The sequence below is a fragment of the Chiloscyllium punctatum genome, chromosome 27 (genome assembly GCF_047496795.1).
Source record: "Chiloscyllium punctatum isolate Juve2018m chromosome 27, sChiPun1.3, whole genome shotgun sequence".
NCBI classification, from domain to species: Eukaryota; Metazoa; Chordata; class Chondrichthyes; order Orectolobiformes; family Hemiscylliidae; genus Chiloscyllium; species Chiloscyllium punctatum.
In genome coordinates this window covers 31,165,951-31,310,129 of record NC_092765.1, presented here as the reverse complement: position 1 = coordinate 31,310,129, position 144,179 = coordinate 31,165,951, and the positions used below count along the sequence as shown (strand labels likewise).

Genomic DNA, 144,179 nt, shown 5'->3' with positions numbered 1-144,179 from the left:
TGTCTGCGGTCAAGATTAACCTGCTCCTTGGCAATGACCTGGCTGGATAAAAGGCAATAGCATCCCCAATGGTCTTTGAGAAGTCCAGTGAGATCAGGAAGACCAAAGAGCATCAGGAAAAAGATTCCTGATGAAGGGCTTATGCCCGAACCGTCAATCCCCCGCTGCTCAGATGCTGCCTGACCTGCTGTGCTTTTCCAGTGCCGCACTCTCGACAGTGATCCAGCAGGTAGTGGTGCCACCAAGATACCGTCGGGAAATGTAGCTCGCAAAGTTCTGGTGACAGGGCCTGTCTGTTTTTACAAAATACAAGCTTGCATCAGCCAGTATTTTCACTGGGGACAGCTCCTCCAAAATGTAGTATGGTTTTACAGAAACTGTCAGTTAGTGGGAAAACCCCGAACTGCAGTAGGACCTACACCTGTGCCAGCTTTTGGGAAATCACTCACGCAGTGCAACCCCTGCCCAAAACAAAAAGGGGCTACCAATGTATTCTTACAATCATGATGTGGCTACCCATTCCCTAGAGCTGACCCACTGAGAACCATGTCAACAATGACAAGAGTGCGGAAATGGACCCTATTCTACATCCAGTATAGTCAGCTCATTGGGATTCAGTTGGATCAGGACTCCGATTTCATGTACAAAGTATTCCAGGAATTTATGGGTAACCTGAATGTGACCCACGTTTTCAGCATATCACCCAGTGACAGAGGGCACGAGAACAGGGCCACAAGATCCTGAAAACAATAGTCAGGTACATACTGCCACGAGTACTCCCATGACTGGGATAAGGGACTGCATCTTTTTTGCTCACCACCAGGAGCACACCTTTTGAATTAGTTTACAGGCACCATGTGAGGACAGGGGAGGCCTTGAGTACAGAATGAAGAGGTCTCCATGTTAGATTATTAAGCAGAGCTCTGGCACCAACTCTCATAAGCCCACGAAGTGGCCGAAGAACACTTGAAAATTCCCCAAACTGTGATGAAACAAAAAATAGATAGAGCGTGAATCTTTCAGCCAGGAGACAATGTTAGTTCTCCTACCAACACCAGATGAACCCTTAAAGGTCTTTTTCAGTCCTCTGTAAGATGCAAAGAAATTTGGGGAAGTGGATTATTTGATTGATACCCCAGATTGGGGAAGAAAAACTAAGATTGTATTAAAATTTGGGGAAGTGGATTATTTGATTGATACCCCAGATTGGGGAAGAAAAACTAAGATTGTATTAATTCACCCTGATACAGCAATAGCGCAGATGAGTCGGGGACATGCAGGTAATATTCTGTCCTGTTGCCACCAAACTAGAGGACAAGGGTAGCAGTGGGGATGAAATGGAGAGGTATATGTGTGGCACCCACATTCAATCCCTAACTACTAGCTAACCAGTACAGGATTCTTTGACCCTTTATTCACTCACCTAGGTACAGAACAGTCTTAACAAGGGCATATGCAGAGACAAGCCAAGGCTGCACTACCCTGCTCTACATGATGTGGATGGGGCTGAAGCTTTTTCCCATAAGGTAACATCCCTATCAACTAGTCCCAAAAAAACTAACCAAGGTCGCCAGAAAATGCAGGAGCATCAAACTAAAGAGACTAGCAGCAGTAGCTGGAACTCCCCAATTGTGCTCATGCCCAAGCCTGATCCTCTTTGAGCTGTATTCTTCAACCATACCATATTAAGACTTACGTTTAATACTGTATCTCATTTGAACAATGAATCCTTCAGTAATGGACCACATGCTCATTACTTCCATTAAGTGTCTGCTCAGAGACATCGCGATGCTCAATCAATGGGTTTAATTGGAGGTAGAAGCGTGACAAAGCTTGGAAATGGCACATGATGGTTTTGGATTTGCAAGTGCTGAGATGAAGGAAATTTATCAAAAGTTGTATTATCAATAGCAATGACAGAAAGTTGAACTTTTGTGTCATCACAATAGGTATGAAAGTTTGCCTCATGCCTATGAATACTGTCATCTTTTCTTTCTCTACATATTGCTACATAAAGAACAAGATTAAAGGTTGGCGCAAAACCCAAATGTGGATTTATGAGCTGCAGAATGAAAATCTACTCCAGGAAATAATTAAGGAGAGAGAGAAAGACAATAGCGGGAGTCAGGGATTGGTGGAGCTGCATTGTGACAACATGTTCATTGAGCTGAGATAGAGTACACTTTGGAGTTAAGGCTGCATTGGAGAGATGGTTATTTGTGTGTTGCTGGAAATTATGAAAGGAGCTGGATGTAAAATAACAAGCAATTGATGATGTCAGGTAGATGTTGGCAAACAGGGATAACTGTGAGGTAACCTATTGGTATCTATTTAAGGACATAGAGTTGGACCAAAAGTCCAGTGGAGCTGAAGGGATGACAAGGTTGGGTGGGGACAACTAAGGGTGAGCAAACAATCTCAACTTTGCTTCCTAGAATGCAGGGAATTTCTCACTAGCAGCTCCTTAATCCTTAATTAAGCATCAGCTTTATTATTTCAGCAAAGTGAAAGTCCATCAATATATTTTGGGCAAGATGACGGTGTTATGGTTATGTCACTGGATAAGTAATCCAAAGAGCCTGGCTAATGCTCTAAGGACATGAATTCTATTCCCACATAGAGGCTGATGGAGTTTAAAATGAATGAATGAAACTGGAATATAAAACCAGTCTCAGTTATGGTGACTATGAAATCATCATTGATTGTCATAAAAATCCATCTGGTTCCCTGATATCCTTTTAGGAGCAGATTTAATGAAAACGGCCATCCCAACCACATCCCTACTCTTAACTGCCTCTTGAGTGGACCTCAAAACCCTCAACCCATCGATAATTATGGATGGGCACCAAGTCTTGGCTTTTTCAGTAACACCATGCCGCATCAAAGAATAAAGGGAACAAGTGTGCTTTTTGTACTTAGTCTTCCATAAATTGAGAATATGGGTTAGTTAGTGAAGGAGAGGGACATCCTTCCTGCTGCCATGACTAAGGAGAAAGATCAATAATATCCAAGCCCCGTCTATTATGTCTCTCACCAAAAACATACTCATCACTTATCAGTCTTGGGATGTTTACCTGTTATATAAGTGAATGCTAGTTTCTTTCAATGCCAGCAGCATGTATAGTAGCACATTTCCTTCCTATGTAATGAATTGAACAGTACTATGCACAGAGAAAGGATTTTTTTATCATGGAGAATTTGCCAACAATCAAAAATGTTAAAAGGCGCTGTCAGTTTATACCAACACAAAAACAGTACTGTAAGAATCCATTTGTCAAGTCATACAGTATATTGAAAATTATTTGAATTGCTGTAGAATGTGTGTGCGTACATAAAAGGATAGAATTAGAAAATCTATCCCATATAATCCCAAGAGTTTAATTATACAGTTCTATATGAGTAAAATTATTCTTTGACCAGCACTGTCATTGAGATGTTACATCAGTGTAATAAATCAGATAATAAACCAATGGCAGTGAGTCACAAAAAGTGTGACTTAATTAAGCACTTAATCAAGCTAAAATATTTCTGTAGAAAGCCCATTTTAAAAGTCAAGTGAGTTAATTTTCTGGATTTTACAAAGCTGTTTATCAAGCTATATTTCAGAATTATGAAGTTGGAGAAAAATTATTGGTTAAACAATTTTCTTCTATTTTGTTTTAAATTGACTGAATTCTGATGTGATCTATTAGTCTGTGGGGACTTGTGCTTGGATTCACGGATAGTTTACACAAGCTTGACAATCTAGCACAAATGTGTTACTCCATTTTTTAATGAATATTATTTTTTTTCTGATTTTCCCTATTTATTCCCACATAAACAGCTTGCCACTTCATTTGGCTAGAAGGGGGATGGGGGACGGGAATGAATGCTTGTTCACACAGTTCTCACTGATTGGGTGGAAATAGTTCTGCTTCCAGTACTACGAAAACGGGAAGCACAGGATCTGTATCAAAACAACTAAGTCTGCTAGCACAAAAGTAACTGGAACAATAATCAATTTTATTTAGCTATATGTACTGCAAAATACTAATGTACTTGCGTAGAGATGTGCAAACAATGGACATCTATGTAATTGGCACTGTGGATTTTGTTTACTGAAAGCTAAAACAATTGAAACTAAAATACACTGCAAATTTTCACCTCATTAATGGCATTAACATCAGCCACAGCATCAATTTACATGTGATCAAGGTGACAACATTGCAACAGAATTCTTTGAGGCACTTTGCCATAGCTGTTCCGGAAATGGTGCCAGAGCATAAACAGTCTCGTGCGCCAATTCCTTCCCTCTAAATATGTAGAGGATAAATTTACAGACCATTGTTAAAAAAACATTACTTTCAAGAAGCTAATATTCCAATTAATTAAAACTTTAATTTTGTAGCTTGACTGCGCATCATTTTTGTTCGAAAATGTTTCTCATATCCTACTTAGAGCGAAAAAAAGTAATTATAGTCACCCAGCGAGATCAGGGTGCTGACCTCCTGGAGTGCTGTGTGTGACACATAGTAAAACGATCACGTATCTATTTCTGTGGCAGCTTATAACATCAAATCGCCAAGGATCAGGGGAAAATACATTGCGATCTGGTAAGTGGCAGAAGTTAATAATTAGTGACAATGATTGACAGGTATGCTCCATCTGCTGCACTGCAGCCGGAGAGCACACATTCAGCAACTGTCTCCAGGCAAAATTAATTCCTCTGGGAAAGAGAAAGACGGTGATTGACAGCTACCTTAGAGATAGATCGAGCCACAATGTCGTTGCCAGTAATGACTTTTGTGTGTAAACATCTGAGCGTGAGAATGGGTGTGCAGATTAGAAGGTTAGTTACCAATTAATATTTTTACAAAAAACAGTTCATTTCCAAATATTTTTATTTGCTATTCTGTACTTTAAAAAAAACCACTTGATTTTAAAAACAATTTTAAATGTGAAGCCTTTCCACTTCATTTTGAGATAGAATACTTAGGAATATGTATATCTTTGCCCATTCTAGTGTAAGATGTGGATGCCAAATAACATGTAGATCAACAAAAATAGCCTTACGTTTTGCCACAGAAATACCTTCTGCTATACAATCATCTTAAGTTCAGAATCCAATCTATGATGAAGTGGACCAATTTTACTTAGTTAAGCAAAACTAAATGTTGGGTCAATTTGCAGAAAAATTTCCAATGTTTCTTTTCATAAAATAATCAGTATACACAACAAAACATTTTGCAGTTGTTTTAGTCTGTTCTGCACATATCATTATATTCAGGGCATCATTGTCAGTCTAAGGCTTCCTAGTGCTACTGAACTTCAACAAAATTGAAATAATTTGGAATCATGGGAAAACTCCCAACAGTTGGAGTCATATCTAACATAAAGGAAGATGGTTGCAATTGTTGGATGGTCAATCATCTCAACTCCAGGACAAAGCTGAAGGTGCTTCTTCAGAAAATGTCCTATGTCCAACCATCTTCACTTGTTTCATCCATGACCTTCTCTCCAACATAAGATCAGAAGAGGTAGAGATGACTGCTGATGATTATCCAGTGTTTAGCACTAACCACAACTCTTCAGATAATGAAGCACTACCAATGACGTATAATTCAGGAGTGTGGTGGAATATTCTCCACTTTCCTGAGATAGATAGCAATCCAACAATGCTATCTAGGACAAAAGAATCCATCTCATTAGCGCCCTATCCACCAGTTTAAACATTTACTCCCTCCACCACCAACAGCAGTGCACACCATCTACAAGATGCACAACGGCAACTTGGCAGACTTCTACCACAGAACCTCCCAAAGCTATGACCTCTATCTCCTGAAAGAACAAGGGCAGCAGGAACATGAGGATATTACCACCTGTATATGTTCCTCCAAGACATACAATAACCTGACTTGGAAATATATTGTTATCCCTTAAACATCACTGGGTCTCCTTCATTACAACCCTTGTGTATGCTCACCCACAATGAGTCAAGAAGGCAGCTCATCACCACCATCTCAAGGGCAAATAGGGAAGTGGAATTAAATGCCAGAGTTGTCAGATTCCAACATCCCTGAGAAAATAAGGAAAAAGTACCAATAATAGATTTTGTCAGAAATGATAGATCACATCGGGAATAAGCTAAGCATTTGATTTTGATGTTTGAGATTGAAATCCAAGTCTAAGAAGGGCTTATGCCCGAAACGTCGATTTTCCTGCTCCTCGGATGCTGTCTGGCCTGCTGTGTTTTTCCAGCATCACATTTTTCAACTCTGGTCTCCAGCATCTGCAGTTCTCACTTTCTCCATGTGCTTACCTGTAAATTTCAAAATGTTTTACTGTGTGTCTCTTTCAAAATCTATTTGTGTAAAATCTGAAGGACCTGACACAAATCCAACATCAAAACTATAATTTCTGTCTTCATTGATGCTGCTACAGTAGCATTGTTGAGACTGAGCAGTCACCAGCATTTCATTTCGTTAGCGATTCATGAGGATGGGAACTTGATCACAGAGTCGGGAGTACAGGCTGCATGCAGGTAATGAAACAAAAAATACCAAAGAATTGCGGATGATGGAAATGAGAAGCAAGATCAGAACTGAAGAGTTATTGGACCTCAGACATTAACTCTACTTTCTCTCCACAGATGTTGAATTCTTCCAGCAGTTTCTGATTTTATGCAGAAAGATAATTGCCTTCTTCATGTGAAACTGGAGAGGTGTTCCACAATCGGTCAAGGTGGGGCTGTTTTGGATGGAGCCACTGCCAATTCAGACTACAGCAGACCTTTTCCTGGAAGGATTCAATTTAGAATGGAACAGCTAACCTCTCACTTCCCAAACCTCACTATTAGCTCCTGAATAACTTTGCATACAAATCATACAATTTGGACATAGTGAGGGAGGAGGTCCTGTTTGGAGATAGTGAGGACTGCAAATGCTGGAAAGTCAGATTCGGTAAAATGTGGAGCTGGAAAAAGCACAGCAGGTCAAGCAGCGTCAGAGGAGCAAGAGAGTCGATGTTTTGGACAGTTTTGATGAAAGGTAAAATCTCCTGCTCTTCTGATGCTGATAACCTGCTGTGCTTTTTTCCAGCTCCACACTGTATCGAGAAAGTCCTGTTTCCTTTCTTCATGTGGTTGACCCCTTTCACCCTAAGGTTATTGAAAAAGATAGAACTATCAAGGTGAGAATGACCACCAATTCTTTCTTTTCAATTACAATATTATTGTATGGTTCAGGTGTACTCAGAATAGGAAGGCATAAATGGGACACAGATCCAATTGGTTAGGAAGGCAGCCATAGAAGGTCTTTTTGAAGCCTTAGCTCCAATAGCCCACCTCTCATTAACCAGCTGGGTAAATGACATGGGCAACAACTGTGTGTCATAAATGATTTAAAAGGAGAATCAATGGCTGGACCAGGTTGACAACCAGAGGTTCCTTATCCAGATAAATTACCACATGGCAAGTAGCCCTGTCAAACTCTGTATCCTTCAGAAAGGTTCCATGCAACCACCGAATCTATTTGATTTCAACACAGTGTGAAATGATTTGTGAACATTCTATAAGCCAATTTCTCCAGGTTCGTATTTAATTTTTTAAATGTACGTTTGTGGGATTTGGGCCTCGCTGGCTGGCCAGCATTGATAGCCCGTCCATATTTGCCCTTGAGAAGATGGTGGTGTATATATCATTATGGGAATTTCAAGGAGTTTGGAGAGGTTTCAAACATTCTCAGGACCCTATATTTCAGGAGTTCTCAATTGATCTCTGCAGGCATGCCCTTTCCTAATGCAGAAGCAACCAATGCCTGTTTGCACCCTATCCCCAAAATCTTCTATAGTACCTCTTTCTCATGTACACATCCTGCTTTGCATTAAACGTGTTTATGCAACTCACCTCAGCTGCTCCATTTGCATTCAAATTCATTATCAACCGAAAGGAAGCATATGGTTGGGAGTGCTTTATTCAGATTTTCCCAGTTCAGTACATTCTGTCCTTCAATTCCTAACTAGCTGTGTCAGTTTCAAAATTAAATTAGATTACTTACAGTGCGGAAACAGGCCCTTCAGCCCAACAAGTCCACACCGACCTGCCAAAGCGCACCCATCCAGACCCATTCTCCTACATTTACCCCTGCACCTAACACTACGGGCAACTTAGCCTGGCCAATTCACCTAACCTGCAAATATTTGGACTGTGGGAGGAAACCGGAGCACCCGGAGGAAACCCACGCAGACCCGGTGGGAGAATGTGCAAACTGCACACAGTCAGTCACCTGCGGCAGGAATTGAACCCGGGTCTCTGGTGCTGTGAAGCAGCAGTGCTAACCACTGTGCCACCGTGCCGCCCACCACACTGCAATACCAAGCTGATATATGGAGAGGACAGAGCAAGCCCTTAAGCCATCTCCCTGCTCCAAAGATCCATTTAATACAAACACTCCCACGTTTGGGAGATATCAGCGATTAAACTGATAAGAACAGAAACTACAAATATTCCGAGCCAAAAGGCCAAGAAGCGATAATTTGTATGCAACAAAATATATATCCAAAATGAAAACAAAATTGCAATGTTCTCACAAATTGTGCCATGTGATACTAATGTGAGAGGTTCAGTTTTAAATGAATAGATTATCCCCACCACTAAAATAGGCTGGAAGCAAATTTGGAGAAATGCAATTGTATGGGCGTTCCCATCAGCCTCATCATCTAAGCTGGAGAACAGATCTTACGGCCAGGTCCTTCCCATTGATGAAGTGAAATAATGAACCTTTCTATCAGGGAGCATTTTGGAAGTGAAGCATTTACAAAGACTAATGGTTAACATCCTAATGCTCTGTTCATTCACCAAGGCTTTTAATTTTTTAACTGGTAAGAGCTAGCAAAAGGACTGAAGTACCAACCAGGAGAATTGTTAAACCGACTAGTGTGAAGGAGCTGATGCTAAATTTTGATTTATTTCTGCATTAAATATTGTACTACTGAAAGTGACAATTCAGTTATATTACAGTCAGGTTTAATAACCCCTTAAAACTGATCTTCTCACATGATCACCAGAACTGTGTTTATGCAAACAAAATGTGAGAGGTAAAGAACAAAAATTAAGTTAACATAAATCAACATTCTTTTTATAACTTTTACTTTGAACAAGTCACAGAAGGTGGCTTCCTCAATTGTGCATACTGTCAGAGTGTGCAACAGAGTCTGATATACCTGCAGTGGATTATAATAAGATATTCCAAACTTTTCCTTTGTTCACAAATCTTCAGCTAACCCCATTGGGACTCCTTGTCTACACTGGGTAAACTGTTGCTTGATGATATGTTGTTTACACCTGTGCTTTTTCATACAGGCTAGTAGTAATTTTGCTGAGGAAATCATTCTTTCTGAAAATATGTAACTGTTATGGACCAGACCGAACTCCCTCAAAATATAAGTCTATAAGTTAGCTCGCTGAGGTTAAGAATTAAGAAGATAGTCCAGACCCTAACTACTTCTTATTTTAAGGGTGAGGTATAAGGCATTGTGTTCCAGATGCAATTTGATTGGCCAAACTAAGCAAAACACACTTTATTTTTACACCACAATTAAAATACAGACAAAATAAAAAAAAGAAAAGTATTAGCTTAACTGTAACTCTATCAAAATGCTTAACAAATAATAATTTACTCCTAAATAAATGTTCCAGTATAGTAACAATCCCATAACACACCCCAGGCAAATTCAATAAAATAGATTGTCTCACATGCAATTCTAGCAGTAGGAAGAGAAGCCCAGCTTTTAGCTGTAAGAGAGAGAGGAAAAAACATTTTCACATCCAACTTCAAGATTCCAGCAGCAACTGCTTCTGAAAGCTAAAACTAGAATCTGATTCTGTGGAAGCTTGACCCCACCCATCCAGGCTGCTCCTACTGTTCCAACTTTGAAAAATCCCAAACCCTCACCAGCTGTTTACTTTATTAGCCTTGAGCAGGCTGTTCACTACCTCTATCCCACCCTTTCTTCATAAAAAAAGGACATAATACACCTCTTAAAGCCATAGTATCATCACATAACACGCATTAAAGTCTCGACAATCCTAAAAATCAGCATGACAGCAACCTTTTATTAATCAAATGTAGCGTTTAGCTGCACAACCTTAGAAGATTTTGACTATTAGAAGAATCCATTTATAGTTTCAGATTACCTAAGCTCATTAATACTAGCAACAAATGCAACTTTGATAGACAAATGGAATTCTTTTATAAATAGATGTAAGAACATATTTGCAGTGATAAGATTTTGATAACATTATTTCCCTTCTTTAATAGTTCTTGGCTGAATGAAATCCAGGTACTTTATTCATTCATTAGAAACAGATAGTCTAGCTTTCTGATGCTTTTCATTGACTCTTCTCTGTCCTATCAGGGGTGAGGAGAGCAGGACAATTTACAGTGCAGAATTCTCTGAGTGCATTTATATTCTCCAGCCTGTTGGGTTGATGTTTTATCCCAATGGGGAGACCCAAACAATACACAACTCTTTTTCTCCTGCACAGTAGCATTCCATTGAGGATCATTAAGGAAAGTTTCCAAGTCCATGGTAGCTTGTGGATACTAGGTGCATTAATGTGCTCAGTGAAGTGGGTAAGGGTGATCAGTAATAAGTAGGCATGGAACTATGAGACCTCACAGGTTGTAGGTAGAGGGGTATTGCCCTTTTTGACAGACCAAAGAAATGAGTAGAGGGGTTTAGGGTTGCATCGATATGATGTTTTAATTAGCCATAGAGAATGGTTCGAGGCATTTGGTGGTCAGATGATATGGATGGAGCATGGGGGCCAATGGAAGTAAGGGATAAAGGCTGAAGATGTGTTTCATATTTTGTTCTTTTATTTCAATTTTTGGACACACTGCTGGAGTCCCAAGGCAGGACACTGGCCAGACTCCTAAGAAACCCACAGCTTCCTCGGCTGTTTCTGGGATGCAAGCCTGAAGCCCCAGGGCTTGCATCTGCATCTGCAAGCAGCTGCTTTTAAAGTCAAGAGTGTAGTACTGGAAAAGCACAGCCTGTCAGGCAGCATCTTGATGGGCAGGAATTCCTCTTCATCAGGAATGCTCATCGAGCTTATGCTCGAAACGTCGATTCTCCTGCTTCTCAGATACTGCCTGTGCTTTTCCAGCACCACACTCTCGACTCTGATTTCCAGCATCTGCAGTCCTCACTTTCTCCGAGCTGCTTTTAAAGATCCGATTCGCAAGAGCCGAGGAATTCTCCGGCGTCTTCGAACCCAACCCAGGAACAAAAATCGAGGCCTATCTTCAAGAAAGAGGAAGTGGCCCCTTCAACTAAGGATTTCAATAGCTAAAGAAAGGGTTTGAAATTCATCTAAAAATCATAGAAAACACTTCACAGACGTTCTCTGGAGCATTGTGCTTAGTTCCAGGTGTGGCATTATTGGAAAGATACAAACACATTGGAGAGAGTGCGGAAGTGATTTCCAAGTACGTTCCAGGGATGAGGAATTTTAGCCATGAGGATAGATTGAAGATGTTGGGATTGTTCTCTTTGGAGAGAAGACAGCTAAAAAGAGAACTGATAGGAGTTTTTAAAATCATGAGCAGGCTGAATTGAGTAGAAATGGAGAAACTGATTCTGCTCATAAAAGTTACAAGAACATGTGGGTGTAGATTTAAAGTGATTTGCAGAAGGAGCAAATGTCATGAGAATAAAATTTTCAACACAGTGGGTGGTTAGATATGGGATGTACTGACTGGAAGTTTGATGAAGGCAAATTCAATTGAGACATTCAAGAGGGCATTAAATAATTATTTGAATAGAAATAATATATAAGGCTATAAGGGAAAAGCAGGAGAACTGACACTAGGCAATGATGCTCATTTGAAGAGCCATTACAGACACCAGTTACCCATACCCCCACTTCGGCCCTCACCCCCTCTGTTCCCTTCTCCAATAGCAGTGGGGTTCCCCTTGGCCTTACCTTCCATCCTACCAGCATCCACATACAAAACATCCAAACTATTTCCACCACCTACAGAAAAATGCCACCACCAGACACATATTCCCCTCCCCCCCTTGCCTGCCTTCTTCAGGGACCATTCCCTCTGGGACACCCTGGTCCACTCTTCCTTCACTCCCAACAAGCCCCCCCCTCCCCTCCCTGCCCTCAACGCACCTATCCCTGCCATCGCCGAAGGTGTAATATTTGCCCAGTTACCTGCTCCCTCCTCAGTATTCAAGGGCGCAAACATACCTTCCAGGTAAAGCAGCACTTTACCTGCACTTCTCACAAACTTGTCTACTGCATTCACTGCTCACTGCTCTACATTGGAGAATCGAAATGTAGACTGGGTGACCGCTTTGCAGAATACCTACATTGTGCTTGCAAAAATGTCCTTGAGCTTTCAGTAGCCTGCCACTTCAACACACCACCTTGTTCCCTGTCGCAGGCTTGCTGCAATGCTCCAGGGAAGCTCAGTGCAAACTGAAGAACAATACCGCATTTTCCACTTGGGGACCTTGCAGCCTTCAGGAAACAATATGGAGTTCAATAACTTTAGGGCTTGAACTCTCCCATGTCCCAGCCTCCATCCCCACACACCAAGGCCTTGTGATTACATAATCTGCTATACACACCACCCATTGTCAGGTCTCCATTAACAGCTGTTCACCCTCGTAGCCAGATCATTGTCCACTCGTTTGTCTGTGCTACTGTTCTTCACTCTCTTTGGGCTCTACCTCCACCAATCGTTTACTCCTCACTCCCTCCCCATCTTCTGCATAAAAAAAACATTTTCCTGGCTACCATCAGTTCTGAGGAAAGGATCACCTGACCCGAAACATTAACTCTAATTTCTCTTCACAGATGCTGCCAGACCTGCTGAGCTTTTGCAGCAATTTCTGTTTTTATTCCAGCTTACTTGTTTTATTCATGGCTACAAACTACTCCTTGCATACTCGCTCCTATTAAAACAGCAGTGTTTGTTTATTTTTCTCTCACTTTCTCTCAAAACAATAAGAAGTTTAGTGTCTTATGTAACACCGCCCTTAAATAAAATGAAGTGCTATTTTTAGATTTGTTTCATTACAAAATATTGCTAGATATGAACTTCAAAATGCTGAACAGTGAATAATAATCCCAGAATCTATGTTTCTAATGTAGAGTACTTCTTCAGATATTGATTTAATAGAAAGTACCCCACTGGCTTTTGTAATTCGGACTCAACATCTTGCAACAAGACTGTGTCTACCCTCAAGTCACTAACATAAATGGGTGTTTAAAAACCTTTCATAGTGTTGCGTATGGCGAACACTTTTTTTAATTAGAATTATCTTAAGCTTCTCAAAGACTACTTGGCACTCTGCTTACCATGCCACGTTTGCCTGTTTTTGAATCAAATGTGGTCACAAATTTCCAACAGAACCCACACATTCCCAAAAATCACATGGTTCCTCAAATAATTTTAGGAACAGGGCATTTTGGAGCCTTTCCTTTCACTGTTTTTAGCAATACCTGCTTTTGCAGATGTGGGAGTTTAAAGAGAGTTTAAGCATTACTGCAGATTGTATCTGCCATAAATGCTGTTGGATGCGAATCTTATCAGATTGAGTGGTTGGAGAAACAGATAGAAGTGATGAGGAATTTGCAACAGCAACAGTATGTGATGGATGGCAGTTATAGGAAGGGGGGAAAGTCTCAGATACAGTCACATAGATGGATTAACTCCAGGAAGGGTAAGAGAGGTTGGCACCTAGGGCAGGAGTCTTTGTGGATATACCCATTTCAAACAGGTACGCTGTTTTGGAAAATGTAGGAGGTGATGGATTCTCAGGGGAACGTAGCACAACAGCCAAGTTTCTGGTATTGAGACTGGCTCTAATGCAACGAGGGGTACAATGGCTTCCAAGAGATCAACTGTATTAGGGGATTCTGTAGTCCGAGGTACAGACAGACGTTTCTGTGGTCAGCAGAGAAAAAGCAGAATGGTGTGTTGTTTCCCTGGTGCCATGATCAAGGATGTCTCAGAGAGGGTGCAGAATGTTCTCACGGGGGAGAGGGGCCAGCAGGAGGTCATTGTCCATATTGGAACCAATGATATAGGGAGGGAAAAGGTTGAGATTCTGAAGGGAGATTACAGAGAGATAGGCAGAAATTTAAAAAGGAGGTCCTCAAGGGTAGTAATATCTGGATTACTCCCAGTGCTACGAGCTAGTGAGGGCAGGAATGGGAGGATAGAGCAGATGAATGCATGGCTGAGGAGCTGGTATATGGGAGAAGGATTCACATTTTTGGATCATTGGAATCTCTTTTGGGGTAGAAGTAATTGGGGTAGTACAAGAAGGACAGATTGCACCTGAATTGTAAGGGGACTAATATACTGGCAGGGAAATTTGCTAGAACGGCTTGGGAGGATTTAAACTAGTAAGGTGGGGGGGTGGGACCCAGGGAGATAGTGAGGAAAGAGATCGATCTGAGACTGGTACAGTTGAGAACAGAAGTGAATCAAACAGTCAGGGCAGGCAGGGACAAGGTAGGACGAATAAATTAACCTGCATTTATTTCAATACAAGGGGCCTAACAGGGAAGGCAGATGAACTCAGGGCATGGTTAGGAACATGGGACTGGGATATCATAGCAATTACGGAAACATGGCTCAGGGATGGGCAGGACTGGCAGCTTAATGTTCCAGGAGACAAATGCTACAGGAAGGAGAGAAAGGGAGGCAAGAGAGGAGGGGGAGTGGCATTTTTGATAAGGGATAGCATTACAGCTGTGCGGAGGGAGGATATTCCCAGAAATACATCCAGGGAAGTTATTTGATTGGAACTGAGAAATAAGAAAGGGATGATAACCTTATTGGGATTGTATTATAGACCCCCTAATAGTCAGGGAAATTGAGAAACAAATTTGTAAGGAGATTTGTAAGAATAATAGGGTAGTTATGGTAAGGGATTTTAACTTTCCAAACATCGACTGGGACTGCCATAGTGTTAAAGGTTTAGGTGGAGAGGAATTTCTTAAGTGTGTACAAGACAACTTTCTGATTCAGTATGTGGATGTACCTACTAGAGAAGGTGCAAAACTGGACCTACTCTTGGGAAATAAGGCAGGGCAGGTGACTGAGGTGTCAGTGGGGGAGCACTTTGGGGCCAGTGACCATAATTCTATTCGCTTTAAAATTGTGATGGAAAAGGATAGACCAGATCTAAAAGTTGAAGTTCTAAATTGGAGAAAGGACAATTTTGACGGTATTAGGCAAGAACTTTCAAAAGCTGATTGGAGGCAGATGTTCGCAGGTAAAGGGACGGCTGGAAAATGGGAAGCCTTCAGAAATGAGATAACAAGAATCCAGAGAAAGTATATTCCTGTCAGGGTGAAAGGGAAGGCTGGTAGGTATAGGGAATGCTGGATGACCAAAGAAATTGAGGGTTTGGTTAAGAAAAAGAAGGAAGCATATGTCAGGTGGCAGGATAGATCGAGTGAATCCTTAGAAGAGTATAAAGGAAGTAGGAGTATACTTAAGAGGGAAATCAGGAGGGCAAAAAGGGGACATGAGATTGCATTGGCAAATAGAATTAAGGAGAATCCAAAGGGTTTTTACAATTTTAAGGACAAAAGGGGAACTAGGGAGAGAATAAGGCCCCTCAAAGATCAGCAAGGCGGCCTTTGTGTGGAGCCACAGAAAATGGGGGAGATACTAAATTAATATTTTTCATTAGTATTTAACGTGGAAAAGCTTATGGAAGATATAGACTGTAGGGAAATAGATGGTGACATCTTGCAAAATGTCCAGATTATAGAGGAGGAAGTGCTGGATGTCTTGAAACAGTTAAAAGTGGATAAATCCCCAGCACCTGATCAGGTGTACCCAAGAACTCTGTGGGAAGCTAGAGAAGTGATTACTGGGCCTCTCGCTGAGATATTTGTATTATCAATAGTCACAGGTGAGGTGCCGGAAGACTGGAGGTTGGCAAACGTGGTGTCACTGTTTAAGAAGGGCAGTAAAGACAAGCCAGGGAACTATAGACCGGTGAGCCTGACCTTGGTGGTGGGCAAGTTGTTGGAGGGAATCCTGAAGGACAGGATGTACATGTATTTGGAAAGGCAAGGACTGATTCAGGATAGTCAACATGGCTTTTTGCATGGGAAATCATGTCTCACAAACTTGATTAAGTTTTTTGAAGAAGTAACAAAGAAGATTGACGAGGGCAGAGCAGTAGATGTGATCTATATGGACTTCAGTAAGGCATTCAACAAGGTTTCCCATGGGAGACTGATTAGCAAGGTTAGATCTCATGGAATACTGGGAGAACTAGCCATTTGGATACAGGACTGGCTCAAAGGTAGAAGACAGAGGGTGGTGGTGGAAGGTTGTTTTTCAGACTGGAGGCGTGTGACCAGTGGAGTGCCACAAGGATCGGTGCTGGGTCCACTACTTTTCATCATTTATATAAATAATTTGGATGTGAGCATAAGAGATACAGTTGGTAAGTTTGCAGATGACACCAAAATTGGAGGTGTAGTGGACAGCGAACTACAGATTACAACAGGATCTGGACCAATGGGCCAGTGGGCTGAGAAGTGGCAGACTGAGTTTAATTCAGATAAATGCGAGGTGCTGCATTTTGAGAAAGCAAATCTTAGCAGGACTTATACACTGAATGGTAAGGTCCTAGGGAGTGTTGCTGAACAAAGAGACCTTGGAGTGCAGGTTCATAGCTCCTTGAAGGTGGAGTCACAGGTAGATAGGATAGTGAAGAAGGCGTTTGGTATGCTTTCCTTTATTAGAGTATTGAGTACAGGAGTTGGGAGGTCATGTTGTGGCTGTACAGGACATTGGTTAGGCCACTGTTGGAATATTGCGTACAATTCTGGTCTCCTTCCTATCGGAAAGAAGTTGTGAAACTTGAAAGGGTTCAGAAAAGATTTACAAGGATGTTGCCAGGGTTGGAGGATTTGAGCTATAGGGAGAGGCTGAACAGGCTGGGGCTGTTTTCCCTGGAGCATCGGAGGCTGAGGGGTGACCTTATAGAGGTTTACAAAATTATGAGGGGCATGGATAGGATAAATAGACAAAGTCTTTTCCCTGGGATCGGGGAGTCCAGAACTAGAGGGCATAGGTTTAGGGTGAGAGGGAAAAGATATAAAAGAGACCTAAGGGGCAACGTTTTCACCCAGAGGGTGGTACGTGTATGAATTGAGCTGCCAGAGGAAGTAGTGGAGGCTGGTACAATTGCAACATTTAAGAGGCATTTGGATGGGTATATGAATAGGAAGGGTTTGGAGGGATATGGGTTGGGTGCTGGCAGGTGGGACTAGTTTGGGTTGGGATATCTGGTCGGCGTGGACAGGTTGGACTGAAGGGTCTGTTTCCATGCTATACATCTCTATGACTCTATGACTCTAAATGTCCTGGGTAACCTATTCTCGCTTCAGCGAATGTACTTTCGCAAAGATTCTTTCCCAAGCCTACACTACACTACACTAAAACAGATCCCCTAGTTGCTCAACATGGTCTTCCTAGGTATTACTAAATATTTCCACATCATTTCAACAAAATTGTAGTTGGTGTAGATGATGGTGGCTCAGTGGTTAGCACTGCTGCCTCACAGTGCTAGGGACCCGGGTTCAATTCCCATCTTAGGCAACCGTCTGTGTGGAGTTTGCACATTCTCTCTGTGTCTGCATGGGATTCCTCCGGCTGCTTCGGTTTCCTCCCACACTCCAAAGATGTGCAGGTTAGGTGAAGTGGCCATGCTAAATTGCCCATAGTGTTAGGTGCATTAGTCAGGGTTAAATGTAGGCGAATGGGTCTGGGTGGGTTGCTCTTTGGAGGGTGGGTGTGGACTTGTTGGGCAGAAGGACCTGTTTCCACACTGTAGGGAATCTAATCTAAACCAACTACGAAGTTTGACACTTTAGCTATGGCTTTACTCATAATTCTTTGGAATGTAGCTAGGATCATTTTAAACCCAAATGCCATCACAACATCAAAACTATCCATTTGGTGTAACAAAAGCTGATGTTTCTTTTGCTTCTGATGCTAGTGCTATTTGCCAATATCCTTCAATAGATCAGTCACAGAAAGAAAAAAAAAGTACTGCCAAATGTCCTGATACAATTTTCTAACCAAAGAATTCACTACTGCATTTACCTTTTCAGAATTTATGCAGAATCTAATTGACCTATCTGTTTAGGAGCTAATATTATCTGTGAACTCCAACTGCTTTGGCAAGTTTTAAGCAGGTACTTTCCAGCATATATTGAATTTCCATCTCTGAGCTTATTGTTCATAGTGTAACTAAGGAGAATGTTGCTCCAAAAGCACTGATTCTCCCACAACCACATCACGCCTAGCTAGCATAATAAATTCAGCTGTATCTCTACAGATTTTCTTAAAGTTCCCAAGTAATCTTAGCAGACATTCCCATTGCCTTTCTAAACATGACAAAATGTTATCTAATAGTCCAGTACATCAGTACTGGCCAATCGCATTGTAAACTATATAACTCTCCCTTTACTTCACTCTTACAATCCCTGTCAAGTGCTCTTACACCTGACACTGGGTCTTTTTTTAAAATCTTATTCTCTGCACTGAACATTGCGTCAACAACTTCGGAGTTGGGAAGTTGAGATTGTAGAGAACATTGGTAAGGCCTCTTCATAAGGGGCATAAATAAAGTGAATAGCAAGGGTCTTTTCCCTAGGGTGGGAGAGTTCAAAACTAGAGGGGTTATATTTGAGTTGAGTGGAGGAAGTTTTAAAAAGGACTGAGAAGTGACCTTTTAACATAGAGAGTGGTTAATGTGTGGAATGAACAGTCAGGGGAAGTGGTGGATGCAGTACAGTTGCAACACTTAAAAGACATTTGGATAAGTACATGAATAGGAAAGATTTAGAGGGATATGGAACAAACGCAGGCAAGTGGGACTAGTTTAGTTTGGAAATATGGTTGGCATGGACTAGTTGGATTGAAAGGTTTGTTTCCATGCTGTATGACTGTGTGTGACATAACCGATTCTTCTTCCTATGCTCAGGAGAATCTATCAGATAAGTGGGAAACCATGTCTCACGGACTTGATTGAGTTGTTTGAAGAAGTAACAAAGAGGACTGATGAGGGCAGAGCGGCAGATGTGATCTATAGGGACTTCAGTAAGGCATTCGACAAGATTCCTTATGGTTAACAAGGTTAAATCTCATGGAATACAGGGAGAACTAGCCATTTGGAAACAGAACTGGCTTGAAGGTAGAAGACAGAGGGTGGTGATGTAGGGTTGCTTTTCAGATTGGAGGCCTGTGACCAGTAGTGTGCCACAAGTATCAGTGCTGAGTCCACTGCTTTTCATCATTTATATAAATGATTTGGATGTGAACATAGGAGGCATAGTCAGTAAGTTTATAGATGACACCAAAATCGCAGGTGTAGTGGATAACAAAGAAGGTTACCTCAGACGACAATGGGATCTTGATTAGATGGGCCAATGGGCTGAAGAGTGGTCGATGGAGTTTAATTCAGATAAATATGAGGTCCTCCATCTTGGAAAGACAAATCAGAGCCCGACTTATACACTTAATGATAAGGTCCCAGGAAATGCAGGTTCATAGTTCCTTGAAAGTGGAGTTGTAGGTAGATAGGATAGTGAAGGAGGCATTTTGTATGCTTTCCTTTATTGATCACTGCAATGGGTATAGGGGTTGGCAGGTCATGTTATGGCTGTAGAGCTCATTGATTAGGCCACTTTTGGAATATTGTGTGCAATTCTGGTCTCCTTATTAGAAAGATGTTGTGAAACTTGAAAGGGGTTCAGAAAAGATTTACAAGGATATTGCAGGGTAGGAGGGTTTGAGCTATAGGGAGAGGCTGTTTTCTCTGGAGCATTGAAGGCTGAAGGTGACCTTATAGAGGTTTATAAGATCATGAGGGGCATGGATAGTGTCAATAGACAAGCTCTTTTCCTTAGGTTTTGGTTGGGGGTGGTGGTGGTGGTGGTGGGCTCCAGAACTAAAGGGCATAGGTTTAGGATGAGAGAGGAAAGATATAAAGGGGCAACACCTAAGGGGCAACTTTTTCATGCAGAGTGTGGTATGTGTATGGAATGAGCTGCCAGAGGAAGTGATAGAGGCTGGTACAATTACAGCATTTAAAAGACATCTGGATGGGTATATGAAGAGGAAGGGTTTGGAGGGATATGGGCCAAGTGCTGGCAGATGGGACTGGATTAGGTGAGGATGTATGGTTTGCATGGATGAAATGTACCAAAGGGGCTTTTTCTGTGCTGTACATCTCTATGACTCACTTCAGTAACCCTCTGACCCTCCTTGCAGGACAACAGAGTCTTACTTTTAGAGGCTCACTGTGCAAAGGTAATTACATCAAAATTTGTCTTCTGCTAGAAATGTCTTAGTTGTAGCATGTTTGACTTTCATTGCTGCTTGTGAAATTTTTAAATACTTTTGTGCTATTTTATATGTTCCTGTCACTTTCTCAAACAACACGGATGCATAATCCAACAATGAGGATTCATCTTTTCCCCTTTAAATCTCCTCAATCAATTTTCATGGGCCTCTTATCACATGGCCATAGACGGGTTCAAACCCAGTAGATTCAGTTGGAGAACCACTGATAGAAAATATTAAGAATTTTTTTTGTTCCAATCCTGAGAGTATTCATGACAATAAATTATTGCTTTAAGAGTGAAATGTAATCTCTCCAAACTCCATCTGTTTGCTGATGATAGTTGGTAAATTTGAAATATTTCATACCCAGATCACTGATTACATCCTTAAAAATGTTAAATTGTAATGAGTTGCTAACATGCAATAAACTGTATTTTTGATAACTACAAGTGACTCTCCTGGTTCAATCAGGAAATGGTTTTCCTCTACACTGCTTAACCAAGAAGACGGTGTAATTTCAGCTGTTTGAAGGGGATACAGGCAGCAACCTTCCTCATGAGCCGAGTGAGCTGGCATACCCCTGGAGCAGGGCAAAAGTGAGGACTGCAGATGCTGGAGATCGGAATCAAGATTAGAGTGGTGCTGGAAAAACACAGCAAGTCAGGCAGCATCCAAGGAGGAGGAAATTGAACAGTTCGGGCAGGAGCCCTTCATCAGGTGAAGACTCTAATCTTGATTCATACCTCTGGAATAGTAAGCCCTGAAATAGTCAACCGCTCGGAGCTGCCTGGTACAAAAATAGTTTTGAAAATTACACTTCTTAATGTATAAAGACTCAAATGAGAAGGCTTAGAAAGTCCATGTGCACAGATGTATCAGTAGCTGAACACAGAGAGCTATGAGTCGAGAGTGTCAGCAGGTCAGGCAGCATCCAAGGAGCAGGAAAATCAACGTTTTGGGCAAAAGCCCTCCATCAGGAACAGAGAACAGAGAGCTATGGCCTTGTGCACAAGAGCATAAGTGTTCTTCAAGGGACAGATGCATCTCAAAGGAGAACAAATGAGGATACTTGGCTTACTGAGTCCACTTTCAGAGCACTTTGGATTTACAATTCAGTTTGGCATAAATCCTTACATGCTGTCCTGTTATTTAAATTCATTCTTTCTTTAGCCACACATAAAATACTCTTCATTTCCTCTTCCAAAACTCCATGACAAAATAATTTTAAAATCATTGTCTACCACATTTGCAGAGAGAAACTGTATCAGATCATTTGGTTCTGCAGTTAAAAATTTATTCACAAAGGCAACTTTTTAAACCTGCAATGCTGTTTCCTGATTACGTTGGAACACTATGTTCAAAGAAAGAATTGTTTTACATTTCAAAAGATAAGTGCTGGTTATTTATTAGTGGTCTCGGTACTTGGACTATTTGAATCTTCAAAATAAGTGTGTGCTTTTTCTTTCATTCATCTTCAAAAACAAATCAATTTCTAATGCTGATTATAATCAAACATTTGGAGAACTGCAGTGAATTAAACAATTCATAGTGCTCTTAGCATGAAATAAAATCTTTCGTTTGATTTTGATGCAAAAATGCTCCTATGGTCCTCAAAAGGTTAGGGGATTTGCCAAATTTAAAAGTAAGATTATCTGAATGCAGCACACTCCAGTTAATGGACATCCTGTTTATTCAAATATTTATTTAGGTGAATAGTTTTCCATATTATAATTCATTTCCGTTACATATTGTTGCATATGCTTCATAGAAAAGACTGGATGAAGGGAACATTTTGCTTATACATGAAATTCTCACCATCTGGCAATGACTCAATCTACATAATCTCAAAACAATTCTTTTCTTCTCCTGCCAGGTCTTCCTGTAAACGAAGTTGTCCCGATCTCTGCTACCAGTTCTTTCATTCAAATCCCTCCATGGCTTCATTCCTTGCTATCTCAAATTTCCTGGAACCTCATAACCCTCTCAAACATGTGTGCTCCTCTAATCCTAGCCTCTTAAGCATCTCAGATTTTAACCACTTCAACTTTGTAGCATTGTCTTCAGTTGGCTAAGCTCTATGCCCTGGAATACCCTCAAAACAGGTCTCTGCCTCTATATGCCACCAACCCCTTTAGGACACTTTTAAAAACCTCTCTCTTTGACCACATTTTTGATCATGAGACCTCACAGCTCCTTATCCAGCCCAGTGTCACTTTTGATAATGTTTTTATAATGTGCCTATGAAGAGCTTTGGAAAGTCTATTTATTTTACAGGTGATACAAAAATTCAAATTGCCATTTGAAGGACCAGGATTTTTCAGTGACTTGGCCATTCCTCTGTAGGTTCCACTTTCCTTCAGGAGGCAGTTCACTCGATATCTCAACTTTCTGGCAACGTATCCAGCTCCAAGCCTATTTCCCACTTTCCAGGTGGGAGAGTTACAACAAGAGTGTGTGCCAAAAGATCAATGTAATTTTGTAGCCATTATGGTCTCTACCTGGAAAGTGGTCATTCAATTTACAAAGCACAAAGAACAACAATACAGCACAGGAACAGACCCTTCGGCTCGCCAAGCCTGCACCAAACACATTTCTTGATGCTGTCTGTTATCACACAAAACCAGCAAACTGATGCAGTGCAAAACATCATGGTCTGTGGAAGTTGCAGGTTGGTATTTAGGATGTCAGCAATGATGTTTTAGAAATTCAGAAAGCTCCATACCAGCCTGAAGAAGGCAATTGCCTTTTGACAATTTGAGATATCTCCACAAGATCTTCCAGAAGATACAGCTTTTAGGATAAGGACAATTCACCTCAGATACAATATGACCTTGCCTCAAATCCTTCATTTAACTTAACCCAGTAAAAGATGGCTACTCAAAAAGTAGTTTGACAAGAATCACCACTAAATATAACTATCACTGAGCACCAGATATGCCAGTCTTTGATATTCTGTTTAATCCATGCTATGACTTCACTCAGATACAGACTTCTTGTCGACTTATAATATGCTCTTCCCATCACTATTGTGCGCATTACTACAACACATTCCCAACAAGAAATCACAGGAATGGGTGACTAATTTGAATATGAATGCTCCTCTGTATTAAAATGTAGTTTTCACCTAATTTTTCAATGGACTTTACATGCAAATAAATATACACATGACCTACAATAAAAAGGAGTCAAATGAAAGCTACATCTGCTGGTTGTCCATTCACCTGACAGTGTTATGACACGGGTTGAGCTCTCCTGCTTAATTTAAAACCAGCAACACAGAAAAGATTTATCCAGTGCAGTAATCTGTAAAAATTCAAGAGGCCAAGAACTATATAAAGTAAAATTAACAACTTTATTTCTTAAAGTATAACAGAGAATAATTAACTAACCACTATTTACAATTCCTTCCTCTAATCTATCTTTTACCTTCCCTTCTATAATACCAGTCCAATAAAACTCCCAATTAAGATTTACAAAACAAAACTTCTTATCTCAAAACCACAGCAGCTGTAGGTTCTTGTCTTCAGATCTTCCTGTGTTTCCTTTCTCCTTGTTAGGAATTTCTGAGTTACAGGTTACTGATCTAAAAGACACTTCTAAGAGAGCTATTTTGCAGGCAGTCTGTTTACATTCTAGGTCATGGTAGTTCTCCTCTCAACTGTTCAATTTCCCCGGTCTTATACTCCAGCGCATCGGATTGTGTCATTGGCTTTTCAAGATTGTCAATATACTCAATTCAGTCTTGGAGTTTGATAAGTTTCAGGTATAATTTAAACTGATTGGCCAAATTTGAATTTGTCTTTGCCTCCAAGCAACGAACTAATCGAATTGTTTGACCCAGTGTTACATTGTTACCTTTTTAAGTACACTTGGTGCTGTGTCCGGTAGTTCTGCTGCTTTTAACTCTCTTAAAGGTATATCCACATCTTCATAACAATGGGTCCCACTCCAGCAACATCACTGATGCCAATTGAACAAGTTAATCCAAACTGTAACAGAGTGTGAGTGAAGTTCAAGGTTGGTGTCGTGATTGTAACAAGGTCAGCCAGGTGGACATCATTGAATAGGAGTTCTGTTATTGGCGCGGTTAATCTGGTCCAATCAGGAAGCCCTGGCTGACAGATAAGAACCGGGGTTCTGTTCACTCTGACAGAGCTGGATCAGTGTCAAGGACTCTCCATGTGTAAATAATGGATGACTTGGTGATGGGATACCAGCCTCAGTGAATTATTTCAGTTAGGTTCAAGTGCAAGGAAAGCAGTTAATTGGTGTGAAACATTATCGTGGGAGTCAAGAGGCAGCAAGATATACAAGGGTACAGCTCAGAACGGGAGAGTCCTCGACACTGATCCAGCTCTGTCAGATTGGAGCCAATGCTCGCGGCCGACACTGCTTAGCTTGGGATTCAGAAAGGCAGTGAGACCTGCAAGAGAGCAGGTCGGAGTGGGCGGCTGTAAATCAGAGCCAAGGCTTGAGGTGTACACCACTTACATTGAGAGTCAGTGGGACTTGCACCTGGTGCTGAGTTTGAAACTGAATGAGAAAACAAGGAGTAATATTACAGGAAAACTACGTTCTTTGGTTGATAACAAATATGCTGTTTGGATCGTCTACAAATTGCTGTGAATTAGAAAAGCTTATACTTGGATTTAACTGAAAAAATAGGCCCAATGTAATAAGATAATAAAAATAACTAAGGGAAGTAAAGTTAAGACTTGAAATAAGGTTTCTAGAGACTTAAGGCAATAACTTTGTATGGCGAGGGAGTGTTGGAAGTGAAATAGTCTTTTTTAGATTAGATTACCTACAGTGTGGAAACAGGCTCTTCAGCCCAACAAGACCACACCGACCCTCCGAAGAGCAACCCACCCAGACCTATTTCCCTACATTTACCCCTTCACCTAACACTACGGGCAATTTAGCACGGCCAATTCACCTAACCTGCACATCTTTGGACAGTGGGAGGAAACCGGAACACCCGGAGGAAACCCACGCAGACACGGGGAGAATGTCCGAGGCGGGAATTGAACTCGGGTCTCTGGCACTGTGAAGCAGCAGCGCTAACCACTGTGCAACCATGCCGCTTCCTAAGTCTCTCGCATTTTTATTAGCAGTTTTTAAAGGAATAACAAGTTTAATCTAAAAAGAGGTCAAGGCAGCAAAGCTTGCATATGTGAAATGTTCCTTCTGTCCTATGTGGGAAATCATGAACATGTTATGGACCAGGCCAAACCCATTTAAAATATTTTAAAAAGGTAACCTAGACCCTAACTTTTTCTTTTTTAAAGGCAGATGTGAAGTGGATATTCCAGATGTGATGCAGCTGGTCAAACCACTCAGCTTTAATCAAAAATTGAAAGCAAACATTTTATTTAAAGAGTATAATTGAAACAAGAAAACAGATCTTAACTATTAGAAAACATAACCAACCCAGTACAGCAACTTAAGGAACTGTTCCAACTGTAACATCCCATAAATACACCACTTGGCAAAAAGGTATGGTTCAAACATGGATCCTTACAGGAACTTCCAAAGAGATTTCGGAGAGAAAAGTCAGTCTGGAATCATCTGCTGAAGCTTGGAACCTTTCTTGGACTTCAGCAACTTTTGACTGCTACAGCTAAACCAAACTAGAAAAAAAACTGATCTGAGAGAACAGGCCACTCACCTGCCATTGTTAAACTAGCCTCTTCCTAGACCTCTCGTCACCTATGCCTTTACGACCTCTCAAAAACAAACCCAAGGACAAAATAGCCTTGTTAAAGTGACAGCATCATCACAGACATATCCAGTGTCCCTGTTAACCCCTTGCACAGGAAATGTCCAGTTGTAGTTACAGTCTAGCCACATTACAGAGCTGGAGTGGCAGAAGCATCATTGTGGGAATCTGCAATGCTGAGATTATGGTCAGTGAAGCAGTCACACTGCAGGTAAAGAACAAACAGGCAGAAAAAGAGAATGGGTGACCACCAAACAGATTAGAAGTCAGGATGTGCAGGCCGTCCCTGTGGCCAACCCCTCTCCAACAGACCATTTTGGATATTGTTGGGCGGGATGAGTTCTCAGAGAATAGCAGCAGAAGCCAAGTGTACCAAGGATGGCCTTTGTGGTGAAGAGGGAGGGAAGAAGAATAGCTGGGTAGAGTAAGAGGAGAATTCAATAATAAGAACATCAGACAAACCTTTCTGTGGCTGCAAAAGAGACTCTGGATGGTGTGTTACCTCTCTGGTGGCATGGTCAAGGATGTCTCAGAAATGCTGATGGGGAAAGTTGAACAGCCAAGTGGTCATGCTACATATCAATAACAATGACCTAAATACAAAAAGGGATGATGTCCTACAAGCAGAATCAAGGCATAAAATAAAATATAAGTCCTCAATGATAACCATCCCAGGATTATTTCCAGGGCTACACACTGGCAAGATTAGATATAACAGGATGCATCATATGATCACATGGCTGGAGAAATGGCAGAGGGGATTCAGACTGCTTGGACATTTGGACTGAGCAAGATGGGGCCAATACAAGTAGAACGGGTTGCATCCCATAATGATGTGGAACAAAATGTCTTTCAAGGGTTGATTGCCTGCGCTATCATAGAGGGTTTAAACAAGAATGGCAGGGGAATGGGAACCTGAGCAGGAAGATGGAGGAGGGGAAAACAAGGATAGAAACTGAAAGGTAAAGATACTTCCCATTTCATATAACTGACTGAAGCACATCCCAATCTTTGCACCCATTATTTGATGCACGCTAACACTTAGGTATTATTGCATTTTGCCTTAACAACCCTAAATTCTCACTCCTTCTACATTTTGACAAACTCAAGAGGGTGCACATCAACAATCTGCAACATACAGGCAAACCAGGCAGCAGAACCTCCAACCCCCAAACCACTTAACTTTCATTAGCTTCCCAGGCAGGATTGTGGTGTTAATATATCCATCCAAGCTCATGCTGTACTGAAACATAGCATCATCAAATCAAAATGACAGCTTAGATACATCCATCCCAAAGAACATATAGAGTGGGCTGGTAAATACTGCGCTGGTTGCAATAAAGTAATATACACAGAACTGACTATGTCTCATCAACCTCAGAAATGAGATAACGAGAGTCCAGAGAAAGTATATTCCTGCCAGGGTGAAAGGGAAGGCTGGTAGGTATAGGGAATGCTGGATGACTAAATAAATTGAGGGCTTGGTTAAGAAAAAGAAGGAAGCATATGTCAGGTATAGACAGGATAAATCAACTGAATCCTTAAAAGAGTACAAAGGCAGTAGGAGTGTACTTAAGAGAGAAATCAGGAGGGAAAAAAAGAGGACATGAGATAGCTTTGGAAAATAGGATTAAGGAGAATCCAAAGGGTTTTTATAAATACATTAAGGACAAAAGGGTAACTAGGGAGAGAATAAGGCCTCTCAAAGATCAGCAAGGGGGCCTTTGTGTGGAGCCGCAGGAGATGGGGCAGATACTAAAAGAATATTTTGCATCTGTAGTTACTGTGGAAAATGACATGGAAAGTATAGAATGTAGGGAAATAGATAGTGACATCTTGAAAAACGTCCATTTTACAGAGGAGGAAATGCTGGATGTCTTGAAATGCATAAAAGTGGATATATCCCCAGGGCCTAATCAACTGTACCCTAGAACTCTGTGGGAAGCTAGGGAAGTGATTGTTGGGCCTCTTACTGAGATATTTGTATCATCGATAGTCACAGGTGAGGTGCCGGTAGACTGGAGGTTGGTTAACGTAGTGCCACTGTTTAAAAAAGGTGGCAAGGACAAGCCAGGGAACTATAGACCAGTGAGCCTGACCTCGGTGGTGGGCAAGTTGTTGGGAGGGAATCCTGAGGGACAGGATGTACATGTATTTGGAAAGGCAAGGACTGATTAGGGATAGTCAACATGGCTTTGTGCGTGGGAAATCATGTCTCACAAACTTTATTGAGTTTTTTTGAAGAAGTAAAAAAGAGGATTGATGAGGTCAGAGCGATAGATGTGATCTATATGAACTTCAGTAAGGTGTTCGACAAGGTTCCCCACGGGAGACTGGTGAGCAAGGTTAGATTTCATGGAATACGGGAGAACTAGCCATTTGGATACAGAACTGGCTCAAAAGATAGAAGACAGAGGGTGGTGGTGGAGGGTTGTTTTTCAGACTGGAGGCCTGTGACCAGTGGAGTGCCGCAAGGATCAGTGCTGCAGGACTTATACACATAATGGTAAGGTCCTGGGGAGTGTTGCTGAACAAAGAGACCTTGGAGTACAGGTTCATAGTTACTTGAAAGTGGAGTCATAGGTAGATAGGATATTGAAGAAGGTGTATAGTACGCTTTCCTTTATTGGTCAGTGTATTGAATATAGGAGTTGGGAGGTCATGTTGCGGCTGTACAGGATATTGATTAGGCCACTTTTTGTGATTAATTCTGGTCTCCATCCTATAGGAAGGATGTTGTGAAACTCGAAAGGGTTCAGAAAAGAATTAAAAGGATGTTACCAAGTTTGGAGGATTTGAGCTACAGGGAGACACTGAGTAGACTGGGGCTGCATTCCATGGAGTGTCAGAGGCTGAGGGGTGACCTTATAGAGGGTTATAAAATCATGAGGGTTGTGTGTGTATGGAATGAGCTGCCAGAGGCAGTGGTGGAAGCTGATGAAATTACAACATTTAAATGACATATGTATGGGTATCTGAATAGGAAGGGTTTAGAGGGATTCGGCATTTGCCAAATGCTGGCAAATGGGACAAGATTAGGTTAGGATATTCAGTTGGCATGGACGAATTGGACCAAAGGGTCTGTTTCCATTCTGTCCATCTCTATGACTTTATGTGCATATTGTTTTCTACTGTAGTACCTTCTCCCACTGGAAAATAAGTTTTCTTAGCTAAAGTCTAGAGCTTTACTCTGGTGCTAGTGCCTAGGAGGAGTCTGGGAAGTGGCTGGCTGCTACATTAATAATACCTTCCCCTGGAAGTGAAGTAGCCTTTGGCCACTGAGTTCTGAGAGAAAGCTACAGTAATTATGCAACTTTGTGATCCACGCAGGCCTGCACCTCTTCTGGCACCTGCACTCATTTTAAAAGTGGAAATACAGATGAGGATGGGATATTTTTCATTGTGCTGAGTAAGAGCAAAAACATCTGTGCCCTCTGCAGCCCTGCCTTTGCTATTTTACACTGGCTTAACATGGCCATTGATCAACATCACAGTCATTCTGTCAGTATCTTGAGGTGAAAGAAAGTTGTCCCTGTGGAATCTCTATTCACTGATCCTATTGAAGTTATAGAGTCATAGAGATGTATAGCACGGAAATGGACGCTTCGGTCCAACCCGTCCATGCTGACCAGATATACCAGCCCAATCTAGTTCCACCTGCGAGCACCCCGGCCCATATCCCTCCAAACCCTTCCTATTCATATACCCATCCAGGTGCCTTTTAAATGTTGCAACTGTACTAGCCTCCTCTGGCAGCTCATTCCATACACGTACCACCCTCTGAGTGAAAACATTGCCCCTCAGGTCTCTTTTATATCTTTCCCCTCTCACCCTAAACCTATGCCCTCTAGTTCTGGACTCTCCCACCCCAGGGAAAAGACTTTGTCTATGTATCCTATCCATGCCCCTCATGATTTTATAAACCTCTACAAGGTAACCCCTCAGTCTCCAATGCTAGGGAAAACAGCCCTAGCCTATTCAACCTCTCCCTATCGCTCAAATCCCCCAACCCTGGCAACATCCTTGTAAATCTTTTCTGAACCCTTCTAAGTTTCACAACATCTTTCCGATAGGAAGGAGACCAGAATTGTATGCAATATTCCAACAGTGGCCTAACCAATGACCTGTACAACCACAACATGACCTCCCAACTCCTGTACTCAATACTCTGACCAATAAAGGAAAGCATACCAAACACCTTCTTCACCATCCTATCTACCTGGGACTCCACTTTCAAAGAGCTATGAATCTACATTCCAAGGTCTCTTTGTAAAGCAATACTGCCAAGGACCTTACCATTAAGTGTATAAGTCCTGCCCTGATTCGCCTTTCCAAAATGCAGCACCTCACATTTATTTAAATTAAACTCCATCTACCACTCCTTAGCCCATTGGCCCATCTGATCAAGATCCCGTTGCATGCAGAGATAAGCTTTTTCACTGTCCACTACACCTCCGATATTGGTGTAATCTGCAAACTGACTAATTATGTCTCCTATTTTCACATCAAAATCATTTATAAAGATGACAAAAAGCAGTGGACCCAGCACCAATTCTTGTGGCACACCACTGGTCACAGGCCTCCTGTCTGCAAAGCAACCATCCACCGCCACCCTCTGTCTTCTACTTTTGAGCCAGTTCTGTATTCGAAAAGCTAGTTCTTCCTCTATTCCATGTGATCTAACCTTGCTAATCAGTCTATCATGAGGAACCTCATTGAACACCTTACTGAAGTCCACATAGATCACATCCGCCACTCTGACCTCATCAATCTCTTCGTTACTTCTTCAATAAACTCCATCAAGTTAGTGAGACATGATTTCCCATGCACTAAACCATATTGACTATCCATAACCAATCCTTGCCTTTCCAAATACATGTACATTCTGTCCCTCAGGATTCCCTCCAACAACTTGCCCACCACTGACGTCAGGGTCACCAGTCTATAGTTCCCTGGCTTTTTCTTACCACCTTTCTCAAGCAGAGCTCCACGTTAGCCATCCTCCAGTCTTCTGGCAGCTCACCTATGACTATCGATGATACAAATATCTCAGCAAGGGGTCCAGCAATCACTTCCCTAGCTTCCCACAGAGTTCTAGGGGACAGCTGATCAGGTCCTGGAGATTTATCCACCTTTATCCGTTTTAAGACATCCAGCACCACCTCCTCTGTAAAATGTACATTTTTCAAAATGTCACCATCTACCTCCCACATTATATATCTTCCATGTCCTTCGCCACAGTAAATACTGATGCAAAATACTCTCCCCACGCGTAGGCTGCTTAGCTGATCTTTGAGGTATCCTGTTCTCTCCCTGGTTAACCTTTTGTCCTTAACGTATTTGTAAAATCTCTTTGTATTCTCCTTAACCCTATTTGCCAAAACTATCTCATGTCCCCTTTTTTGCCCTCCTGATTTCCCTCTTACGGATACTCCTAATGCCTTTATACTGAGGATTCACTCGATTTCTGTCTATACCGACTTCTATATCTTAACCAAACCCTCAATTTCTCTAGTCATCCAGCATTCTCTATACCTACCAGCTTTGCTGTTCCACCCTAACAGGAACATATTGTCGCTGGATTCTCATTATCTAATTTTTGGCGAATTGCCATTTTCCAGCCTACGAATATCTGCCCCCAATCAACTTTTGAAAGTTTGGCCTAATACTGTCCAAAATTGGCCTTTCTCCAATTTAGAACTTCAACTTTTAGATCTGGTCTATCCTCTTCCATCACTATTTTAAATCTAATGGAATTATGGTTGCTGGCTTCAAAGTGCTCCCTCACTGACATCTCAGTCACCTGTCCTGCCTTATTTCCCAAGAGTAGGTCACGTTTTGCACCTTCTCTCGTAGGTACATCCACATAATGAATCAGAAAATTTTCCTGTACTCAATTAAATCATCTAAATCCTTAACACTATGGCAGTCCCAGTCTATATTTGGAAAGTTAAAATCCCCTACCATAACCACCCTATTATTCTTACAAATAACTGAGAACTCCTTACAAATTTGTTTCTCAATTTCCCACTGACTATTTAGGGGTCTATAGTACTATCCAAATAAGGTGATCATCCCTTTCTTGGTCCTCAGTTCCACCAAAACACTTGTCTGGCCATATTCCCAGGAACATCCTCCCTAAGTGCAGCCATAATGTTATCTGTTACCAAAATCGCCATTCCCCCTCCTCTTTTGCCCCCTTTCTATCCGTACTGTAGCATTTGTATCCTGGAACATTAAGCTGCCAATCCTGCCCATCCCTGAGCCATGTTTCTGTAATTGTTATGATATCCCAGTAACATGTTCCCAACCATGCCCTGGGTTCATCTGCCTTCCCTGTTAGGCCTCTTGCATTAAAATAAATGCAGTTTAATTTGTCATTCCTACCTTGTTCTCTGCTTTGTCCCTGCCTGCCCTGATTGTTTGACACGCTTCTTTTATCAACTGTACCAGTCTCAGATTGATCTCTTTCCTCACTATCTCCCTGGATTCTACCCACCACATTGCTACCCACTCCAGTGCTGCTTACTAGTTTAAATCTTCCCGAACAGCTCTAGCAAATCTCCCTGCCTGTATATTAGTCCCCTTCCAATTCAAGAGCAATCCTTATACAGGTCACTTCCATCCCAGAAGAGAGTCCAATGATCAAAAAATGTGAATCCTTCTCCCCTGCACCAGCTCCTCTGCCACACAGTTATCTGCTCTGCCCTACTATTCCTACCCTCACTAGCTCATAGCACCAGGAGCAATTCAGATATTACTACCCTACAGGACCTTTTTAAATTCCTGCCTAACTTTCTATATTTTACCTTCAGAATCTCATCCTTCTTCCTTCCTATGTTGTTAGTTCCAATGTGTACAATGACCTCCTGCTGGTCCCACTCCCCTTTGAAAATATTCTGCACTCTCAAGAAATCCGTGCCAGAGAGGCACCACATCAGTCAGATATGATTAGATTAGATTACTTACAGTGTGGAAACAGACCCTTCGGCCCAACAAGTCCACACTGACCCTCCAAAGACCAATCCACCCAGACCCATTCCCCTACATTTACACCTTCACCTAACACTACGGGCAACTTAACATGGCTAATTCATCTAACCTGCACATCTTTGGACTGTGGGAGGAAACCAGAGCACCCGGAGAAAACCCACACAGACACGGGGAGAATGTGCAAACTCCACACAGACAGTTGCCCGAGGCGGGAATTGAACCCGGGTCCCTGGCGCTATGAGGCAGCAGTGTTAACCACTGAGCCACCGTGCTGCTGTCAGCTGCAGAAAGGCCTGTCTGTGCCTCTGACTAGACAGTCCCTATAATAATCGATCGCTTGGAACCTGATATATCTCTCATTATATTTGGGCCAGTCTTGCTACCAGAAACTTGGCTGTTGGTGCCACATTCCCGAGTCCATCACCTCCTACATTTTCCAAAACTGCATACTTGTTTGAGATGGGGAGAGCCACAGGTGACTCCTGCACTACCTGCCTCCCTCTCCTACCTTTCCTGGAGTTAACCCATCTCTCTGACTGTATCTGCGGCTTTTCTCCCCTCCAATAACTGCCATTCATTACATCCCCTAGTTCCTGTAAATTCCTCATTGCCTCTAACTGCTGCTCCAACCAATCCATGCAATCTAATAGGATTCACAACCATTACTGCAGACATAATCATCAGTAACACGAATATTCTCCCTCATCTCCCAATCCGACAGGAAGAGCACCTCAATCTATTCAAGGCCATCTTTACATCTTAACAATCTATTGACTCAGAAAATAACACAGTCTTACTGGTTAAAAATTACTGCTCCTGGCTAATTTAGTACCTATGTTTTATAAATTTTAAATTTTAATCAAGAGACAGATCTCAATAAAACATATAACCAAAAAGAACCCACTCCACTCACTATTAAAAAAAGACAGCAAGGTTACATTTAAAAACCATGCACTTATCTACTCCTTTGCTGTGAGCTCTCCCACGCACCTTCCTCAAAGGTCAGCTATGAATTTCGCTGTTTGTTAAAATTTTCTTAGATGCACTCCAATGCCCAGAAATACTTGAACTCAAACAGCAAAGGCAGTAGCTGTGCAGATTCACTGCTATGTCAGACAGCAATATAGCTTTCTTTCTCTCACTGACCATGTGGTCTCTGCCTTTACCTCTCTTCCTCCTTTTTAAAGTGCCACTGTTTTGATCTTTTTGCCCCCGAAGCTCCAAAACAATGCAGCAGCTTGTAAAACACGAATTACAATTCCTGGAATTTGAGAAAATCAGTTCCAACACCTAAGTATCTCAAAGAAAACAAAAAGGAGCAGTTCTTACAGCCACATTTTTCCCCATTCTCCATCTTGAATTACCCAGAATTGTGTGCAACCGATAAGAATACGGTCGTAGCAGAGCCTCATTCAGGTACACTGTGCTCTTACCAATGGTGCAGAACAGGGGGCATGAGTGACATTTGTCATCAGCACTCATCAGGACAAACGTTAGGAAAAGCAAACATGCATGTGACATTGAGGTAGTGTTGACGAGACATTAATACAGTGGACACATGCAACTTCAAAATAAGAGATTCTTCTGTATGAGAGTTTTCTTTCGCAGCCATCAAACAACTGCAACTTTCTGCATCTGTAGCTTATCTTGCTATTGGGTCTAACTGTACCTGGGTACCTTCTTTATTTACAGCTTCCATGAATCCTGTATGCAGGGTACTGTCAAGCAGTATGCATCGAACAAGTACAATCCTTGTCAGAGTGCTGGGTCCACTGCTTTTTGTCATTTATATAAATGATTTGAATGTGAACATTGGAGGTATGGTTAGTAATTTTGCAGATGACACCAAACTCGGAGGTGTAGTGGACAGTGAAGAAGGTACCATGGTATCTTGGTCAGTTGGGCCAATGGGCCGAGGAGTGGCAGATGGAGTTTAATTTAGATAAATGCGAGGTGCTGCATTTTGGAAAGGCAAATCAGAGCAGGACTTGTACACTTAATGGTAAGGGCCTACAGAGTGTTGCTGAACAAAGAGACCTTGGAGTGCAGGTTCATAGCTCCTTCAAAGTGGAGTTGCAGGTAGATAGGATAGTGAAGGAGGCATTTGGTATGCTTTCCTTTATTGGTCAGAGCATTGGGTATCGGAGCTGGGAGGTCATCTTGCAGCTGTACAGAATATAAGGCCACTTTTGTAATATTATGTGCAGTTCTGGTCTCCATCCTATTGGAAGGATGTTGTGAAACTTGAAAGGGTTCAGAAAAGATTTATAAGGATGTTGCCAGAGCTGGAGGGTTCAGCTATAGGAAGCGGCTGAACAGGCTGGGGCTGTTTTCCCTAGAACGTCGGAGTCTGAGGGGTGACCTCATAGAGGTTTGTAAAATCATGAAGAGCATGGATAGGGTGAAGAAAAAAGGTCTTTTCCCTGGGAGTGGGGAGTCCAGCACTAGAGGGCATTGGTTTAAGATGAGAGGGAAAAGATTTAAAAGGAACCTAAGGGGCAACCTTTTCACATATAGGTGGTGCGTGAGCTGCCCGAGAAAGTGACGGAGTTTGGTACAATTACAACATTTAAGAGGCACCTGAATGGATATCTGAATAGGAAGGGTTTAGAGGCATATGGGCCAAGTGCTGGCAAATGGGACTAGATTAGGTTAGGATATCGAGGTGGCATGGACGAGTTGGACCGAAGGGTCTGTTTCTATGCTGTACATCTCTGACCCTACGACTCACGCCAAACATTCTCTGATCAATCCACTATCAAAGAATGGCCTGAACATAAAATTGTGTTCGATGATCATTCTGGCAAAGGCATGTTTCTACAAAACATGCAGTTGGAATATTGCATTGGTGGCCTGGGACACAGCTGTAGAAGACAGCCTTGGAAGATAACTCTAGCCTTGTTTTGGGGGTCAAAATCTGTTGAAACTGTCTTAAAATGAAGGAATCATGACAGCTGCCAGGAAAGTTAGCAAGTATTTACATACGTCAGTGCTGATAGTTGCATACAACAGAATATTAAGAACACAATCCTGTGATTCATTTACGTAGTGACATTGTGTGAAGAAGCATATATCTTTGTACGAGTGCAACCTGTGATGTTGGTATCTTGTATTCTATCACTCTAAAATTGTTTAGTCTTTTAGTGTTCCCATCAGGAGTCCATGGGGAATGCACTACAATTGCTCAAAATAAAGTATCTTCAACTTGCTTCACACCTCTACGAACGGCTGATTGGCTGCTGTTTATGAATCTCTATTGACAGCTTGAAACAATGTTGACACACAAGACTCCAGGGCTACTGTGACTTCTACAACCACTAACTATACCATGCTTTTGTGAAGCTGGGAAATGACAGTCTCTGATCAGTGATGACAAACATGCCTCTCAGTCAGAAGACTATGGGTTCAAACCTCACTCCGATTTTGTTAATGCTGTATTAAAAACAGTTCTCTGTTTGGTCAAGTATTCACTATTGGGAGAGGGCTTCTGTGGTACAGTAGCAATGTTCCTACTTCTAGACGAGAAGATTAGATTAGATTAGATTAGATTAGATTACTGACAAGTCCACACCCCCCCGCCGAAGCGCAACCCACCCATACCCCTACATCTACCCCTGGGGTTCAAGTCCCACCTGCTCCAGAGGTGTGTCACAACATGCCCTGACAGATAGTTTAAATCAATCTGTACTATTGAGAGGAATCTGAGATTACAATGGTCAACTACTTGTACGGACAGTCATTTCATTTTAATCTACCGCTGTTGTATCATTGCTTCAAATGAGCCAAACTTTTAGCTGTTCACCTATTTCACTCGTAGTTTATTTGGTCCCATTATTGTTTACTAATGGTACCACTCTAAGAGCCACCTCCTTCCTCAACTGTTACTGCAGTTACCATTGATTCGCTGGCGAGAAGTCCAGCTCATCCATGTCCTCACTGGCTGAACTGGACTTCCCATTCCCTTATTCAACCCTATCCATGAACTCAGCATTATTTTGTCATGCCTTTAGGAGCTCCAGTCTCCCAAACACTTTCCTCTGACCCAGAGTTCATACACATCCCTTCTCCACAGCCACATGTTTGGCAGCCATGTTTTCAGCTGGCTGGACCTCATGGTCTTGATTGTTCTCACCAAACCCCAACTGCCCATCCACTTCCCTCTTGGCCTCTTCAATTAATAAACTATGTATTTGTTGATAAATAATTAAAAACGGCACTTCATCTGCATTGAACATTTAATTACTTAAATGAAATTGAAAACTATCGTACTACAAGTTAAAAGTTTGAGGAAGCTATCTTCCATCATTCGGGACAGCTGTGTTCACAGGGAATGTGTAGACTGAGGATGTTAACAGACTACATTCTCAAGGGGTAACAAATACTGTCTGACCAGTGTTATAATGCTGTATAACTCATTATCCACATCTTTGTAAAATTGTCTTTACAGTTCTCCAACTCATACTCATCAAAATAGATGTGATATTTAGATCATTTTTCATTAAAGTTCAAGCAGTGCCCACTCCCTTAAAGTTTGAAACCTATTTGATTTAATGCTGCTTTTGGAGTAAGCTATTTTACACCTTCAATGCCCCCTGTAAGAGATTCTCAGTTGACAATCCACTTACCTTCTCCAATCTTGAGTCTGTTCCCTTTTGTCCTAAAACTTCTGTTAATATTGGATTTTTCTGCTGAATCTAATTCCTCCACATCTTTAAAATCTTGAATAGTTCTATAAAATCATTTCCCAGTTTCTTCCGACATAAGAATCTGCTTAACCTGAAGATGGTAATTATCATCTTACTGTAGTTAACTTTCTCTGTGCTCCTGAGAGACAAGGATGTGGATGTGGATGTAGGTTTGCTCGCTGAGCTGGAAGGTTTATTTTCAGACGTTTTGTCACCAGACTAGACAACATTTTCAATGAGCCTCCAAATGAAGCACTGGTGGTCTAGCCCACTTTATATTTATATGTTTGAGCTTCCAAGGGTTGGTGATGTCATTTCCTGTGGTGACATCATTTTCTATTCAACCAAAGAGAGGTTTCTGTTTGGTACCATGTCTACACATACACATAATGCTCACATTTTGCAGTCAGCAGTGAAAGGACCTACGCTAAGGTATTCAGCCTTGTTGGATGGCTGCAATAAGATTTGAAGCACAGGCTGCAGCTGATGAGAAGAACAGTGAGGCCCTGCTACAAAACATGTTCTCAGTGAAATCATGGCCACTGTTGTTGTCATGAGCTGAAATCATGTTGGCAGCAGAAAGGCAGATTGAATGTTTTATCATGATCTTTTAAAAATAAGTTTTTAAACATGTTTTCAAACTTCTACAAGCTTGTAAGACATTGAAAACTTAATGGACATTTGAAAACTTTTAGAAACATTATAAGTTGTAAAATAAATAGACAAGTTTAGGGTGGCATAGTGGCTCAGTGGTTAGCACTGCTACCTCATAGTACCAGGGACCCAGATTTGATTCCAGCCTCAGGCAACTAGAATGTGTGGAGTTTGCACATTCTCCTTGTGTTTGCGTGGGCTTGCTCTAGTTTCCTCCACACAATCCAAAGATGTGCAGTTCAGGTGAATTGGCCGTGGTAAATTACCCTTAATGTTAGGTGCATTAGTCAGAGAGAAATGGGTCTGGGTGGGTGACTCTTCAGAGGGTCAGTGTGGACTTGTTGGGCCAAAGGGCCTGTTTCCATACTGTGGGGAATCTAAAGTGCAATGGACAGTCAAGCTAAGTAAATAAGTTTTTTATTAAATTAAGTTTTGTGCCTACTGATAAAAAGATGACAGCATAAAAGACAGATGAGAGGAGCAGGATCTAAGGAATTTCATAACCAGGGAGAAGTACTGGCTCAATGGTAATGATAAATGTTGGGCATCCAGAGAAGTTAGCATCTTGGTGTGAGAGGAGATCTTAGAGGCTGTGACTGCTAACAGCATCATTCTGTGGATCAATGTCACATGGAACAGAACGATTGCTAGGAAAGTCAGTCCTTGGTATTTCTTTATATAAATCTGAAGTGAAAATTTAAATTAGTTATAAAATGAGGATCTTGTTTTTGGGTGGATGGAATCATTCCAGGTTAAATGGCATCAAGTGACTACAAAATTCAATTGCCTTGGGGGATAAGGTTCCCCAGCTGTTCATAAAGATCTTTTATCCACACTCCTGAGTAGAAGCATGTCATCTCTAAACCACTCAAGTCTTAGCCAAACCAACAAGCAGCACAAAGTAACATTTATTTTGCATGTGCATTTAAGAGAAAGATAATGCTCAAGGGTATTCATTAAGCTGGAATGGTGTGACTTTTTGGAAGATCTTAATGAGCATGACGAGAGGGGCTGACAGTGTTGTTTATTGAGAGCTATGTTTATAAAATACTGTTTGTGTTTTAAGCTTGTCATTATATTTACACATCAGCCTATTATCATTCAAAAGTATTATGATAGGTTATGAAGTAGAAAAATCACAAGCGTAAATTGTTTTAGAAGTCTTGTTCCAAGCACCTGAAGTATGCATTGTTTAGCAATAACTACCTCAAAAGTCTTGCCATGCATCTTTGCCCATAAGACTTGTTTCACTTGTAACTGACCCAGGCAGCACAGGGGCTCAGTGGTTAATACTGCTGCCTCACACCACCAGGAACCTATGCTGGATTCCAATCTCAGGCAACTTTGTGGAGTTTGCTTGTTTGCCCGGTGCTGTGTAGGTTTCCACCAGGTGCTCTGGTTTCTCCCCACAGTCCAAAGATTGTGCAGGTTTGGTGGATTGGCCATATTAAATTTTCCATAGTGTCCAGGGATGTGCAGGTTGGGTGGATTGGACATGCTGAATGCAGGGATAGGGTGGGATGGATTTAGGTGGGATGCTGTTCGAAGTCATGGTACAGACACAGTAGGCCAAATGGCCTCTTTCCATTCTGTACGGGTTCTATGATTCAATCCATTTGCATTGCTCCTTGCGAGAAAGGAATGTTGTCAATGTCCAAATACATGTTCAGCCAATGTGGATGTAGCAGCCAAGATGTCCTCAGGTGCTTCAGTAGGTATGGCCACAGCAACATCCCCATTAGCATCCTCCATTTCTTTTACTTCTATCACAATTTTTCCTGCAGGACTAAATTACGATTCTTTGTTCTTATGTTCCTGATCAGCCGATAGGAAAGACCATAAGACGTAGGAGTGGAAGTAAGGCCATTCGGCCCATCGAGTCCACTCTGCCATTCAATCATGGCTGATGGGCATTTCAGCTCCACTTACCCGCATTCTCCCCGTAGCCCTTAATTCCTCGAGACAACAAGAATCTATCAATCTCTGCCTTGAAGACATTTAGCGTCCCGGCCTCCACTGCACTCTGCGGCAATGAATTCCACAGGCCCACCACTCTCTGGCTAAAGAAATGTCTCCGCATTTCTGTTCTGAATTTACCCCCTCTAATTCTAAGGCTGTGTCCACAGGTCCTAGTCTCCTCACCTAACGGAAACAATTTCCTAGCGTCCACCCTTTCTGAGCCATGTATTATCTTGTACGTCTCTATTAAGTCTCCCCTTAATCTTCTAAACTCCAATGAATACAATCCCAGGATCCTCAGCCGTTCCTCATGTTAGACCAACCATTCCAGGGATCATCCGTGTGAATCACCACTGGACACGTTCCAGAGCCAGTATGTCCTTCCTGAGGTGTGGGGACCAAAACTGGACACAGTACTCCAAATGGGGCCTAACCAGAGCTTTATAAAGTCATAGAAAGGTACCTGACACTCTGCTGACCCATGTACCGGGTTGTTATATAATAAACAATGAAAACCGGTGCACAGAGGAAAGGTATGTTTGCCCCTCTTGGGCTTAATCATTAAAAGGTGTTAACCAAATCAGCCAGAACTTTCCCCGTGGGTTTCGAAACCCCGTTATCAGATCAAAACATGGCCTTAAAGCCCACGAGGTTCTGCCACAATCCGATAATACCCAATGTCAGTAAAGTGATAGAGGGGAGCCCACCGTCCAAACAGGGATGCTGGGTGTGCTCTCAAAGCCTGAGGACCAAACAGAGAACTTTCAGCTTGAAAGGAGCAGCTGCCTGAGAATACAGGAAGGTTTGAGAGAATGACCAATCAGTTCAAAATGCAGGTGACCTCTCTCTCCAATCTTTAAAAGATAAGTATTAAGAACTTCGTCACTGTTGGGAAAGGGGAGATACTGTCTATAAGATGGTCAATCTATCTGCTGAAGCATGCTGGCGGCCAAGACCTCTAGACTTCCATTAAGCATTGCCTAGCCTCAGGTTAGGTGGTGCTCACCGGGAGTGGGCAGCTGGCCCCACCACATAACCCCTTCCCAATCCCACCTTTGTAAAACTGGGGTGGTGGAGCCAGGCAACTAGCTTGCCAGCAGATGGCACTATTTTCAGCTGCCATTTGCCTCCGACAGCTAAAGAACAATTGTAGAATCCCATAGTGAAGATATCTTACAATGGCAGGCACAGGTAAGCAGGATTTTGAAACATCTGAATTTTTTTCAAAGTCACTTTAATCTTGTTAGAGAGTCTTTTGTTGAAACATCAAGCAAATCAGACAAACGTTGATTAGACATCATATACATTTAAAAATCAGTTAAAAGTCACTTCGATCTTGTTAGAGACTTTTCTATTGAAACATCAAAGTAGTCAGATAAATGTTGTTAAAACGTTAAATACATTTAACAGTCACTTCAATCTTGTAAAAGTTTTTATTACATTGAAACATCAAAACAAGTCAGATAAATATTGATGAAAAGGGTCATGTACATTTCAAGATCTTTATAAAAGTCACTTCAATCTTGCTAAAATAAGTCAGAAAACCAATTTAGGCAGTCTGATAAGGCAGGCTGAAAAGTTACATAAACAAAAAATTCAACATGTAAAATGTCAATAGAAGCTTTTACCTTAAAGTCCCCTTCTCCTGCAGCCAGTACCTTATTGGAAGCATGGAGGTGAGCTGAGAATACAATAGATTTACTCTCCCAAGCTGTCTCTGTCACCGATAACAAATCTAAACAAACCAATGGAAGAATCAGTAATAATTGTGGACAATTAGCTCAAATTCACAAATCACAAATCCCCATTTACAAAGCTGGACTGTTCTATGAGAAGCAGCAGTGGAAACTGAACCACTGTTCTCTAGTTTTAGAAGGATAAGTAGTGATATAATTGAAATGTACAAAATCCTTAAAAGACTCGAGAGAATACGTGCAGAAAGGATATTTCCCCAGTTTGTTGTGGTGGGTGTCTCTCTAAAACCACTGGACGAAACCTGAGAATAAGTCATTTAGAAAGAACGTAAGGAATTTATTCAGTTGGTGGGAATAGTTAGCCTCTGGAATTCTCTACCCAAGCATGTACACAACAGAAATTGATAGATTTCCAAACACCAATGTTAAGGACATGGAACTAGCATGGAAAAATAGCACTGAGGTAGATGATCAGCCATGAACTAGAACAGCAGAACAGTCTCAAGAGGTTGAATGGTTTACTCCTCCTTCTATGTTCCTAAACAGGGGAGCAGGAACATTTCAACCTCAGCATGAAGGTGCACGTATGTGCATTTCAAACGTTACAGTGTAAATGTCCTCAAAGCTGGCAGATGCCTCAGAGCTCACTACACTTGGTGCTGCAAACTCCAGACCCAATATGTGCCTTCATCTGAATGTCCGAACCTCTATGTAAATTTCAGAAGAGTCAGTGCTAATCTTTGGTGATGACCTAACAGTTGCTAAGTATTGCCGTATCTCCCAATTCTACAAATGAGTGGGTACAACAAATGTCTCATTAAATCAAGTGTAATAATATAAAGGAGTCAAAAGTATAATCAAATAAATGAATATCCTAACAGAATAACTAATATATACACTATTTGCCTAAATATTGATTAGTAATATAGCAACATGCAGTATGCATCATTCCAAGAGAAGTGATGCTGAATACATATAGAAAAGCTTCTTAGGCATGCAATAGGACACCAGCATTCCATTATTAGAATAAAATAACAATATGCCATTTTATAAGCAGCTGTGAAAAGGATTAATGTACGATTCTTTACAAGAAATTAGTGACCTAATGAAGTGGCTAAGAATACTGTCATGATTTTTTTTATTGGATCTAAATTATGTAGTACAGGAGTTAAGTGCCTAACACATAATGACATAATGAATAATGACTGGAGCTGGGCTGCTAATTTGTCCCAACTCAAGTCAAGGCAGAGGGTTACTTGCCAGAAAATGTTGTATTTTCATATAATTTAGAGGCTTTGGGGATGAGAAGAAACCCTTGATACTAAACCTTGGGCTGCATCAACTAAAGGTCTTGGACCAGGTAAATTTGCGTATACTGATGTCAACAGAGAGGCTTTCACTTTATCTGCACAAATTCCACAATTCAGTAAACCAGTGCCAATACCTACTCTGAGTGTTTGTGACTCTATATATTGCTATGTTACCTTATTATGTAAGTATACAACATCAAAACACTCACAAAAAGAATAAATATCATCAAGTACTAGTTCACAGCCTCAGCTGGTACAGTGTGACCTATACTGAACACTTTTTTAAAAAGGGGATGTGAACATTTCAGTGAAGAAATGATTTACAAGAGTTCCTTCATAAATGAGGGGTTTCAGCAGATTACATTAATTGATTATTTGCCTTAGCAATGACATGACAGACACGAGGGGTCTGTCAAATCACGAGGGGTCTAGATGTAATTTATAGAAATGGTTCCCATTGCAAAAACCTGAGAACACAGAATTAAAGGGTTTAGGAAACGAACCAAAAGGCAAGATGGGGAAAAGCTTGATTTTAAAGACAATAAATGGTTACAGTCAGAAATATGGTGTCTGTAAGGTTTGAGGAGGTGGATCAAGGTTTGAGGAGGTGGTTTACAAAAGGTAAAAATTGAAAGAAGGGCTGGGGAATTGCTAAAATCGCTCCTGCAGCGAGCCACCACTGGCTTAATGGGCCAAGTGGACTCCTCTCGTGTTGAAATCATTCTGTAATCTTATTCTACTTATTTCATCCTTCAAATGCACAGAATTCAAACACAAATTATTTGTAAAGTTGTACAAATTTATATATCTATCTCAGATGCTCAAGAGCTCAACATTTTCAACACAATCTTGGGGTTCAGGTGATGGGCTTCACCCACTCGGAATCCAGGTTTCCTCTCACATATTCAGTCCCCAAGGCAGAGCTGAGAATATGAAGTTATTGTTCACTGCAACCTCCAGGGGGAAGCAGAGGGCAATGCATCAAACATCCATTTTGCACCTCACTTGATCTCCTTAGTCAACAGAAAAGAGAATTAAGCTGGTGTTAAACAAGCACCCAATTTCTACCACCATTTTGCAGTTCCGCGAGTACATTTAAGCTATACTCCAGAACTGTCACTTCCATGCAGTACTTAGTAAATGCTACATTGTCAGAGGAGCGTTTATTTAGTAACATTAAACTGAGATTCCATCTGCTTGTTTATTCTCATTATTTGTGGGAGAAGTGTATTTTCTCCAGTTCCCTTAAAAAATATTTAATACACATATTGCTTGTGGGACCTCACTGTACACAAAATTAAGTGCTACTTTTACCTCAATAACAATACAATATAAAAACTTAATCCATGGGTATAGACACAGGTACATGCTTAGCAATGCTATACAAATACATTTTTTCTTTTCCCCTGCAACTTTTTAATCAAAGCTTTAATTCTTAGATTTATGTCAGTGTTAGGAGAGTGAACTTAATATTGTTGCTTGCATTTTTACCAGTTCCAATCCTTAATTACACACATGAGCTTCTTCTGATTGTCAAGCTTAAATGTACTGCTTTAAGTATCTCACACAAAGAAAACAGATGAAGGGGTGACCAGTCTGGTTCCTATGATTCTCTTTCAAATATGATTATTATTTTGGAAAATGAGCACTCAAGAGCTATAGTCACTATATGGCTGTTGCTCCTAACAAAACATTGATGCTATTTTATCATGGGTAAAAGCTGCTATGTTAAATTATATTAGAATGTATTTAAGTCAGCCACTGCAAACAATGCAGCAAGATAATATCTACAACTTGGACTGACACAACAGTTAAATTGGAGATCATACAATGTAAACTATATCCCCCCTATCTAGTCTGTAAATGTTTGCTCTGTTGACCTGTGTTTGGTATTTTATCCATGAAATATCAGTAACCTGGAAAAGGAGCATGTTTAAGAAGCTTAATCATTTTATCCAGACTATGTATTCATTCAGTCTTTTCTGTTTTTAAAATAGTTTCTGTATTCACGCGTGGGACATGGAACATGGGTATTGCTAGCCAGGCCAGTATTTATTGCCAGACCCTTAGTTTTCCTCAAGATGGTGGTGGTGGTGGTGGTGGTGGTGGTGATCTGCCTTCCTGAGCTGCTGCAGTCCTGGCTAGACTGGATAATTTAGTGAGGTATGGTGCACTACTTTGCTGGTCTAATTCTGATTCAGAGGTTCTTCAGAAAACTAGATTGTTAATATATTTGGTTTCAGTTGTACAGCCATTAAAGCTTTATTCTCAAGTTGTTAAATGATTGTTTCCACCTCCTTCAAATCAACCAGTTGGCATTCTTGCCTTACTTCAAAGTTCTGAGGTTTTATCTAAACTATAAAGCATTAGATTTAATAGACTGATATTGAACAAAGTTGTGGGAATTCCAAATTCCAATATCATAAAACCTAATACATAACATTTGCCTCCCTCCATTTCCTTCTTCTCTTCTTTGCGTCTTCATCTTCTGAAGGGAGTGACCTTTTGCTGGCCAGTTTCATAGGCACCAATCATCCTTTCGAATTCAGTCATGTCCATTCTCCATGTTTGATCCTAAACAGTGGCCAAACAAATTGGTCAGTCAGAGAGTTACCAGAGTGAACCTAGATCCTGTTCTCACTTCAGACTTTTCTTTTGTAATATATTCATCCACTGATAGGGTTAGTTGTTTCTGGCAAGGACAGTAATTATGATCAACCTCTGATTTCCCTTAAAAGGTGTTGTTGAACCACAATGTTGAACCTCTGCAGCCCATGTAGGGCAAGTCCAACCATAGGTAGAAATCTCCAGAAATTTGGCCCAGCAATGAAAGAACAGTGATATAGAAACATCAAGGTGGTACAGGGGTTGAACAGAACTCAGGTAGATTTCTATTACTTTACATTCTTTTGGTGATACAAGGCCACAGGTTTGGAGGGTGCTGTTAAAGAAGCCTTGGTGATTTAGACATTGCAACTTATGGTTTTGACACATTGCAGCCATGCAGTAGTAGAAGGAATGTATATTTATAGTGGTGGTTGGGCTATGTGCTGGATGGTGTTATGCATTAAGATTACGCAGATCAGATGAGAATATGTCAGCACACTTGTCGCTTATAGATGGTGGAAAAGCATTGTGGTGTCAGGTGAGTCATACACCATAGAATATCCTGTCTCTGGATTTGCTTTTGTCGCCACAATATTTTGTGGGAATGGCTGAGTTAATATTCTAGATCCCTGGATATTCAGGAACCCCTGGGACTGAATTACAATCCAAAGATGCTGAAAGCTACTCGTGAGATCAGCAAACCCAGAGAGACCAATTAGGACCTTCCTACAGCTTAGCTGCTCATCATCTTAAGCAGATCCAAAAAGAGAATGAACAGAGCAATGGAGGTTGCAATAGCTAGGACACCAGCACTGCATGCAAATGATGTGTAGTGCTAATGGTGGCAGCAGCGGCTGGGGGTGGAGAAATACTGGAGGGTGAAAGATCCTCCTTTTGCCTTTCTTGGCACCTCTATCATGACAATTTCTTTACATTTCACTCACCATTTGTGAAGTTTTTAATTTCTGTAATGCTTTTGCCCATCATTTGTCTGAGACCTGTTTATGACATTCAATAATTTCACACACACTTGCTCTCTCAGCTTACATTTATTCCTTCCACCCTCACCTCTCCTCTCTGGTTCCATAAATGCAAACACAAAACACACTGGTTGTCTGTTGTCTCTAATCCCTAATGATTATCCATTTATATGGTTATAGCTTTTAAACATTTTCCTAAACGAGCTTTTTTTAAGTGTTAATTCATTGAAACTATCTATATGCCCTGAAACTGCAGTCCATGACAAAATCAAAGTGTCATTTCTCGCCTTGGCTTTTCATATGCCACATGCTCAAGACGACACTTTTACATGGTCAGGAAACGCTGCCATCAGGCATTTGAATACAGAAAGATAACTGTTTATCAAATTTATCCTTACATTATGGTGCTGATGGGTAGATAATTAAATTAACTCTTCCCTTTAAGAATTGCTTTGTAACATATTTTATGCCACCTCAGACTGCCCACATCATATCAAAACAATTAAAACAAATTAGTAAATCAATTGAATGCAGCTTTTACAAACCTAAGGTGTGCCCAGTCAAAGTGGTTTCCTCCAGACCAGCTGCAGGAGAGCTGCTTGAACATCAGTTACGGGTTCTGCCTTCTAATGTCATGTCACTAGTTTAATGAGACCTCAGGGACTCCCTAATACTTTTTGGCATAAATAGTTTTATTTTAATCTTCATGAAGTACTGCGATAATAAGCTGAATAGTATGTAGATACATGTCAGAAGGTTAGATTTCACTGGAAAATGAAGTGGGTATAAATTATGGAAAAATGTTTTGTTAATCAATATATTTCATCTTTTCTTCAAAAATGCATATAATTCAAAAGGAACACAATTTTGCATTCCAGTTATAAAAATACATCAGACTCAATCAAATCTCTTCAACAAGGAATTGTGATGTGACATTTCAAGAGCTGAAATTTTATAGAATTTCAATTTTATTTCAAATGTTAATATTTTAATGTAACACTAATCACTACTGCCTCATATTTATTAATATTGCAAGTCAAAATATTTTACTCCATAAAATTAAACTTAAACCTACACAATTATTTCAGATTATTTAATTTTACAACTCTGTACCAAGTCACAGTAATATTTATCAGAAAGCTACTGAATTGAACTTTTGTAGGAGCAGAGGAATAGCAGCAGAGGTTAAACTAAACAATTGAATTTTTCAATACCTACCCTTTCCATCGGTGAATCGTGCCGATCTGAGCAAGATTGCCACCTGCTGACCCATTCTATTAAATACAATAGAGCTGCATTACTTTAAGAAATTCGACTTAATCCAGGTTTGAACTCCACTGGCCACTAAGACAAGATCATTGTTCAGTAATTCCACTATTCAATGCCTAGCGCTGATTTCTTTATGTCGTTGCTTACACCCTATAATTCGTTTCATGTTAGTCATCCCAGGATCCAATACTTATCAATGAAATGCATTTTAAAATTAAACCAGACCAAAAAAAAAATTCAGATGATGGAGTATTTTTATGTATATGTGTACTCACCTGTAGCAAAAAGAGAGAATGTAGCATTCAGAAAGGCTGCGTATGAATAGACATTTTCTGCTTAGTTGCAAGTCAAGAAAATGTTTCCTCATCTAGGCAGAAATGGAGTGACCAACCTTTACGTGATGCTATGAAATAATCAAGGATACCAAACTCACTTGTTCGCTGGCTGAAGTTTCGCTAATGTAACACATGTGGTTTCTCAGTCTGCAAGGTATTTGGCGATGGATCTCGGAAGGTAATAGATGAAAAAAAAGAACAAAAGTTGACTGTCAATTTAAGACAAAATTGATACAACCCCAGAACGTTATTGTTGATATATTTAAAAAGTTACATTCAAAGTGCAGCCGCACTTGTCACTGCTCACAGTACCTTTCTAGTAAACATTTTATTGCAAAACGTAGGCATAAAGTTTGCAGCAGGAATTGATTTAGAAGTTACTATTTAACAAGGGCATTTCCCCAACTCTGCACGAAATTTCAGCAGACTTGGTCCTTTCTTTGGCATTTTGGAGCCTGCAGTAGGCGAGTAAGTCTGTTTTCTTTTCAAAATAAAACTCATTGCAATTCCAACCAATTACAAGATAAGTTTAGAAATTCTAAGCTGGGGCGGGGGGAGAATTCTAACTCAACAAAAATTTGTTGGAAGCATACTTTGGAGAGAGAAGAACCTACGTACAAGGCAATAGCATGGCACACGCTGGGAGAGGTAAAATGCTGGTCCAATTCGCGGAGAGCAGCTCTCACACCCTTCACTCAAACCAATACCTTATTGAATATTTTTCTTGCTTTCAACTTCTGCAGAAACCGTTTGCGCTGAAATTCATACTGATATCAGGAAGCGTCTTTGAAAGACGGAGAGTAAGGATCTTCTGTTCTCTGGATCACTATACAATACTATAACCCATGCATTGCAAGTCCTGTATTGCAAATGAGCTAAGTTGACGATCTGTTTCAATCTCAAACAAGGATGGGCTTTTCCTTCCCTGAAGGGCTGACAAGCTCATAGGAGTAAAAATGCAGTCAGTTTTTTAAAAATGCAATGACTGGGATTTCCTTGACAGGAAAACTTTTACTTTTAGAAGTTTTTAAGCAAACTGGATTGGGAATAGGAGGAAAACTCTTTGCTTGGTACATCAACCTCATGCCTAAATACGGATAAAATGGGGTTTAGTACATAGTTCCTAGCGAGGACAGGTACATGCATTAAGTTTTGAAAAGACCGAAACTGCATTGGAGATCATTTCATCAGAGGCAGAGAATAACCGAGTCAAGCAATAACAATAAGTATGCACAAAAACGTTAAGAGTATCGAGCAGGGACAATTGGCAAAGTTTTCGGGCCTCCTGTTATGAAAGAAGGAAAAGATATACCAAAAGTATAGAACTCAAAATGAGAAGACAGATGAAGCAGGAACTATTTCCGCTAGTTTCCGCCATAGTGAGGTGTTTTGACGGAGTAAATAGGGAAAGCCAATTTCTTCTGGTTGATGTATCAGTGACAAGTGGTCTAAAGTAGGTCACTGGCAATTAGAAAGATTGAGACGTTTCTTTATTCGGTGCTATGGAAGCATTCAATGCTTTGCCATAGCTGATTGAGTCAGACACCATTTCATCTTTTATTGGAAAACTGGACAAATATTTAAAGCCGAAGACAGCCTATGGCTCAGGGTAGGGAAGGAGGACTAACATTCAGATTACAATTGGCATAGACATGAAGAAAAGTGCAATTTTAGGTCCAAAGTCTTTTCTAATCCTTTAATTGAAATAGTAGGGATGTAAGTTTGGTAAGTAAGGATTGATAGATTTGACTAAAGAGAGGTTTTTTTTTGGCAATCTGACTTTACCTTAATTATTTGAAGCTTGTTTTTAGAAATGCAGCCATTTACTAATCACCAAAGGAAGGCTCTCAAAATCATGGATTAGTGGTGCTGGAAGAACACAGCAGTTCAGGCAGCATCCAAGGAGCAGCGAAATCTTTATTCCTGTTGAAGGGCTTTTGCCCGAAACGTCGATTTCGCTGCTCCTTGGATGCTGCCTGAACTGCTGTGATCTTCCAGCACCACGAATCCAGAATCTGGTTTCCAGCATCTGCAGTCATTGTTTTTAGCTCTCAAAATCATGGGAGCACGTTCTTAAAACGTTCACTAAATGAAATTGAAGTGAGTGAAATTGGGGAGTGAAAGATTATTAAAACACAGCATATTATAAACTATTCTTAGTTCAGTACCCAGATAAATTTGGAGTGAACAGATTTCGATATAGGCTGACTTTATTCAGAAAGCCAACAACTGATTTCGGATCCTATGCCATCAGTATTTATTTTAATAAGTGTGTTTAAGCAGGTATATCGAGGGAAAGGGCTGCTCCATAGGCTAGTTAATATTTTAGTAAAATTTTGCACCAAGTAACATTTACCTTTTAAACGCTAATTTCGCTGTAACGATGGCAGGCCGAAGAAATATTGAGAAAGTCCTCTCTACCAACAATACTTTGAAGTCAAAAACAGCCGAGTGCTGAACACAAAAAGGTTTGGCTTCCTGAATTTCTGATCACTTATTTAAAAAACTCCCGAGAAGTTGGCCCCAGCAGATAGAAGATAAGCCTTCTTGGTACACGTCAGTCATATCATTGAAACATTGAGAACAGACTCTGAAAAACAAACAATCTTCCAATATCACTGTCAGGGTTTGAAACGTTCAATACGCCTTTTGGTACGTGTATACCCTGCCCTCTAGTGGTGTCTTAAAATCGAAGCACTTCGCAGAGAATGATAAAATTCTTCTAGTGCATTAACTTAAACAATTTTCTTTGTATGTTACAACAAGACAACAATTTCTTTTAAATGTTGTTTTGACGAATTTATTTGGTGAACGGAAAACGTATTCAAAGTTGTAGGAATCAAACGCCCCAGATTGGAAGACAGATGAGGTAGAGAGCAATGGTAAATCCAGTATCCTTAGAAGAATTTAAATAAAGCAGGTTTATGAACAGTTATATGCAAGCTTCCAGATACATTACTCAACTTTACGTGTTCCATTATAATTTTATTAAGCTTTAACCATGAGGGCCTTACAGCACACATCCAAAGAAGAAATCTTCCCAACATATACCAAGGGCAGGTAAACAGCAGAACAAGGATTCTTGGTCAGTAATGTAACAAGGAAACTAAGATCCTCTATGATACAGCTCCAGCCAACTTGAATATACCAGCTGGTGCCAACACACATTCAGTCTCTCCTCCAATTGAGGTATATACAGGACCTCCCTCTCCTTTCTCTGCAGTATTCCCAACACAAATCTGACTCACCTTCAGGCAAAGAATTCAAATAAAATGTGCTTAAAACAGTTGGCTTTTTATTCATTCAGGAAAAATCTAGCAGAGTATTTTCAGAACTTCAGCTTTGAGTGTAGGAAGAGGTGAACAATTATTGTCTGCTGTAGGAATCTCCTGAGAAGGTTTAATCCACCATACATCAAAACAGAGACACCACTCATAAGTATGAGAGAGACTGGGATTCAAACAAGCGACAGTGTTGGGTGAGAGGGCACGACAGGACAGCAATGGGAAATTGAGAATGAACATGGGATGGAGGAGAACTACAGAACATGTGATTGTTTAATTATTACACCAAGCATTTCCTGAAGAACTTGAAGAGTCAATAAATGTAGAGACTTTGATTGTGGGTAAAAAGTGAATAAATCAATAATGCTGTTATTGTAAGTTAAGAACAAAAGGAACAGGTGGAAGACTCAAAGAAAATGGGAACCCTGAAGTTGCCATCGTGTCCAAGAGTACTGTTAACGTATAAAGTGGAAAAATCCCTCAGTCCTCTTTTGCAAGCTCACCCAAACATCAGCCCTCAGGCCTCTTAAAATGCCTGAAACACTGACATGTTGCACTACAGGAACAGGACCTGCTATAGGATGGATGTTGTGAAATTTGAAAGGATTGCAGAAAAGATTTATGTTGCCAGTGTTGGCAGGTTTGAGCTACAGGGAGAAGCTGAATAGACTGGGGCTACTTTCCCTGTGGCGGAGGCAGGTGGTGACCTAATACATGTTTACAAAATCGTGAGGGGCATAGATAGGTTAAGTAGACAAGGTCTTTCGGTGGGGGAGATAGAAAACTAGAGGGCATAGTTATAGTGTCAGAGGGGATAATTTTAAAAGGGGCAACTTTTTCAGGCAGAGGATGGTGCATGTATGGAATGAGCTGCTAGAAGTGCTGGTTGATACAATTACAATATTTAAAAAGCGTCTGGATGGTATATGAACAGGACAAGGTTGCGGGGGATATGGGCCAGTGCTGGCAAATAGGACTAGACTTATCTAAGATAACTGATCAGCATGAACGAGTTGGACTGAAGGGTCTGTTTCCATTCTGTATATCTCTGACTGACAGAATTTAGGAGATCAAATCTGAACCTGTCCTAGAGGGCAAAAAAACAAGCTGGAATACCACCATGGATAGCTTCTATCCTTTGGTGCTGAGAGAGGTATTCTCACTAGTTCTTCAGTTGTTGCAATGGCCCTTCTCAAAGGGCTGCTGAACTAGAAAAATAATCAGAATTTGTATGCAGCAAGATTCATAACATACTTTGCATCAGTCTCCTGAAACAGGCACAGGTCCATTATATACCTAAAACCTTGGAGGACCACAACACAGATTAAATGCATGACAATGTACCAAAATATGGTACATGTTCCAAGATTGGGGAAATATTAATTTCCAGCCAAACATGCCCAAATAATATTTGCTATCGTTAAGTCCCAGGATGTTAAATCAGGCCTATTTCAAGACTCCTCCACTGAAGCACTACTTCAGGCAGTGGAAGTGTCAAGAGACAAAATGGCTATTATTTTCACTTTGCTTTCATCATTTGTTACACTGCTGTAATTTGGCATAGTTACCAGATTTCAAAAATGTCTTGACTACAAATTCAAATTACACAGCATCTGTTAGAAGAAACACAGCCAGAGTATCCTACCTACTGTCTTGAAAAACTGGTGGCCTAAAATTTGGAACAACTCCATGCCCCTTTGGGTCCAGTATTTCAGACTTCGAAAGAAGGCTTTCAAATTGCACGTACTAATGTTGGACAGGGTCAAAGAAAATACAAAATGGAAGAACAATTCCAAAACATCTTTGGCTTTGGGGTTGTGAAAATGTACATTAAGTTATATCCAACCTGCAAACCCAAATCAAGAGAACAGTCTGCAGAATTACATGTAACTAAAATAATCTAATTATAAACAATAAAGCAGCACCCTCAGCATAAGATAGTTGCAAATGAGACATTCCACTTTGACCTTCAGCTGATGAACACAGAACAATGCTACTCTCATGAAAGACTTAGAATTACAGTTTTAGCATTTCAATTCATCAATACCTATACTGAAGTCTGTTATTCTCAAACATTTTAGACAGAAACAGACTGCCTTGGTTGGGGGTGGGCAGAAAATTATGGAAAAAAGGGAAGAAAACATTGCAACACTGGAGATGAAAAATTATCGGTTTATTCCAGCACACATTCTGACATCAGAACGTGCATATTTTTTTGTAGATAATACAAGGATTCAGTAGGCTGTGTATTTATACTCTCATCACACAATAATTAATCTGGGGGGGGGGGGGGGGAAGAAAAGAAAGAGAGGAGAAGGAGTGTTAACAGCCATTACAGCACCTTTGCAATAACAAGCCACTTGAAGGGATTTAAAGAAAAGGGCATTTCAAAAGGAGCTGACAGTAGCCAAGCAGGATCCAATTTCAATGTATAAACAGTTCTTAAAAATTCTTCCCACCTCCAGGATCACACATTGTCCGCCATTGTATAACAAGAAAGGCAAGTAATTTATTGACAAACCACAAAGCCTCTGCAAACAGTAGTCAATAACTGGACATCAGGAGTGCCCCTTAAGGTTAGCCACACCCTGCAATATTCCCCCCTCTGCAGGAAAATATATCATGAATCACATCTAAACAAACAATATGTTACAAGGCAAACCTCAAAGTTAAAGATCAAAGATTCAAGACACAGGGTTAGTGAGATGTATAGGACCGTAGCCACGTTGAAGCCTGTTTGTTAACTGCTAGCTTCTGGTCATAATAACATGGAAATTGCCCCCCACTTGCTTTAGAACTGTCATGTTATCAAAAATGAAATGCTTGTTGAATGCACAAGCAATCTCTCATCTTCAAGTTTGAATAGTAAAAGCTTATGATCTACAGCCTTTAAGAAAAGCAAATTAAGGACTATTTTGCAAATCAACCTGCTATGGTCCTTTGTGCTTCAAGTATTTATAAGTAGAATATGTAAAACGTAATCTGCCAGATAAATTGATTGAACTTGGGTGATTCTGCTCCAGTGCAAGATTCAGACATACATCTCCAAAGTTCTGGAAATCAAAAACACACAGGCCTAACATTTACAAAGTTTGTATATCATTCACTGATTAGTGCTGACTTTTCATTGACTGCTAGGAAATGTGATTAAATTATTAGGGCATGCTGATAAGCAAAGCTATTTTTAAACAAATCTTATTCATTTAAAATGACCAAATAGCTCTTAAGAGTCGGAATTCCATGAAAAGGACAAAACATCTGAAGCCAGAGACAGATTTATTGATAACCCAAGCTTAAAACAGATCTGTGAAAGAAATAAGCTATAAATATGAAAGTTATTAGATCAGGAATATGGAAGGTGGGGGAAGAGATGTTTAAGTGAATACTGAAGCAAATGAACAATATATACTCAATCACCTGCAAAGTGTGCTAGTATGAATTCTAATCACACTGAATGCATACAAATAAAATATATAGTGGCAATTTTATGATGTATGATAGGGGGAATGTGAAACAGTACATATAGTGGTAACATTGGGGAGTTCTTGTCTATTAGGATATGCAATATTTTTGTATAAGGCTTTGCCATAGAGAATAATCAATTAAACATATACTGGTTTACCACTACCCAATGTAATATCTCTCTCTCCTGTTTACTTGATTGGGCAGTTGACCATTTTCTCAGTTGCCTTTTATTAAAGCTAAACTCTTTCCACTTCGTCTCATTAATCGACGATGGCAGCTAAGTGGTTATTCGTGGTCATTATTGATAGCATTTTGAATGGAATATTATTCAGCAGAGATCAATGGCTTTGCATTCAATTCACTTCATTGTTGGCATGTATTTGTATGTTCTGCAGTATTAGTAAACAGAACAAATCAAATAAGCTAATGACAATAGTTTCCTGCAGGAATTCAGAACATCTGCAATGCACCTGTAGGATGCTGAAAATTACCACATCAAACCATACAGCTAGTTCAGGGCCTCCATTTCCCTTCAGTCCATCCTCTATTTTAATGAAATTCAAGATTTATTATTTCAATTGCACATTTTATGGCATTAAACTTTTGCAGTGAAGGAATATTTCAAGTGTTCTAGGTCAACTGAACTTGAAAGGGGGACAAAACTGTAATCTGCAATATACTGTAGGAATGACATCAGTACTGACTAGTGCAGAGATTCTGGACCATTCTAAGCAGCAGGTTATGCCACGTGAACTGTCAGGGCAAAGTTATTTATGCAGGCAGTATCCCCTCTTGAAGTCCTGCAAAAATCCCTCAAAACTATAATTGGTCTTTACACAAAGATCAGGTGACTGTACTTATTTTACTATTGGCAGTAGCAGCATATACTACTACAATTATCTCAACTTTCACCTTAGGTCCACAAACCAAAAGTAAAAAAAAAAATTGTGGTGTTGGGCAGAAAGCAGGGGTGGATGATGCACAGATGACACTTGTAAGAACATAACAATTGTAGAAGTACTCAGGTCATGAAAGTGATGTTATCTTAATCCATTTGTACAACAGTACAAATCAGATCAAAAGGCTGGACCAACAAAATATTATTCTGGCATGATTGTGGGTTTGGTACTTTGCAAAGCCACCACTGTACTGACACAGCTAGACCTCCCAGTGTACAGATACAGCTTACAGAATCGCTTAGCGTTAATCCACAAAAGTTCAGGACACAATGTTCTTCTCATCAAGAGAAAGGACACCGCTCTAATCTTTAATGCAAGTCCTGTTGTGCTCTGCTTGCGTTTTGTTGTGTCTGCTGTGGCATCAGCAGACCTGGATCAAGAGAAGTTGGCACAGTCATTCCTATGGCTGGGCTACACAGCAGCTCTGGGTGTGCCATTACGAGTCACTGTCTTCATGTTCTGCATGTTCACTTGGTGGCTGCTTGGTCTGTGAGCACTCACTCCAACCTCAAATACCTCATGGATGGCTTTCCGAAAACAATGGAAATTGTAGTCTATCAACCCTGTAACAAATCATTAATAAGAAATACAACTTTAGTTTTCACTTTTCATCATAACCACTCTGGAGAGGTAGACAGCTTTTGCCATAGGCAGTATAAATTTAAGAGTATTTAAATGGCTATTGGATAAAGATATGGATGAAAATGGAATATTGCAGGATAAATAGGTTTCAGATTGTTGCACTGACCTGTGGAACCATTGAAGGCCGAAGAGCCTGTGCAGAGCTGTATTGTTCTATGTTCTAAGTGATTCAGACTAAGTGTACTTTAACTTAAGTTGAGCTCCAAGTTATAAATTCAGATCATGTTCAAAATAATGGAACCACTAAAACAGTTAAATGATAATCAGGAGAACCCTTGCAATATCCTTGCTAATGAAAATGTTTGACATACTTCAATTCCTGGAAAGTGTACAGTTGAGTTGGATAGTACTTGTATGTTGGAATGAGGATGAAGCACGAGACTGACACTAGTTAATAGAAGTGGATAAGGCATAATGGGTCAAATGGTCTCCTTCTGCACCCTAATAATTCAGTGATTGTGGGTTAAGATGGCATGTATGGTTCAATCCAAGCCAAGAAATCCTCAAATCCAAAATATAGAAGACAGCTGACACTTTCATGCATTTCTACAAAAAACCCCAGCAATTGTTCTTCCAAACCGTTCTTATGGTATGGTCATGTTTACTTTTCTGGCATGGGCAAGGGATAGATTAGTCCTCAGTGCCATTTCCTAAGCAACATAACAGAACAGTTTTATTGGTTTGGTGTAAATTTCACTTTTCTTTCAAGTAAAAGTGAAAATTAATGGATTGAGAAAGGCAAATAAAAAAATCTGAAGGTAAGCTTTACCAATGCATTGCCAAAAATTCTGGAACAAATTTGAAATTGTTCTACTAGCAACACTTCAGAAGAAGTGGACCACAAATTCAGACCAGTGCAAACTCAATAGATTGAGGCATGGAGAAAGACCATAAAAATGAATGCGATTGCTACAAACCTTGTAGGGAAAAAAATTAGCATATTTATTCATCAACAATTGCACCCTAGTTTACATTACCTTTTCTCTCAAAGCTTTCCTCTCTTAGGATGCATACAAGAGCAAGAAACCTAGTCACTTCCTTCAGGTACAGGACTGTTGTGTTGTTGAGTTTGATAATTGCCATAGACTCTTTATCATAAGCACTTCCAGTGCCATCTTCTTTAAGTCTGCAGAGAATTTATTATATGTATTACTTCATAGATCAAAGCTTCCTGCTTCTCCAGGATGTAATTTAATATGATAGAAAATGAATTCAAGTTAAGTCATTAACATATTGCTGCAGTATATAAATTTCAAACAGATTATGCAGAGTTTGCTAGAAAAACTCCAGAATAGGAAACCATTCCATCTATGTTCTTGGGAAAATTTTAGACACTACAATATGAATTAGAAAAGTGCCATCATGTTCACCATACCATTGTCTGTAAAAAAAAAAAGTGTTCATAAATGCTTTGCCAGCATTTGAATTTAAACTTAGAAACTGGTACCAGAAGAAAGATGACAAGAGGATGAATTAGGAGGCAGGATCGAAGGTGACAGTTTAAACAGACAAAACACTTTTCAATAAATAACTGATAAATATTTAGTTGAGGCCTGATCAGTGTCCCTAACTTTCAGCATTCCAGGAAGAATCTGAAGGCCACAGCGGGCTAAGATTTATTCAAATGATAAGGGATACAAGACTCCAGTTAAATAGAGAGACTCAAAAGAAAACTAAAATCTTTCTCTTCAGAACTGAGACAGTTAAGCTGAAGTGTTTGAAATCTAAGAGCCTTGATGCAGTAAATAAGGAGAAACTGTTCCCGGTGACACACAAGTCAGTAATCAGAGGAAAAAAAACTTCAAATGATTGGGAAAGGAAACAGAAGCAACGTGAGGAAACGATTTTACTCAACAAAATGTGATCTAGAATCAGCTGTCTGAAAGATGGTCAAATGAACTCAACACATTTCAAAAGGTGTCTGAATAAGTATTTGAAGAAAATATTCATAAGCCATGGGAAAACTTCCGAGGAATTAATTATTTTACAATTAACTATTGAACTAATTAATTTAGTAGCATTTCAGACAGCTAGCACAGACCGAATATACATGATTCCAGCAAATTGAGCTTTACAGATGAGATGATCCATACCATTCCACCTCAATGGGAACTTATAACCTGCTTGAGTAACAAGTCTTACATTTCAAGTGGGAACAATGGAAAACAATCACAATGCCAAGTCTGAAACATAGCTTGAAACAGTTATTACCAGAGGCAGCACAGCAGGATCCTTTAAGTACTAAGTCATAACTCAACTGAAACCATAATGTGCAGTTTTGAAAAGGTTTCTTGCCCTCCTGCAGAAAGGTCAATAATGAAAGGATACAAATTGGAGGCAAGTGGCAAAACAGCCAGAGGTGGGATAAGCAGAATTTTGTTTTTAAACATTTTAGTGTGCCATTGTGCAGATTTAGTAACAGCTTTCAAAAGGGAATTGGATAAATACTAAAGGGAAAAAAAAATGTTAGGCTATGAAAAAGAGGACAAGGGAATAGGATTAATTAGATAGGTTTCTTTTCAAACTGCTGACACAAGCATTACGGCTGAATCCTGCTGTTCTGTACCCTGCTGTGATTGGGATTATAGGAAAATACTTCTCCACAACAGGGATTTTGGAGAAGACCAATTTACTTACGCTCCAGCAGAGTAGATGAAAATGAAGCAGATATTTCTTGTGACTTGAAACCAGACAGAATAATGAAAATCATAATACAAGGTTCAAAAGTGTACTAAAAATTGTAAATATTTATTAATGCTTCCAGTTACTTACCCATAAATGCAGGAGACATCAATCACCACATCTATCATATCACAACACAGCTCATATGACTGCATGTCTACAGGCGAACTGTCCGTAGCAATATAAATTTTACTGACTACATCAAAAAGAAAGGCCTTCTCAATCCCAGAATTCTGCAGAAAACAAAAACATTTAGTTTCCCATGTTTTAATTTTTTAAAAACAACCACTGCTCTAAGTAATTTTCACCACCTCAAAACCAATTCTTGTCAAGATTCATTTTGCACTGTTACAGTAAACAGTACAATGATAGCATACCAGCAACTGCTGGTTACAACGCAGACAGAGACAATCAGGCTACATCTTCTGATTTGGTTGTTAAATTTCACTTTAGTCATTTCTTGGATAAAATACGATCTATTCCTCGGAACTCCAAGTCATTTAATTGAAATTACTTATATCAATGCCTGCAGTACTAAATTCTCATGTGTTATTGGTGGTGCATAATTCAAATGGTTGGAAAATGACTTAAGGTGCACATATAACAATCAGAAGACTAATTGAAGCATATTGTGAACAGCAGCTAGTAATAGAAGAAAAACAGAACAAACGATAATCGAAGAAAAAGTAGCCCAGAGGTGGTTCAACAGGTTGATCCTGCGTAAGGGAAGTTGGAGAGGCTGAGCCTCTTTCATTAAGAATGAAAACTGACGCGGCTGAAACAGAAAAGATTCTTACGGAAACTTAATAGGTAGATCATGAGAAGCTATTTTTCCTTGAGGTAATTGCAGAGTAAGGGGTTCCCCTATTTAAGGCAGATATTAAGGATTTCCTCTCAGAAGGCAGTGAATCACTAGAATGCTTTATTACACAGCACTGGGGAGACGGGGCCATTAAATATAGTTTAATAATCAGATTTTTAAATCAGTAAGGGAATCAAGGGTTATGGGGTAAAAATACAGGCAAGTGGATTTGAGGATTATCATATCAGCCACAAGCTTATCGAATGGCAGAGCTTACTTGATTGGCTGAATAGCCTACTTCTGTCCTTATGCTGTGATCTTAAAAAGTCAATGTTAAATTTAGAAAGTGTGTAGATTTGTAAAAAGTGTGAAAAAATTCAAAGTTCAGATCTCCAAGAAATCTTCAATTGAAAACTTTACTGATGTAATTTGTTGTGGAGAGGATCAAAGAGCAAAACATTGATAAGGGGGTTAAAAATGATGAACACCTAAGTGATTAATTGTAGTCACAAAAATTTAAAGATTATCCATTGTGATTTGCACTTTCCATTCAGTGTGTATATTTCCAACACAAATACAGTATAGTGTTACAATCCATCTGAGATATTACACCAGCTCATTTTCTGCCCATGCAAATTTTTAAGATTCAACTAATTAATTTCACTTCAATGGGAAACTAAGGCAAATTATCTGAAGATAATCTGTAAAAAAAAACAGCAGTAACACCAATAAGGAAGCTGCACAAATAGTCTGACATCTGCATTCCCTGCTTTCTTTCCAAATTTGTGATGAGTAGGAATCCCAAAGAGCAAACATTTTTAATACTGAAAATGTCCCAAGGAACTTTAGAGGTGTAATTGAAAGTAAATAACCGTGCAAAAAAGAGGAGCTATTGCACATATATGAAATAGTTTGGCTCCACCTAGCAGTGAAATTGGCTACAAACACAGCTTTTCCCAATAACCTTTGAAAGATGGATGAAAGGTTTCACTAATTCCTAGGTAAACTGTCATTGGGTCTCCCAATAACATGCCAAAACATGCATCCCAGGCAATTCAAAGATTGTGCCTCAACACTGAAGGCCTCAAATCCCACAAGTTATATAATGAGCAAGAAATTTAAACAAAAACATCTAAATAATTTAAATAATTCAATTGTCTACTCGTAGCCTAATTTACTTTTCAAAAAAGGAATCAAGTTGCAGAACCTCACTCCTACTGTATTTCCTGAACAAAATGCAGTGGATTCCAATATGATTTTTGTGACTTCACTCCCAAGTTGTACTGCACACTTTGCATTGTTTGTGAAAGTTTAGCATTCCACAATGCAAACATATGGCATAATTATCAAATAGTAGATTAACTTCAGTGTAAAAACAGAAATAAGACGATCAGAAGTCTGAGCTGATATTTCCAGTCAAAATGTATTTTTTTAGTTTAAAATAAATTTTTCTTTATCTACTCTGGATTGAAATGCTTTTAATCTAGGTACTCACCGATATAAAGATGTTAAGTAGATTTTCCAGTGTTGGCAGCTGTGGGATAAGCTTCTGTACAACTTTACTAAATGCTTCAAATATCGAATGATCATAGATACTGGTCAAGTAAAAGCTGGCAAAAAAGGCAGACAATATAATCAGTAATATTGAACAGAATTCTTCTAAATCAAGATTATTCAACCAGCCCACAAGCATATTAATAAAAGTAAATCGAAAGAAACTGAAGAGATTTCAGACAAATTAAGCTGTAGTTTTAACTTAACATGCTTTAACTAATATTGTGCTTTTTAAAACATTCTACATACTTGGAGAGAAATTCTAGAAATTGAGATTGCACAATTACTACTTCATTAAGCTCTTTGGTGACCTGCACACGATCACCTTTTTCCAAAGCCAGAAGAACCAAATTTGGGGTTAGATTGCAGTGCCTACACAATGGTGGGATCACTGCTGGTCATTCTCACTAGCACAGGTCTTAATCATCTCCTGTTGTCGAGAGAGGATGGATTAATATAGAGCAGAGAGTTTGCACATTATAAAATTTCTCCACAAATTCTTCTTCTGGCTATCCTGAAAAAGTCCTTTTTGATAAACCTCAGAAGCTTTGCAACTCTCAACCAGAATGCTCATTAACTGAAACGAAGTTTCCAGCCTTATGGTCCACCAAGACTGTAAAGTAACAAAGTCAATATGCTGTGCATGCAATATATTCAAAGTTCATCATTGACAAGTTTCTACACTGAACTCCTCAAACAATGAGCTGTGAATCTCCAAGAAGAGGTTGTGAAAGAGACATGTACTGTCCAACACAAGGGCTTTAAAAAGAATAAGACAGACCAGTTACCCTAATCATATGACCTTGAATTAATGTTAAATTTCAAGCAGCAAATCTGCATGCATAGTTTTATTCAGAGACAAACAAATGAAAATCTTTTAATGCCTCAATATAGTGCTAGAAGGAAGCAGAACTGTTAAAGGCACAACTGGTCTGCAGGAACAGCACATGTACACCCTTTAGCATTGTCACTTTGCCAGTTTACAGTCATGCAAATTGATTAGTTTGAAGAAAGGTAATAAAGAAATTAGGAAGGTCAACAGAACTGCAAGAAATGTTTAATGTTTCTGTAGTTCAAGGCTATATATAGTGTTACAAAAGTATTACTTTAATACGGCTTCAAAATCTTAATGAACATTTATTTAATTATCACACATTAAATGCATTTGAAACTAGCTGTTCTAGCAAAATGGGCTTTTCCCTGGATATACTGACAGCGTAAAACATTTCAATAGGAAGCATAGAAAGATCTACCCAAGGATCTCGGCTGAAATCATCCTAAAGGAGTCAAGGTTATTTAGGAAAAGCTATACCTATCTAATCTTGATAAAACTAAACCGTGTGTAAAATTACATCGGATCAAAACAGGGCATTTGGCACAACCAGTCCATACTGGTGTTTATATTTATTTAAATCACTTCACATCTGCTGCCATCTAGTAGTGTTTGCAGGGATGAGAGAGTCCAAATGAAAATAGAGACTAGAGTTTGTTAATTAAACCATAATTGACCATAAAGTACAGGAGAAACAAGCCATTCAGACCATTAGGTCTCTTCCACCATTTGATAATGGTTGACATATTTCTCAATCCCATTCTCCTGCTTTTCCCCACGTAACTGGGTCACATCACAACTGGTTATACACAGGAATAACTATTGTTTTGTACTGCACCAGCCAAAATAAAAATCATGCCCGGTCTCTTCCTAACCAATCTTTAACCTAGTCTTTAACACCATATCTAAACTTTATCAGGATAACCTGTATTCCTTATACGTATTGAGCCTTCCTTGAAATGAATCAATATCATACACTTTAAATATTCCACATTCCTAGCATTTTTCAGATTCCTCTGAATTCTCTATTCAATCTCTTGGCAACTAGTTTACATCATTGGCCTTTAGTTTCTACCATCCCTTCAAGTAGAAGTATTTTCAATACCTAAATTTATGCAAGGTTTACTTGAGTAAATGCCTCAGAATTGCTTGATGCTCAAAAATAGAGAAAGCTTTATGAAACAGAGCAAATTTTGCCTTATAAACAACCAGTTCATTCCTCTTGATAGGAGCAAAAATTGCCACGAATGTTACAAATTGGAAAAAAACTGGTGACAAATTCAGTATTTTCAAAATTTGGAAATAGGTCTTCAAATCAGCCACAATTTTAAACCTTCTTGCACAGTACTTTTGTTAAGGACCTACTTGCTGATAGAGAGAACAGCTAGTAGGATAGCAAGAGCAATGGTTCACTTGGACCTTTCAACAACCAACAGTATTAGCAAACGAAATTTAAGGATGAGTGAGGGAGAGGAATAACTATTCCAAAGAGTAAATTAGAGTTAAATCTAGTAGTAAGGTGGGAAACGATTGGATCAAAAGACAATTTACCACCTGTCGGAATGAGACCCCAATTTCTGGGTCAGAGATTGTTTGTTAATGCATTAAATAATTGCTTTATTAAAGTGATATTTACAAGAATAATTTACCATCTTGATTCACTGCAAATTTTAAACATCTACAGCAAAGCATGGATGAGATTCAATTCATGTGAGGAGAATTGAACAACATTTCTGGAGAACTGCAGCCAATTTTTTGAATTTTTGGATAATTTGCATATTAGCAGGAGGGCAAATCATTTATTTTTCATCAAGATCACAAAATGAATTCAGATATAGGGCAGTAAAATGATGGAAGCAGAGATTCTAAATTACCAAGACTGCGAAATAACTGCAATGATTTACTTTCATATCAATGGTTAATTACAAATACATTTCTGAGATATTTTTCATACCAACAAGCTTGACAGCAATGCATCAGGTATTCTGTCATTTACATTACTTACCTCAGGTGGAGTTTCTCTAAACCAGCATCAGCAAGATCATCATTGGCTCGCTGGTGAATGTCTCTTTGGGTTTCTATCTTGTGATCATCGGATAAACCATCTACTTTGTGAATGAATACTTCAAAATTGATTTCAGGATTGACTTTGTATGCTCTGGATACTGTCAAGTGAAGTCTTGCTAGAGCTTCCATATAATCATCCTGTCAAGGACACAACATTCATCAAGACAGCGTGGTAATGGCAACAGCTCTTCCAAAGAAACTACAGAGTCATGAACACAGCCCAGTCCATCACCCAACCACAGCCTTCCATCCATTAACTTTATTTATATTGTTTGCTGATTTGGGAAAGCAATCAAAGACCCCGCCCACCCTGGCTATAATCTCTTCCATCCTGTGGAAGTAAAAAAAAATGTATACATGTCCAAACAGTTTCAAGAACAGCATTCCCCCCCCCCCCCCCCACCCCATTATCAGACCTTTGACTCTTAAAATGTGAGCGTTGACCCTGTGCACCTTTTCAGTGGCTGTAACATTGTATCCTGCACTGTTACCCTGATGCACTTGTATAGTATATTCTACTTAGAAAGCACGCAAGACAACACTTCACAGTACCTCAGTACACATGACAATTAAATCAAATCAAACCTGAATTTAGAAAGAAAAAACACATGACATCATCAGCATGAAAAAACAAAAACCATACGTTTGCTTTCCTAAAACAGCAATCACTGTAGCCTTAACTATTTTGTTCACCATTCAGACCATGTTAACTGTTTTAGCATAACAAAAGAAATCAATTCTGACAACAACAGTAATTCAGATTTATAGTTGCAGTAGGAAACAGCTGTATAGGTCATATCATAGTTCAAAATTATTTTCAAGGTAACAACTACTGTCTCTGCTCTCTACTTGTCCCACCCCACTAGTTGAAAAATGAATCTTTCAACCCACATTAAAGTTTTATTCTCCAGTTTGGTTAAGAATACATGTGCTGGCAAAGAATCAAACATTTGCCAGTCATGTCTACACGTATCAGCGACATCTATTTTTAGTATATAATCCACAAACAAGAAAGAAAACAAGCTTACTGATTATACTTTTGGAAATATAATTCAAAGTAGAAATTCATACAGAGGGAGAGGTATTTTAACCAGGAATTACTATAAACTGCAAAAATGTAAATGCTCCAGAGTGGAGGGTAAAGGCAAAAATCAAGAGGCCTACCTCCAAAGAGATCAGTGATGGAATGATGTCACGAATCACAGTGTGATGTGTGCAGGGAAATAAGCTGATTGTGTAGAACTGGTTTTTAAAGTAAAAGTAGAGGTTTCAGCTTGTGTTTAGGTTGCGAATGTTTTCTCAGAAAATAACTAAGCATTAGATTGATAGTTTTTAAAAGTTTATAAAAATGATATTATATTAAAGTTTAAGGGCAGGGAATCCAGAGTCATTAGATCATAAATTTAATTAAATAATGATGGCAGGGTAAGGATGTGTTGCTGGTACAACACAGAAGCTGCTGGACAATGTGATCTAGAGTAAACACATGTAATCAGTGTTTGCAGCTATAGGAACTTCCGATCAGAGTTGAGGAGATAGGATCAAAGGTGCAGACATTGTCACACTTTGCTCCAGAGAACAGTCACATCTCTCATTACGCAACTCAAAACTGATCTATGATCAGGGGCAAGATGATCTGACCACAGGTGACCCAGTTCTGAGGATCCCAAATTTAAAACTGAGGAGCCTTGACCTTTTTGGGGGGGGGGGCACGAGAGAGGAGAGTGTTACTGGTTGAAAGGGACAGAATAGGAATATGGCAGTGGTAGGGGACAGTATGTTCTCGCAGCCATGACAGGGGGTCCCACTGGCTGTGTTGTCTGCCCATTACCACAATTGCAGACATTTCTTCAGGGCTGGAGAAGAATTGGTCACTTGTTACCAATAATATTAGTAGGAGGTTCTGCTGAAAGATTTTGAACAGTTGGGTGCTAAATTAAAAAGCAGAGCCTCCAAAGTAATCATCTCTGGATTACACCTAAGCTACAAGCAAACTGGCTTAGAGTTAACAAACTCAGTTAAACCATGGCTCAAAGATTTTTGTGGATTGGAATGGAGTGGAGTACATGGGACACTGGCATCAGTACTGGAATAGAAGGGAGCTGTTTGGGTGCGATAAGATTCCCCTGAACCCTCCTGCTGAATCAAATAATTAGGACTATAACAAAAGGCTTTCAACTAAATGGGGGAGGGGGGTGAGGGTGGAAGGGAGACAGAGCAAGAGAAGCGAAACAAGAGATGTGTTAATTATGTATCACCAGATCCAACCTTAAGTTTATGAAATGTCAGAGTGAAGGATCAGAAAACAGTAAATATAGCATGGTAGAATTCAGCAGTCCGACTTTACCCTGGCTTAAGCTTAGCAAAGGAACGAGGGCAAGCAGGCTGGAGTAAACAGAGAAAGGAATCTAGCAGCAACAACAGTTGAGGAATTATAGCAGGCATTCAAGAATATAGTTCATGGTTCACAGCAAAGATATATCCTGGTGAGGAAGAAGGATTGTAGTCAGGGTATAAGCCAAGGATTGCTAACCAGGTTGTCAGGAAATTAGGAGAAAGGTGAGGACTGCAGATGCTGGAGATCAGAGCTGAAACTGTCAGGAAATTATCAAATTTAAAAGAAAAAAAAACAAATGTGACAACGATTAGGGGTTAGCCAGAAGATTGGGAAAATCTTAAAAACCAACAAAAGATGACAAAACCAAAGAGGAAGAAACACTCTGACAGGAAACTTGTAGAAGTATCAAAACAGACAGTAAGAGCTTCTTTAAATACAGAGGAAGTGGTAGAGAAAAGTACAATTACAACATTTAAAAAAAACATTTGGGCAGGTACGCAGGTAGAAAAGGGTTAGAGAGATATGGACCAAGCACAAGTGAATGGGACGATTTCAGCTTAGGAAACCTGGTCAGAAGGGTGGTTTCCATGCTGCATTATTCTATTAAAAGAAAAACCACCAAAGTGAATATAAGCCCCTTAAAGAACAAGGCTAGGAAAATAATAACTGCCAACCAGGAAATGGCAGAAGAGTTGAATAAATGTACTGCATCAGTCTTTACAGTAACAGACCACTAATCCCATTCTAAAATAAGTGAGTAATCAACAAACCAACAGACAAAAGGAGGGGAAATAAATGTAATAACTAGAGAAAAAAAATGCTAGGGAAACCAATGGGACTAAAGATTGATAGGTCCCCTGGACCGGAAGGCATGCATCCTAGGATATTGAAGGAAGTAGCTACAGTGATGTTGAATGAAGTGATAGGAATCCTCAGCGGATTCTGAAAATGTCTCGGGGATTGGAAAACTACCAATATAACATCTTAACTTAAAAAAGGCAAGAAAGCAAAAAGACAACAGGTAATTGTAGGCCAGTTAGCTTAACATCGGTTATTGGAAAATGGTCTATTAAGGTCACCGCAGAGTACTTAGTACATAAATACACAAACAAGCACAGTCAACATGGCTCCATGAAGGGGAAAAATGATGCCTGACAAATTTACTAGAATTCTTTGAGATCTTAAACAAGATAAAAGAGGAAGCAGTGAATGTAATATACAGTAAACTTGTATTATCTAGCACCTGTGGGAGCAGTAGTTTGCCGGTTGATTAAATACTCTGGATAATCAAGACATCCACATAGTCAATGTAAAAATACACACTAAGTAATAGAGAAACATAATGCAGGAGGTATACACACCACATGTTTTATTTACAGCATAAATCACAAAAAAAAGTGCTATGCAATTTTGCCTCAAATAAAACTTAGCAGCAGTAAGCCTTCTCACTTGCACCCTCAACTGATTACTTGGACATCACAGTAGATCGTGCTATTTAAGAAGAAGTTGACTCAAAATTAAATCAACTGTTGATATTTCATGTGGTCATTCAAATGAACATATTTACATTGAAGTAAATACATTTTAAAAACTCTAATAACTGGACAGAATAACAGAGTAAACTTATATTTGAGGTATATGATTTTTGTCGGTTTATTGAGAATGCCAGTTAAAACAAAGTTTTAGATTTTCACAAGGCATTTGATATGGTACCACATATTAGACTACTTAAGCCAAGAGCCCATGGTGTTGGAGGCAGTACTTTAGCAATTATCAGAGGAACCGCGATTATCCAAAGGACAATGTGGGGGGAGGGGGAAAAAAAAAAGTGTATTTCTTTTGGTTAATCAAATTAAGGATAACCAAATGCTGGATAACAGTTTAGCCAAACAAACAAACAAACATCAGGACTTTGCGATCTTGCCAAATAATCCAATACTCGGATAATTGAATGCTAGATAATCGAGGTCCCTCTACATAGAAAATTGGGCGACTAAAGTTAGGATAAAGGAGGACATTTTCAGGATGGCAACCCGTATCTGGTCGTGTGCCACAGGGATCAGTGCTGGGACTACAGTTGTTCAGAATTCAAGTCTTTGAATCAGCACGGTGGCACAGTGATTAGCACTGCTGCCTCAGCACCAGGGTCCCAGGTTCAATTCCAGCCCTGGGCAACTGTGTGGAGTTTGCACATTCTCCCTGTGTCTGCATGGGTTTTCTCCGGGTGCTCCAGTTTTCTCCCAGAGTCCAAAGATGTGCAGGTCAGGTGAATTGGCCACACTAAATTGCCCATAGTGTTAGGTGCATTAGTCAGAGGGAAATGGGACTGGGTGGGCTACTCTTCGGAGGGTTGATGTGGACTCATTGGGCTGAAGTGAGTGTTTCCATACTGTAGGGAATCTAATCTAAATCATTGATATAGTGTTGGAATCCCCCTCCCCCACTGATTTTTTTTCTTCATTTGTTACTTTATTAATTTCCATTTGGAGTTGTGAACTGGAAACAGAGCTGGAAATGACTTGTGGATTTTGAGACAGCCTGCATTAACAAGAACAGACCAAATGAGATTTGTTTGATCGTGGGGCTAGGCTTGGAAGCTAATTGCAGGCTGATTGTTGATTAAAAAGATTCTAACAAACAGACGCTGCGAAGAGCATTATGTTCTTTGAATCAAGGGATATTGGGAAAAGACAGGAAAGTGAAGCTGAAGATCACCAAGTTAGTCGTGATTTTACTGAACGGCAAAACAGACTAGCCTTGAACATCCTACTACTTCTGCTACATCTGATGGTCGTAACAGCATTCCTTTATACTTGTCCTCTTACCTGCTTGGCCCTGAAGATGGTTCAAGTTTCATTTCCACATTTAGAAAAGCACTCCTCTAAAATCACTAATTTTGTAGCACTTGGCTATTCATCTATAGGAAATAGAAAGGCGAATTCTCTCCCACCTGATATCTACTTTTAAGTAGCTTTCACGTTTCTTTAATAAAACTGCTCTTTAAAAGGTTGTAAAGGGTGAATATAACCATACTTTGTTGTTATTTAGTGCCCATCAAGTTGTATACACATGAATTCTTGAACAACCCTGACATGTAGGGATATGGGAGGTTAAAACTTAAACTTGCTTGTTTATTAAGCAATGCTTCATTGTGCTGCCCTTACCCTTTTAACACCAGTGGGCAGAGAAACCAAAATATTCAAGGCTAAATCAGATAAAAGAACATACCAATCTCATTTGGCATCACCCTGCAGTACCTTTGCAAATGCTGGTGGATCAAGATTGAACTTGGTGAGACGTGTGGTCCAGGGGTAAAACACCTCCCAGACAGGCCTTTGACATTTTCTCAACGGCTACATTTTAATTTGAGGCTATGTTTTGGTTTTCAGGGGATCCTTTACATCCTCATTAGTCATTTATTAGGTGACATACCTTGAGCAGAATTGATAGGTAATAATTAGGGATGTTGAATTCTATGCACCTTTAAACATAAGGTCACAGCACAAAGAAAACATTTTAAATACCAAAGTGTTTGAAGTTCCACAAAACTGCATAAATTTAAATCTTCAAAATAACTGACACTGCTACACTTAAAATAAAAAAAGCTATTTTCCAAACACAGAACAATGCAGCACAAAACAGGCCCTTTGGCCCTCAATGTTGTGTCGATCTGTGAGCTAATCTAAGCCCACCACCCCGACATGATCCCATCAGCCATATGCTTATCCAAGGACTGTTTAAATGCCCCTAATGTGACTGAGTTAACTGCATTGGCAGGCAGGGCATTCCACACCCTTACCACGGTGTGAAGATCCTGCCTCTGACAGGTCTTAAATTTATCACCTCTCAATTTGCAGCTACATGCCAGCCTCATACAAGCTGACATCATCCTAGGAAAAAGACTGGCTGTCCATCTTATCTAATCCTCTGAACATCTTGTATGTCTCTATTAATTCCAGTTAGCCTCCTTCTTTTCACTAAAAACAGACCCAAGTCCCTCAGCCTCCCCTCTAAGACCTTCCTACCAGAGCAGGCAACATCTGGGTAAATCTCCTCCACCTTTTCCAATGCTTCTACATCCTTCCTGTAATGGGGCGACCAGAACAGTACACAATACTCCAAGTGAGGCTGCACTAGCGTTTTATATAGTTGCAGCATGACATCATGGCTCCAGAACTCAATCCCTCTACCAATAAAACCCAACACACGGTATGCCTTCTTAACAGCACTCATCAGCCAGGGTGGCAACTTTCAGGGATCTATGTACATGTGCAGCATTTACCTCTGTACATCCACACTACTTCGAATCTTTTAACTGACCCAGTATTCTGCCTTCCTGCTATTCTTCCCAAAGTGAACCATCTCACATTTATCTGCCGTGAACTCGAATTGCCACCTCAGTCCAATTCTCCAGTTTATCCAAGCCCTCCAGCAACTGCAGCATTCTCCCAAACTGTCCATCACTCAACAGACTTTAGTGTCATCTGCAAACTTACTGACCCATCCACCTATGCCTGCAGGTCAGGCAGCATCCAAGGAGCAGGGAAAAAAAAAATAAAATTGATGTTTCAGGCACACGTGCGCAAAATTTGTGCCCACACCTCTCCCCTCTTTCCCCCCACCTCTGTTCAAGGCCCCAAAGGAGCCTTCCACATCCAAAAGTTTCACCTGCACTTCCACAGGTCATTTACTGTATCCATTGCTCCTGATGCAGTCTCCTCTACATTAGAGACACACAACGCCTACTCAAAGTGCTTAGAGAACATCTCTGGGACACCTGCACCAACCAACCCCAGCACCCAGTGGCTAAACACTTCAACTCCCCCTCCCACTCCACCGAGGACATGCAGGTCCTAGGCCTCCTCCATCGCCACTCCCTCATTACCTGATGCCTGGAAGAAGAATGCCTCATCTTCTGCTTCAAGATCCTCCAACCAGTTTCATTTCCCCATCTAACCCAGTTCCAACCTTCCAGCTCAGCACCATCCTCATGACCTGTCCCATCTGTCCATCTTCCCTCCCACCTATCTGCACCACCCACCCCCAGACTCATCTTACCCCCACCTCCATCCACCTATAGCACTCTCAGCTACCTTTTGTCCAGCTCCAACCCCCCTCCCATTTAGCTCTCCATCCCAGAGACTTCTAGCCTCATTCCTGATGAAGGGTTTCTGCCCAAAATGTCAATTTTTCTGCACCTCTGATGCTGCCTGACCTGCCATGCTTTTCACGCATCACACCTTGGCACTCTTCCTGCCCTAGTCATCCTTTTAGTCCTCACATACTTATAAGAAAGCTTTAGGGTTCTCCTTTATTCTACCTGCTAAAGACTGCACATGTCCCCACCTTGCCCTTAACTCTTTAAATCCTTCCCTCTCCATTGCCTCATTAGAACCATCTCGTCTCAACATCACATCAGCCTCCCTCTTCTACTTGACAAAAGCTACAATTTCTTTAGTAAACTATGGTCCCCTGCCCTATCACTTCCTCCCTGCCTGACAGGGACATAACCTATAAATCAAGGACACACAATATCTGTTCCTTAAACTAGCTCCACATTTAGATTGTCCCCACACCCTGCATTTTGCTACCCCATTCTATGCCTCCCAAGTCTTGCCTAATCACATTATAATTGCCCTTTCCCCATCTATAACTCTTGCCCTGTGGCACATACCTAATCCATCACCTATCACTAAATCAAACACCTGGCCTGGTTCATTACCAAGTACCAGATCCAGTGTGGCCTCCCCTATTGTCAGCCCTTCAACATACTGTGTCAGGAAACCCTCCTGCATAATTGGGCAAAAACTGATCCACCCAACATACAGTTATAGCATTTCCAGTCAATGTTGGGGAGGTTAAAGTCCCCCATAATGGCCACCCTGTTCCTTTCACTCCTACCTGGAATCGTTTTGCTAATCCTCTCCTCCAAATCGCTGGAACTTTGTGGAAGCCTATTAAAAAAACTCCCAGTGTGGCCTCTCCCCTCGTTTCTAAGCTCAGCCCATAGCATCTCCGTACACAAGCTCTTGTTAAAAGTTCTTTCAGCCACTATTATACTGTCCTTGACTAACAAAACCACACCTCTCCCTCTTTTTTTTTAAAACCACCTTCCCTGATCTTCAATGAAAGATCTAAACCCTGGAACCTGCAACATCCATTCCTGACCCTGATCTACACAAATCTCCAAAATGGACACAACATCTCCTGTACCTATCCATGCTGCAAGCTCACTTACCTTATTGTTGATAGTCCTGGCATTAAAGTAGACACTTCAAACCAGTTTGCTGTCTGCCAGCACACTCGTGACTGAAATCCTGTCCACGTCCTCCCTACTCATCCTCCTGTGCACTGGAACTACACCACAGGTTCCCATCCCCTGCTGAGCTAGTTTAAATCCACTGGAAGAATACGAGCAAATTTCCCACCCAGGATATCAATCAAGTGATGATCGTCCTGTTTGTAGAGGTGCCACCTGCCCTGAATGAGCCCTAATTATCCATATACCTGAATCCCTCCCTCCTGCACAATCCCTGCAGCCTTGTATTCAGCTGATCTCTCTCCTGGTTCCTCACCTATCATGAGGCACAAACCAGAGATGGCAGTTTGTTCTAGCTCTCAGCTTCCACCCTAGTTCCCTGAAATCCTGCCTTACATCCCTATCCCTCTTTCTACTTAGGTGGACCACAACTTGGGGCTGGATACCCTCTCCCTTCAGGACCCCATAGGGGCAATCTGAGACATCACAGACCCTAGCACCTAGGAGGCAACACACCAGCCACGAGTCTTTCGTTTCCATTGTGGGCAATGGAGGTCAAAACTAACAATTCCATCACATTTGCAAAAAAAAAATTAATTTCTTAAAAGGTTTTAAGCAGTTCAAACCCTTTTTATTGCATTTCATTTAAACTTAACTGACAGTGTTCATGACAAAAGCATCCACTACATCTCTTCTCATATAGTAGCTCAAGTTTATAGCCTTAAACTTGTGACTTGACACTGATTTACAAGAATAACTTTAAATGATTTTAGGTTTCCTGGCCTCCAATGACCCAAGTATTCCCGCATTACTGGTTTGAAATTGTGGTCTCCTTTGCAGCTTCACACCACCTCCCCCACCACCCAAAAAATTACCTACGTTGTCCCAGTCTTTGTAACCACTCATTACACAATCCCTTGCAGCCAACCATCAAACACCCTCTTCTTGAAGCCAACACATTACCAACCACACATTCTCCTTGCAATCACCTATTTTCTCAGAGGAGCTTGTTACAAGGAACCTTAAAAACCCACATTTTTTTTAAAAAAAAGAATCTCACCAGATTTAAATGCCTGCTTTTTTTGAAGCTGTAAAAAAAAAAGCAGGATTTTAAAGGCCGCATTTTTCAAAACAGTTGGGGGGAAAAAAAGTAAATACAGCAGGCAGTCCTTTCGTCTTGTGATGCAAGGAGTGTATAATGTTACAGTAAACATGCATAGACATTGGAAAATAAGAAACAAAGCAAGAATTGGCACATCTACAGAAAATTTCTCCCAGAATGGACAATGAATTAAGATGTAACTCACTACAGCACCATGTTTTCTAGCTTACCAAGAATGTCAATAACAGACTAACCAGGTTCCTTTAGCAAAGCCCTCAACAGGTGAGGGTTTTCAAGCCGTACACAACAGCAAATTTTTTCATAGATGTTGGTTTTTTTTTAAAAACACATTTCATACAGTGCGCTAACCATTTACGATCACTGGATCTTCTTGCAATAGACTTCTATAGAGGTCAGCCTTTCTCACAAAAAAACCCAAAGAGCTAGCTATTCCTTGAAGCCTGCTAAACCGTGGGTGGCACAGTGGTTAGCGCTGCTGCCTCACAGCGCCAGAGATCTGGGTTCAATTCCCACCTCAGGCAACTGACTGTGTGGAGTTTGCACATTCTCCCAGTGTCTGCGTGGGTTTCCTCCGGGTGCTCCGGTTTCCTCCCACAGTGCAAAAATGTGCAGGTTAGGTGAATTGGCCATGTAGTGTTAGGTGAAAGGGTAAATGTAGGGGAATGGGTGTGGGTGGGTGCGCTTTGGCGGGTCGGTGTGGACTTGTTGGGCCGAAGGGCCTGTTTCCACGCTGTAAATAATCTAATCTAATCTTATGACAGGAAATACAGAACTATTAATCCATTCCACTTCAAGCAGATATTTACACATCTGAAACTGTCACAGGCCACTCATTTGGCTAATAGTTTTGCATATAACGAGACTTAGGAACAGGCACTTTCAAGATGATGCCCATCCAATAAAATGTATTTTTTGTGCTGTCATGAAAGTTGATACATTAACTAGTCCTGTTAGTGACAAGTTTACAAAGCCAGTTCAAGCCATCACCACTGCATGATACACCAAGCAGAATCAACCACCAGCTAAAAGCATCTGACAGTCCTTCATTCAAGATACATGATAACGGCCAGTTTCAAAATCAATTGTGTAATAACATCTTACTGCCCCTAATATGTTGAGTCAATCATGGTGTGGTATTCACACTTCTTTTTGATTATGTCATTAAATTCACACAATTTTCCTGCTCCTCAGATGCTGCCTGACCTGCTGTGCTTTTCCAGCACTACTTTAATCTTGACTGTAATCTCCAGCACCTGCAGTACCCATTTGCACCAAATTCACACACCTAATCATGGGAAGCAAAGAATTCAGTTATGAAATATGGCTGGTAAATACTGAATGCCACAAAGTACCATTGTCAACATGAGACTGGGCAGATTTGACAAGTGTTTAGTCATGTCGGAGCTTCAATTGTTTAAAACAGTGAAGCGGTTTATGGCCAAATTATTGCATTTCTCTTCAGAAGCTGCCATTCAAAAGGTGAATGCACTCATTACTCTCCAATCAGGATGGGTGAAACATTGCCAGTTATTTCAAGACTTTCAGATGCTGTGGATACTCTGGAGCATTTTTACTTAACCATTACAAAGACGCTACATCACATTGAACGAAGGAACCAAAGATCAAGTTCAGATGGGTGCAGCAACACTCTATGGCGCTGTTGAAAAGAATGTAAAGATTGATGTAACATTAGTTGATAGCATGCAAGCTTATAAATATTCTCTCAAATGAATTTACAGGACTCCTGCAAACATGTAGCCAACCAGGATCTTCAGTTATGTCACTTTCTTTTTGGATGACCAATGAAAGACCATGAAAAGCAGATGCAAGCTTTAATTGAGAAAGTGGCTAGTGGTGTAATGAAACAACTGGCTATTCAATAAATAGAAGCTTTGTTCTTAACAGTCCCTTGTGGTGGAGGGTGACTTGTTTCCACACTCAAATGAGCTTTCATGTGACCAAACAGTCCAAAACACAACCTGAAGTATCTCAAATGGAGCAGAGAGCAATTCGACAAATGGGGACAGGGACAAGGTGGGGGCAGATACTTGTTTGATGAGAGAAATCAATTTGACCTCAGAAGTGAGAATCCAGTTGTACAGATCCTTCCCAGATGCGTTCCCTACACTTTTAGGGGTCTTGGGTCAGGACTTCAGGTGTGGATGAGGAAGTTGTATTTTTAAAAGGAAGTTGCGAGTCTGTCTTTGGAGGGCTTCATTTGTCACTTCAGGGTGTCTAATCAGGCATGTAAATTACTTGGCCCATCATGCTAAATATTGATGCAGGGAAATGCTGGTCTGACCAAGAACAGAGATGTTGGAACACCTATTCTATTAATTCTTTTGCAGGATCTTGGAGGTAGTACTGGTGGAGCCTCTTGGGTTGAGGTGTTTGAACACAGTCTACAATACTAAACCATATAGGAGAGTAGGAATTACTACTGCTCTGTAGACCAGGAGTTTGGTTCTGGGTTTGAGGTTCTGGTTTGCTGAAACTTAAAGAAACTGAAGGCTATGCTGGCACAAAGGAGATGTTGAACATCAATGTCTGCTGTTTTTTAATTAATTCATTGGATGTCCCATTATTTGCTGGGCCAGCTGTTGCTCTTTAAAGGTGGTAGTAACCTGTCTTCATGAACTGCTGCAGTCTATTTTTTGAAGCACATCCACATTGCTGTCTGGGAATGAGTTCCAGGATTTGACACTTAATGAACAGTGGTGTATTTCCAATGAGTGGCGAGTGGCTTGGAGAGCAATATTCCCATGCACCTGCTGCTTAGTAGTAACAGTTGTCAACATGCAAGGTGCTGTCTGTGGAGTCTTTTGTGAATTTCTGCAGCGCATCTCGTAGATGGTACGCAGAGTTACTACTGAGCACCAATGGTGGACGGAATGAATGTCTATTCATGTGGTGCTAATCAACCTGGCTTTTAACTGGATGGTGTCAACCTTCTTGAATGTTGTCAGAGGCTGCAGTTAGCCAGGCAAATATTCAAGTAAGTCATCATACTCCTGACTTGTGCCTTGTCGATGATAGACGGGCTTTGAGGTGTAAGGTGGGGAGTTACATGTTGGAGGATTCAAACATCTGACTTGCTTTATAGCCACAATGTTTACAGTTAGGCCAGTTTGACATCTGGTCAATGGTAGCCCCAGAATGTTGACAGTGCGGTATTTAGCAATGGTAATGCATTGAATGTGACAGGGTGGTTAAATTCTCTTGGAGTTTTTTTATGTACCATTTGTGTAATGTGACTGTTACTTGCCACTCATCAGTACAACCTAGAAGTTATGCAGGTTTTGTTGTATTTGGATAGGAACTGCTTCAATATCTTCCTCACAAACGGTGAGGGACATTGAGCAACCAAACATCCCCAACGAAGGGTGCTAGGCACCTCAATACTAGATGAAGGGCTTTTGCCCGAAACGTCGATTTTACTGCTCCTCGGATGCTGCCTGAACCGCTGTGCTCTTCCAGCACCACTAATCCAGAACCTTAATACTAGACTCAGTCAAATGTGGCCTTGATGTCAAGGGAAGTCACACACATCTTATCCAGGAATTCATGTCTTTTGTTCACAATTGAACAGAGGCTACAATGAGGCCATGAGCTGAATGGCCCATGCAGAACCCAAATGGAATGTCAGTGGCTATTTATTGCCAAGTTTCATGACACTATTGGTGACACCTATCACTTCAGAAGGTACCATGAAGGCTGTGGCCTCTGGCTACAAGTGTTACCTGCCATTTCTTGATGCAATGTGGAGTTCAATTTGAGTGAAGACTGTCACCTGTGATGCTATGGACATCTGAAGGTGCACCATTCATTCAGCACTTCTGGGTGAAGATTATTGCAAATGTTTCAAGCTGGTCATTTATGCTGGATTTATTAAGGATGGAATAATTAAACAACCCACTCCTAGAGGGGGCTCCTTAATTGTCCACCACCCTTCAAAACTGGATCTGACAGAACTGCCTACCTTAGATCAGATTTGTTTGCAGTGTATCCCATTTAGCACAATGATAGTGCCGCATAAAATGAAGAAATATCTTCACTCTGAAGAAGGGACTGTCTCCATAAGAACTGCATTGTAGTCACTCCTACGGATATGGTCATGGACAGATGCAACTGTGGCAGGTAGCTTTCTGAGTGTGTGGTCAAGTATAGTGTCAGAGATGTACAGCATGGAAACAGACCCTTCAGTCCAACCCGTCCATGCCAACCAGATATTCCAACCCAATCTAGTCCCACCTGCCAGCACCCTGCCATATCGCTCCAAACCCTTCTTATTCACATATGAGGCATTTGGATGGGTATATGTTGCAATTGTACCAGCCTCCACCACATTCCCTGGCAGCTCATTCCATACATGTACCACCCTCTGCATGAAAAAGTTGCCCCTTAGGTCCTTTTTATATCTTTCCCCTCTCACCCTAAACCTATGCCCTCTAGTTCTGGACTCCCCGACCCAAGGGAAAAGATTTTGCCTATTTACCCTATCCATGCCCTTCATGATTTTGTAAACCTCTATAAGGTCACCCCTCAGCCTCCAACGCTCCAGGGAAAACAGCCCCAGCCTGTTCAGCCTCTCCCTGTAGCTCAAATCCTCCAACCCTGGCAACATCCTTGTAAATCTTTTCTGAACCCTTTCAAGTTTCACAACATCTTTCCTATAGGAAAGAGACCAGAATTGCATGCAATATTCCAACAGTGGCCTTACCAATGTCCTGTACAGCCGCAACTTGACCTCAATACTTTGACCAATAAAGGAAAGCATACCAAACTCCTCCTTCACTATCCTATCTACCTGCCACTCCACTTTCAAGGAGCTATGAACCTGCACTCCAAGGTGTCTTTGTTCAGCAACACTCCCTAGGACCTTTCCATTCAGTGTATAAGTCCTGCTAAGATTTGCTTTCCCAAAATGCAGCACCTCGCATTTAGCGGAATTAAACTCCATCTGCCACTTTTCAGCCCATTGACCCATCTGGTCCAGATTCTGTTGCAATCTAAGGCAACCCTCTTCACTGTACACTACACCTCCAATTTTAGTGTCATCTGCAAACTTACTAACTTACCTCTTATGTTTTAACCTTCATATCGATTCCTATTGGTGGTGGTACCTCGTAAACAGATTTCCACGCCAGATCTGATGCCATAAGTCCAGAGGCAAAGCTGAGGACTTCCAGGAAAATTCCCTCCCAACTGTATAAAACCGTGCCACAACCTCTACTTGGTCTATCGGGCTGGTAGGACAACATACAGGTGATGCTGCTGTCTGGGACATTATGGCTATGTTAGCCTGTTGCTTGGCATGTCTGTGCAGCACCTTTCCCAGTTTTGGCATGAGCTCTGTTGGTACAGAGGGCTTTGCAGAGTCAACAGAATTGGGTTTTCCTGTGTCTAGATTGATTGCAGGTGGTTTCATTCCTTGGAGACTTTTTAAGCAGTCAATACAAGTGCATGGCATGCTTAGCAATCTCAGCAGTCAGTTAAGAGTCAACCACATTGCTACAGATTTGGAATCCCATGTAGACCAGAACAGGTAAGGATAGCAGTTCTCACTTCCCTAAAATATTAGCGAATCACTTTTTAAAAAAAAACAAATGGTTTCATAATCACTAAGGTTTAACTCCAAACTTTTATTGAATTGCTAGAGGAATACTTGATTACAATATATTGCAGAGGTATAGAAAAGTATGTTTTATTGTAAATATAAACTCTTGTACACAAGATACAGGAGAATTGGGCCATTTAGCCCATCAAGTCTGCCCTGCCATTCAATCAAGGCTGATGGTTCTCAATCCCATTTTCCTCCCTTTTCCCTGTAACCTTTGAACCCATACTAAATCAAGAATTTATCTCTGTATTAAGCACAGTCAGTCATTTGGCATCCACAGCCTTCTGGGGCAATGAGTTTCAGATTCACTATCCTTTGGCTAAAGAAATTCATCTCTGTTCCAAAGGTTCACCCCTTCACTCTGAGGCTGTGCCCTCAGGTTCTAGTCTCTCCTCGAAATATCTTCCTCATTTCCATTCTATCCAGGCCTGTCAGTATTGTGTAAGTTTCACTGAGAATCCCCCCTCATCCTTCTGAACTCCATTCAGTATAGATCCAGAGTCCTCATCTGCTCCTTTATGACAAGCCTTCACCCTCTGGTATCATTCTTGTAAACTTACAGTGTAACCTCCACCCCATCCCCACACCAAAACCCTCCAAGGCCAGAACATCCTCCTTCACATACAAGGCCAAAACTGCTCACAATATTCTATTCTAAAAAGGTGGCCGACCAGAGCTTTATACAGCCTCAGCAGTACATTGTATTCTAGCCCCTCTTGGAATGAAAACTAATATTGCATTTGCCTTCCTAACTGTCAAATGAACCTGCATGTTTACCTTAACAGAATCCTGAACTAGGATTCCTAAGTGCCTTGTTCTTCAGATTTCCAAAGCCCTTCCCCATTTAGAAAACGGTTCACAACTTTATTCTTCCTCCCAGTGTATATAAATTTACTTTCCCCATAGATAGTATTGCACCTGTCACTTTGTTCGCTCTCCTAGCCTGTCCAAATTTTTTTCTAAAGCCTTCACTTCCTCAACATTCCCTGTGCCTCCTCCTATCTTTGTACCATTGATAAACGTAGCAACAATGCCCACACTTCCATGAATAGCTATGTCCCCAACACGGACCACTGCAGAACTTCACAATCACCAGCTGCCATCTCGAAAAAGACCCCTTTGTCCCCAGATTCTAGTTTGTGCCAGTCAGCCAATGCTCTATGCCAACACCTTGTCTCTAACACCATGGGCTCTTAAATAATTTAGTAGCCTCTTGTCCAGCACCTTGTCAAAAACTTTCTAGAAATCCAAACAGATCACATGCACTGCCACTCCTTTGACTAACGTGCTCATTATTTCCTCAAAGAATTTAACAGATTTGTCATGGATGAACTCCCTTTGACAAAGTTGTTCTGACTCAGTCCTATGTTACCATGCTGTTCAAAGTACTCCTCAATCTCAACTTGAACAATGGTCTCGAAACTCTTACCAATGACCAAAGTCAGGCTCCTGCCTCCCTCCCTTCTTAAAAAGAGAGTGTTACATTAGCCATTTTCTAGTCCTCTGGGACCCTCCCTGACTTGAGATTCTTTTTAAAAAAAAACTACAATCTCCTTCAGAACCCTAGGGTGTAGCCCACTTCATATGGGTGATTAATCCACCAGAAATTTCAGGCTTCCCAGGACTTGCTCCTTTGTGATGGCCACAATGCTCACCTCTGTCCCCTGACTTTCGAAGTTCTGGTAAGCTACTGGTGGTGTGTCCTACCACCATGAGGACTGAAAAAGTCACTATTCAGTTCCTCTGCTGAATCTTTGTTCACCATTACTACTTCTCCAACCTCATTTTCCATGGGTCCAAAATCCATTCTTGCCTCTTTCTTACCTAAAATAAACACTTGCAATCTTTTTATAATACAGGCCAGCTCACCCTCATTTTATCTTCTCCCCCTTATTGCTTTTAAGTTATTCTCTCCTGCTTTTTAAAGGCTTCCCATTGTATACTCTTTGCTTTTATACTGTCCCTGACTTCATTCGTCAGCCACGATTGCCTTGCTCGCCCCTTCATTTATTTTGTCTTCCTTCAGATGAATTGCTGTGCCTCCAGAATTACCCCGAGGAAATCCTACAATTGGTGTTTCACCACTTTCCTTGCTAGGCTCCCATTCTAAGTAACTCTAGCCAACTCCTCCCTCACGACTTTGTAGTTACTTTTACTCAAATTGTAGTAACCTCTCAAAATGCAGGGTAAATTCCATCATATTATGGTCACTGTCCCCCAAGGGTTCCTGGACTTGAAGTTCCATCATGAAGTCAGCCTCATTACAGAAATCCAGAAGTGGATGTTCCCTAGTGTGGGTTACCCACAAGCTAATCCAAAAACCATCCTGTAAGCGTTCCATGAATTCCTTTCCCAGTCATCTGCAACCAACCTGATTTCCCTCAGGCCACCTGCATACTGAATTCCCCCAAGATTCTTCTTTCATGGCTTTTCTATCTCCTGATTTTCTGGCCCACATACTAACTACTTCTAGGAGGTCTATACATAACTCCCATCAGGATTCTCTTTTGCAGTTCCTTGTCTCTACCCTACATGCATTTGTATGCCTTCTGACACTATATTGCTTCTACCTATTGGTGTAATTGCACTTCTTACTAAGGCAGCAATCTGACTTCCTTTGCCTATCCTTTCTAAAGGCCAACCTTGGATATTTAGTTCCCAGTCCTGGTCCGTTACAGCCATGTTTGTGCGGTGCCCAAATCATACCCAAACTTCAATCTGTGCTACAAGCTAATTTACCTTTGTGTACTGTGTGCATTTACGCACAACATCCTCAATCATGCATTGAGCACCTCCCTTTTTATGAAAAGTGAGGACTGCAGATACTTAAGATCGGAGTCAAGAGTGTGGTGCTGGAAGAGCACAGGTCAGGCAGCATCCGAGGAGGAGATTCGACGTTTTGGGCAAAAGCCCTTCATACCTGATTAAGGGCTTGTGCCCAAAATGTCAATTCTCCTGCTCCTCAGATGCTGCCTAATCTGCTGTGCTCTTCCAGCACCACATACTTGACTCCCACCTCCCTTTTTATAGTTGTCCCATTATCTGCCATGCCTGAAGTTATATTTTTGAGCCTTTTTACACTGTCCTATTACATAATTTTAACTTTAACGTCTGCTGAGTCATACAAATGTTTATTGGAAAAAAGTGATGCAGACATTAATTATGATTTTGTTGGCCCTGTGATTCTTCATATTCAGACTTTGGGGTGTTTTTGCTTTTGTTCATCTAAACATTGTGCTCAAACACTACATAGGACAAACAGGAAGAAAGTTAGCCACCAGGATACACGAACACTAGCTAGCCACAAAAAGACACGACCCTCTCTCCCTTGTAGCCCTACACGGATGAAAAAACCCACCATTTCAACTGGGACAACACATCTATCCTGGGACAGGCTAAGCAAAGATATGCCAGAGAATTCCTAGAGGCCTGGCACTCCAACCACAACGCCATAAACAAATACATAGATCTAGATGCCATCTATCAACCCCTCAGAAAACAAAACAGGAAATGACATCACCACAAACCCCAGGAAACCCATCCAGGAGAAAAAGATATAAATAGAAAGCAGGAGACAACAGCTTCGCTTCACTTGGAGGTTCCCACTGATGATGTTACCTAGCCAGGTAATGAAACGTCTGGATATCAAACCTACAGCTCAGCGAGCAAACCTACACCCTAAACTGTGCTCAAAAAAGCTGGCTTTCATTTGGCAAAATATTATTAAAAGCTAAAGTATAAAACCTGATAACTAACGGCTTGTTATTTTTACATTTTTGTGGATTGACATAATACACCTGATCACTACAAGTACAGCAGAAAGAATAGCTTTTCAGGAATTTTCGTCCTAAGAAATGGATCTGTCATCCTTTACATCTGTCTCTAAAGTTTAAGTAATAAAATGTAAAATTTAAGTTAGAGGAGATTACTACATTTACATTTCAGAAGGTTTTTAAAAATCAGTTGGTAAATCAAAAACTGAATAGGTATTACCAGTAAAACAAAGAACCTTTTTCTATATCCCATCCATGAGAAAAAGGAAAACAAATACTCAAATCAATTAAGTTAAACAGTTAACCGTCAAATATAAAACCACCCAAAAAAAATTTCAAAATGAATTTGCTGGTCTTCAATTATTTTGCGAGTTGCAATTATACTTCAATGACAGACAGTATAAAGAATGAGGAATTTCTTAGCAGGCAATGTGCACAAGTTTGTTTTACAGCATACCAGAAATTGGAGGGACTGACTTTGTCATAAGTCTGGTTTAATGTGTCACTTCCAGAATGCACTTCTATTGTGAATAAATACATTAGGTAATCCTCTGATTGACACAACATACCAGCGTGAACATTTAAGCATAGTACAAAAGAAAATCACTCATGGCCAATTAGTACAGACCATAAACTTTATGGACACTAGGCAAGAACAAAAAGTTCAAAAGTGTTAGAACTCAAATCAAGGATACTGTCTGATATTTCTTCAGATATAAACAATTTTTTTCGAAAAATGTTTGATCTTTGTCATACTCACTTGGGTTTCATCAGCAACTATGTGTGAAGTATGGCATCTCATGATGCAGGTTAGATAGTAATGAGACTCACCAAATGGATCAGAGAGAGAAAAAAAAGTTGATTTGGCAGTGATGGGACCGGGGATAGCAGTATTGAGAAGGTGGGGGAGGAAAGAGGTGGTGGGTGATAGCTGCCTAAGACTAAAGGTTTACTTATTAACAAATTACTAACTTGTAGCACCTCTTCAATCTAAAAGCACAAATTGGAATCCCATCCTTTCAACTGCTAGTGTCAACTATAATTTGAAGTGGCATTCTGAATATAATGTTCATAAACAAACAAAAGCTACAATGCTTAAAAATAGATAAAATAAACTTTTCAGCAACACCTTACAATGTCCTAATTCTGTAGTATGATTGTTTAAAAAGCAGGTATTACTCAATACAATGCAACTGTAAGCAAGTTTTACAATCTGTGTTCCTTCCAAGAGTTGGAAGGATCTGTTCATAAAGAGCATTTAGATTAGATTCCCTACTGTAGGGAACCTAATCTAAATGCTCTTTGTGAACAGATCCTTCCAACTCTTGGAAGGAACACATTGTAAAACTTGCTTACAGTTGCATTGTATTGAGGAGTAACACTTGCATTTTAAACAAAGCAAGTTAATATTGATCTTACAAAGATTTTTCTTTTTACATGCTCAAGATAAAATTCTAATCACCATTCATACAAAAATTTAAGAACTAGCAAGCCACTAAACTCGAAGGTTCAAATTTTAGAAGGGTACTATATTTGGAGTACTTTGAAAATCAATACCTTTCAAAAACTCACCAAGTGTATGAATTGGGTCTGTTGGCTTCTATATTCTTTATGATTTAGTGGAAAAATACAAGACAGTCCATTGCAGGTCACTGTGAGCTCAATTTTTTATAATGCAGATTGAAGAGCAAATGCAGGTTGGGTAAAAGAGGAGGAAAAGAACAAAAGCGAAGAAAGCTTAACCATAAATCTACACAACAGCTCAGCTTTGTGTTGTTTACCTCTGACTGACCTGCATGGCAATGTTTTGTTTTCATTTTAGGAAATTTCAAATAGGAAAACAACTTAACAGAGAAAATGTTTCACTCCATGATTCTCACAATTAAGACCAAAACAGAGAAACCCAGGAAAGACATGTGTATTTGTAGGACTAAAAATTTGCAGTTTCACTTCACACCAGGCCTTCAGTTACTTACCATTACTGTTGCTCAAATTAGTCAGTCCTCCACCACAGCGCTCATCTCCAAGCCTATAGACCACAGACTTGAAAAGATATGACAGACAACTGATTTACTCATCTACTGTATACAACCATATGCTCCATCAAATTATTCCTAACTTAACTGCTGATCACCCAACTTCCCCTCCAAGTCACGATGTTCGCCATTCTCTTCAGCTGTTTTTTTTAATCCAAAACCCCCTCTTCAAATAGTCAACCTTTGATGCCATTGTCCTTTGTAAACTACTGTCCCACTTCCTGTCTTACCTCACCAAAGTCCTTGAATACATGCTAGTTCCACACAAATGCTTCCAATCAAGTTTATACCTTTACCACCAAACACAACCAGAAAGTTAAGTGATACAAAAGTTACCAAAGTCACAAAAGATATCCAATGACTATTGTTCCTTGTCCCTTTCTACTTTGTTGCAACCAGTGACACAAACAATTACACCAAAATGGCCCCCCTCCATCAGGTCAGGAGATGTTGACAGATGATTGCACAATGTTCAGCACCACTCACTTAATTCCTCAGATACTGAAGCAGTCTGTGTTCATAATTAGCAAAACTTAGACAACACAGGCTTGGGCTAATAAGTGGCAGTAATAACTTTGCCACAAGTATCAGCCATTATCCATCTCCAACAAGAAAATCTAACCATTCAACAGCATTAAAATTGCTTGAAGAATTTTCCACTAATACTTTTAGGTCACCATTAACTAGAAAAGGAACCGGACCAACCATATAAATACATTAGTTACAAAAGCAGGTCAGAGGTTAGGAATTCTGTGACACGTGTCCACTACCTACAACTAAAGTCAGGTGTGAGATAGAACACTGTTCATTTGTCTGGAATGGCTGCAGCTCCTACATTCAAGAAACGGGCTGACATCTGGAACAAAGCAGCCCATTTAATTAGCACCCCACCCACCTTTAGCATTCACTTCCTTCAAAACTGGACAGTGGCATCCACAAGATGCAGTGCAAAATTCAAAGCTCCTTCAACAGAACGTTCCTCTATCGCCTATAAAGAAAATTGCAATGCATTTCTGTGGGTCTAGAGTCATTAAGCCAGGTAAGAGTGCCATAGGTGAACCAGATGGTTTTCACAGCAACTGACAGTGATTCTATGGTTCTCGCTTTTAATTCCAGATTTTTATTCAAATCTTATCTGCTGCTACAGTGGGCTTTGAACCCATACCCTATAGTGTTAGCAAGGTCTCTGAATTACTAGTCTACAGACAATACTACATCACTGCCTCCTATGAAAATTATATTACCATCCTTTCACTGTCATTAGGTCAAAATCCTGGAATTCCCCAACACCACTGTGAACGCCCCTAGATATCAAGGACTGCAGTGGATTCAAGGCTGCTCATCATTTTTTAATGTGAATGACTGCTGATTTAGCCAGCAAGAAAGTTTTTTTTTAAATTGAGGGGCAAATGCAATTAGCTATTTATCTGTATTCATACAATCAATATTAGACCACACTACACTTCTAGGAGTAATGTGAACTGCGGTGGAACACTGCACCTAAAAGCAAATACTGTATCATTCAATTTACCAAACAGCCCCGAGAACATCCAGTTGCACAGACTTAGTAACTTTTACTCCCTACATTTCAGATACAAAAGGAGGACATGGTCAGAAATCAAGAGTACACAGTTAGGAACAGATCACTGATAGTTGGATTTAGTCCAAAGCCAGTTTCGTAGTCAGAGTCAGATGCACAACATGGAAACAGACCTTTCAGCCCAACCCGTCCATGCCGACCAGATATCCCAACCCAATCTAATCCCACCTGCCAACACCCGGCGCATATCCCGCCAAACCCTTCCTATTCATATACCCATCCAAATGCCTCTTAAATGTTGCAATTGTATCAGCCTCCACCACATCCTCTGGCAGCTCATTCCATACACTTACCACCCTCTGCATGAAAGAATTGCCCCTTAGGTCCCTTTTATATCTTTCCCCCCTCACCCTAAACCTATGCCCTCTAATCCTGGACTCCCCAACCCCAGGGAAAAGAAAGACTTTGTCTATTTATCCTATCCATGCCCCTCATAATTTTGTAAACCTCTATAAGGTCACCCCTCAGCCTCCGACGCTCCAGGGAAAACAGTCCCAGCCTGTTCAGCCTCTCCCTGTAGCTCAGACCCTTCAACCTTGGCAACATCTTTGTAAATCTTTTCTGAACCCTTTCAAGTTTCACAACATCTTTCCAATAGGAAGGAGACCAGAATTGCACACAATATTCCAACAGTGACCTAACCAATGTCACGTACAGCCGCAACATGACCTCCCAACTCCTGTACTCAATGTCTGGGAGAAGATTTGTAGCTCGGGTGCTCGTTGTGGTTCTGTTCGCCGAGCTGGGAATTTGTCTTGCAAACATTTCGTCCCCTGTCTAGGTGACATCCTCAGTGCTTGGGAGCCTCCTGTGAAGCGCTTCTGTGCTGTTTCCTCTGGCATTTATAGTGGCCTGTCTCTGCCGCTTCCGGTTGTACTATAAATGCCGGAGGAAACAGCACAGAAGCGCTTCACAGGAGGCTCCCAAGCACTGAGGATGTCACCTAGACAGGGGACGAAAAGTTTGCAAGACAAATTCCCAGATCGGCGATCCTGGACTCAATATTCTGACCAATAAAGGAAAGCATACCAAATGCTTTCTTCACTATCCTAGCTACCTGCGACTCCACTTTCAAGGAGCTATGAACCTGCACTCCAAGGTCTCTTTGTTCAGCAACACTCCCTAGGACCTTTCCATTAAATGTGTAAGTCCTGTTAAGATTTGCTTTCCCAAAATGCAGCACCTCGCATTTATCTGAATTAAAATCCATCTGCTACCTCTCATCCCATTGGCCCATCTGGTCAAGATCCTGTTGTAATCTGAGGTAACCCTCTTCGCTGTCCATTACACCTCCAATTTTGGTGTCATCTGCAAACTTACTAACTGTACCTCTTATGCTCGCTTCCAAATCATTTATGTAAATGACAAAATGTAGAGGGCCCAGCACCGATCCTTGTGGCCCTCCATTGGTCACAGGCCTCCAGTCTGAAAAACCACCACCCTCTGTCCTCTACCTTTGAGCTAGTTCTGTATCCAAATAGCTAGTTCTCCCTGTATTCCACGAGATCTAACCTTGCTAACCAGTCTCCCATGGGGAACCTTGTCAAACGCCTTACTGAAGTCCATATAGGTCACATCTACTGCTCTGTCCTCAATCTTCTTTGTTACTTCCTCAAAAAACTCAATCAAGTTTGTGAGACATGATTTCCCATGCACAAAGCCATGTTGACTATCCCAAATCAGTCCTTGCCGTTCCAAATACATGTACATCCTGTCCCTCAGGATTCCCTCCAACAACTTGCCCACCACCGAGGTCAGGCTCACTGGTCTATAGTTCCCTGGCTTGCCCTTATCACCCTTCTTAAACAGTGGCACCATGTTAGCCAACCTCCAGTCTTCCGGCACCTCACCTATGACTATCGATGATACAAATATCTCAGCAAGAGGCCCAGCAATCACTTCTCTAGCTTCCCAGAGGCCTTGGGTACACCTGATCAGGTCCTGGAGATTTATCCACCTTTAACTGTTTCAAGACATCCAGCACTTCCTCCTCTGTAATCTGGACATTTTGCAAGATGTCACCATCTATTTCCCAACAGTCTATATCTTCCATATCCTTTTCCACAGTAAATACTGATGCAAAATATTTGTTTAGAATCTCCCCAATTTTCTGTGTCTCCACACAGAGGCCACCTTGCTGATCTTTGAGGGGCCCTATTCTCTCCCTAGTTACCCTTTTGTCCTTAATATATTTGTAAAACCCCTTTGGATTCTCCTTAATTCTATTTGCCAAAGCGCTCTCATGTCCCCGTTTTGCCCTCCTGATTTCCCTCAAGTATACTCCTACTTTCTTTATACTCTAAGGATTCACTCGATCTATCCTGTCTGTACTTGACATACGCTTCCTTCTTTTTCTTAACCAAACCCTCAATTTCTTTAGTCATCCAACATTCCCTATAGTTACCAGCCTTTCCTTTCACCCTGACAGGAATATACTTTTTCTGGATTCTTGTTATCTTATTTCTGAAGGCTTCCCATTTTCCAGCCGTCCCTTTTACCTGCGAACATCTGCCTCCAATCAGCTTTTGAAAGTTCTTGCCTAATACCGTCAAAATTGGCCTTTCTCCAATTTAGAACTTCAACTTTTAGATCTGGTCTATTCTTTTCCATCACGATTTTAAAACGAATAGAATTATGGTCACTGGCCCCAAAGTGCTCCCCCACTGACACCTCAGTCACCTGCCCTGCCTTACTTCCCAAGATTAGGTCAAGTTTTGCACCTTCTCTAGTAGGTACATCCACATACTGAATCAAAAAATTGTCTTGTACACACTTAAATTCCTCTCCATCTAAATCTTTAGCACTATGGCAGTCTCAGTCGATGTTTCAAAGTGTTGACATCATTTAACTAACAACTGAATTCTTCAGCTAAGGTTTTTGAACAATAAATTATGTCAGCCTCTGCCCATAATACCTTAATTTCAAGAACTAAGAGAGGATCTGAAAGTAATGAAAGAATTCCCCTACCTGCACAGCTGCATCATGGGTGCCACCACTAACCAGGAAGTATAAATACAAAAAGAAAAAAACAAATGAATAGTCGAGATGCACGAAGAGCAAAGTTGTGACATGGGTACTGGAAACACAAATGTCACAACTTTAAAGACTCAGCAAATTTAGTCTGAGTATTGGAGGCAAGGAAAATGCCCCAAATTTGTAACAGGAGAGTCAGAGTTCTGAAGAAGAGTCACTTCAGCCGTATCACATTAACTGCTTCGCTCTACAGAGATGCTGCCAGATCTGTTGATTTCCTCAAGCTTTGTTTTTACTTCAGATTTCCAGTACCTTCAGTATTTTGCTTTTAAATCAGAAAATTCCATGCAATTTCCAATGCAATCAAGAGCAATGATTTACATACCTACTGAAAGAAAAGCCCGAGATAACCACCTGCACTTCCAAAGCGCATTGACATAAAATATCCCAAGGTACTTCATAGAAGCACTATGAAAAGGACACTGAACCATACAAGGATTTATTGGGTCAAAGAGGTAAAGTACATCTTAAAAGAGGAAAAGATCATAGAAAGAGAAATCCAGAATTTACATACTAGACAACAAAAAAAATACTAGATTAGAGTGGTACTGGAAAAGCACAGCAGTTCAGGCAGCATCCAAGGAGCAGGAAAATCAACGTTTCAGGCAAAAGCCCTTCATCAGGAATAGAGGCAGAGTGCCTGCAGAGTGGAGAGATAAAAGAGGGGGGTGGGGGGTGGGGAGAAAGTAGCACAGAGTACAACAGGTAAATGAGGGGGGGGGGGGGGTGGGAGGAGAAAGAGATGAAGGTGATAGGTCAAAAAGGAAGGTGGAAAGGAAGATAGACAGGTAGGACAGGTCATGAGGGCGGTGCTGAGCTGAAAGGTGGGTGGGGGGAGGGGGGGGTGGTGTTAGAGAGAAGGGGAAAATGAGGAAACTGGTGAAATCCACATTTATGCCATGGGGTTGAAGTGTTTGAGGTGGAAGATGAGGCATTCTTCCTCCAGGCATCAGGTGGTGAGAGTGTGGCAGTGGATGCGACCCAGGACCAGCATGCCCCACCAGCAATAGAAAAACAGAACAACGAAAATTGGATGTTCAAAGGCCAGAATGAAATCATACAAATTCCTCAATAGAATTGTAGTGCCAGAGGAAATTACTGAGGGTGGGGGCAAGAGACAATGGACAGGGAGAGGGTTTTGAAAATAAGGGTGAGAATTTTAATGCCAAGATTTGGTAAATCCGGAGCCAGCATAGGCTAGTGACCAAAAAAGGTGATAAGATCAATAAAATTTGGTTCAAGTTAAACATGGGCAAAGTTCTAATGACCCCAGGCTTACAGAGTGCATAGTGTGAGATTAGTCAGAAGCATGCTGAATTGGTTAAATACTGTATACAAAATAAGGGTTTCAGTAACATGAGCTGGCACAGGGGCTCATGCAAGCAACATAATGGAGGTGGAAATAAGCAGTCACGATATGATCAGAAGCTCCTATCAGAGTCCAACAGGACACGAAGGCTCTGAACAGACTGGTTTCATCTCAGACTGTTGCTAGGAGACGAATAGTGTCAATGAATGGGAAATCCAGTTTGGAGAATATATCAAAAACAATGGCTTAGTTTTCTCAGTACTGAAATGGGAGGATATTTCCATTCATTTAGCAGTGGGTGTCACATAAGACTAGGAGTTAGGACATCATGTTGTTAGGTTGTACAGGACACTGAGGCCATTTTGAGTAGTGTACAGTCCTGGTCATCCTGCTATAGGAAGGATATTATTAAATTGGAGAGAATACAGAAAAGATTTACAAGGATGTTACCAGGACTGGAGGGTTTGAGTTTTGGAGAGAGGCTGGGATTTTCTTCCTCCCTGCAGCTTAGGAGGTTGAAGGGGGAACTTAAAACATATTTATAAAATGATGAGGGGAATAGATAGTGGTGAACAGCTAAGGTCTTTTCTCTTAAGTGCATTCAAAACCAGAAGGCACAATTTTAAAGAGTGAAAGAAACAAGATTTAGAAAAGACACGAAGGACAGCTTTTGCACAGAGGGTGGCTCGTATGTGGAATGACCTGCCAGAGGAAGTGGTAGATGCAGGTACAGTTACAACATTTAAAAGATTTGGACAGGTACATGAATACGAAAAGGTCTAGAGGGATACGGGCCAAATGCAGGTAAATTGGACTAATTTAGTTGGGAAACTTGGGTTGGTATGGACAAGTTGGTCCAAAGGATCTGTTTCCATGCTGCAGGACTATGACTAAGTCTGATATTGTAGCATTGGTTTCACTGGAAAAGATGGTGAGGAGATAGAGCTGGGTGTCATGAGCACACAGGAAAATATTGCTTTTATTTTGTTACAAAAGCAAGAATCAAAAACAAAAATAGAAATAGCTGAACAAGCTCAGGTCTGGCAGAAAGTGTGGATAGAAATCAGTTAACATTTCAGGTGGAATGACCCTTCCTCAGTACCAATGGTAGCAACAAAAAGGTTGGCTTATATGCGGGTGTGTGCGTGTGTGGAGAAGGGGTACTCACACATCGTTGTGGAGGAGAAGAAAACATGCAAGGGCTGCAGTGCAGGAGATGGGTCGGATGTGGCTGAGGGTCCTGTCAACAGGGAGATTCCTTGGTTGAGGAAAGTGATAGACACTTTGGAGGCTCCCTTGTCAAAGTTGGCATCATCAGAACAAATGCAATGAAGATGGAAGAATGGAAGTGTCTTTACAGGAAGCAGGGTGCGAGGACATATAGCTCAGTTAACTGTGGGAGTCAGTGGGCTTGAACTGGATATCAGTGGCCAATCTATACCCAGAAATGGAAACTGATGTCATGGAAGGGGAGGGAGGAGTCAGATAGACCAGAAGGAAAGAGGGGGTGGAAATTGGAAGCGAAATTGATTCACGTTTCCAATTCTAATCAAGACAGGCAGGCAGCACCAATGTTATCATCGATATACTGGAGAAAATGTTGTGGGTGGAGGCTGGAATAGGACTGGAACAAGGAATGTTCCATGGACCCATGAAGAGAGGCATACCTGGGGCTCATGCATGCACCCACAACACCTCTCTGACCTGAAGAAAATGACAGGAGTTAGAAGAAAAGTTGTTCAGGGTGAGGAAGAGCTCAGCCAGGTGGAGGCTGCAGGTGGTGGATGGAGATAGTTCAGGCCTTTTTTCCAGGAAGGGGCAGAGAGTCCTGAGACATTCTGGTGGAGGATGGACATGTAAAGGAAGTACATGTCCATGGTAAAGAGGCAGCAACTGGAGCTCGCAAACTGGAAATTCTGAAACTGGCGCAAAGCATCAGAGGAATTGCAGATGTAGGTGAGCATGGCCTGGACCAGAGAAGAAAAGACTGAGTCAAGGTAGAGATAAGTTGTGTGAGGCAGGAGCAGGCGGAAACAATTAGCCTGCTCAGACAGTCCTGATTGTGAATTTTGGAAAGGAGATAGAAGCAAGCTGAATGGGGTTGCAGGAAAATCAGCTGCAAGGCAGTCGGCAGGAGAAAATCACCAGATGAAGTGAGGTTGGTGACCGTGGTTGGCCCAATGGCCTGATATTCCAACGTGGAGTCATGGTCCAGGAGAGAGAGAAGTTATCTGCAATATAGAGGTCAGTCCACCAGGCTACAGCAGCACCACCCTCATGGCCAACACATCGTCAACTCTGAAACCAGGATAAAATGTGAATTCAAGGTGATAAGACTACCACTTTCCCTAAAAGTGTCAAAAGTGTGTTCTTTAAAATGAAAAATCAAGAAATTTAAAACAGTCCTAGAAAGCCAAAATCCAAGAGTAACTAAAACAAAACAAGACCATAAGACATTGGAATGGAAGGCAGGCCATTCAGCCCATCGAGTCCACTCCGCCATTTAATCATGGCTGATAGGCATTTCAACTCCACTTACCCGTATTCTCCCCTTGGCCCTTAATTCCTCGTGACATCAAGAATTTATCAATCTCTGCCTTGAAGACATTTAGCGTCCTAGCCTCCACTGCACTCCGTGGCAATGAATTCCACAGGCCCACCACACACTGGCTGAAGAAATGTCTCCGCATTTCTGTTCTGAATTTACCCCCTCTAATTTTAAAGCTGTGCCCACGGGTCCTAGTCTCCCCGCCTAACGGAAACATTTTCTTAGCGTCCACCCTTTCCATGCCACGTATTATCTTGTAAGTTTCTATTAGATCGTCCCTTAACCTTCTAAACTCCAATGAATACAATCCCAGGATCCTCAGCCGTTCCTCGTATGTTAGACCTACCATTCCAGGGATCATCTGTGAGAATCTCCGTTGGACACGCTCCAGTGCCAGGTATGTCCCTCCTGAGGTGTGGGGACCAAAACTGGATATAGTACTCCAAATGGGGCCTAACCAGAGCTTTATAAAAAGTCTCAGTAGCACATCACTGTTTTTATATTCCAACCCTTGAGATAAATGACAACATTGCATTCGCTTTCTTAATCACAGATTCAACCTGCATGTTTACCTTTAGAGAATCTTTGACTAGCACTCCCAGATCCCTTTGTACTTTGGCTTTATGAATTTTCTCACCGTTTTGAAAGTAGTCCACGCTTGTATTTTTTTCCAAAGTGCAAGACCTCGCATTTGTTCACATTGAACTTCATCAGCCATTTCCTGGACCACTCTCCCAAACTGTCTAGATCCTTCTGCAGCCTTCCCACTTCCTCAGCACTACCTGCCTGTCCACCTAACTTCGTATCATCGGCAAACTTTGCTAGAATGCCCCAGTCCCTTCATCCAAATCATTAATATGTAACGTGAACAGCTGCGGCCCCAACACTGAACCCTGTGGGACATCACTTGTCACCGGCTGCCATTCCGAAAAAGAACCTTTTATCCCAACTCTCTGCCTTCTGTCAGACAGCCAATCCTCAATCCATACCAGTAGCTCACCTTGCTCAGCTGCCTCCCGTGTGGCACCTTATCAAAGGCCTTTTGGAAGTCTAGATAGACCACATCCACTGTGTTTCCCTGGTCTAACCCACTTGTCACCTCTTCAAAGAATTCCAACAGGTTTGTCAAGCACGACCTCCCCTTACTAAATCCATGTTGACTTGTTCTAATCCGACCCTGCTCTTCCAAGAATTTAGAAACCTCAACCTTAACAATGGATTCTAGAATTTTACCAACAACCGAGGTTAGGCTAATTAGCCTATAAATTTTCCATCTTTTGTCTTGATCCTTTCTTGAACAAGGGGGTTACAACGGCAGTCTTCCAATCATCTGGGACTTTCCCTGACCCCAGTGACTTTTGAAAGATCTCAACCAACGCCTCCACTATTTCCTCAGCCACCTCCCTCAGAACTCTAGGATGTAGCCCATTGGGGCCAGGAGATTTGTCAATTTTAAGACTTTTTAGCTTTTCTAGCACTCTTTCATAATGGCAACTATACTCAACTCAGCCCCCTGACTCCCTTTAATTGTTGGGATATTACTCATGTCTTCCACTGTGAAAACTGACGCAAAGTACTTGTTAAGTTCTCCAGCTATTTCCTTATCTCCCATCACTAGCCTTCTAGCATCAGTTTGAAGTGGCCCAATGTCTACTTTTGCCTGTCGTTTGTTTCTTATGTATTGAAAGAAACTTTTACTATCATTTCTAATATTACTGGCTAGCCTATCTTCATATTTGATCCTCTCCTTCCTTATTTCTCTCTTTGTTATCCTCTGTTTGTTTTTGTAGCTTTCCCAATCTTCTGATTTCCCAGTGCTCTTGGCCACTTTATAGGATCTCTCTTTTTCTTTAATCCATTTCCTGACTTCCTTTGTCAGCCATGGCTGTCTAATCCCTCCCCGGATAATCTTTCTTTTCTTGGGGATGAACCTCTGTACAGTGTCCTTAATTATACCCACAAACTCCTGCCATTTTTGCTCTGTCTTCCCTGCGAGGCTCTGCTTCTAGTCAATTTTTGTCAGTTCCTCTCTCATGCCCTCAATTACCTGTGTTTAACTGTAACACCATTACATCCGATTTTGCCTTCTCTCTTTCAAACTGCAGACTGAACTCTACCATATTATGATCGCTGCTTCCTAAGTGTTCCCTTACTTTAAGATTTTTTTATTAAGTCTGGTTCATAGCACTAGGTCCAAAATAGCCTGCTCCCTTGGGGGCTCCATGACAAGCTGTTCCAAAAAGCCATCCTGTAAGCATTCCATGAATTCCCTTTCTTTGGAACCACTGGCAACATTATTTACCCAGTCCACCTGCATATTGAAGTCTCCCATGATCACCATGACCTTGCCTCTCTGACATGCCTTTTCTATTTCCTGGTACATGTTGCACCTCTGATCCTGACCACTGTTAGGAGGTCTGTACCATAACTCCCATTATGGTTTTTTTGCCTTTATGGTTCCTCAATTCCACCCACACAGACTCCACATCATCCGACCCTATGTCATTCAGTGTCAGATTTAATTTTGCTCTTAACTAATAAGGCCACCCCACCCCCTCTGCCCAGCTCCCTGTCTTTTCGATAAGTTGTAAATTCTTGGATGTTTAACTGCCAGTCCTGAACCCCCTGCAACCACGTCTCTGTGATGCCTACCACATCATAATCATTCACGATGATCTGTGCCGTTAGTTCATCTACTTTGTTACAAATGCTACGAGCATTCAGGTAAAGTGCCTTAATGCTAACATTCTTATCATTAGAGATATTGGAAGTCATAAGATGTCCTAAGTTATCCTTCCTTTTTGTTGCATTCCTAATCTGCCTCAAGGTTAAATCCACCTGCATACATGCTATCCTCCTGCTTATCCTTCCATTTAACTCCATACTCCCTGTCGCTTTCACTTTCCCTTCCCCCCCCCCCCCCCCCCAACGCAGAAGTTTAAAGTCCTACTGACCACCCTATTTATCCTCTTCGCTAGAGCATTAGTACCAGATCGGTTCAGGTGGAGACCGTCCCAATGGTACAGATCCCCCCCAGTTCCAAAACTGATGCCAATGCCCCATGAAGTGGAATCCCTCTTTCCCACGTGTTTACTTCCCTAATTTTCTTGTCCCTATGCCAATTGGCACGTGGCTCGGGCAGTACTCCAGAGATTATGACCCTTGAGGACCTGTACTTCAATTTCCTTCCTAGTGCTCGATAATCCCCAAACAGGTCCTCCACCCGAGCTTTGCCTATGTTGTTAGTCCCAACGTGGACCACAACAACTGGATCCTCCCCCTCCCGCTCCAATATCCTTTCAAGCCAGTCGGAAATGTCCCACACCCTGGCACCGGGCAGGCAACACAACATGCGAGACTCCTGATCCGGCTTGCAAAGGATACTATCTGTCCCCCTAATTATAGAATCCCCTATAACAACTACTAGCCTTTTTGCTCCCCCCTCTTGAATGGCCTTCTGCACGATGGTGCTGTGGTCAGCAGGCATGCATTGCAATAATGAGGTCAAAACATTTATTACGTGTGAACTAAATGGAAAAGATGAACTTCATCCGAAGACAGACAAAATGACCAAGATATGGAAAAACTTGTATAATCTGCTCAACCAACATATAGTAGTTATTTCAGGAAATATGTAGTGGTTACATGCTGACATGAATAAAACTGAAATAAGCAGGTGGCTATTTGCAATGAAAAGGAAATTACATTCATGTCAGGGCATGAAAATGATGTATTCTGATTACCTGATGTAAAGATTAGACAACTAGACTGAGCACATCCCACCTGACAAAATGTGAATATAACTTTTCTATAAAATTAATAGCAATACAACATATTTAAGATTATGAAAACAATTGTTTAAAAAAGTGATCACAATCACATAATACATTAAAATAGCACTTTTGTCGCAAAGCTTCCATAAAGCAAATGAATAGGAAAAGAATGGATGTAGCTGTACAATGTTAACTGAGCACATGGCATGATAGGTGCCGAGTGTAGCTAACATGCAACTGATTACCGCATATTGAGTCTTGACTTCTCGAAGTCTCATGGCATCAGGTCAAACATGGGCTACAAATCTCCTAATGATCAGTAGCTACTGCCTCAGGCCAATTAAAATTGGAGTTGGGAGGTCATGTTGTGGCTATACAGGACATTGGTTAGGCCACTGTTGGAATATTGCGTGCAATTCTGGTCTCCTTCCTATCGGAAAGAAGTTGTGAAACTTGAAAGGGTTCAGAAAAGATTTACAAGGATGTTGCCAGGGTTGGAGGATTTGAGCTACAGGGAGAGGCTGGACAGTCTGGGGCTGTTTTCCCTGGAGCATCGGAGGCTGAGGGGTGACCTTATAGAGGTTTACAAAATTATGAGGGTCATGGATAGAATAAATAGACAAGTGTCTTTTCCCTGGGGTTGGGGAGTCCAGGACTAGAGGGCATAGGTTTAGGGTGAGAGGGGAAAGATATAAAAGGGACCTAAGGGGCAACTTTTTCACACAGAGGGTGGTACGTATATGGAATGAGCTGCCAGAGAAAATGGTGGAGGCTGATGCAATTGCAACATTTAAGAGGCATTTGGATGGGTATATGAATAGGAAGGGTTTGGCGGGATATGCGCCGGGTGTTGGCAGGTGGGACTAGATTGGGTTGGGATATCTGGTCAGCATGGACGAGTTGGACCGAAGGGTCTGTTTCCATGCTGTACATCTCTATGATTCTATATTGAGCACCATTTGAAAGAAACACTGAACACAGCAAGGGCACAAATGTACTTAAGGTGGCATGCGCAGCTACCATTAACCTAGTCCATAGACTATATCTATGACAAGTGGTCAAAGAACTAACAGGGAAAAGCTTATAATTTATCCTCTCCAATCTATTGTTATAGATGCAATCAATGACTGAATTAATAAGATTCATCACCACACAATCCATGTGAAGAGGAAGCTTTCATAGTGAAGATATTCTTCACAGAGCTACATCAGGAAGGTTCAGTTCAAACCCAACAACTAAAATTGAAACATGAGGTACCGCGACACAAAAGCAACATAAAATTCTATTCCAACACTACATATCACCTTATAGTCCAGTATACTTTCACAATAATCTCAAAACAGGAGACCATCCGTGGGACATAGGCAAGAGGTGCATACCTCAGGTATACTAAAAACTAAGCTGCCAACCTGATGAAGCTACAAACATAGCTGCAAGTATTCTAAACAGTGCAAACAGCATACCACTGAGCTAAGCAAGCCCACAAACAATAGATCAGATTAGAGCTTTGCAGTCATGCCATGTACAGTTGGGAACAGCGGAGGACAATTATCAACTGAAGAGAGACATCGGTTTTCTTGATTTTCAAGTGATGGTGAAGTACTGAACTTAAGCACAAAATGTTAAGGCTGAAGTGTTTGTAACCACCAACCAAGGATCAAGTGTATAACTTTGCTCCATCCCTGAGATCCCAATCAGATACCAGACTTCAGGGAGTGAATTCACTCCACATTATATTAGAAGCAGTTGAGCACACTGGCTACAGTGAAGGTTAAAGACCCTGGCACCATCCTGGTTGTTGTATTAAATATCTATTGTCCAGTATTAGCCAAACATTCAGTCAAGCTGCTTTAAGACACCTACAAAACATGTGGAAAGTTAGCCAGATATATCCACATTTGCAAGGCAAAAAAAATCTCATCTTATAAATAAAGTTCAAGTTTCAAGTGGAACAATACTCCCTGATAATAGTCTACTCTCAGACTAATGAAAGGAATTGATAATAAATCTGTCAAGCAATACTTACACAGCAGTAACACATTGATGCTTAGTCTGCATTCTGCCAACACCAATTAAATAGAGTCATTAACGCCTTGGCTCTAATGGACAGATACTAGAATCCAGAAGTTCCAACACCAATATATTTCAGCAGCAGTGTTTATAATCGACCAACCAAGATTTACTGCAGCAATTTACCCAAGATCCTTTGTTATCACCTCCCAAACTCCATGTCACTTTTTTTTTCCAAAAAAGGTGAAGGATAGTAGGCACACAAGTAAACCAACTCAAAGTTGCACACTATCCAAATTTGAATATTTGCTACTGCTCTGCATCACTGGGTGAAAATCCTAAAACTCCTTCACAGCATTGTGGGAATGTCTTCACCACATGGAATACAACAGTTCAAGGCAGCAGCTCACAAGCACCTTCTCAACTGTAATTAGGGCTGAGGCAATAAATTGTCAGTGGCATCCACATCACAAGCAAAAAAAAAGAAAATGTGGCAATTTCACATTTGCATTACAACACAATTTGCAATGCAAAGTTACTTGTGGTTCTTAGAGCAAGAGGTGCAATGCATCTTGTGCAGGCAGTCAAGACACTTCAAAAGATTTTTTTGAAAACTTTGGAAAACTGACATCACAAGTCACAAGACCAATATATGCATCACCTTTGCAAATGGAATTGATGAAAGCAGAACTATACATGTCAGCTGTCAGACTGAGTGAATGACAAACCAATTTAGTTCGCTCATGGAAAAGCTCTTTCGACTCAATTAGGTAACGCCAGGACATTCTTCTGAATAATTGGGCTGCTTATAACAAACAGTTGCCCCCAGCTATTTAGGTGAATTAAAGCAAGTTGAGGGGGTACAGGTACACAACTCAAAGTGACTGAAAATGCTCAGAGGTGAGCAGTGAACTAAAGTGCCAAGGGAAAGAGATTTTAAAAAACCTGAGCAAGTTGAGTTCCCAGCCCCTCCATCTTAAAGAGAGATTACATCATTGGTTTCAAGCGGCTCTGTGCAATGGGACAGCCCTCAGTCAGGGATGAGACTGCAGGCAGTTTACCTGCGCGTCAATGACGAAGATCAGAGCCCCGGTGCCCCTGAAGATCATCTCATAGTCGAAGGTAGGGTCGAAGAAGTCCACCTGGCCGGGAAAATCCCAAATCTGGAAGTTGACGAAGGAGCTGTTGGAGATGTCGTCCTTGTAGATCTTGTTGGTGCTCTCCAAGAAGAGGGTCTCGTTGGGGGACATCTTATGAAAGACCACCTTCTGGATGGAGGACTTGCCGCTGCGCCTGAGGCCCATCAGCAGGATGCGGGGTTTACTGTCCGACTGCGACTCGCTGCCTTCCATGTCGGACTCCTCCACCCCATAGCCGAAGTCTTTGGGGAAAGAGTCCACCACCCCGTAGCTGCCGGCCAGCGGCTCGTCGTTGCTGTACTGGATGGACATTGTCGCGGCTGTGGCCGGGCGAGTAGAAGGGGGGGGGGAGAGGAGAGGAAGCCGCCCAGAGCCGCCGCCGGACCCGCTCTCGACACCGCTCGAGTTCAGCCTCCCGCACCGTGCAACCAAGCTCACCTCACCTTACGTCGCGTCTCCACCCCCTCGCCCCCTGCTTCCCGGCTCATTGGCTGGTCCTCCGCAGCGCGTGGCCGCCCACCTACATCACCCGCACGGCTATTGGTTCATCCACACGCCCATCAGCACGGGCCCACAAGCAGGTTTGGTTGAGAACGTCATGTGTTAACATCACCTGACTGGCGCTGGCGACCTTTGACCTCCCTCCCCTCCTCCTGAGGGAGGAAACAGCTCGCAGAGGGAGGAGGGGAAGAAGCAGGTGGAGGTGGGACAGCCTGGAGGAGGGGAGGGAAGAGGAAAGGAGAGGGGCTGGGCTGATTGATTGATGCCAGGGAGCCTTGTTGCTTCTGAGGAAGGTGAATAGGTCTCCTTATCAATGTGACTGCAATTCAGATTTTTCAACAGGTGGATTTCAATCAGAGTGACCACACAACAATCTCCATCATATGGCTGAAGGAAAAGCATTTATTAATGAGATGTCAGATTGTAATGTACTGTTAGCTAAATTCATGCAGTAACTGCCTGTAATTTGATTGTGAGGGACAGCTGAATGCCAGGATACCTCTAGTTTTAAAAAAAAATACTTCTCATGGTATCTGGGTATCACTGGCCAAGTCTGCCTTTATTGCCCATTCTTAATTGCCTTGGAGAAGGCAGTGATGGCATGGAATTAATGAACAAAGCTGACCATTTTATTTGGCCAATCCGTACCAACTGTCTGCAACAATTCAGTGAATCCTCATCCTTCACATTCCTCATTTTTTTCCTTCAGATCCCTTTCTCTTTTGAAAGCCACGATTAAATCTGCAGTCACCATCTTTTCAGACAGGACATTCCAGATCACAACCACTTGCTGTATAAATGTTATTTTTCCTTCAGTCATCACCTTTGATTCTCTTGCCAATCATTTTAAATTGGTGTTCACTGGTTCTTAGCCCATCTGCCAATGAAAAGTTTCCTCTCATTAGACTTTTTCGAGACCCCGACATGATTTTTAACGCCTATATAACTTCTCAGCCTTATTTCAGGAAAACAATTGCAAATGTTTTGTAAAGGATACTGAGCATGACTTTGAACAGAGTGCTGTGATGAGTGATTAAGGGAATTGGAACAGAGAGTCTCTTTTGCGTTTTCTAACTTTTTCATTCTCTCATAATTTGTTTCTTACTCTACGAGGTTTGATGAGTATCTAGTAAGTGGTTGAGGTCCATTCTAATCCTAAGGTTTGAAATAATATTTAATATTAGTAATAATAAAACCACTAATAAGGTTAATAAAATGCACCCATTCCCTCTACCATAAGTGCTCGGTAGCAGCGGTGTGTACTATTGACAAAATGCACTGCAGAAATTCACCAAGGATCCTCAGCACCTTCCAAACCACAACCACATCCATCCAGAAGGACCACAGCAGCAGATATATGGAACACCTTCAAGATCCCCTCCAAGCCATTCACCATCCTGACTTGGAAATATATCCCCGTACCTTCACTGTTGCTGGGTCAAAATCCTGGAATTCCCTCCCTAATGGCATTGTGGGTCAACCCACGGCAGATAGACTGCAGCAATTCAAGAAGGCAGCTCACCACCACCTTCTCAAGGGCAACTAACGACAGGCAATAAATGCTGGCCAACCAGCAATACCCACATCTTGCAAATAAGGAAAAAACAATAATAAAATACATAAAAATAAAGCAAATAATTTAATTATATAATTAATTAAAACACATTAGGAATATCAGGACAGATGGTGTGTCATGGTTGCACATAATGTAGGAGTGCTGGATGCTCTTATGAGCCCAGGGAAATAGATCTTCAATATGTGCAGCTCGAGCAACTTCGGCTCAGAGTTTGAGCTAGGTGTCGAACTACAAACACTGACACATCGCGGAAGGGCAAAGTTACTTGACCACTTTTTTCCAAGATGTGGTCACACCTGTTAGGATAGGTTTATCTGATTTGGTCGCTGGTTAGGGATGGGAAGGTGTGACTGCGAGTGAGACAGATAACAGAATTCCAGAGTGGAGTGCAGATGTTTCAGCTTATGCATTGTCCAACAGGTTTGAGGCTCTTCCAGCTTATTTGCATGAGCTAACTGACCATGGCACTGTAATACAGGAAAGCATTCAAGTGAAGTGAGAAAAATGCAATGTAGCAGGAGTAAAGACAGGATTAATGTTGTTCTCTGTAACAAAGAGTGAGAGCATAGAAGGCTGTGTGTTGCTTGCTCGGTGCCAGAGCTTGGGACATCTGCGTAGGGTTGGTGATGGACTTTCTGTAGAAGGTGAAAGATCCAGACACTGTGGTCCATGGAGATGACAGCAACATAGAATGGATAAGGAAACACAGTCATGTGAGGTGCTATGCTAAATTAAGAAGCAGAACCTCAAAGATCATAAACTCTGAATTACTACCTGAGCCACAGGCAAATTGGCATAGGGTAAATGAGAGTAGAGAAATGAATGCTTAGCTCAAAGAGTGATGAGGTATAAGTGAGTTCTGGTCTATAGGCCACTGGCACTATCACTGGAGAAAGTGGGGCTGGACCATTGATACAATGTATTCTTGAACTGGACTGGCGTCAGTAGTTGGGCTTCACTTAGAGGTCGCCACTGATGATGTTTACCCAGCCAGGTAATGAAACATCTGGATATCAAACCTACAGCTCAGCGAGCAAACCTATGCCCTAAGTTGAGCAAATCCCAAAACTATGAAAGTAGAGAGGCTTTAAATTAAATAGTGGAGGCATAATTGAGATTATATGGTCAATAAAAGAGTTGAGACAATGCAAGGAAGGCGTGTATTAATATGCGAAATGATAAACAGATCATGACAGGAAGGGATAGAGAGTCTGTATCTTACACTAAATCAACAGCTACAAAAATAATAAAAGGACAGAACTAAAGGCTCTGTATCTGAATAACCATAGCATTCAAAACAGATGAACAGATAGCACAAATAGAAATAAATAAATATGATCCGGTAGCCATTTCATAAATATGCAGGATGACATAGATTGGCATCTAAATGGCATTTAGGAAGGACAGGAAGGTAGAAAAGAAGTGGAGGGGTTAATTAATGGTGGTATTAACACTATAGAGACAGTTGAATTAAGTTCAGGAAACCAGCATGTAGAAACAGTTAAGGTAGGAATGAGAAATAAAAAAAGGCAAGTAATCAATTGTGCAAGTGGTGTACAAGTCTCTAACAGCAATGACTAGGTCGAATGGAGTTTGAAGAAAAAAAAATGATGGGAGCTTGTCAGAAAGATATGCAATAATGATGGATGCATAGACTAGAAAGATCAGATAGGTAAAGGTGGCCTAGATGTGGAGTTCATAAAATGTTTTTGGAACAGTATTGTTTAGATCAGCCCATATTTGGAGCAGTCCAGAGATCTGACTGGACAAGACCGAGCTACTGTGTAATGAGATAGGATTAATTAACAACCACAAAGTGAAGGCACCATAGGTAGCAGTGATCATAATATAATTGAATTTTACATTTATTTTGAGAAGCATGGATCCAAAACTATTTTTTAAACCTAAATAAAAGCAGTTTTGAGGGCATGAAAGCTGTTCTAATTAAACTAAACAGGCAAATAAGGTTAAAGGACAGATCAATAGAGATGCAGTGTCAGATATTTAAGGGGGTATTTCAGGATATACAGAACAGATACATTCCAATGACAAAAATAAATTCTAATACGAGGACCTCTCATCTCTAGTTAAAGTTAAAGATATTATCAAACTTAAAGAAAAAGCAGATTTTTATGCAAAGATGAGGGGCTCCAGAAGATCGGATAGAATATAAAATTCAGCAAAAAAGACTACTAAGGGAGCAAAAGTTCAATAATGTGAAAAAGCCAGATTGAAACATAAAAATGATGGTACAAGTTTCTATATATTATATATATATTTTAAACATACAAATTAATAAAGTGAAAGCTCATTCCAAAGAAAGTGAGTCTGGGGAATTAATGTTGGAACATAATTAAGGAATATAAGTAATATCTCAGAAAAAATGCTACAAATCGGGAAATGGGAAAAAGAGAAGAATGCAGAAAAAATACAGTCATAAGGGAAGAGGTACTGAGTAATTATTTGGAGATGCAGACTTGCAAGTCACAAGGAACTAGTGGACTTCATCGTAGGGTCTTAAAAGAAGTGACTAGTGAGATAGTTGATGTATTGGTTTTAACTTTCCAAAATTCTACAATTGGAGGAAGTTTGCTTTAGATTGGAAAATAGCAAATGTAACTCCTTTATTTGAAAAGGGCAACTGAAATTAGGGAACTACAGTTAGCTTAACCTCTGTAGCAGGAAAGATGTTAGAAGCTATTATTACAGGTTCTGGGCACCTAGAAACATATCAGGCAATCAGGCAGTGTCAACATGGTCTTATGAAAGAGAAGTTGTGTTTAACCAATTTATTGGAATCTTTTAAAGGATGACAGGGAACCAGTGAATTTACTGTGTTGAGATTTCTAGAAGACATTTGATAGGGTGACATATCAAATATTATTACAGAAAGCAAAATCTCAGGGTGTGAAGGGTAACCATATTGGGCAGCACAGTGGTCAGGTTCAATTCTACCCTCGGGTAACTGTCTGTGTGAAGTTTGCACATTTTTACCATGTCCGCGTGGGTTTCCTCCAGGTGCTCCAGTTTTCTCCCATAGTTCAAACTGTGCAGGTTAAGTGGACTGGCCATGCTAAATTACCCACAGCATCGAGGGAGATGCAGGCTACGTGGATTAGACATGGGAAATGTAGGATTACAGGAATAGGCTAGGAGCATAGGTCTGGGTGGGATGCTCTTCAGAAGTTTGGTATGGACTCAATGGGCCGAATGGCCTGCTTCCTCACTGTAGGTTGCTATGATTCTATATTGATATAGATCGAAGATTGTCAAGCTAACAGGAAGCAGGGTAAGCATAATTGGTCTTTTTCTGGTTGACAGGATGTAACAAATGGGAATCACTGTTGGCACCTCATTTTTTTCATATTTATATAAATGAGTTGGATGGAAAGTATGGATGTTAAATTTGATAACATAAATAAAGGTAAGAAAGTAAATTGTGAAGAGGACATAAGGAAACTGCGAAGCTGTGTTAAGCGCATGGGAAAAGGTCAAATAAATAAATAACATGGAAAAATATGAAATTGTCCAGTTTGGCAGGAAAAATAAAAATAAGTATAGTTTCAAAATAGTGCAAGATTGCAGACTTTTGAAATACAGAGAGATCTGGGTGTCTTACTACATGAATTGCACAAAGTTCATATGCAGGTACAACAAGTAATTAGAAAAGTTATCTTCTAACACAGAAATTGAATACAAAAATATAGATTCAGCTGGACAGGGCATTTGTGAGACCACCTCAGGAGTACTTTGTACAATACTGGTCTCTTTATTTAAGGAAAGATGTAAATACATTGGAAGCAGTTCAGAGAAGGTTTACTGGAGTATCTTATGAGATTTGTACATAGGCATATATCTATTGGAGTTTAGAAGAGTTAGGTGCGATTTGATTGAAATATAAATCCTGAGGGTTATTGACAAAATGGATGTTGATAGCCTGGTTCCTCTTGTGGAAGTATCTAGAATGAAATGGTACTATTTAAAAATAAGGAGTCACCTAATTAAGACAGAATTAAGAAGAATTTCTTTCTCACGAATTGTGAGCCCCCCGGATCTCTCTTCCCCAAAAGGCAGTGAAAACAAGTCTTTAAATATTTTGAAGGCATAGATAGATTAATATGCAAGACAGTGAAAAGTTATTGTGGGTCTGAAAAAATGTGAAATAATCAGATCAGCCATGATCTTATTGAATGGCAGAGCGGGCTCAAGGTGCCAAATTACCTACTCCTGCTCCTAATTTATTTGTCATAGCTTTCTTTCTTTTGTACTGTGTGTACCAATTTATAAACCTTAGAATCCTGTAAGCCTTTCTAACTGAGTTCTCAACCTGCCTGCTAGCTTCAATGATTTGTGCATATATTATAGATATGTATTAAAAGAATTAACACGATGTCATACAGGATCCTAACTCAGATCAAAATGTGAATAAACTCAGGTTTTCATCTTATCATCAGGAACATTATCGTCAACTTATTTCTGCCTTTAATGTAGAAAAACACCTGAAAATATTTCACATAGGCATATTCAGGCTGAAGTGTAGACGCCAAGCAAATACACAAGTTATGAGGAGAGCATCCAAAATCTTGATTAACAAGGTGGGTTTCAAAGATGGTCTTAAAGGTCGAGGGAGATGTGGAGTATCAGTTTGCTTTCGGAAGGGAATTTAAGAACACAAAGTCTAGATGACTGAAGTCATAGTTGCCGTGCTTTCTGACTCCTTCTCAAACGTTGGATTCCAAAATATCCATTAAATCCGATATGTGTCGATTTTAAACTTGAATATGTTGTTCTTCTGGGGAGATATATTCAGCTACTTTTGGAAATGGGATACTTTCCGTCCTTACTAACAGGAACTGTTGATGCTGAGGCTATGAGGAAGGTTAAATGAAGTTTTGTGGGGAATACAGCATTGATAACACCTTGTGAATTAAATGTTACCAGTACACACTTAAAGTATTTTTTCTTCAAAACTTGTTGGCTCATCTGATGTAATTTAATCTACTGACTTTTGTTTGTGGACTTTCAATTTAATCTTTAACATAAAAGTACATATTTACTCAAAGTTGGATTCACAAGCAATTTTTTTAAAGATTAAAATTAAGTGTGATCTTCAATTAAAATTATGTTGCATAATATCACATATTTCAGGGTAGCTGTCCACTATGGCACTGCTAATAAAAAATAAAATTACAACATGGGGAAAACTCAATCAAGCTGTCACATCTCCCTAAACCAGTCCCTGCCATAATTTCTCTAGGTGCCCCAATGGTAAAAGTACAAAAATACATTTATATGACATGTTCTTATCCAATGTCGACTGCTTTTATGTTGGCAATATATTTTATTAAGAGGATTGTGCAAATTAAATGTATGATGAGTTAATTTTAGTGGTATTCATTGAGGGAGAAAAATTAGCCAAGTTATCAGTGGAGCTCCCTTACCTTTGAACCATTGCATGTGCTTTTTAATAACAGGTAGACAGGGCCTTAGTTTGACATCTTATCCAAAAGATAGCATCTTCAACAGTACAATACACTCTCAGTACTGCAATAAAATGTAGATAATGGGACTGGTTCAGAGCAACGGTGTTGCTATCTGAGACAACTTGTAGATACTTAAAAGAGAATTTTAATTTGCTCCACCAATATACATCGAGGCCATAGAGGAGTTAAAATCAAAATAGTCAATTAACCCCTGATTTCTACCTCTGATCCAGACTTGACGGGTGCATGATAGTGAGCAGCAATCACATATAATTGAATTTTACATTTAGTTTCAGAAAAAGAAGAATGAATACAAAACTATTTTCTTAAAGTTAAGTAAGGGCAGTTATGAGAGCATAGAAGTAGGCTAAAGTGAACTGGCATATTCGATTAAAGGCTAGGTCCTAATGGACATTTTGTAGGTTCTTAAAATAACAGGTTAATGAGATAGTCACTTGTATCACAATTATTCTATGGCTCATTACCATTCTGTGATTTGCTAATGAACAGATCAAGTACTTACCCAACTCAGGAGGAAGCTTCATAAGTACATTTCCTTTATGTTTTATTGCACAGCTAACATCCCAAAACCATTTTTTATTAGTCAATTACACAAAGAAGCCAAAGTGACCACTGTGCTCAGTAGATCCTGTTGGCTAAGAAACAGGAGTCAAAGAATGGGGTGCTGGAAAAGCACAGCCGGTCGGACAGCATCCGAGGAGCAGGAGACAAGCCCTTCATCAGAAATGAGATTTGTGGGCCAAGGGGGCTGAGAGATAAATGGGAGTGGGGGGTGGGGGGGTAGTGGGCTGGGGAGAACATAATTGGAAATGCGATAGGTAGATGAAGGTGGGGGTGAAATTGATAGGTCGGAGAGGAGGGTGGAGCAAATAGGTGGGAAGGAAAATGGACAGATAGGACCGTTCAAGAGGGCGGTGCCAAGTTGGGATTGGGAAAAGGTGGGGGGAGGGGAAATGGGGAAACTGGTGAAATCCACATTGATTCCTGTGTTGGAGGGTCCCAAGACAGAAGATGAGGCATTCTTCCTCAAGGCTTCAGGTTTATTGTTTGGCAATGGAGGAGGCCCAGGACCTGCATGCCCCTGGCAGGGAGTTGGAGGGGGTGATAAGGTGTTCAGCTACAGACGGTGGGGTTGGTTGGTGCGGGTGTCCCTGGGTTGTTCTCTGAAACGATCTCAAGTTGGTGTCCTGTCTCCCCAATGTAGAGGTGACCGTATCGGGTGTATTTGATGTAGTAGATGACGTGTGTGGAAGTACAGGTAAATTTCTGTTGGATGTGGAAGGATCCTTTTGGGCCTTGGGCGGAGATGAGGGCGGAGGTGCTCGTGCAAGTTTTAAGACCATAAGACCATAAGACATAGGAGTGGAAGTAAGGCCATTCGGCCCATCGAGTCCACTCCGCCATTCAATCATGGCTGATGCGCATTTCAGCTCCACTTGCCAGCGTTCTCCCCGTAGCCCTTAATTCCTCTAGACAACAAGAACCTATCAATCTCGGCCTTGAAGACATTTAGCGTCCCGGCTTCCACTGCACTCCGTGGCAATGAATTCCACAGGCCCACCACTCTCTGGCTGAAGAAATGTCTCCGCATTTCCGTTCTGAAATGACCCCCTCTAATTCTAAGGCTGTGTCCACGGGTCCTAGTCTCCTCGCCTAACAGAAACAATTTTCTAGCATCCACCTTTTCAAAGCCATGTATTATTTTGTACGTCTCTATTAGATCTCCCCTTAATCTTCTAAACTCCAACGAATACAATCCCAGTATCCTCAGCCGTTCCTCATATGCTAGACCTGTCATTCCAGGGATCATCCGTGTGAATCTCCGCTGGACACGTTCCAGTGCCAGTATGTCCTTCCTGAGGTGTGGGGACCAAAACTGGACACAGTACTCCAAATGGGGCCTAACCAGAGCTTTATAAAGTCTTAGTAGTACATCTCTGCTTTATATTCCAACCCTCTTGAGATAAGAGACAACATTGCATTCGCTTTCTTAATCACAGACTCAACCTGCATGTTTACCTTTAGAGAATCCTCGACTAGCACTCCCAGATCCCTTTGTGCTTTGGCTTTATTAAGTTTCTCACCATTTAGAAAGTAGTCCATGCTTTTATTCTTTTTGCCAAAGTGCAAGACCTCGCACTTGCTCACGTTAAATTCCATCAGCCATTTCCTGGACCACTCTCCCAACCTGTCTAGATCCTTCTGTAGCCTCCCCACTTCCTTAGTACTACCTGCCTGTCCACCTAACTTCGTATCATCGGCAAACTTCGCTAGAATGCCCCCGGTTCCCTCATCCAAATCATTAATATATAATGCGAACAGCTGTGGCCCCAGCACCGAACCCTGCGGGACACCGCTCGTCACCGGCTGCCATTCTGAAAAAGAACCTTTTATCCCAACTCTCTGCCTTCTGTTAGATAACCAATCCTCAATCCATCCCAGTAGCTCACCTCGAACACCATGGGCCCTCACCTTGCTCAGCAGCCTCCCGTGTGGCACCTTATCAAAGGCCTTTTGAAAGTCCAGATAGACCACATCCACTGGGTTTCCCTGGTCTAACCTACTTGTTACCTCTTCAAAAAATTCCAACAGGTTTGTCAGGCATGACCTCCCTTTACTAAATCCATGTTGACTTGTTCTAATCAGACTCTGCTCTTCCAAGAATTTAGAAACCTCATCCTTAATGATGGATTCTAGAATTTTACCAACAACCGAGGTTAAGCTGATTGGCCTATAATTTTCCATCTTTTGCCTTGATCCTTTCTTGAACAAGGGGGTTACTACAGCCATCTTCCAATCATCCGGGACCTTTCCTGACTCCAGTGACTCTTGAAAGATCTCAACCAGTGCCTCTGCTATTTCCTCAGCAACCTCTCTCAGAACTCTAGGGTGTATCCCATCGGGGCCAGGAGATTTATCAATTTTAAGACTTTTTAACTTTTCTAGCACTATCTCTTTCGTAATGGCAACCATACTCAACTCAGCCCCGTGACACCCTTTAATTTTTGGGATATTACTCATGTCTTCCACTGTGAAAACTGACGCAAAGTACTTGTTAAGTTCTCCTGCTATTTCCTTATCTCCCATCACTAGGCTCCCTGCATCAGTTTGAAGTGGCCCAATGTCTACTTTTGCCTGTCGTTTGTTTCTTATGTACTGAAAGAAACTTTTACTATTATTTCTAATATTACTGGCTAGCCTACCTTCATATTTGATCCTCTCATTTCTTATTACACTCTTTGTTATCCTCTGTTGGCTTTTGTATCCTTCCCAATCTTCTGATTTCCCACAGTTCTTAGCCACTTTATAGGATCTCTCTTTTTCTTTAATACATTTCCTGACTTCCTTTGTCAGCCAAGGTTGTCTAATCCCTCCCCGGTTAATCTTTCTTTTCTTGGGAATGAACCTCTGTACAGTGTCCTCAATTATACCTACAAACTCCTGCCATTTTTGCTCTACTGTCTTCTCCGCTAGGCTCTGCTTCCAGTCTATTTTAGTCAGTTCCTCTCTCATGCCCTCATAATTACCTTTATTCAACTGTAACACCATTACATCAGATTTTGCCTTCTCCCTTTCAAACTCCAGACTGAACTCTACCATATTATGGTCGCTACTTCCTAAGGGTTCCCTTACTTTAAGATCTTTTATAGAGTCTGGTTCATTGCAAAGCACTAGGTCCAGAATAGCCTGCTCTCTTGTGGGCTCCATGACAAGCTGTTCCAAAAAGCCATCCTGTAAGCATTCCATGAATTCCCTTTTGTACTTCTTGCGATGGCAGGGGAAGGTGCCGGGAGGGGAGGGTGGGTTGGTGGGGTGCGTGGACCTTGCAAGGGAGTCGCGGAGGGAAGGGTTTCTCTGAAATGCAAATAGGGATAAAGAGGGAAGTATATCTGTGGTGTCGGGGTCTGTTTGTAGGTGATGGAAATAGTGGAGGATGATGCAATGTATGCGGAGGTTGGTGGGGTGGAAAGTGAGGACCGGGGGTTCTGTCCTTGTTGCAGCTGGAGGGGTGGGGTGCACGGGCTGAGGTGTGGGAAGTGGAAGAGATGTACTGGAGGGCATCGTTAACCAAGTGGGAGGGGAAATTGCGGTCTTTGAAGAAGGAGGCCATCTGGGATCTTCTGTGGTGGAAATGGTCCTCCTGGGAGCAGATGCAGCGGAGGTGGAGGAATTGTCAAAAACAGGACAGGTCCTATCTGTCCATCTTCCTTCCCACCCATCTGCTTCACCCTCCCCTCTGACCAATCACTTCCACTCCCACCTTCATCTACCTATCACATCCCCAATTACGTTCTCCCCAGCTACCTTCCTCCTAGACCCACCCCCCTCCCATTTAACTCTCAGCCCCCTTGGCCCTCAAGCCTCGTTCCTGATGAAGGACTTGTGCCTGAAACGTCGACTCTCCTGCTTTTCGGATGCTGCCTGACCAGCTGTGCTTTTCCAGTACCATACTCTTTGACTCTGATCTCCAGCATCTGCAGTCCTCACTTTCTCCTAAGAAACCGGAGGCCTGATGAGTTGCTGTGTTCTTCACCAAGACTGCGATCATAAAACTCTACCTAATGCAGCCTCTGGGTCACCCAATATTGCAAATGCCTAAACATGGCAAGATACATTGTAGTGCTCCTTTGGGACAAACAGTTCATAAATTCTGTTTAAATAGACCCCATCCTTCGAGATGTTCCCCATCTCTGACCCTGCCTCCCAGGCAGTTGGCCGGTGCAGTATTCCAGCTATCTGTACAAATGGTAACACACCATCGAATATTTAAAGGACATGGTCCATCTGACTGCAGCTAATTGGCTTATGCCAGATGTGGATTGGTAGTACTTGTCTCTGCGTTAGGAGGCTTTAGGTTCAACTCACCTGTAAATCCCCAAACAGTAATGACAAAAGGAGGAATAATGAGAACTTGTTGGAAAAAAAACATGGTAACAATCATGGGAAGTTTTAATCCACATTGAGTGAAAAAGTCAGATGGGCAAAGATAGCCTAGAGGAGAGGTTCATAGTGTTTTTGGGATAGTCTCTTTTGAATAGCCTGTTCTGAAGCTGATCAGAGAACAGGCTATATACTTTCTAGGATTATGCATTGAGATAGAATGAATTAACAATTTCATTGTGAAGGTGCCTAGGGAGCAGCAACCATATGTTATTGAATTTTATAGTTAGTTTCACAAAAATAGACTGGGCAGAAAACTATTTTCTTAAAGTTAAGTAAGGGCAGTTATAAGAGCAATGAAGTAGAATTGGCGAAAGTGAACTGGCATATTAGATTAAAGGCTAGGTCCTAATGGACATTATCTAGGTTCGTAAAAGAAATGGTTAATGAGATATTCAACTTGTTGGTTTTAATTTTTAAAACCTCCTTGATTTGGGCTTGGTTCCATTAGATTGAAAGATTGCAAATGTAACTACTTTATTTGAAAGAAAGGGACACAAGAGGAAATTACAGGCCTATTGGCTTAATATCTGTCACAGGGAAAATGCTAGAAAAGGTCAAGGTACTCAGCCAAGTCCACATCATCTTGTGAAGGGGAAGTTATATTTGACTAATCTGTTGGACTTGTTTGAGAAGGTAACGTGAAGTGGATAAAGAGGAACATGTGGATGTTTAGAACTTACACTTCCAGAAGGCCTTTGAGAAGCTGCTTCATCAATGATCATAATGGAAAAGAAATGCTTCTGGTGTGGGGTGGAGCATATTGAAGTAGATAGAAGAGTAGTTGGCTGGTTAATGGTATTAATTTTCAGGTAGGTGAGATATACCAAATGGATCAATACTAGGGCAATTGTTTAGAATTCATAGAAATGATTTAGAGGAGGGAATTTAAGGTATGGTTGCCAAATGTGCTGATGACACACAAGGGCACCACAAGGGCAAAACAAGAATCTACCTACCTCTGCCTTAAACATATTCAAGGACTCTTTTAGCTACTTTACTGAAAGCACTACTCTTTAGATAAAATGTTAAATTTAAGGCTATGTCTTAAATCTCTCAATCTATCCATGTCCCAGCATTGTTTAAACATCAAGTAGACCTGGTATCATGTCTGATGTTCTGGACCAGACCAAATGCCCTCAAATACGTTTTAAAAATAGCCCAGACCCCAAATTGTTCTTCTTTTTAAGTCAAGTGTAAGACATAATGTTCCAGATGCAATTCAGTTGGTCACACTGCCAAGCTTGAAGCAAAACATACTTGATTCTTCCACTATACAAACAAAAGAAAAAAAAATTGGAATAACTTAACACTATTAAAAAACTTAATAGAACAATAGATTAGTTAACTACTAAACAGCAACTGTTCCAATATAGTGACATCCTATAAATACACCCTTGGCAAAGGCAAATTCAGTCAAATAGACTGTCTCATGTGTAATTCGAGCAGCAGAAGAGAACCCAAGCATTTAGCTGTAACACAGAGAGAAATAACAGCTTTCTCATCCACATTCAACACCCCAGCAAATACTAAAAGTTAAATGAAAATTCTGGTTCTGGGAGCTTGACCCCAACCTTCATGCAGTTTCTATTGTTTCAACTCAAAAACAAAAATCCTAAGGACTCACAAGCTGTTTACTTTATTGACTTGGAACAGACCACTCAGACCTCTGTCTCAATTTCTCTTCACACAAAAGAAGGACAAAATACACCTCTTATAGCCAGAGTATCATCACACTGATTATTGTCTTCCACAGTCAACACCACTAAACTAGTGGTACATAAAATGTTTGCTTCATAACATGTCCTACTTGTTCATTGTGTGTGAAACTGCTTTGACCTAATAAGATTTTATTGCTCAGTTTTCGATACATAATTAATTATTTTGTTGCTTAGCTTTGTATTGTGTTTTATTCTGTCTTACAGTTTGTTTTACCCACTGGTCATGGTTACACATTAGATAAATCAACACGTAGCAGAAAAGATACAGGAAGATTAGGGATTGATTTCTAATTCATCGATTGACCTTGCAGCCCAGAGTCAGTTGATGTTTGCAGATGCGTCCCTTTGGTTTATTAAATACCGCACCGAACTATTACTCAATGCTTTCTAGTAAAATGTTGAGTTCTGTTACGCCTGCCAAATCTTGACTTGCATAAACATTGTAACACAATGTAAAAACATTTTTCTGTACTTATTTATTCTGTATTTACACATTTATATTATTCTGTAATACCTCTTGTGAATTTTCCAAAACAAAGGAAATTATTTCTTAAGTTCTACTTCTGCATAGATTTCCTCTGGCTTCAAGTTCCTATGTTGCAATCTCATTATATTTTTCTGCCCACTAATCTTAAGTCCACAGACCTTTGTCAGTCATAGGTTTTCCAAATGTTTATGCCTTCAGGAAATTTCCATATATTCTACAGTAGTATCACTTCACAATAAGAACTGTTACTCTACATTAATACATCAAAATATGAAGATTTTAGAATTAACTTTAAATCATGTTTTAAAAGAAAACACTGTTAATTTGTTGGTTTGTATTATAGTTAATCCATACAGATTTGAATTCTGAATATATACTTACTGCACCTGACCAGCAGGGGCCACTACAGCAAGATTTATGAAAAAATGTTTTTATTATAGATAGCTGGGGTAGAATAATAAGTGCCTTTTACAAAATAAACTGGAAACATTTATCCATTAGTTCAAAATAGTTTTCTCACTTTTAGAGTCTCATTTTAAAGATGACCAAGTAATAAATTTACTTTGGGTTTGATAACTAATTATGTACTAGCTAGACTGTGGTGTGCAATTCTGGAATCCACATTCACAGGAGGGATGTGAATGCACTGCAGAGATCATGGAGAAGATTTGTCAGTACAGTGCCTGTGCTAGCTGTTTAGTCATGAAGATTGAAAAGATATTGTGGGGTTGCTTTCCCTGGAGCAAAGGAGACTGAAGGGGGACCTAACTGAGATGTTTGTATTGAGAGGCAGAGACAAGAAGACATTTTCTCCCTATCTGACAGGAACAATGAACAGGGGGCAGAAATTGAAAGTAAGAGACAGGTGGCTTCGTGCAGATGTGAGGAAAAACATTTTCATCTTGAGGATGGTGGGAATCTGGATTTCATTGGTAGAGGCAAAACCCTCATAACGTTTAAGAAGTATTTTAATGTGCACTTGCAATGCCAAGATATACCAGGCTATGGGCCAAGTGCTGGAAAATTGAATTAGAATAGTTAGGTGGCTTTTGACCAGGGCAGACCTGACGGGCCAAAGGCCTTCTTCTCATCTTTAGATCACTACATTGACACCTAAGGAGTCCCCTGCTCCACCTCTACCCAGGTTAACATGATTCTGGGTGCTGATGTTTGATAAATGTTGGTATAACATCACAATCCTAGCATGCATCAGATTAACTTTACAGCATTAAAATGTTAAAAGGGTGGTGATATGCTTTTAACATACCATTGAGCTTTAAACACAACAGGGAATAAATTCACGCCAGTGACTCTTGCATTGTAAGTTCCCAATTTTAGCAGTGCTGAGAGAAACATTGCATATGGAGAAGAGAGAGGTGAATCATTGCAGCCCTAGAAGCAATCTTGTCATCCCCTCAATTAAAGAATGACTCTTAAAATGCCAAGGTAAGGAGAAAAAGCAAATAATATTTTTAAATTACATAGTAAGGAAGAAACTGAAAACTTCTTAGCTGAAAAAATAGTTAGTTTAGTGAAGTGTGCGTTGCATCAAGCTTTTTGGTAAGTTTTTCACCACAAGGCCTAGCAAGAGTTCTCATTGTATCTTACTAAATTCACCTTATTAATCACCTCTGGCTGTCTTCCTATTGAATTCTCATCCCATCACACCAGGGCCCATTCCCAGAACAACTCTACACTGCTGACATATCCCAGAACTTTTAGCATATCTCCTAACAGTGCTGTCTTCTAAAGGCCGTGGTGCACCTGGACATGCACTGTCCAGAACTTTTAAAAATTCAATCAGAGGATGTGAGCATCACAGTTAATCCAGCATTCATTACCCATCTCAAATTGCCCAGAGGGCAATTGCAAATCAACCACATTGCTATGAGTCTAGAGTCACATGTAGGGCAGACAAGGTAAGGATGATAGTTTCCTTCCCACATGACATTAGTGAACCAAAAGGGTTTTTCCCTCACAATCAAGCATTTAAGTGAGACTTTTATCAAATTCAAATTTCACTATCTGCCATGGCGGAATTTGAAGCTAGGTCCCCAGGACTTTACCTAGATCTCCAGTTTAACTTGTGGAAATACCACTAGGCCATTGCCTCCCCATAGTTGCCTCACCGGGTTCATGGTATTTGCTCCAGATATGGCATCCAAGAGAAAGCTGGTACACCATTTTGCAGGCAGGAGCCTGGAGGTCCTGCTAGATAGGGTGATGTATAGGTGGAGGTCCTTTTTGCCCCAATGCCAGCAGAGGAGGTCACAACACCAGACTGTGCCAGCCTGGTCTGAGGTTACCACCCAAGTTAGTGCAGTCTCAGCGATGTGGATGAAATCACAGCAATGTAGGAAAAAGATTACTGTCCTTCTCCAAACCAGCAGTGCAAGTGCCACCATCTTCTCTCCAATAGATACTGTGATGATCTATCTCTTACAATACCCATCTCTCAGAAAGACTCATGTCCAACCACTCTCACCATTGCCTTGCAACATTCTCCTTCATTTACTCTCACCCACCTCAACTCCTGGCACCACTAACCCTTATGCCATTTGTACTGTTTAACCACTTGTTCAGGGCAACAAAACTGACAGCAATACCATCCACTTACATTTCCTTAATATCTGCATCTCTCATTTCAGGAGGAAAACAGCCCACAATAGGGCAGAAAGAGTCAGGATAGTTGACGGGTCACCTGACATTTGGCTTCTTACCCCTCATTTGGAGAGCATCCTGACTCTGACTGGCTTGAGTTGTTGAGTGACCCTGTCGAAGCTCCTGTACTGGTATTAGACTCTGTCTTTGACTTACTGTATCAGAACCCCTTAAGCAAAGGCTGTCTTCCTTGTCTTGACTGAGGGCTGCTGACAGCCATGACAAGCTTCCTGACTTTATGTTTTCACTAAACACAAGGCAGTATGGCATTCATATGAGCCTGGTGTCTCTGAGTGAGAGAGCAAAGTGCAAAGAGGTCAAGCAAGGTATTTCAAGGCAGGGAATGCCTTGAGTGTCCAGGTAGGTTCAGAGTGATTGAGTGCAATGATAACAAGTGAACAAGCTGGAGATGCAATCTGGTCATGTCTATGAGCTGAGTGCATGTCCCTGAAAATACATTGTCCTTGCCTCACATTACAAAGGTAGCCACCAGTACATGTGAGTGTTATGCCATGAGGCTTCTTGGAGACTGGCACATGTTGGATGCCAGTAACTGTGGGCTACATGTGACCAGTACCCAGGGAGCGTGCCCAAAATATTGATGCCAGGTGTCCAACATGGTGATCCAATGTCGCATTAAGCCTGTCAAGACTCCACTCTGGTGTCCATGTCACAAATTCTGACCAGTTAGCCTGGTTCAGCATGTTTGGCAAGGTAGAAAGCTGAATTAATGATGTAAGTTTTGGCAATAACAAGACTTTTAAAGCCAATATACCTGTTCATTGGCAACTCACTGATGTTTAGTGAGAAGCTCACCATGGCACTAGGTAAATGCATCAGAGATGCAGTGGGTTACTCCCAATGCCAGGCAGACCATACTAGACTCTCAGCGTGATTCTGACATAATTCTCACCATAGCCCACACAGCCTATAAGGTTCTATCCACTGAGTGAACTGTCATATCTGCCTCAATAAAACTCATGTATAAAATCCATTTGTGTAATTTATATCCTTTTGTTTCTCATTGCCTTGGTCTCTCCTTTTTATGTTGGCAATTGAGGTTACCCGAGACCTAAACTGCCATTTGTTAAATAATCTCTGAACACAATTTTAAAACTGGTCCTGATCTCCAGTGTACCAGATTTTAGGTTAACTTACATCATCAGCCAAGAACAGAAAATGATGAGCAAAGTGGCATTGAATTCTACGCACTGTAAATTTAAAAATGGTTGTTTTAGGTCTAATGCAGAAGGACACAGTTGGTAGAATATTACTTTCCTGTGGTCTTATAGAAGATGACTGCCAAACACATTTAGTTCACAACATGTCTGTGCAATGGACTTTAATCCTTAGGGTCTTACGTAAAATCAATTACATATTCCTTTTGCTGTATTTCTGACCATTAAAAGAATTGCATTTTTCCATAAGTTCCATCCATATGGTTATTTGTTGTTCTCTTCCCAAAATGATTAGAAGTTCTCTACCTTTAAATATTGTGGAGGCTGGGACGATTGCTTTCAAGGCTAAAATCAATATATCTTGATAGGTAAAGGAATGAAGGGATGTGAAGCTGTTGCAGATGCAAATCAGCTATGACGTGAGAGCAGACCCATGGGAATGAATGGCCTAGACCAGTTCCTGTGTTCCAAATGTAAGAGTAGCAGATTACTCATTTGAAAACAAGCTTACTGATGCATGTTGAAAATGTGTTGCTGGAAAAGCGCAGCAAGTCAGGCAGCATCCAAGGAGCAGGTGAATCAACGTTTCGGGCATGAGCCCTTCTTCAGGAATTCTTGTAGAGGAAGGAAGAGAGCTTCTTCAAGGAAGGCATCCTTGTAAGAGGATTTGCAGTAGGTTAAAATCTTCTAGGAGAAAGTGAGGACTGCAGATGCTGGAGATCAGAGCTGAAGATGTGTTGCTGGAAAAGCGCAGCAGCATGCTCCTTGGATGCTGCCTGCCTTACTGATGCATGTGTCAGTGTTGTTGTTAAATTAAGAATAATGCACATTTTTTTGCCTTCTAATTTTCAGCTTCCCGTCAGTTTGTTTGCCTGAGTCCACCAACAGAGAACGTCTTCAGAGGTTGTCTAAAAAGTCTTATTCCAACCCTGAATGCACCGTGTTTATTTCGGTCAAGCATGGTTGACATTTCCTTTTGTATGCAGTCTAAATGGCAAAATGGACGTCGTTATTCTGTTGTAAAATTCCCACAATTTGTATTCAAAATACTGAGGAATCAACAACTGTAATCACAAAGAATTTTGGAGACAGTTCCTAGATATGTTCATGTTCACACACAGATGGTATTTGATCAATTACAGTAGCTACCTATGAAAATGTCTAACTGAAGTCCAACACCATCTTTCATTGTTTGCCTAGCACTTTCAGCTTCATTAATAAACTGTGACTGTGTAGCTCCTCTGTTAACAATTAGGATAAAGTTAGCAACTACTTAAGCAATGAATTCCATCTGGTTATTTAATTAATAATCATAAAACCTGCAATAGAAGATCACAATGATTATCCAAACAAAAGTAGCTTCAGGTCAGCACTATATAAATATATTACAGACAAATTACGCTGTGCTGTACATTCAATCTCTCTTCACAGATAATGCTGTGGTAAAGTCAGTTAGAACTGGTGAACAAGTAGGGAGAGGAGACAAAAGTTGGCTGAAAGTTTTTTTAAAAGTATTGTCAGAAAGAAACATTTTGACAATTTATTTTAAGCACAGACAGATCTTACTGCTTCATAGCAGTTAAATGTCGCAAGGAATTAAAACTTCTCAGCTGTAGGTTTTTTACAGTTATTTAATAGCAGCAAAGTACAGATTCTAATTTTAACTTTTAAGATACAATGTTAATTTTAGACCCTTTTCTTAAAGCAAGTGACTCTTTGCAAATATCTTATAATATTACACTAAGACACTTTTCATAAAATTTTTACAAGAGACAATTTACTTTTTCAAGAGAAACAAATTTAGCATGATTGTAATTTTATTATATTAAAAACTAAGGTTCATGACTGAAAATTCAAAAGAGCACTTTGCAGAATGCTGAGGATGCTATTAGCTGAAATCTAAGTGAATGCTGTTCAATTACAGGTGAGAACATCCATCAAGTCTTTTTATTTCTCTGATCTTAATCTGCATGTTTCTTCTACCTGTTGGAAGTTACTTACCAGGAAGGCAAGACAGTGTTGGGTATACCATACTTCAAACTGCTGCTAATGTTTCATAATTTGAGCAGACAGAGAACACTTATAAAGGTAAATTACTACAGATGCTAGAAATCTGTAACAAAAATTAAAGAAATGCTGGAATTACTCAAAAGGTGAGGCAGCATTTGTGGAAGGAGAAACAGAGCTAATCGATTCATAGAATCATAGAATCCAAACAGTGCAGAAAGAGGCCAGTTGGCCCACTGAGTCTGCACCAACCCTCTGAAAGAGCATCCCACCCAGACACAGTGCCTCCTCTATTCCTGGAACTCTGCATTAACTATGGCTAACCCATGTAAATGCACATCCGTGGACACGACTGGGCAAGTTAGCATGGCCAATCCACCTAACCTGCACAGCTTTGGACTGTGGGTGTGTTTAACGTCATAAACCTTCATCAGAACCAATGAAAGTTCTTCAACCTGAAATGTTAACTCCGTTTCTGTCTTCACAGATGATATCCCGACTGCTGTGTATTTCCAGACAATTAATGTGCTCCCCTGTTTGCCTCTGAATGCTTGTTCCAGTAATTGCAAATATAATCAACTATACACATCAGTGAACAATCGTTTTGGAAAAAGTTCTAATGCCTCACCCCAAACCATAATAAAAATAACCATGAACCTAAACACAACCAATCTTCAACATTCTCATGCAGCTAACCTGCTCCCAGAATGTGACACCAATATTTAAATATTTTAGTGATGGCTTTAATCTCCAATTTGAACATAATTTTACTGAAAGCATGTGGGCAAGGTTTTCCAGCGCCCTGGAAAACTGCAATGAGGTGAGATTGGGTGGATTCAGCAAGTAAGTGCCTGTCCAGTGCCTTGTGTGGGATGGGCAAAGCAGCAGTTCTTTACACCTGTGCCTCAAACTCACCTACTTCCTCTGACCCCACCCTTCCTCTGCAATTGGAACAACCCTTGTAATCAGACTATGAAATGTACACCACACTGCCCGCACTCTTCCTACAATCTGATGCCCTCACTGTCTCTGATGCCTTCACTGTTCTTCCTCCTCCCTGTGCCCATGATATCCCCACAAACAAATCTCTTCCTTTCTTCTCTCTGATCATCAGCCTTCTGCCTTCTACCTGAAGGCTTACCCAGCCATTATCCAGTCAAACCTTTTAATATTGTGGCAGACAGCTCGGTAAAGATGTCCAACAATATAAATACTCTGTTAAGAGTAGTAGGAACTCTGAGCTACCCATATTTCTAGATTTCCCATTCACTACAACATTCTTTCTGACACTCTCTCTGCCTTCACATAAATATCAGAGTCTCATCTCCTAATTCTTGTAGGGAAATCTTGCTCAAAATTAAATATATTGGAGAAAGCCTTCGGCGGAAATAGTTCAATATTTCTAGTACTACCATGTGGTTCCTCCAGGTATATTAGTTTTCCAAGATAATTGCTGGAACTATCAGTGGAGATAATAATTTAGACATCATTATTGCTTGGGTTCTGTAATGGTGACTCCTAAAATAGAATGCATAGCACAAGTGAATAAGATATAGCATGAGATCAATGCTACCTTTCTAAGTTATTATTTGGAAGTGTTCTTTTTGCTGTCCTTCCCGACAGCTTTGCCATATGAAAACTTGAATAAATATTTCTAATAAAGGTAAAAATCTCAGTTTAATTATGTATTAGTGTTGCTAAGTGGACCTGCAACAGTCAAAGCTTAGTAAACAAACTGATATATCAATCATTGTAGGGTGGCATGGTGGCTCAGTGGTTTGCACTGCTGCCTCACAGTGCCAGGGACCTGGGTTTGATTCCTGCCTGGGGCAACTGCCTGTGCGGAGTTTGCATGTTCTCCCCACGTCTGTGTGGGTTTCCTCCCGGTGCTCTGGTTTCCTCCCACAATCCAAAGATGTGCAAGCCAGGTGAATTGGCCATGCTAAATTGCCCATAATGTTAGGTGCATTAATCAGGGGTAAATACAGGTAAGGGAATGGGTCTGTGTGGGTTACTCTTTGGAGGGTCAATGTGGACTTGTTTGGTCAAATGGCCTGTTTCCATTCTGTAGGGAATCTAATCTAGTCTAAAGTTATTCAGTATTTTACGCATTCATCCCTGTAAAATTATGTGTATTATAGCTATGTGAAATAATTTTATAATGATTAATACTTAATTTCCTATTATTGAAGTATTCTGCTGAGCACTTAAAGTTTACTTATTGCACTATTTCAGTACAGCACTATAATGAAGCTAGTATGACTTCAATAAAAATGGAGAACAGCAATACCATCACAGAATTTTTTTGAAGTGGAGATTTTGTTATAAAATGATCCCTTTAAAAATCCCCATTCTGTTCAGAGCAAAAAGTACAAAAAAACCCTGCAAAATAGTGACTTTCTGAAAGCTGCAATACACTTAATCACCTGTGACCAATATTTTGTGTTGAGTTTGAGAAGACAGAGGACCTTGGAATTTAAAGAATCAGTTGTTGAGAGAAAAGCTTTTTCTTTCAAGGAAACAACTGGTAAGAGATGTGTGTTTGATTTGAAACAACAAATTCTGTTTATGTAGTGCCTTTAGCATTGTGAAGCATCCCATTACTAAACTAGTTAAAAAAAAAACAAATTTGGACATTGGATCGCAGAAGCAGTAGGGCAGATTACCAAGTTTGATAATCGAGAGGATTTTAAAGAAAGTTTTAAAGAGAGACTGTAAAGTCAGAGAGCTATAGGTAAGATATTTTAGAGATTTGGACCTATGTATCTGATACTTCAACCATCAATGGGGCCTTAGAATTGGGGATGTTCAAGAACTGGGGAAATGCTGAGCTCCTTAAGAGCTGTAGGAGAATATAGAAAGAGAAGAATGAAGCCCGGGAGGGGTTTAGAAATGTTGATGAAGGATTTTAAAACTCAATCTTGCTGGACCAGCAGCCAGTCTAGGTCAGTGAGGACAGCGGAAATGAATGGGACAATGTAAGATATGGACAAGAGTCTTAGATGAGCTTGAGTTTACATAAAGTAAGAGACAAGAAATCGTTCAAAAAAGGCATAGGAATAGTGAATTCCAGAGGTAACAAAGCCATGGATAAAGGGTTCAGCAGCATGTGACCGGATGCCGGTATCAGATTTGGGCAAAGTTACAAAGGCAGAAATAAAATGTTTTTCTGATTGCATGGATTTGTGGTTGGAGGCTCATCTCCCGGTAGAGAAAAAAATGACATGAAGGTTATGAACAGTCTGTATCCAGGAAAAGGAATTGTGCTGTATGGTGCATGGCATGTATATATTGTTATGGGATTTGGATTTTAAAATAGTGGCAAGTGGATGTGGGAGTTCTGTTAAGATTGTTTTTGTAAAAACAATCAGAAAGTCACTTGAAACAATGACATATCTACATCAATTCCAATAAAACATGTAACTGGAATAAAATCCAGCAGAATCCCAGTAGTGTTAATGAATGGAATGTTGATCTGCTGATTTTACACTAACCAGAAATACATGAGTTTAATTTTTGACTTCAGAACGAAATGTTCAAGGTCACTGTTCTAAAGAGTCAGTTCAGTTCTGAAGGGAGAACATTTCTCCTAACAGGAGAATCAGCTTTTAGATTAGGGAAACCAATCATCATAGCTAAAGTAGTCTGTGGAGTTTCCAAGCCAGCAGAGTGTGGACTGAAATCTTCAAGTTGTTCGAACTGAAAAGTTTTAGACCATTAGAACTGGGAGATGTTCATTCCAATGGACCCAAAAAGAAATTGTTAAATGTCTCTGCAGTCCAAGGAAAAAAAGTATGGAGACATCATAGAACCAGTGAGTCATAGAGATGAACAGCATGGAAACAGACCCTTCGATCCAACTCGTCCATACCAATCAGTTATCTAAATAAATCTAGTCCCATTTGGCACCATTTGGCCCAGATCCCTCCAAACCTTTCCTGTTCATATACCCATCCAGATGCCTTTTAAATGCTCCACCACTTCCTCTGGCAGCTCATTCCATACCTGCACCAACCTCTCACTTCCTCTGGCAGCTCATTCCATACCTGCACCAACCTCTGCGTGAAAAAGTTGCCCCTTAGGTCCCTTTTAAATCTTTCCCCTCTCACCTTTGACCTCTACTTTTGGACTCCCCCCAACCCAGGGAAAAAAAACATTGTTTATTTATCCATGCCCCTCATGATTTTATAAACCTCTACAAGGTCACCCCTCAGCCTCCAATGCTCCAGGGAAAATAGCCCCAGTCTATTCAGCCTCTCCCTATGTCTCAACCCCTTCAACCCTGGCAACATTCTTCAGTTAAAGAAAAGCTTAGAGTTAAGAAAGGAATGAAATTTCTCTGGAACTGAATATTTCTAAGAAGATAGTGTAGGTGAATGGGTTAACATTTTGCTTTGCTGTTTGTGTTAAGGTATTTCTAGCTGTCTTTATACATTGCTTTCTTCTTTATGTAATATACTTATGTTCTGTTGTTAAAGAATATCTGTAGCCTAGCATTTATATGTTTTGGTCACTAACCACAATGGTAAACAACTGCAAAAATTAAACATATTATTTGTCAAGCCAAGTTTCCTTCTGGGATCTGATGTCCAGTACTACCATCAGCTAGGGTCATAATAAATGAAGTTGGTAGCGAAGGAATGGAGTTTGGAGAAGGGACTGAAAGAAATTGCATTGGTCTTGCCAATATTTATTCAGAGTGAATTTCTGAGCATCCAGTACTAGATATTGAACAAGCTGTGTGATAGATTAGACACATTTGGAGGTGTTTCAGAGATAGTGATGATGTTGAGACCGGTGTCATCAACATACTTGTGTAACTTGGCATTATATTTTCAAATAATGTTGGCAAAGAGAAATTTGTAGATCGGAACCAAGAATTGATTCTTGGGGGATTCCAGAAGTAGCAGTCTAATGGAATGGATGGGGCGTGCCAAGAGGTCGTTGCAGATGATTCTCTGATTGAGATTAGTTGGATAAGAATAGAAACAGGAAGAGAAGTAAGAAAAGCACTCAGCTGGAAGACAGTGGAAAGATGTTGGTTGAGGATCATAAGGTGGCAGATGGGTCAAGAAGCTTGAGGAGGGATAGATTATCTTTTGTCACAGTAACTCAGATTGTATTGTGACTTTGATACGATACATTTCCCTTCTCTGGCTTGATAGAACCTGATTGATGGAATTCAAAATGGAATTGCACATGATTGGGGTTTTCTAATAGATTTATTACATTAAATGTTTATAATTTTAGGATCTTGTAAAAGGAAATTTGGAGAACAATGGCAGTCTGTGAAGGCAGTGTGGTGAAGTTTTTGTTTTGTTTTTGAGAAGGAGGCTGATGATTGCAGATTCAAAGAAGAGGGATACTGTATCTCTTCCTGACTATTCACTCTTGGTTTTTTTTTTATTTAGTCATGTCGTTGGCTGGATCAGCATTTATCGCCTAGCCCTTGTTGCACTTGAGAAGATGGTGGTGAACTGCCTTTTTGAACTGCTGCAGTCCACACTATTATTTAACATTTCCTATGACAATCAGTTCTGATACCTCTGCTTGTGCCTCTCAACACCATCACTCATGTTTTATGATCTTTGTGGGAAATTGCTTTTCAGATGATTAGCACTTTTCTGAAAGTAGACTAGGCAATGAAATCCAACAAATGACATAACTTGGGACAATATCTACTGTTCACTTCTCTTTGCAGCATAGCTCACTTCACTGGTGCCGTACCACTGATAGATCTTTGTAACAATAGCAATGTTATATCAATCCTCTACAACCAGGAGTAAGCCTAAGAACTTCCTAGAATCCAAATTGAAATTTGAAATATAGTTGATCGGAACTACTTTTTGAAACATTCATGTTATTCAAGTGACAGTGGTAATTTCCTTACTTGCAAATGTCACTGTATAATTTGTTAAGAATATTGCTCCTAACTAGCAATGCAGCGTAGTAAGATCTGTCTATTCTCAGCATATTAAGTACAGGGCCTGCAGTGTTCCCAGTGGTTGGAGAGAATGTGATAATCTTTCCAGTTCAAGTATAAAATTTTCAGTAGTTTCTAAAGCCTTTGGTTACTGACTCTGTTTTTTCATAACGGTTAAAAGCTGAAGTACAGTGATCTGAAAGGGAAAAAAAGGAAAGATAAAAACAGTCATACCATAGGAAATAAGCAATATTAACAATAATCTGTCAGAAACAACAGGAATCAATTCCCATATTTTACCAGCAAAAACATGGTGCAGCCATAGACTGCAGAGCTTGGTGTCAAAATTGTAAAATATCTACTCTCAACACACAACAGGAGTGCTGAAATATCAAATCCCAGCCAATATATTTAACATTTAGTTGTATTTCATCCTTCTATCAGATAAATGATGTCTAATCATTACTGTTTGAGGATCCTATTACCATCAAGTATTATGCTTAAATATTATTTTCTTTAAAAACTCAATTCAATATTGTTGCTAAAGAAAATAAAATAAAACTTCCCTTTGATCATTATGGCTGTAACATGATTTATCCCCCACCTATTGAATGGACTACTAATTTACAAACATCTGACTCTTAGTATTAGCAGTACTCCTCAGATATAAATAATTGCATTTAAGATTTTTCAGGTTAAATTGCTCTTGGAATATGTGCTCTTGATTCACTTTTAGTTATGTTTGAATCCCAACTTTAAAAAGTTATGTCTTAATAAAGGGAAGAATAATTATGATTGTTGTGAAGGAGAAAGATAGACAACATCAAACAGTTCACCTAGTCTGAAAAACAGCAAGTTGTGAATATAAGTGAAGTACTTCATTGTTGATTAGCTCCTGGTTCCAAAACCACAAGATAGCAAGAAACAGAAAGTTCCCTGGAAGTTGTTTGAACCATTCATTCCTGCACTCACCTCCTCTATACTATACAATGTGCATAAAGTATCTCCATATGTACAATATACAACTATTCATGAGATCAATTAAGGTAGTTTAAGACCCCACTAAAGAAAATAACTTGAAGTCCATCAATGAACTTATGTTTGCATAAATTCTTCAAAATTTAAGTAATCTATTCATAATGTTTTACATGAAACAGAAGAGCAGGAGTAAGCCATTCAGCCCCTCAGGCTGTTGCCCTATTCTGGATCATGGCAGGTTATCAGCTTTGATGCCATTTTGCTGTGCCATTCCCCTTTTTCCTGTGCTATGAAGTCAAGTAGAAAATCTTGCTGCTATGAAATGAATTATTAGTTGAGAAAAGGTCAAAATCATGCACATCTTGGAATGTGTTTACAATAGTATATAACTAACTAACAAACTAGCTAACTAACTTTGACAGAAAGTCAATGATTGTAAATGTTGGTCTGTATGCTAATTAGATGGCTCATAGCTTCCTGCCTTTGCCCATCACATATAGAACTGTACAATGTGCAGTATTTCACTTATTTTAATGAAACTTCAGTTTCTTGTTTCTGTGGACACCAAACCCGGTCCCATAGTATTCAACCTGCTCCTGCTCTGCAGATGCAGTACACACCATCATTGTTCCTACACGTACTAAAAAGAATCTAAAAATACATGCAAAAAGTCTTCACTGCAGTACACAGTCAATGTGTCATTTTTTATCTCAGAAAGCAGATGAAGCCAGATTTGAGAGGGAGAAATGTTGTATATTACACCACTAAAATATTAAAACCCAAATATATATACAGAAAATTTGATTTTGGGAATCTACTGAGTCACAATTAAGTACATTTACAAGTGGTGTCATTTCATGGCCTAACCTACTTCATAAAGCCCTCTGTGGTCTTGTTGGGGAACAGATCACATTGTAGCAGATGGTTTATCTACCACAACCACCACTGTTTTTCCAAAAACTCTGCAAGCAACGTTTAGGGTTATAGTATTGTGGATGACTAATTATCCAACTATACACGATGCCTGCAAATGAGTACCTTTCATCCATGACACATTCCCTCACAAAACTGCATTTTTGTTTAGTATCAGTTCTGATTAATGTTGTGAATAGGGTGAGGCTTAATTAAAGGGAAAAGCCATTATAAACAATTCATTAAAAAGATTTCTACAATTGCAAAATAGCACATGAGTCATTTGGCTGTGTACTCTTAAGTCTCTTAAGAGTCATAATAAACAGAAAACACATGATTGGAAATAATTAGCAAATTAGTTAAAGTTTGGCAATTACTCCACTAACTAAAAGGTGACTGAAACAACTCTCGTCCTGTTGGCATTGTTCTTTTCTCATCCATTCTTTCTGCCTGCCAAATAGCCCCCATTACTCATTCATCTGGCTATATTCTATCTATACTATATTTCAAGGGTTCTTTATAAATGCAAGTTTTTGTAGAAATTGTTATTAAAAACAAACGAGTGAGAAAGTACATGAAAGTCTCTGTACTGTTGTTTAAATAATTTGCCAAAACTCTTAATATGTGATATGGATCTGCAGATTACATGCTGGTCACCATGATATTTCAGCATACATGCACTTCAACAGAAGGAACTCATGGAGTCTGTAGTTGATACCCAGAAGTTCAACATTCCAAGTTAGGAGTATCCACTGAAGAGTGGACAGGACTGAAATTATGAGCAGACAAAAATCTATCATTTTGAATAGGATACATGTGCCATATTGAGGAAAATCTATTAAATAAATATTTAGGACTAACTCCAGATTTCAAGCATTTAGAAAAGAAGACAATAATGGTCAGAGTAATCTTTTGTAAGAAGACTTTACTTATATAAAAAAAGTATTTGCTCTTTAAAATATTTGTTTATCCAATATTGGGAACAACAATTCAGTACCCAGATTTTATACTTCATCTCAGGTACTTTTTGTTCTCAACATGAAATATTTTAAATCAATTGTTAAAATTTGATGATTTAGTAGCTTCAGTGACAAGTGTGAGTAAAATTAGCAATAATTAGTCAATAATTGGTTGTATTTTCCACTTATCCTTTTGAAAAATAAATCCACAAAAATATCATTTATTTATCTTGTTGGGTGTCCATTACAACTGCATAAAGAATCCTGGGAACATCAGCAGAAGGTTCAACGGGGTGACAAAAGGAGAAACTGATGTGTAGTTTTGTGTTTTGTCTGGAATTCCATCCCTAGATTTCCCTATTTGTTTTGCTACTCCTTTAAGAAGCTTCTTAAAACCTACCTCCCAAGTATGTTTTCATCATCTGTGGCTCAGTGTGAACTTTTGTTTGATAATTCTCCTGCGAAGCACCTTAGAAAATTTTAAAACATTAAAGTCATAATATAAATGCAACTATTGTTGGTGTGCAATGTATGATACTGAAACACTAGACTGGTCCATTGTAATAGATTGATGTGCTCAGTTTGTTAAAGTAGGAGAAGCTAGTGCTGAGTAATTTTACAATCAGTCTATACCTTGTAGAAATAAGTTCATTATATAACAAAAATATGTGTTATTCAACTTTTAACTTGGACAATTAAATAACCCTATTGTCAGAGTAAAGTTTGGATATACCGTTAGTCAGCAGCAGCTGCTAAAATGTTCTTCCCTTGCTGTATTTTAATTTCTATTTCACCCTTGTTGCATTACCTTGCCATTTAGCATAATTCTCAGAAGTTAAAGATAGAACTGCATCAGTTTTTGTGCTGAGTTATTACACTTGTGTTAAATCCTCTTGACCAATAAGTGTTATGGTAATTAGATATCAAGTGATGTGAATTCAGATTTATCATCTACATTGATGGCTAAATGTTTGTAATTTTATGTTATAGCTAAAAAAAAACAGTGAACATGGCTCATGTTACAGCTTCAACACCTTTGTGATTATTACTGGCGTGCATGTGTTAAAGATCTATTGCATTACAAATGTTGAGCCTCAAATGTGTAGTTAAATAATGTAAAAGATAGTCATGGAATATATTACAGAATGTTTTATCAATTGGTATGGAGAGTTCCCAACTTTAAAAGTATGAATTACATGAAATAAGGGAACTAAACAGGTGAATCAATAGTAATGCTTCAGTAGAGGCCATGTGAAACACCTTGAAATCTATTCAGACATGCAAGCAAAATACTATGCAAAAACAAAAAGTTTTAACTAAGCAAACATGGATCTAATGAATTAACAGCATGAAATTAACTTAAAAAAGAAAATGGCTTATACAAATTATCAAAGGTGAAGGAGAAAAATACTCAGTAGGATAGTACAAGAAACTCAGAAGATGTAAACATGTAAAAGAAACATCAAGGTTAAAGGAAGAAAATACCCTGGAATTATTTAAGAAACAAACAGCAGGATGTCTGTGAATGGATGAAATATGGTGGGGCAAATGATTTCCTCCTTGGTACTTGTTAGTAAAAAGCAAAATATATATAACAATCTCTTTCTTGATACTTTCACCAATATGAAAATTACCAAAATGTATCTGTCTAATTTGTTTTTTAATACACTCAATCTGTTGCTTTTATCTTTAAGCATGCACAATAAATGTACCAAGTAGTTAGAAAGGTCATAGCAGAATGAATGGTGCTGTAATAATAAAGAATCAAAAGTAAGGGGTGTATGGATAGTCAATGATGCCTATATATGATATAGGCTGAGTGTGAAGTCAGGAATTTGGTTCACCTGGTGTTTTGGTATGTTTTCCTCAACTTTAAATTTAGATTAAGAATTAGCCTCTGACAGTACAAAATTGATAAAAATTTGCTTAAATAGTTAAGTAGCAAAATTAAATGGAATCTGACTGGCAGTCACACATCAATGGCAGATTAAGCTAAATTTACAACATCTTATCAGACTATAGGGCTGCTTTTTCATGAGAGACATAGATAACTAGTGGTGGTTTAAATCTGAGAGTCATTATAGAACATAGAACATAGAACAGGCCCTTCAGCCCACGACATTGTGCCGACCATTGATCCTCACGTATGCACCCTCAAATTTTTGTGACCATATGCATGTCCAGCAGTCTCTTAAATGTCCCCAATGACCTTGCTTCCACAACTGCTGCTGGCAACGCATTCCATACTCTCACAACTCTGTGTAAAGAACCCGCCTCTGACATCCCCTCTATACTTTCCTCTAACCAGCTTAAAACTATGACTCCTCGTGTTAGCCGTTTCTGCCCTGGGAAATAGTCTCTGGCTATCAACTCTATCAATGCCTCTCATTATCTTGTATACCTCAATTAGGTCCCCTCTCTTCCTCCTTTTCTCCAATGAAAAAAGTCCGAGCTCAGTCAACCTCTCTTCGTAAGATAAGCCCTCCAGTCCAGGCAGCATCCTGGTAAACCCTCTCCAAAGCATCCACATCTTTCCTATAATAGGGCAACCAGAAGTGGACGCAGTATTCCAAGTGCGGTCTAACCAAAGTTTTATAGAGCTGCAACAAGATCTCATGACTTTTAAACTCAATCCCCCTGTTAATGAAAGCCAAAACACTATATGCTTTCTTAACAACCCTGTCCACTTGGGTGGCCATTTTAAGGGTTCTATGTCTCAGGCAGGGAGACAGGTTGAAAAGGAGAGTCCTTCATGGTGATTTCAGTTGGTTGCAGGAATCGAACCTGCTTCATAGTGCATTGCAAACTGATCTTTGGCAGATTTAGTATAATGTGGGGAAATGAGATGTTATTTACTTTTGGTCATAAGAATGGAAAATTATATTGTTTTTGGTGTTCTGGAATTGAAACAATTATTCTACTCCTTTCTCCACAGTTGCCTGCAGACCTACTGAGTTTTTCCAGCACTTTCTGTTTTTATTACAGATCTCAAGCATCTGCAGTATTTTACTTTTAAATGACATGTTGATTTTTGTTGCAAGGGAATTGGAGTACGAGAATAAAGGAGTATTTCCAAAATTGTACATGTTTTAGTGTGGTCTCACTTGGAATGTTGTATGTAGTTTTGGTCTCCAAATCTAAGGTGGAGATGATACAGTGGAGTTCATCTGATCAGACCCTGGCATGTATGTCCTATGATGAGAGACTGATTAAATTGGGTCTGTGTCCTCTGGAATCTATAAGAAGGAGAGGAGATCTGAAGTGCTTTGTCAGGGTCAAGACTGGGAGATTGTTTCTGCTGGGGGTACAATTACATATAAGGGAAACAGTCTCAGGATAGGGACCTAATATTTTAGGAGATGAGAAATTACTTTACTCAAAAGGTCGCAAAACTTTGGAATTCTCTATTCTGGGTGGTCCAACTACATTTAAGGGAAGTTCTTGGTCTTTCCAGGAATCAAGGGAAATGGGAAGAGGATGGGAAGAGGAAAGTGAAGTTGAAGCCCAAGATGAACCTACTGAATAGTGGAGCAACATCATCTCCTTCCTATCAGAAGAATGTTGTGAAACTTGAAAGGGTTCAGAAAAGATTTACAAGGATGTTGCCAGGGTTTGAGGATTTAAGCTCTAGGAAGAGTTTGAATAGGCTGGGGCTGTTTTTCCTGGAGCGTCAGAGGCTGAGGGATGACCTTATAGAGGTTTATAAAATCATGACGGGCATGGATAGTATAAATAGACAATGTCTTTTCCCTGGGGTGAGGGAGTCCAGAACTAGAGGACATAGGTTTGGGGTGAGAGGGGAAAAGTATAAAGGGCAACTAAGGGGCAACTTTTTCACACTTTTTCCCCTCTCACCCCAAACCTATGTCCTCTAGTTCTAGACTCCCTCACCCCAGGGAAAAGACGTTGTCTATTTATACTATCCATGACCGTCATGATTTTATAAACCTCTGTAAGGTCACCTGTCAGCCTCTGACTCTCCAGGAAAAACATGTATGGAATGAGCTGCCAGAGGAAGTGATGGAGGCTAGTATGATTGCAACATTTAAAAGGCATTTGGATGGGTATATGATTAGGAAGGGTTTGGAAGGGTATGGGCTAGGTGCTGGCAGGTGGGACTAGATTAGATTGGGATATCTGGTCGGCGTGGACGGGTTGGACCAAAAGGTTTGTTTCGGTGCTGTACATCTCTATGACTCGTGGTTTATGTTGTTCTTCTTTCTTGTGTTCCTGATCATTTAATTCAACAATACTATGTTTCATCATATAATCGGATTGTTCAACCTGCAACAATCAAGGTGCATCACCTTGCACTTTCCTATTTTAATCCGCTCTTTCAGGTTCAGAATACTCTCCAGCCTCATGGAACCCTCGGACTCTCCTTTTCAGCGACAAACAACAGACTTTTAAAAGCGATTACCTCATCGCCGATCCCTGATTCCCCCTTTCTTAAATCCTCATGGTGTCCAGCAATATTGGTTTCAGTCCCTTAACGCTTTTAAAAAATAAGATCGATGGTCTATGTACATTGAAACATGTCTTGGTTTGCACTGCATACAATAAACGGAAATCTGTTTGGGGAATGTGAGACTTTATTTGTTATTAATGTTCCATGGTCATGTTTTCATGACAGGTTGTGCTGGCAGCACATTACTTTGAAATGACATGTTGAACTTTGTTGCAAGGGAAACGGAGTACAGGAATAAAGAAGTCTTTCCAAAATAATACATGTTTTAGTGAGGGCACACCTGGAATATTGCCTGTAGTTTTGGTCTCCAAATTTAAGGAGGGATTGGAGATCTAAAGGTGAAAACTGGGAACAAAGCAACCCCATTTTGCTCAGATCCGAACATGTATTCTTATATTTAACAGAGATAAGGTATTAATTAGACTAACGCTCATATCTGGAGGTCGGTGGGAGCACGCCTGCCGCTGGCGTTACTTGCCAATGACATTCTCCGGGAGGGAGAGAGAGCCTGCCGCGGACTGCCGCCGTCTCCGCTCAGCTTCGACTCGGAGCTCGACTCACAGATTGACTCGGGAGTGTCGGGTCTGCTGGGCCTTTTGAGATCGCCTTTCGAAGCTGCCCGGGCCCTGGTCACACCGAAGCCGCACCTCCCCCTGTGACCGGCCTCAGAGTCGGCGGCGCAGCTCAAGGTGGCGCTGACTCGGCGGAGCCTGCGGCTGGCGCTGGCGGCGGGGAACGGGGCGCTGTGAAGAGCCGGGTATAAAGTCCCGGCGGTGGGCAGCTCCGTCTGACTGGCTGAGTGCGGGCTCGGGGCGGGAAGGCAAGCTGCGTTTGAGGGCTCATTGCATTCTTCACCCTTTTGGCTGGGAACTTCTGATCCGCTGGACTTTTTGGGTCCTTCAGTGCAGTTCAACGCTGTGCTCGAGTCTGCATTACATTGAGTGGCTGCAGGAGGCTGATGTTGCGTTTCTTTGTAACTTTGTTTCTGATCATCCAGGATGGGTTTGAGCTCGGGGGGTGTAAATATCGGATACATTGTAGCTTCCGCTGGTTTCTCCAGCAACAAGCTGTAACCCACTGGAGCACTGGGGACCGTGGGGTGTGTGTGTTCCACTGCAGAGACAGAGATTCGCTGAGCACTCGAGTTCTTCTGTGACTTGGGGATGAAGATATCGCCCATCTCCTCTTTCAGTTTGGGATAATATCCAAAAAGCCCCAACCCCGTCTTCTTGCAGCCCAGATGAATGATTTCGAGGATGTTTAGAAAGAGGGAAACTGCTGAGATGCACAACATGAAGAGCATGAAGACAGACTTCTCGGTGGGTCTGGACACAAAGCAGTCCACAATGTTGGGGCAGGGCAAACGTTTGCACTTGTACAGAGGGTCCAACTCAAGTCCATAGAGCAAAAACTGACCCATCATAAATCCAACCTCCACCACAGACCTGGTGAGAATGTGCAGGACGTAAGTGCGCAGCAGAGAGCCCCTGAGCGGGGCCTTGTTTAATTTTCTGCGCTCCAACTGTCTTAACTCTCGCTCTAACCTACGCCTGTCTTCCAGCATGGTCTCGGTCTCTTCCAGCTCACCCTTCAGCACTACTTTCTTCTTCTGCCTTTCTTTCTCCAGCGCCCTGAGCCTGTATAGGGCATGCCCCATGTACACTAGGGATGGCGAAGACACGAAGATGACCTGCAAAACCCAGTAACGTATGAGAGAGATTGGAAAGGCCTTGTCGTAACAGACGTTTCTGCAGCCAGGCTGCTCAGTGTTGCAGATGAACTCTGACTGTTCATCATTCCATACGTCTTCAGCAGCCACTCCAAGCACAAGCATGCGGAATATGAAAAGGATTGTCAGCCATATTTTCCCAACAATGGTGGAGTGGACATGAACTTCCTCCAAAATCCCTCCAAGGAAATTCCAGTCGCCCATCCTCAGTGCTTCATTTCAGGTTGGAGTCCTAACAACAGAAATCATTGTCATTTTAGACAGCTCGTTTGTTTAATTAGCAGGTACCTGATGGGCGATAGATCTATTGGGAAAGGCTATTACGTATTATGGAACCAAGGAGCATAGATGTAGTTAAGATACAGGTTAATTATGATTTAATTGAAGGAGAAAGTAGGTTTGAGGGGCTTCAGTGATCTAGGAGAAAGTGAGGACTGCAGATGCTCAAGATCAGAGTCGAGAGTGGGTGCTGAAAAAGCACAGCAGGTCAGGCAGCATCCGAGGAGCAGGAGAATCGACGTTTCGGGCATAAGCCCTTCATCAGGAATTCTCAGCCAATTCTCTAGTTTGCCTATTGTCGAACTATTGTTAGTTCATCTAACAATAAATATTGTACCATTTGAAAATAAATCTAAAATTAAAAGCTAACTCATCTTCACCAATACCACCCAATGTACACTGAATAATAATTGCTCTTAAGATCAACTTCAATTTGTTATTTTATTAAGGGATCTCATCCACAGGTCTGATGAACCAAAAGGAACAGTATTAACCAGGCTACTGTATGAAACAATTAGAAGGTACATGTGCCTGAAATAATGGTGATTTCTTACCTACAAAGATTTATACACAAGTGGCATTCCCTGCAATTTCAAAGAGGTTGTGTTTAATACAGCTCAGTGTGATTGTTCCCACATGACCACCTCTACATTGGGAAAACTAAAGGCAGACACATAGACTTACAGTCTGCAAGTATGACACCGAGCATCGAGCTGCTTGGCAGTTTCACTTCCCACCTTACTCCAACTCTGACCTTTTTGGACCTTGGCCTGCTGCTGTACATATCCCAGTGAAATTGATAGGAGGCTTGAAGAACAGGATTTCATCTTTCAGAGGAGCACTCAATATTGAGTTCAGCCATTTTGGTCGTAATTATTGCTCCATTTAATTTTTGTTTGTTGCTGGAATGGAATCTTTTTATCTCATTTTTCTAATTTACTTTTGAATAGTAGCCATTCAGGATCCTGCCATTCAGGATCCTACCTTTCACAACCCCTCTAGACACATCATTTCATTCTTTATTTATATCACTACCAATTCCTTTGGTTTTATCTCATGAAACCCTTTGTCATTTAATCTCTGTAGCCCTTATCTTTTATTCTTTGTCTCATCACTCCTCCCCTTACCTTTACCAAAACCTATTTCATTTTTTACTCTTCCCAAGTCTGATGAATGCTCAGTGATCTGAACATGAACTCTGTTTTTCTCTCTGCACAAATTCTTCCAGACCTACTGAGTATTTCCAGTATTTCTTGCTTTTATTTCAGATTTTCAGCATCTGTAGTATGTTTCTTTTGTGATTTTATTTCTATTTATGTTTGGGCAGATGGCTGGTTAACTTGATCTGTATGGAATCCCAGGGGTGCTAGTCAAAGTCTGAAGCATCTGTTGAGAGAAGGCATAAATTCTCACAGTACTCCCAGATGAAGAATTGTTTTTCATATTGATGCCAACCAGAATTTATATGGAGAAGTGAACATCTTGTTAAAACTTAACACTTTTAAACAGCACAGCACAGTATTGACACAAGCCTCGAGCATGACTATATTAGATAAAAAATTTCTGTTCTTCCCACTTCTTTCCTGGAGATTTTCCTAGAAATAGTGGAGAGAGAATCACGAGCAACTATAAAGAAGAGTAGGCAGAGAATCAACAAGGGGGGAACAGCAAGAGAATCAGTCATTGGCATGAGAAGGATTAGGAAAATAAACTTAATTTAGAGCACCAGGAAGGTTAGGAAGGGTATCTATAGTGAGTATAGGAAGCAATGGTGGGAAAATTGGTTGCAGGCATTGGGAATGCCAGGGGGAGAAATAGCACTGGACACAGAAAAGGTTGGGGTCAGAATCTTGTGATCACAACAAGAAAGATCAGAGATAGAATCAGCAGTTGCCCACTGTTCAAATAGCTGCTATTTGTCGACAATTTGGTCGACAAAAATTTGGTCTTTTTGTCGACAGTTTCTGTCCCAGGAGGACTGATTTAAGAATAACATTAAAAAAAACTCTCTAGTAAATCTATTCTTTAAACATCTGTACATCTGAAAAATGTGATCTTTCCAGTATGTTTTCTTCTTGGTAATCAGATGACCAACATTATTACGATTTGAGAATGTCTTGCTATGTATCACAAATGCTGTATTGTCCAATCAAAACTCTTAAATTTGAATTGGCCTTCATATTGTTATAAGTTTTAACTCATTCTATTTGTTTTTTTTTCTAAAATGGAATTTCAGCCAATTTTAATAAATTATAACTGAAATAAGCTTGATCATTTAAAACATTTTTATAGAACTTCCACATTATAAAAAAAACTTTTGAAATTTGTGTTGATCGCAATTTTCAATGTGTATCAGAAACACAGTACAGAGTACAAAACAGGGAGAACTGACCTGTGCTAAATCCATTGAAACACCTGAGCTGTAGAATTCACTCACTCGTAGATTTTACTTTTGTGCTTCAGGTTTAGTTATCCATTGTCAAGCTGGTAACAAAAGAATGTTCACATGGCCAATGTTGAAGTAATTCCAAATCGTGCTTGTGTGTGCCATTGATTTCTGCTGCTGCAGTGTAATACTTATAGCAAGAGAGAAATCAATTTGCTGACATCATGGTGGCTGCAAGGGCAATAACCTCAATTAGCATTGTTGTACTTATTAAAAGCAATGCCTGGAGGAATTACTGTCCTGCTGTATACAAAATTGAATCAAATTGTAACATTTTACAAAAAGTAAGATGAAATGCCTTCTGTTTAGATAAAAGCAACATAAGGACTTCAAGATTAAATTAGGCATTTGTAACTAAATCATCTGGATGAAAAAACTTGTTTTGTCAAGAACAAATTTTTAAAATTATATTTCCAGAGGGTACAAATAGCTCATCAATAATTTTGTGCTTTAAAAACGGGAACCAATCAATCGGTCATGTCCCATTTCACAGTTAAATGAATAACCTCTTGTTCCATTAATAAAAAGATGCTTCTGCCCGGCCTTGTTATGAAAGGAAGGAGAGTAGTTAGCTTTTTTTAATGTACTTCTGACAAATTAAGAATTGGCTGTGCAGGTTTAATAGACCAGTGATTTTTTTTGTTTCTTATTCAGTGCTGAATGTCTCCATCAGAACAAGTAGTTTTAAATAGGGCAAGAATCACTGAGTGAGAAATTAAGTTGATTGGGCACAATGAGTGTCCTTGGAATTCAGAAATGGTGCCTACATCACATTCTAGTGAAATTAAACTTTAAACCAGTGAGCGGAAGGGAAAGGGAAAACAACAGGAAGTATGATGGTAAATAAAAAGGTAAACAGCAAGTTAGCATGTGTGCAGGAGGGTTTAAGTACAAGGCAGACTATGAAACAAGTAAAATGGAAGGATAATTCAGGAGATATTATTAGACATGTTGGAAATCATGAGGATATGAAAACTAGCATAAGGGCACTTTACCTGAATGCCCGTAGCATTCATAACAAGGTAGAAGAGTTAATGGCATAAATCATCGCCAATTAATATGATTTAATAGCCGTTACGGAGACGTGGTTACAGATTGTCGCAACTGGGAGTTAATATCTGGGGGTATCAGACTATTCAGAAAGACAGACAGATGAAAGGGAGGTGGTGTAGCTCTGATATTCAAGGATGACATCAGAGTGATGCTGAGAGCTGATAAAGGTTCTATGGAGGACTAGGCTGAATCCATTTGGGTGGAAATTAGAAATTCTAAGAAGAAAAAGTCACTGGTAGGCGTGGTCTTTAGGCCACCAAATAATAACATCACATTGGGACAGGCAATAAACAAAGAAATAAATAATGCCTGTAAAAATGGCTTGGCAATTATCACAGGGGGATAACAAAGAAATGGCAGAAGGATGAAACACATCCTTTGGTTCTGTCTTCACAAAAGAGGGCATAAATAACCATTCAGAAATGTTAGGGAGCTAAGGGTCTGTTGAGAAGAAGGAAATCAGTATTCGTAAGAAAAAGGTTTTAGGCAATTAAAGGGGTTAAAGATGAACAAATCACCTGGGCCTGATAATCTACATCACAGAGTATTAAAATAAATGACCTTAGAAATATTGGATACATTGGTGGTCATCTTCCAAAATTCTGTGGACTCTGGAGCAGTTCCTACAGATTGGAGGGTGGCAACTGTGACCACTATTTTTAAAAAGGAAGGATGAGGGGTAAAAAACAGAATCACAGACCTATCATTTGATTATTAGTAGTGAGGAAAATGCTAGAGTCTATTGCAAAAAATGTGTCAAAAATACATTTCAAAAGCATTAATGGAATTGGAGAAAGCTGGGATGGATTTATGAAGGGTAAATCAATTATGAAAGACAAGCCTACTGGAGTCTTTTGAGGATGTTACTTGTGGAATAGATAAGGGAGAACCAGTAGTCAAGGGGGTATTTGGATTTTCAGAAGGCTTTTGATAAGGTCCTTCTTAAAAGGTTGCTGGGCAAAATTAAACATGCAGAATAGGCAATTACTCATTTTGGCATGGATTAAAAATTGGGTGACAGGCAGAAACAGGAAGTGAGAATAAATGGGTCTTTTTCCAAGTTGCAGGTTGTGACCAGTGGGGTACCAAAAGGTTTGGGCCCCAGCTATTCATAATGTATCTAAATGACCTAGATGAGGTGACCAAATGCAGCATTTTCAAGTTTACTGATGGCACGAAACTGAGTGGGATTGTGTTGTGAGGAGAATACAAAAGGAGGCTTTCAGGTGATTTAGACAGGCAGAGTGAATAAGTAAACACATGGCAGATGCGGTTGAGTGTGGCTAAGTGTGAAGATTCAAAGTGTGAAAACAGTAAGGAAGAGTATTATTAAATAGTGAAATACATTGGGAAATGTGGATATACAAATGGTGCACCAAACAAATGATATATTGGCCTTCTTTGCAAGAGTATTTGAATTTGAATTTAGGCCTAGGGATGTCTTAATTTTACAGGGTCTTGATGAGATAACACCTGATATATTGTGGGAAGCTTTGAACTCATTAGCTAAGAAAGAGTGCACTTGACATAGGAAATGTCCAAGGTTCAGTAGGCTGATACCAAGGATGGTAGAATTATTCAATGAAGAAAGATTGGTTCATCTGGGCTTCTATTCACTAGTGTTAGAAGGGTGAGAGGTGAAATGATTGGAATATATAGAATTCTAACAGGTCTGGACACACTAGATGCAGGAAGGATGTGTTCCCTACTTAGGGAGTCAAGAAATAGAGATCTCAATCTCAGAACATGGGGTCTGAGATTTAGGACTGAGATAAGAAAAAATATATTTACTTAAAGAGTGGTGAATCTATGGAATTCTCCATCATGGAAGGCTGTGGAGCTCAGTTCACTGAATATATTCAAAAATGAACCATACATTTATAGATTTTAAAAGTATCAAGTAGTATGGGGAGAAAGCTGGAATATAGCATGGGGAATAAATGTCAGCCACAAATCTATTGATTGGTAGAGCAGGCTTGAAGTGCTGAAAGCCTGTTCCTGCTCCTAGTTTCTATGTTTATTTGATGTGAGCAGCACTATTTCAGAAATTAATGCTCCAGCTAATGCCCTCTCTTCAAGTTGTACAACTGAACATGCATTCCGCCCAAGGAAGCCCTCCCCCACCAGTGCTAATTAAAGAGATTATAAGCAATTGTGGCTAAGTAGTTTTTCTTTTATCTGTTTCTACAATTCCAAAGGTGTTAGGTGCTTTATACAGTCATTTCAAGTTGCAATAGACTTCTGGGATTAGTGTACCAGGTGTTGAAGGATGTTTTGTTGACTTCAACGCTTCTGTTGCAAACTGCTTATGGCCAGACATGGGTGCACCTGTAGCCATTCCTTTTGAAATAAAACTTAGCAGGGAGAATAAGGAGAACTCACATAGAGCACAACAAGCATTAGAAGAGGGATCAGGAATGAGAAGAGGAGGAGAATGAGAAAACTCTCAGCAGGAAGCCATATATGCATAGAGGGTGTTTAGTGAGCAATTCTGCCATCTGAAGCTCAGTAAGGAACAATGTCTTAAGTTCCAGTAAGGATGTCTTCACAGAAATCTGCTATTTACTGCAGCCATATTACTACTTCAGGGCAGGACAGAGAGTACAACAATGATTGTGAAGTTGACTGTGGCAATTTTAACTCACCTGGCTTCTTCCAGATTGGAGATGGAGATATTTACAAAGTCTGCCCAATTTGGTGCAAAGGAGGTCCCTGAAGTTCACTGCTCAGTCAGAGATATCGACATTTCATTCCTACCTGCCAGGGATAAGCAGGCAGAGTGAACATGCACCTTCAATTACTATTGGCAGGAGTTTTAGTGCGGCATAGTAAATTTGATGATACATTCATTGTATTTTAAATGCTACATGCGAACTCTGCCCCATACTGAAGGCAAATGGAATTCCATTCTCTCAGTATCCTGCTGGGGTGTGACCATTGGCAGAAAATCATGCAGGTAAATTCCTGATATCCTGACAGAAGTCATGATATCTTCATTCTGGGGCTGTACCATCTGTATAAGTCAACACAGCACAACCCAGGTGGTTATTGACTGAAAACAGCTTTCCACTGACAGCACAGTCAATGCTTCCAGTATTCAAATGCACAGGCATGTGTGCAGCTTGCATACAACATGAGCCTTGGCGTCAAAGGGATGAGGTGGAGCAGACTAGTGATGTGCTGATTAGCCAGAGGAGGAGGAACAAAATGAAAATAGAAGGAAACAAACGAGAAACCTCCTTTCTGGTCCAGCTGTCAATGAAATCTCAAATAGTTGTGATATCAGTTACAAACCCTCAATTCCTCATTCCTGTCACTGGCTGTCCAGGCATCCAATTGGTCACAACGCAGAATTAAAGTCTACCACAAATTAAACATGCCAAGCCAAATTCATAATCATGCATTTTGCATACAAAACA

At 40.5% G+C, this 144,179-nt stretch overlaps 2 protein-coding genes and 1 non-coding gene across 3 annotated transcripts; all 3 read right to left on the bottom strand.

Annotated features, from left to right (window-relative positions):
- Positions 1 to 8,311: 8,311 nt before the first annotated feature.
- Positions 8,312 to 8,508, bottom strand: LOC140453738 (U2 spliceosomal RNA). Its single transcript, XR_011952475.1, has one exon. It is a non-coding gene; the product is annotated as a U2 spliceosomal RNA (small nuclear RNA).
- A 45,517-nt stretch (positions 8,509 to 54,025) lies between these two features.
- rragca (Ras-related GTP binding Ca) lies at positions 54,026 to 101,875 on the bottom strand. The gene is made up of 6 exons (XM_072548484.1): positions 101,360 to 101,875; positions 64,815 to 65,014; positions 61,919 to 62,033; positions 59,712 to 59,854; positions 57,917 to 58,065; positions 54,026 to 56,860 (listed from the first exon to the last, which is right to left on the bottom strand). Exons 1-6 carry the CDS (start codon positions 101,747 to 101,749, stop codon positions 56,709 to 56,711), a joined length of 1,149 nt encoding a protein of 382 aa, XP_072404585.1. The 5' UTR covers positions 101,750 to 101,875; the 3' UTR covers positions 54,026 to 56,708.
- Positions 101,876 to 121,287: 19,412 nt separating this feature from the next.
- On the bottom strand, positions 121,288 to 139,793 carry gja9a (gap junction protein alpha 9a). The gene is made up of 3 exons (XM_072548483.1): positions 139,654 to 139,793; positions 135,682 to 137,214; positions 121,288 to 128,132 (listed from the first exon to the last, which is right to left on the bottom strand). Exon 2 carries the CDS (start codon positions 137,184 to 137,186, stop codon positions 135,684 to 135,686), a length of 1,503 nt encoding a protein of 500 aa, XP_072404584.1. The 5' UTR covers positions 137,187 to 137,214; positions 139,654 to 139,793; the 3' UTR covers positions 121,288 to 128,132; positions 135,682 to 135,683.
- Between the last annotated feature and the right edge of the window lie 4,386 nt (positions 139,794 to 144,179).

Excerpts from the sequence above, each read along its gene's own strand:
- rragca (XM_072548484.1), bottom strand. The coding sequence starts at position 101,749 with ATGTCCATCCAGTACAGCAACGACGAGCCGCTGGCCGGCAGCTACGGG. Across the intron at positions 65,015-101,359 it reads TCTTCGTCATTGACGCGCAG|GATGATTATATGGAAGCTCT; the intron begins GTAAACTGCCTG and ends TGTCCTTGACAG. Across the intron at positions 58,066-59,711 it reads GATGTCTCCTGCATTTATGG|ACTTAAAGAAGATGGCACTG; the intron begins GTAAGTAACTGG and ends AATTCTCTGCAG.
- gja9a (XM_072548483.1), bottom strand. The coding sequence starts at position 137,186 with ATGGGCGACTGGAATTTCCTTGGAGGGATTTTGGAGGAAGTTCATGTC.